At 37.7% G+C, this 144,179-nt stretch overlaps 1 protein-coding gene across 2 annotated transcripts; it reads left to right on the top strand.

Moving 5' to 3' along the window:
- Positions 1-26,172: 26,172 nt before the first annotated feature.
- Positions 26,173-100,201, top strand: STAM (signal transducing adaptor molecule). Of its 2 annotated transcripts, none has more exons than XM_003410562.4 (14): positions 26,173-26,410; positions 38,790-38,874; positions 58,492-58,567; positions 58,663-58,758; positions 62,164-62,310; positions 67,363-67,453; positions 69,496-69,688; positions 70,864-70,958; positions 74,365-74,453; positions 78,543-78,630; positions 79,085-79,139; positions 79,633-79,786; positions 81,742-81,917; positions 96,254-100,201. In XM_003410562.4, exons 1-14 carry the CDS (start codon positions 26,371-26,373, stop codon positions 96,480-96,482), a joined length of 1,614 nt encoding a protein of 537 aa, XP_003410610.1. In that variant the 5' UTR covers positions 26,173-26,370; the 3' UTR covers positions 96,483-100,201. The 2 variants fall into 2 exon arrangements, with proteins under 2 accessions (XP_003410610.1, XP_023404656.1); XM_023548888.2 differs by lacking the exon at positions 26,173-26,410 and adding an exon at positions 51,746-51,818.
- The last annotated feature ends 43,978 nt before the right edge of the window (positions 100,202-144,179 follow it).

Genomic DNA, 144,179 nt, shown 5'->3' on the forward strand with positions numbered 1-144,179 from the left:
CTTTCAGCCTTCTCCAAACAGCCTCCTCTCAGACCCCTCATGACGGGCCTCCTCTTGGCCCCCTGAAGACAGGCATCTCTGCCTTCAGCTTTCCTGCTATCACTCCTCTGTGCTCCACTACTAACTGACCCAGCTCATAGCCAGTGTAGCAGTTTTGTTCAGCTCTCTTAGCTGCATTCCTACCAGCAGGTTTCTGTCATCACCATTGACTCTGCTCCAACGCCCCTTCTGGGCTTGTCGCCACCAGTTCTACCACAGGGCCTTTTCCAGGCCTCCTGCTATCTTCAGTGTTATAGCCCTTGACCTGTGTTACAGCTCTTCTGAAAAGTTCCTTGCCTCGTCTCTCTCTGCTTCTTTTCTGTTCTCTCTTCTTTCTTCCCTCTGTCTACTAATGTTCATGAGGTTGGGTGCATATACAAGTGAACAATATAAGCAAACAATTTCAAGGCATGGCCTTCCCACTAGGGCCATGAACTGACCAATCCCCTCTCAGTAGGCCACAGACACTTAATTTACATAGTAGGGTGTATATATAGTAACTTCATTTGCTTAGTCTATAGTCACTTCATTTGAATAGTATATTGACCAATCCCTGCAAGGTGCATACCAATGACAGGGCAGGCTGTAGCCCAGGGCCACACAAAAAGTATCAAACCATGAGTTGTTTACAGCGTACCCAGAAAATGTCAAAACAACCATGAGAAAACTAACAAACCCTCTGGGGTAGAAAATTAGGGCAAAAGTAACTCTTCAGGGTTTAGGGGAAGAAAATCTGTGAGGCTGTTTTTCCAAAGAGCCAAAGCAAAGGGCCACATAAAGGAACTCGTTTCACTGCAGGTATATACCCAAATGATTTGAAAGCAGGGACCCAAACAGATAATTGTACACCAGTGTTCATTGCAGCACTATTCACTGTAGCCAAACGGTGGAAACAACCTAAATGCCCATCAATGGATGAATGAATAAATGAAATGTGGTACATACTTACAATGGAATACAGCCAGTAGAGAAATGAAGTCTTCATGCATATTACAATATGGATGGAGCTTGAAAATATTATGTGGAGTGAAAGAAGTAAATTACAAAAGAACAAATATTGTATTGCCTCGTTTATATAAAAAGACAAGAAAAGACAAATGTACAGAGGCCAAAGTTTATTAATGGTTACCAAAGGTGAGAGGGAGGAGGAAAGGGAGGTTATTGCTTATGGATTACTGAGATTTGGTTTATGGTGATGGAAAAATCACATTGATTAAGGGTAGGGTTGCACAGATTATTAATGTAATTGCGGTCAATAAGCTACATACCTGCAAAAGTCGAGTTGGCAAAAGTTGTGTGATAGATATATTTCCAATAACAACAACAAAAAACAGTAGTTGCTCATGGGATTTGGTTCCATGGTTTGGGGATTTAGGGTCATGGTTTCATGGGATATCCCAGTTAATTGGTCTATTAATGTGTTTAGTGCTTCTCTTCTACCTCCTAGTTGGTTGTGTAGTGCCTGGGGTCTTAAAACCTTGCGGGAGGCTATCCAAAGCACAGCAATTGATCTCTATTTGCCTGGAGCAACAGAGGAAAGAGGACAGTCAGGAAGAGGAGGAAGAAATGGAATTTGTGGCTAATTTATTGCCTCCATGAACAACTGCCTCCTTTGCCATGAGACCAGAACTGGATGGTGCCTGGCTACCATTATTGAACATTTCGATCAAACATTCTAGAGAAGAATCCTGATCAAAAGGGGTAAAATGCAGAACAGAATTGCAAATTCTCATGGAATCCAGTCTTTTGGGAGCTGTGGAGGCTGGATAAATTCCTGAAACTATTGCCCTGAGATAATCTTTAAACCATAAACCAAAAATATCCCCTAAAGTCTTAAAATCAAGCAATAGTTTAGCTTAACTAGTAAAGAAAGCCTGCCTTCAGCATTGTGCTCTTTCAAGATCTATCTATACGGGATCAAATTGGCAAGAACCAAAACCAAACCAAACACACTGCTGTCGAGTCAATTCTGACTCATAGCGACCCTATAAGACATAGTAGAACTGCCCCACAGGGTTTCCAGGAAGTGCCTGGCGTGTTCGAACTGCTGACCTTTTGGTCAGCATCCATAGCACTTAATCACTACACTACCAGGGTTTCCAAATTGGCAAGAGCAACATGAAAGATTAGATAGGAAACTTAGTGGGCAGAGTTTAGGTTAATGCGGGAGGAACAACTCAGCAAAGGAGGGTGAGGATGGTTGCACAACTTAAGGAATGTAAATAAATGTCACTGAATTGTACATGTAGAAACTGTTGAATCGCTGTTTATGTTCTGCTGTGTATACTCCCAATGACTACAAATAATTTATTTTAAAAAATTGTAAAACTTCTCTTCCAAAGACACCATTAAGAAAGTGAAAATATTCATAATAGATATACCTGTCAAGGAACTTGCATCCAGAATGTTAAAAGAATCTTTGCAACTCAATTAAAAGACAAATAACCTTATTTTTTTAAATGAGCACAAGGTTTGAATAGACAATTTACAAAGGAGATATAGAAATGACCAATAGCACACGGCAAGATGCTCAGTCTTATTAATCACTGGAGAAATGCTGATCGAACCCACAATGAGATATCACTACACAACACTGAACTGGTAATATGTTTACGTGTTGGCAAGGATGTGGAGCAACTGGCATTTTCATACATTGGATATAGAGAATACTACTTTGGTATGCAATTCGGCAATTTCTTAAAAAGTTAAATTGTCTCATATGCATGTGAAAGCTGAACAATAAATAAGGAAGACCAAAGAAAAATTGACGCATTTGAATTATGGTGTGGCCAAGGAGTATTGAATATACCACAGACTGCCAGAAGAATAAACAAATCTGTCTTGGAAGAAGTACAGCCAGAATGCTCATTAGAAGCAAGGTTGGCGAGACTTTGTTTCACGTATTTGGGCATGTTATCAGGAGGGATCAGTCCCTAGAGAAGGACATCATGCTTGGTAAAGTATAGGGTCAGTGAAAAAGAGGAAGACCCTCACCGAGGCGGAGTGACACAGTGGCTGCAACAATAGCCTCAAACATAATTACGATTGTGAGGATGGTGCAGGACCAGGCAGTGTTTCGTTCGTTGTACATAGGGTCGCTATGAGCAGGAATGGACTCGCTGGCACCTAACAACAACAGTGATAACATGTGACCCAGGAATCTCACTTTTAGGTATTTAACCAGGAAATATGAAAACCTATGTCCACACAAAGACTTGTATGCAAATATTTATAGCATCTTTGTTCATAGTGGTCAAAAACTGAACATAACCATGTGTCCATCAATACATGAATGGATAAGTAACTTGTAGCCAGTTGCCGTTGAGTAGATTCCAGGCCTTTCTTCTGGGTGGACTGGAATCTCCAACTTTTCAGTTAGCAGCCAAGCACATTAACAGTTTGTACCACCCAGGGACTCCAACAAATAGTAATGTATCCATATAGTGTATATAATTCAGCAATAAAAACAAACTACTGTACATGCAACACTATTGAATCTTATAAACTTTATGCTGAGCAAAAGAAACCAGATACAAAAGACTACATAGTATATGATTGTATCAATATAAAACTCTAGAAAAGAAAAATCTAACCTACAGTGACCAACAACAACAAGAATGAATGAAAGAACCAACCTGTTGCCATCTAGCCCATTCAGACTCATGACAACTCCCTGTGTTACAGAACAGAACTGTCCCACAGGGTTTTCTTGGCTGTAATCTTCACAGAAGTAGACAGTCAGGGCTTTCTTCCAAGGTGCCACTGGAGGGATTCAAACTGCCAACCTTTGGGTTAGTAGACAAGTGCAAACCATTTGTACCACCCATGGACCTATCCTACAAAAAGCAGAAAAATGGTTGGCCGTGGCTACAGGTGTACACGGGAAGAGTAGACACAGGGATCCTTTTGACGTAATATAAATGTTCTCTATGTTGATTGAAGTGGTTGCACAGGTATGTACAGTGGTCAAAACTCATCAAACTGAACACATACAATGGATGCATTTTTTGCATGTAAATTATAACTGAAAGGAGTTATTTTAAAATGTCATGGATATTTTAAAGTATAAAATTCACAATATTATTGATATGTTTAACATAAATTCAAATACTTTTGCAGAATGGGTTTGTATTTTGCAGTTAATACTTTCTCCTGCAATTATTTCTTTAGAATATTGAATATGCTTTTTACAAAATTGAATATAATAACATTTTGGGGAAAAATTTTTAGTACCCTAGTAAAAGAGAACATGACAACAGATTTGTTAAACTGTGTCCCTTTAAAAAATAAATAATTTACTATATACTATGTACAAAAACTCTGTGGGGCAGTTCTACTTATGTACAAAAGCTATGTACAAAATAATTTACTATATACCATGTACAAAAACTCTGTGGGGCAGTTCTACTCTGGCCTATAGGGTCGCTACGAGTCGGAATCGACTCGATGGCATTGGGTTTTATTGGATTATGTACAAAAGCAAGAAGGAAGGATGACGTGGTGAAAAACAGGTAAAATTGTGCACCACGAATTAGTAAGTAAACAGAAGTAAGCCGGTGCATACCTTGCTTACTGGATAATCCACCCCTGGCACTGGTAATAGTCTTGGAAAAGAAGGTGGTGGTAAGAAGAACTTCAATTTCAGCACGGAGAGGTATGAATAAGGAGCTATCTTGAGACAGGACAGCGTCAAAAGAAGGTTTTCATTTATTGTTGTTTACTTCCTTGCTGAAGTTAAGACATCAGGAGAGAGGAAGAAATATATTGCCTGTGTGAGAGTTGATATTTCATGAAGCAGGATCCCTTTGATCGTGAGAGGGTAAGGGATTAAGACGACAGATGAAGGAATTAGGTTTCAAAAAGAAAAGATACTTCTTTCTCAGACAGGAAATAAAGATATTTTAAGTAAGGGAAAAGGAAGTCGAGGCAGACAGCGTAACAAAGAGTGAGGGGCAAGGGTAGGTGGCTGAGAGCCAAGAAGGTTTGGAATGGCCTCTTAAAAATAACCTTGTCTGACTGCTTGAAAAATAACATTTTCCCAGTCTAAGGATTAGCCCTTGCCTTTACGATAAAAACCGATTACTTAGTTTGCGTTCAAAGCTCTCCGTTATAACCTGAGCTCCAGTTTTATCTTAGCACATGCCATCAAAACCCTCTGATCTGATCTGTTCTTTGTCCGTATGCAGACCTGGATCGGCTTTAATCCAAATCTCTCTTCTTTTTACCTGATCGAAACTCCTGCTTTCCTTTCTTCCTTTTCTGTATAAATCTTATTTACTCTTTAAGTCCACCTTTGAGGCCTCAAGTCTTTTAAATGGCTTTCCCTGACCCCTTCAATTCATAAAACCAAAAAAACTCATTCTTTCTCAGACCCGATAGTTTGTACTGAAAATGGTTTGTCCTTTTTGGTATTTAATTATATATTACTTCTGTTGTTATTTAACTTACACTTGTGTGTGTTTTGTCCATAAAGAAATACATATTAACTATATTTTAAAAGATTCTTCAGGAAGACCAACTGATGTTTTGTAATTTTTAACAATTTAATCTGCTGTAATTGACTTACAGTAAACTGCTCATATTTAAAGTGTACAATTTAATAAGTTTTGACTTATGTATCACCTGTGAAACCTTTGCTGCAATCAAGCTAGTAAACATGTTGTCAGCCTAAAAAGTTGTGTCGGGCTCCTTGGCAATCCCTTTCTCCCAATTATTCCACCCCCACCTCATTCCCAGGCAACCATTGATCTGCTTTCTGTTCCCTACAGATTCATTTGCATTTTCAAGATGCTATATAAATGGAACCATGCATTTTGTACTCTTTTTTGTCTGACTTGTTGCATTCAGGATAGTTATTTTGAGTAGGTCCGGCTTCATGTGCATGCTACCTAAATCATACAGTGTCTTGTGCTTAGAAAGACCCCACCCTCCATTTAATGTTTTCCTGTCATTGTTTTGAAATTCTTAATAATTTATGAACAAGGAGTTCCTCATTTTCATTTTGCTTTGGGCCACATAATTCATTTAACTGATCCTGAATTCAAGTTCCATTCATGCTGTGGTGTGTATCAGCAGTTCATTCTCTTTTATTCCATTGTTTGGGTATACCACAGTTTATCTGTTAACTTGGTAATAGACATATGGATTGTTTTCAGTTACAAAATTGCTCTGGACATTGGCATGAACGTTTTTGTACGAACATATACTTTCATTTTCCTAAGGCAAATATTTAGTAGCAGAATGAGTGTGTCACATGTTAGTGTATGTTACACTGTTTAAAACACTGCCTGTCTTAGTCATCTAGTGCTGCTATAACAGAAATACCACAAATGGATGGCTTTAACAAAGAGAAATTTATTTTCTCACACTGTAGGAGGCTACAAGTTCAAACTCAGGGCTTAGCTCCAGGAGAAGGCTTTCTCTCTCTCTGTCGGCTCTGGAGAAAGGTCCTTCTTTTCAATCTTTCCCTGGACTAGAAACTTCTCTGCGCAGGAACTCCGGGTCCAAGGGACGGGCTCTTCTCCCGGTGCTCCTTGGTGGTAAGAGGTCCCCCTCTCTGCTCGCTTCCCTTTTCCTTTTTATCTCTTGAGAGATAAAAGGTGATGTAGGCCACACCCCAGGGAAACTCCCTTTACATTGGATCAGGGATGTGACCTGGGTAAGGGTGCTGTTACAATCCCTCTCTAATCCTCTTTAACGTAAAATTACGATCACAAAATGGAGGACAACCACATAACACTGGGAATCATGGCCTAACCAAGTTGACACATATTTCTGGGGAACGAAATTCAATCCGTGACACTGCCCAAACTGTTTTCGAAAGTGATCATTCCCTATTACATTCCTACCAGTTGTGTCTGAAGAGCTCCATTTCCTGGCCGGTATTGGTGTGGTCAGTCTTTGTAATTTTAGATGTTCTAATAGGTGTATTGTATTATGTCATTGTGGTTTTAACTTGCATTTCCCTAATGACTGATGGTGCTAAGCTTCCTTTTGTGTGTTTATTTGTCAATTGCATATTTTCTTTGATATAGTATTAGATTTCTTTGAAATCTGTTGTCCATTTTTTAGTGGGTTGATTGCTTTCTTATTTTTTGAGAGTTCTTTGTATATTCTAAATATAAGTCCTTTATTAGATATATGATTTGCAAATATTTTCTCCCAGCCTTTGACATGGCTTTTCATTCTTTTGACGGTGTCTTTCAAAGAACAGAAGTTTTACATTTCGATATTCTGTTCATCAATATTTTTTGATAAATCAGGCTTTTGGTCTCATGTATGAGAAATATTTTCCAAACCCAAGATCGCAAAGGTTTTCTCCTATGTCTTCTAGAAATTTTATAGTTTCAGGGTTATATTTAGGACTGTGATCCTTTTCGAGTTAATTTTTGTAGATGGTATGAGGTATGGATTGAAATTCATATTTTTGATTACAGATATCCAAGTGTTCCAGCAGTATTTGTTGAAAAGCAGGCTTTTTGCCCACACTATTATTGCCTTTGTACCTTGGTCAAAAATCAGTTGTTCATAGGATATTGGTGATGGCTGTACAACAGTGATAAATGTAATTCATGTCACTAAACTGTACACGTGGAGAATGTAAAATTGGCAAATGTTGGTATATGTATATACATTACAACAACTAAAATATTAAATATGAAAACATCTAGTTTTCCCTAGTCAAAAAAAAAAAAGTCAGCTGTCCATATATGTACATATTTATTTCCATACTATATTTTCTGCCCCATAAACCTACTGAGGTCTATCTTTCTGCCAGTACCATACTGTCTTGATTCTCATAGCTTTATTACAAGGCTTGCAATCAGGTAGTGTTAGTGACTTGTGTCATTTCAATGACAGTTATTAGTGAAGTTAGTTCTTTGCAATGTTCACATTTTCAGCACATTGCGATGGGACTTAACTAGGCATGGTATAGTTATTTCAACAGAATAAGAACAATAATATAACTAATAGGAAATAATGTTGTTAATTTAAGAGAAAATGACAATTTAAGAATTTAGCAGGTTTTTTGTATTTGTGGATGTCATAATAGAAACAAATAAGAGGGAAAAGAAAGCTGGTGGTTGTGAAATGCAGTAGAAATGAATAATAGCAGCACAATTAAGGGCAAATAAAATGAAAGAAAATAAATGAAATACGAAAAGTGAGCAAACCTCCAAACACAAAAATATTAATCTAGAAAATGATAAATTAAGCACTGCGTTTTGGAAGATATATTAGAATTCATTTAATCCAACCCTTTTTTTTTCATTGATGTGAAAACTGAGGCACAGTGAAGTCCTTACCTAGAGTTTATCTAGAATCTCTTTTAGAACAGATTCAAGAATACAAATTTGGTTCTAGGTTGACAGCTGAAAGTCAAGACTTTGGAAGTCAAATTCTTCTACAGGCATATTATTATAAACTTCACTCCTGCAGAGCCATTTTAAACTGATCATGAAAATAAAACAAAGCATGTGTGTGTGTGTGTGTGTGTGTGTGTGTGTGTGAGTGCCATTGTAAACATCAATAATGTAAGACTAAACTAAATGTAAAGTAGCATTTCAAATGCACCTTTTTGGAAAATTTTCTGCATAGGCATAGATATAGTCCAGGGAACTTTAGAATGAAAATGGCTTTCTTCTTAGAAATCTCCTACAGTGAACATAGATATTTTTCATTGTGCTAAAAACCTTTGAACAGATTTCAAAACTGGGGTCATTATTTTGAAAATGTTCCACGGTCCATTTTGATATGCATGAAAGCCTCTGAACAGTCTTTAAACTGTAAATAGGGAGGAGGAGCAGATTCCTTGTTGAGGTCTTCATTTTCAAAGAGCCTTCAGGCTATACCAGCTGCAGACTGAGTCAGCAAGATCACCGTAAACCCAGACCAGCTGGTAAGGGTTGTTAATCCGGTCCGTTACCCAGGCTGTGGCAGTTATTAAGTGGTCATAAAGTAAAGATATGAGCTTCATAATAAGAAAGGGGGAAAAACTGGAAGTTATGAGGCACAATAAGTGGGGAGAGGTTTATTGTAAATCTATTATTGTTGTGAAAAGGCTTTTTATAGACTCTGGACTTACAGGCTGGTCTAAACTACTCAAAATAAGATGTTAAACCGTGTTGCCAATATGAATATGAACAACTTTTGTTATTCTGAGGAAGCAGCTGTTCTAGAATACCTATTAGGAGAGGCCAGAGGATGGGGCAATCTGGTTGTTGGGATAGGGGCTGAGGCTCTGGTTTTCAAATGTTTTGCTTTATTGAAATAATTTTGTACCTTCTAACATTTTAAAGTGATCCTCTTAAAACTTTTCATCATAACTGTAGATAGTTGCAAAGGATGTAATTTCTGATGATTTTTAACAGATTTACGGAGATGTAATTGATATAAAAGAAACTACGTATTTAAAATGTGCTGTTCGTTAAGTATTGACAGTCACTATGATCAAAAAATGAATACTTTATCAGCCTTCCTCACCCAAATTTCCTCACACTCTGTTGTAATCCCCAATGAAGCTATCTGGATCTGTAGTTAACTTTGTTGAAAGTTTTTAAGAAATTCAAGTTTTTTAATAGAAATACAACTTATTTGGGTCAACTATTTCTCGGGTGAGCTTTGGCAGTTTATGCTTTTGAAGGCATTTGCCATTTCCTCTAAGCTGTCATATTCATGGATATAAAGATGGTCATAATATTCCCTTATTCTTTTAATACCTGTAACAACTGTACTGATGTCAACTTTCTCATTCTTGAAATTGATAGTTTGTATCTTTTTTTTTCTTGTCAGTCTGGCTATAGTCTCACTAGCTTTTCATTTTACTTATTTTCCTTATTGTTTTTCATTGATTTCCACTCTGATCTTTATTTCCTTTCTTCTGCTTACTTTGGGTTTCATTTGCTATTCTTTTTCAATTTCTTTAGGTAAAAGCTGAGATCATTGATTTGAGACTTTTCTTCTTTTCTAAAATAGGTACAATATTATACTGTAAATATCTTTCTAAATACTGCTTCAACTGCTTTCCAAAATTTTTCTTATGTTGTATTTTCATTTCCTTCAAAATATTCTCTAAATTCCATTTTGATTGCTCCTCTGAGGCATGGGTTACTTGAGTGTGTTATTTAATTTCCAAATATTTGGGGAATTTCCAATATCTTTTTGTTATTTATTTTTAATTTAATTTTCATTGTCATTAGAGAACATGCTTTGTATATCTTGAATCTTTTTAAATTTAAGACTGGTTTTATGGGCCAGAATATGGTATGTCTTGGTAAATATGTCATATGCATTTGAAAAGAATGTATATTCAGGTTTTGTTGGATGTACTATTTTATAAAATTCAAGTAAGTCAAGTTGGATGACAGTATTATTCAAATCTTCTGTATTCCACTGCTTTTCTACTTTTTCTATCAATATTGAGGCAAGGAAAGTTGAAATTTCTAACCATAACCGTGAAGTTGTCTATTTTTCCTTGCAGTTCCATCAGATTTTGTTTCATGTAATTTGAAGTTCCGTTATTATACGCAAAAACATATAGAATTGTTATGTCCTTTGATTATTTAAACACCCTTTCATTATAAAGTGACTCTCTATATCTTCAATAACATTCTTTGCTCTGGGATCTACTTTGCCTGATATTAATACAGTTGAAAGAGGGAAAAGTTACTCTAGTTTTATTTTGATTAGTGTTAGCACTGTATACCTTATAGACTCAACGGCACTGGGTTTGGGTTTTTTTTTTTATTCTTATATTTCTACCAGTCCTCTGTCAGTTAGTCGTACTGTGGTGGCTTGTGTGTTGCTGGAAGATATGCCAACACTATTTAAAACACCAGCAGTGTCTATCATGGTGTATTTAGAGTTTATTAGCAAGGTAGCCCTATTTAATCCGTAAGCAGAGACTGAGGCCTCTCTGTGAACAGAAGCCATAGTTTGCTTCTGCTATAGCCACTTGACTGCCACACCAGGAGGGAAAAGGTGGGGACAGTAGAAAAAGAAGTTTTCCTACCATTTAAAAGTTCCTGTTTTCTTGTTTCATTATGTCGTTAGTTGCTGCAGTCCTCTGCCAACTTTTTCAGAGTTTTTACAGAGTTGAGATTACTTGGTATTTTTTGTGGTGCTCACATGGAAAGGTCAAGATCCTAGACCTGCTCATGCTGCCATTTTCCCAGAAGTGCCCCATTTTTTACTTTTAACCTATTTGTGTTTAAATTTTAAAATGAGTTTTTTTTTTTTTTTTTTAACGTGTTTAATATAGTGGAGCATTGGGCGGAATGGTGGCCCTCCCAAAGATATGTCTATGTCCTAATTCCTGAAATCTGTGAATGTTACTTTATTTGGAAAAAGGGTCTTTGCAAATGTAATTAAGTTAAAGATGTTGAGATGAAGAGATCATCCTGGATCATCCTGGATTATCTAGTGGGTCCTAAATCCAAGGACAAGTGTCTGTATAAGAGACACAGTGGGGTTTTGATAGTCACAAGAAGAAATAAGTCATGTAAAGATGGAAGCAGAGATTAGAGTGATACAGCAACAAGCTAAATAATGCAACAGCCATGAGAACCTGAAAGAGGTAATGAATAGAACGTCCTCTACAGCCTCTGGAGGGAGTATGACCGTGCTAACACTTTGATTTTGGACTTCTGGCCTTTAGAGAGAAATTCCAGTTTTTTTAAGCCACAAAGTTTGTGCTAATCTGTTATGGCAGCCCTATGAAACTAATACTGTTGGGCCTTCCTATTTTAAAAATCTAGTTTGACAGCATCCATGTTTTAGCTAAGGTTTTTAGATCTTTCAAATTTAAGGTAATTATTCTTCTGCTCTGGTTTAAGAGCATATGAATCATCTTACTATTTGTTTTTTTGCTTATCCCACTTGTTCTTTTTTCTTGTCCTCTTTTACTGACATTTTTGGGAATTATTTAATTTTTAAAAATATTTCATTTTATTTCCACTACCGTATTACTCTCTGTAATCCTTAAACTTATTTTTTTGAGGAGGTTATTGCTCTAGGGGTTACTGTATGCATCTTTAGCTTATCACAGTCTACTTTCAAATAATACTGTACCACTTCATGTATAATGTAAGAGCTATCCCAATAATATATTTCTTCCTTCCATTCTTTGTGCTGTATCAAATAGAATTGGTTGATGTTCAACCATTTCAAGAAGCAGCACATGATCAAGAGCTGCTGGTACCGAAGGAAGACATACAAGCTGTGCCGAAAGCATTGGTGAAAAACAAGGCTCCAGGATTTAATGGAATACCAATTGAGATGCTTGAACAAACAAATGCAACACTGGAAGTGCTTTACTCGCCTCTGTCAAGGAGTTTGGAAGGCAACTGCCTGGTCAACTGACTAGAAGAGATCCATATTTGTGCCCATTCCAAAGAAAGGCAATCAAATAGAATGTGAAATTTTTTGAACAATATCATTAATATTACATGCAAGCAAAAGTTTGCTGAAGGTAATTAAAAAATGGTGCAGCTGTACAACAACAGGGACCTGCCAGAAGTTCAAGCCAGATTCAGAAGGGAATGTGGAATGAGGGGACATTGTTACTGATGTCAGATGGATCTTGGCCAAAAGCAGAGAATACCAGAAAGATGTTTATCTGTGTTTTATCAACTATACGAAGGCATTTGACAGTGGATCACAACAATTTATGGATAGCATTATGAAGCATGGGATTTCCAAAACACTTAATTGTGTTCATGTGGAATCTGTACATGGACCAAGAGGCAGCTGTTTTAACAGAACAAGGGGATACTGTGTGGTTTGGAACTGGAAAATGTGTGCGACAGGGTTGTACTCTTTTACCTTACTTATTCAATTTATATGCTGAACAAATAATACAAGAAGCTGGGCTATATGAAGAAGAATGCTACATCAGGATTGGAGGAAGACTCATTAATAACCTGAGACATGCAGATGACACAACATTACTTGCCAAAAGTGAAGACAACTTGAAGCACCTACTGATGAAGGTCAAAGACTACAGCCTTCAGTATGAATTACACCTCAACGTAAAGAAAACAAAAATCCTCAAAACTGGACAAATGAGCAGCATCATGATAAATGGAGAAAAGATTAAAGTTGTCAAGGATTTCATTTTACTTGGATCCACAATTAACACCAATGGAAGCAGCAGTCAAGAAATCAGATGACAGTGTATTGCCTTGGGCAAATCTGCTGCAAAAGACCTCTGTCAACGTTTTTTTTAAAAAGCAAAAATGTCACTTGGTGACTAAGGCGCGCCTGACACAAGCTATAGTATTTTAAATTACCTCATATGCATGCAAAAGCTGGACAATGAAAAAGGAAGACTTAAAGAATTAACACATTCTTACTGTGGTGTTGGCAAAGAATATTGAATATACCTCGGACTGCCAGAAGAACAAACAAATCTGACTTGGAGGAAGTACAGCCAGAGTGCTCCTTAGAAGTGAGGATGGTGACACTTTGTCTTGCTTGCTTTGGGCATGTCATCAGGAGGGACCAAGCACTGGAGAAAGACATCATGGTTGGCAAAATAGAGGGTCAGCACAAAAGAGAGAGACCCTCAGTAAGATGGACTGACATAGTGGCTGCAACAATGGCCTCAAACATAGTAATGATTGTGAGGATGACCAGGAATAGGCCTTTTATGTTCTTTTATACATAAGGTTGTCCTGAGTTGGAACAACTCAACAGTACCTAATACAATTCTTTATGCACTTGTTTTCCTATATTTCACTTCCACCTATATTATCCACACCACAATTGTTATTATTTTTTGTTTTTAAAGAAATTTTATAAAGAGAAGAAATGCCTTTTATATTTACCCTTACATTGACTATTCTGTTGTTCTTCATTCCTTTTGTAGATTCAAATTTCCATGTGGTACCATACTCATTTTGCCTGAAGCATTTTTTTTTTTTAATAACATTTCTCCAATGTCATGCAGGTCTGCTCCTGATGACTTCTCTCAGTGTTTTTGTTTGCATGAAAAATACTTTTTCTTAATTTTTAAAAAATTTTTACTGGTATAGAATTTTGCTGTTGTTGTTGTTAGGTGCCATTGAGTCAGTGAAAGAAGCCAGTGAAAACCTTATGAATAGCAGTGGAACATTGTCTGATATAGTGCTGGAAGATGTGCCCCCCAGATTGGAAGGCACTCAAAAGATGACTGGGGAAGAGCTGCCTCCTCAAAGTAGAGTCAATCTTAATGACGTGGTTGGAGTAAAGCTTTTGGGACCTTCATTTGCTGAAGTGGCACAACTCAAAATGAGAAGAAACAGCTGCAAACATCCATTAATAGTCGGAACCTGGAATGTACAAATTATGAATCTAGGAAAACTGGAAATCATCAAAAATGAAATGGAACACATAAGCATCAATATCCCAGGCATTAGTGAGCTGAAATGGACTGGTATTGGCCATTTTGAATCAGACAATCATATAGTCTACTATGCTGGGAATGACAGCTTGAAGAGGAATGGTGTTTTGTTCATCGTCAGAAAGAACGTTTCAAGATCCATCCTGAAGTACAACCCTGTCAGTGATAGGATAATATCCATACGCCTGCAAGGAAGACCAGTTAATATGACTATTATTCAAATTTATACACCAACCACTAGGGCCAAAGATGAAGAAATAGAAGATTTGTATCAGCTGCTGAAGTCTGAAATTGATTGAACATGCCATCAAGATGCATTGACTCACTGGCGACTGGAATGCAAAAGTTGGAAACAAAGAAGGATCAGTAGTTGGAAAATATGGCCTTGGTGATAGAAACAGTGCCAGAGATCAAATGATAGAATTTTGCAAGATCAATGACTTCTTCATTGCAAATACCTTCTTTCACCAACATAAACGGCAACTATACACATGGACCTATAGAATTTTAGGCTGACAGTTTTTTATTTCAGAACTGTAATGATACTGTTCTATGTTAAAGATAATGTTCTATCTTAAAGACACAGTTTCACTGCAGTTTCTGACGAGAAATCTGCTTTAATTTTTATCTTTGTTCTCCTGTGTGTAATGTGTCTTTTTGTTTTCTGTTTGCTTTTAAGATTTTGTCTTTATTGCTGATCTTTAGCAATGGATCATGTTGTGCCTTGACGTCATTTTCTTTGTGTTGATCATGGTTGGGGTTCACCGACATTTTCAAATTAGTCAATATATAGATTTCATTAAGTTTTGGGAAATTTAGCCATTAAGTCTTCAATTATATTTTTCTACTCTTTTTTCTTATGGATATCTAATTACACATATGTTGCATTGTTATATTTTCCTACAGGCCACTGAGGTTCTCTTTATTACATTTCCATTCTTTTTCTTTGATACGTTTCAATTTGTAGATTTTCCATTGTTATAGCTTCAACTTCACTTTTGTTTTCTTCTGCCATCTAGTCAAATTTTCATTTCAGGTAGTATATTTTTCATCTCTAGAATTTCTACTGCTTTTTTTAAAAAATTATTTCTTCTTTTGGTAAAACCATACATAGCAAAAATACAATTCAATAATTTCTATATATGCGATTCAGTGACGTTGATTACTTTCTTCAGGTTGTGCAACCATACTCACTATCCCTTTCCAAATTTTACCACCACCATTAACAATGACTCACTGACCCTGAAGTTTTTCATTTAACCTGTCAAGTTCCTGTTGTCAGTTTGATCACATACAGACATTCTTTTCTAATGAAGCTAAACTATTGTTTGGTTTAAAGAGGATTTCAGGGGATAGTTGAGGTTTGAGGTTTAAGTTTTAAAGATTATATCAGGGCAATAGTTTCAGAGGGTCATCCAGCCTCAATGTCTCCAGAAAGTCTGGGTTCCATGAGAATTTGAAATTTTATTACATATTTTACTCCTTTTTGGTCAGGATTTTTCTGCAGAATCTTTGCTCAAACTGTTCAGTAATGATAGCTGGGCCATTTGGCTCTTTATATATATATATATCTTTTATTTCTCTCCTCACCTCATTATGTTCATCTTTCTGTAAATCTTTGATCATATTGACCATATTCATAATAACATCTTACACATTCTTTTGTGTTAATCATCTCTTTAATTTCTGTGTCTGTTTCTCTGGACGAATTGTCTTCCTGTTTATTGGTCACATTTCTTGCCCCTTAATGTGTTTAGTAATTTTTTTATTATAGGCTGGCCATTGTAGAATTTTACATGGTTTTGAGTGCTATATTTTTTGGTATGCTTTTTTAGAGTTCCATCATGGATTGAATTGGGCTCCCCAAAAATATGGGTCAACTTGGCTAGGCCATGATTCCCAGTATTGTGTGATTGTCAGCCATTCTGTGATCTGATGTGATTTTCCTATGTGTTGTAAATCCTACCTCTATGATGTTAATGAGGTGGGATTAGTGGCAATTATGTTAATATGGCAGGACTCAATCTATAAGATTAGATTGTGTCTTAAGTCAATTTCTTTTGAGATATACAAGAGAGACGTGAGCAGAGAAATAGGGGGAGCTCATACCACCTAGAAAGTAGTGCCAGAAGAAGAATGTGTCCTTTGGACCCATGCTCCTTGTGGTGAGAAGCTCCTAGTCCAGGGGAAGATTGATGACACAGGCCTTACTCCAGAGCTGACAGAGACAGAAAGCCTTCCCCTGGAGCTGATGCCCTGAATTTGGACTTCTAGCCTGTTACACTGTGAAAGAATAAACTTATGTTTGTTGAAGCCATCCACTTGTGGTATTTCTGTTATAGCAGCACTAGATAACTAAGACAAGTTCCACATTTGTTCTGCCCTTCACTTATATGCTGATCAGTCTGATTCTTTCAAGGGTTACTCTTTAAACTTTTGTCGTGCAGATCTAGAGTGGCCTGCTCTTTTGGGCTAGTTTACTCCCGCTAGTAAGACATGACCCTTTTGCAGTATCTATCAAACTCCTGAAGTATTCAATGATGTCTCTCTCCTCTGGCTTTGGAAACTTAAATTATTTCCAGACTTGTAACCTCTTGGAATATTTCAGATTTTAGTTTCCTGATAATAGTCCTTTCCCTGAAAATCCTTTTCCTAGTCTTGTAGAGCTTTACCATACCTATGACGAGATTTTCAGTTTCCAAGGGATGCCTGCAGAGATTTCTGGTGCTCTTTCACCACATAGCTTCCTCCTATTATTCTGTCCTTTAGATTCTAGTCCCTTGGTCTTCCTAAACACTGATTTTTTAAAAATATCTTCAATACGGTAAGACCTTTGGTTCATCTTCTTTCTGTGTCACAGTCCAGAAACTAACTCCAGGAAGACAGCTGAGGCAATTGTAAGGCTCGTTGAATAACTTTCCTTTTTCCTTAGGATCACAGTCTTATACTGCCTATGGTCTTGGCTCTGAAATCAATTGTTTCATATATTTTGTCTAGTGTTCTTTTTGCTTATGTTAAGTCTAGATCCTATTACTTCCTCCTGGCCAACAATGAAAGCGTAACATTTTAATATTTTTTTTTTTTTTTTACATTTTACAAACATTTATGGAATGCCTCCTGTGAAAAGCCTGAAAATACAGAGGTAAATGACTTACAGATTAATGCTAGAACAAACAAGTAAAAAGTTACAATATTGTGGTAGTTTTAAAATATGGTCATCAAATTCTTTGACATTCCTTCCATCAAGAAGTGAGGTCTATTTCTTCTCCTCTTGAGTGAAGATTCTGTGACTGTTTGTCCAATATGGCTGAAATGATGCTGTGCCCATTTCCCTACCCACACTTTAAGAAACTGGCTGTATACTCTTCCTGCCTCTTGGAATGCTTAGCTTAGTATCTATTCAATAAACTGGGAGAAACCAAGCCAACACTGGGGAAGTCACATGTAGATGTTCTGGCTGACAGCCCCAGTGACTCAGCCAACTGTCAGCATCAATTGCCAGACAGGAGTGAGCAATCTTTCAAATGTTTGCACCCCCCCAGGTGTTGAGTCACACCAAACTTTGAGCCACCCCTGATGACACTGCTTTGAAAAGAGACAAGCTGTCCCTGCTGAGCCCTGACCAAATTCCTACTTTGTAAGCAAAAGAAATGATTACTGTTGACCTAAGACACTAGTTTGGGGTGGTATTTACGTAGTATCAGACACCTAGAAGAGACATAATACCATTAAATGTTGTAATATAGGTGGCCAATCAATAAATTAACTAACAAATATTTATTAAGTGCTTATTTTGGAAACCCTGGTGGCATAGTGGTTAAGTGCTAACCAAAGGGTCGGCAGTTCAAATCCGCCAGGCACTCCTTGGAAACTCTACGGGGCAGTTCTACTTTATCCTTTAGGGTCGCTATGAGTTGGAATTGACTCGACGGCACTGGGTTTGGGTTTTTTTGTTTGTTTGTTTCTATTACTGGCCAGGTACTGAGTCAGGAAAGGCTTCTGGGAAGTGATATCTGAGTGATTTAGAGAAGATGTAGGAACTAAATGGAAGAAGAGCGGGGAAGGCAGAAGGAGTTGCATGTTTTAAGCTATGAGAAAATATGAGAGCACTTGGATGATTAGGCAGTTCAGAAAGACTAGAGGATGAGAAAAGAGTGAGAAGAATGAGGTTTAAGAGGTACTCAAGGGACAGCTCATTACGAATGTAATACTGAAGACTTAGGATTTAATTCTGAAGGCAATAGACTACACCACACATTTGTAATCATGCAATTAACTTTAATTATTTATATAATGACTATCTTCTCCATAGGCTGTACTCCAAAAAAGGTTTTATCACAAAGAACTTTTATCCCTATGATATTTCCAGCATTTAGAATGGTACCTGGCACACATAAGGAGTTGATAAATATTTATGGGATGACGGGTTGACTGAAGAGTCATTTACAAATTTTTTAGCGGGTGTTATGGATTGAATAATGTCCCTCCAAAATATGTGTTGTAAATCCTAACCTCTATGCCTGTGGTTGGAGCCCTGGTGGTGCAGTGGTTAGAGTTTGGCAGCTAACCAAAAAGATTGGCAGTTCAAATTCACCAGCCACTCCTTGGAAACCCTATGAGCCAGTTCCACTCTAATCTATAGTGTCATGAGTTGAACTGTGTCCCCCCAAAATATAAGTCAACTTGGTTAGGCCATGATTCCCAATATTGTGTGGTTGTCTCCATTTTGTTTTATAATTTTCCTATGTGCTGTAATCTTAATCTCTGCCTGTGGTTAATGAGGCAAGATTAGATTATATTAAAGAGGATTAGGGTGGTGTCATGGATTGAATTGTGTCCCCCCAAAATATGTCAATTTGGCTAGGTCATGATTCCCAGTATTGTATGATTGTCTACCATTTTGTCCTCTAATGTGATTTCCCTGTGTGTTGTAAATCCCAACACTATGATGTAATGAGATGGATTAGTGACAGTTATATCGATGAGATCCACAAGATTAGTGTCTTAAGCCAATCTCTTTTGAGATATAAAAGAGAGATGAGCAGAGAGACAGGGGGACCTCATACCACCAAGAAAACAGTGACGGGAGCAGAGCACGTCCTTTGGACCTGACGTTCCTGTGCTGAGATGCTCTGAGACCAAGGGAAGACTGATGACAAGGACCTTCCTCCAGAGCCAAAAGAGAGAGAAAGCATTCCCTTGGAGCCGGCTCCCTAAATTCGGACTTCTAGCCTACTGAAGTGTGAGAGAATAAGCTTCTCTTTGTTCAAGCCACGCACTTGTGGTATTTCTGTTATAGCAGCACTAGATGACCAAGACAGGTGGGACGTAACACCCTTGCTCAGGTCACATTCCTGATCCAACGTAAAGGAAGTTTCCTTGGGGTGTGGCCTGCACCACTTTTTATCTTACAAAAGATAAAAGGAAAGGGAAGCAAGCAGAGGGGGAGACCTCAAGCTACCAACAAAGCAGCACCGGGAGCAGAGTGTATCCTTTGGACCCAGGGTACCTGAGCAGAGAAGCTCCTACACCATGGGAAGATTAATAAGGACCTTCCTCCAGAGCCAACAGAGAAAGCAAGCCTTTCCCTGGAGCTGATGCCCTGAATTCAGACTTGTAGCCTGTTAAACTGTGAGAGAATAAACTTCTCTTTGTTAAAGCCATCCATCCACTTGTGGTATTTCTCTTATAGCAGCCCTAGATGACTAAAACATATAGGGTCGCTATCAGCCAGAATTGACTTGATGGCAATGAGTTTGGTTTTTTGCTTTTTATGCCTGTGGTTATAATCCCATTTGGGAATGGGCTGTCTTTATGTTAATGAGGCAGGATTAGTGTAGGGTGTATCTTCAGTCCTGGTGGTGAAGTGGGCAAGCGTTCAGCTGCTAACCAAAAGGTGGGGAGTTCAAATCCACCAGCCACTTCTTGGAAACCCTATAGGAAAGTTCTTAGTCATCTAGTGCTGCTGTAATAGAAATACCACGTGTACGGCTTTAAAAAAGAGAAATTTATTCCCTCATAGTCTAGTAGGCTAGACGTCCAAATCAGGGTGTCAGCTACAGTAAAAGGCTTTCCCTTTCCATCGGCTCTAGGGGAAGGTCCTTGTCATCAATCTTCCCACGGTCTAGGAGTTTCTCTGTGCAGGAACTTCAGGTCCAAAGGACAGGCTCTGCTCCCAACGTTGTTTTCTTGATGGTATAAAGTCCCCAATTCTCTGCTTGCTTCCCTTTCATCTCTTGTAAGATAAAAGGAGGTGCAGGCCACATCCCAGGGAAACTTCGTTTACATTTGATCAGGGATGTGAGCTTAGTAAGGGTATTACAATCCCCAATCTTCTTTAACATAATCTAATCTTGTCTGATTAACCACAGGCAGAGATTAGGCTTTACAACACAAAGGAAAATTACATCAGTCACAAAATGGAGGACAACCACACAATACTGGGAATCACGGCCTAACCAAGCTGACATATTTTTGGGGGACACGATTCAATCCGTGACAGTCACTATGAGTTGGAAATGACTCGATGGCAACAGGTTTGGGTTTTTTTTGGTATCTTGAGTCAATCTCTTTTGAGATATAAAAGAAACATGCTAGCAAAGCAGAGATGGGGAAGAGACACGCCAAGCCACAGGAAGACTGCCCAGGAGCAGATGCTCAGAAGGCCCAAGGACCTTTCTCCAGAGCTGAAACAGAGAGAGAACCTTCCCCCAGAGCCGGCACCCTCCATTTGGACTTGTAGCCTCCTAAACTATGAGAAAATAAACTTCTGTTTGCTAAAAAGCCACCTACTTGTGGTGTTTCTGTTATAGCAGCACTAAAGATGTGGGAGAATGTCATAATCAGATTTGTGTATTAGAAAAATCTGTCTAGCAGGAGTGTGGAGAATAATTTGGAGACAGGTAGGAAGGGAGAAAAGCAGAATAAGAGGTGAATGTAGTAATTCACCCAAAACATGATGAGGGTCTGAATTAAAGTAGTGATAATGAGGCTCGAAAGGAAGGGCTAAATTGGGGAAATATTACTAATCATTCCTACTTGGGCTGGAAATGTTAAAATGTTAATAATGTCCCTAGGATTTTCCTTCTCCTAAATCTTAAAATTGTAGATTTTTCCTGGAGTAAGTCCATTTGCATATTGGTACTTGTATTATTACTATTTTTTAATGGAGAAGAGTTTTCAAAATTAAACTAAGAATAAAGGGATGTAACATTTTGCAATTAACCATAGAGTTTATTAAACACACATAATATTACCAAAACATTTTAATGTGAAATTGATACATATTCTTTATAGCTGTTTTTCAATACAATTGCAGTACTTAAAAAACTGCCAACAATGGTTTAAAGGAATAATAAGAGAAATTTAATCTCAACATAACAATCCATTTCACTTTGACATTTGGCTTTTATGTTAAACGTAACAATAATATCATAAATTTTCCATTTTAAAAATGTTTATCATTTACATCATATTAATGAGAACGATCCCCAAAAGCTAAAGAGGGATTTTTTTAAATAAGTCATTCTTCTAGGTCAGGATAAATGGATAATGCTACCAAGACTAACATGTGTTATTCCTTGATTATTTCTAAGGCTCACATATGGATGATCAAGTCTTAAACAATCTGATCACTAGCTTGTTGCTGGTGACAGAATAATTCAGTCTGGTTACTGGAACACAAAGCAAGACTACATGCATTTTCATAAATATCTGGCTCTGATACAGGGCAAGTATGATAATGTGCCCTAGACACTGCTCAGGAACTCGAGATAGACAAATTGTCACCCGATTTTGCTCAGCTCAGTAATCAAGAGCAGATTTTTCAGAGAGAAAGCCCTGCTTAAAGTACATATCAGTAGTTAAGAATTTTATACTTGTCATAATGAAATACAATCAAGGTTTTGGTCTGGTACTGTCCCCTCAAGAATGTAAGAAACTGGTGGTACTAAGACTATATTTTGTACATCGTTAGTTTTTAACATTTTTTAATGCTTAAATGTATGTTCATTATTAGTACATTTGAAAAATGCAAAATGTATAAAAAACAATAATCATCCAGAATTTTACCGTTCACCATGTCAATATTTTCCTGTATTCCCTTTCAGTCTTTATTTGGGGTATTTTGTAACTTGACACAGTTTTGTTACCTGTTTTTTAAAAGTAAGGTAATGTAAATACAGATCTATATTATCACTTTCAATGGCTCTGTAGTTTACTATAATTTATGTGGTTGTGTGCCACTGAGTCAATTATGATTCACAGCAACTCTATTTGACAAAGAACTGCCCCACAGGGTTTCCTAGGCTGTAATCTTTATGGGAGCAGATTGCCAGGTCTTTTTTTCCACGGAGCCGCTGGCAGGTTGGACCCATCAACCTTTTGGTTGGTTAGCAGCTGAGCGCTTAACCATTGTGCCACCAGAGCTTCTTCTAATTTATTTATACCAATACTAATTATAATGATTCCTTACCCTTATGCATGAGGCATTAGAGGTTCAGTGGTAGAACTACCCTCTTCCATGTGGAAAACTCAGGTTCAATTCCCAGTCAATGCACTTGATGAGCAGCCATCACCTCTGTCCTGGAGGCTTGTGCGTTGTTATGATGCTAAACAGGCTTCAGGGGAGCTTCCCAACAAAGATGGACTAGGAGGAAAGGCCTTGCGCTCTACTTCTCACAGCCATGTGGATCACAACAGTCTGATGTGCAATCTATCACGGAGATGGTTCAGGACAGAGCAGTGTTTCATTCTGTTGTGCACGGGGTTGACATGAGTCAGGGGCTGACTTGACAGCAGCTAACACTTATTTGGTGCTTAACACATGCCAAAAGGTCGGCAGTTTGAATCCACCAGGTGCTCCTTAGAAACCGTATAGGGCAGGTCTACTCTGTCCTGTAGGGTCGCTAGGAGTCAGAATCAACTCGATGGCAACGTTTTTTTTTTCGGGTTATATGCTTGGTGGTGTAGTGGTTAAAAGCTATGGCTGCTAACCAAAAGGCTGGCAGTTTGAATCCACCAGGCGCTCCTTGGAAACTCTATGGGGCAGTTCTATTCTATCCTATAGGGTTGCTCTGAGTCGGAATCAACTCGATGGCAACGGGTTTGAGGTTTTTTTTTAAAATATGTCCTGGTGGCACCGTGGTTAAGAGCTCAGCCGCTAACCAAAAGGTCGGCAGTTCAAATCTACCAGCTGCTCCTTGGAAATCCTGTGAGGCAGTTCGACTCTGTTGACCCAATGACAAGGGGTTTGTTTTTTTTTTTTGGTAAGGGCTTTGAAGGAGGAGCCCTGGTGGCATGGTGGTTAAAGCTATCGACTGCTAACCAAAAGGTCGGTGGTTTGAAACCACCAGCAGTTTCGTGGGAGAAAGATGTGGCAGTCTGCTTTTGTAGATATTTACAACCTTGGAAACCCTATGGGGTTGCTATGAGTTGGAATCAACTTGATGGCAGTGGGTTAAGGGCTTTGAGGGAGCCCTGGTGGTACAATGGTTAAGACCCTGGGTTAAGTGCTTGGCTGTGAACCGAAGCAGGTGGTTCAAACTCACCCAGCAGCTCTAAAGCAGAAAGACCTGGTGATCTGCTTCCATAAATATTACTCAAGAAAACTCTATGGGGCAGTTCTACTTTGTCATATAGGGTCTCTGTGAGTCAGAATCCACTTGATGGCACTCAACAAGGGTTTTAATTGTTTTAACCCATTTGATGCTCAAAAAAAAAAGTCAAACCTGTTGCTGTGGATTCAGTTCTGACTCAGAGGAGAACTGCCCCACAGAGTTTCCAAGGAGCAGCTAGTGGACTGGAACTGCCAACCTTTTGGTTAGCTGCCAAACATTTAACCACTGCACCACCAAGGCTCCATCTGATCCTTACAATCCTATTATTATCACCATTTTTTACATACAAGGAAACTGAGGCTTCAAGAGGTGAAGCAATTTGTCTGATCTTAAAAAAAACCCGTTGCCTTTAAGTTGATTCCAACTCATAGTGACACTTTAGGACAGAGTAGAACTGCCCCCTAGAGTCTGCAAGGAACGCCTGATGGATTTAAACTGCCGACTTTTATGGTTAGCAGCCTTAGCACTCAACCACCAGGGTTTCCAGTCTAATGTTAGCGTTGGACATTTAAGTGGATTAGAGCACTTTGATATTAAAAATAATGTTGCTATGAATATCTTTGTTGATGGGTTTTAAGACTATCTTTAGGAAAAATTTCAACAAGTGGAATTGCTGGGGCCAAAGTTATTCACATTTTTTAAAAAGCTTGCTACATACCACAAGCTTTTTAAAAAATGTGAATAATTCAAATATTTCCTTTAGGAAGATTATATTAATTTACACTTCAGTCAACAATATGTGCAGATATGATTCCCCACACCATTAAGAATTTAACAGTAATATTCTTTTTAATCTTTGAGTAGTAAAAAAAAAAAACCAGTACTTTAACTGTTATAAAAAGCTAACTGCTGCTTTATTTGCATTTTTTACTTTCAGAAGTGAGAATTCATTTTTAATGGATTTTGTAAGCAGTCCTTATATAACTAATAGCTGTGGAGTCACTTCTGACCCATGGTGACTCCATGTGTGTCAGAGCAGAACTGTGCTCCATAGGGTTTTTGAATACTGATTTTTTGGAAGTAGATCACCAGACCTTTCTTCCAACGCACCTCTGGTGGACCCAAACCTCCAACCTTTTGGTTACCAGCTGAGAGGGTTAACCATTTTACCACCCAGGGGCTCCAGTGTTTTTATACTACCATATCAATCTTGTTGACATGTTGCAAATAATTAACATGCCACACTCGGAAGTATGATTTCGGTATAATTTACATAATTTTAATTTATATGCAAGATACCCTCAGTAAATTTGCTCCAAGTGGGACAGAAAATCTCTAGTACATGCTCCTAAAAATTTCTACATCACATAGACAATTTTTACTTAGTAAACTTATAGATAAAATTGTTAAACATATTAAATTGCTAGGAATCACTAATTAGTTTCTAGTTCTCTTTTTCGGTTGTCTTTTTTGCTCAGTTGAATCGACTGGACGGCAACAGGTTTGGTGTGGTTTTGGTTGGGGGAGGGCGCTGTAGAAATTCTTGAGTGTGACTCCTGTAAAATCCACAACTACTTAATGACTGCACGATTAGGAGTCAGTAGATGCCAACGCCCTACCAGAAGTGCTTTCGACAGAGAGTCCCTCGGGCGTTTAGCGACTCTCGGGAAGGTGCCAGCGTTACCTCTCTTCTCCTAAGGAGTCGGGCGTCCCGACGCTCCTCTCTTTAGGGATTCCAACCAATCCGTTCAGCTCACAGGACTTCATCCAAACAAGTTTTAATGCTCACCTCAGACAGCGAATGGAATGCATAGCCTTTTTACTTATAAAATGACCCAAACTGAAAGCGTTTCCATTCCCTTCCATAGGGGCTGTAAGGTTTTGACAACTGACAGAGCGAGCGAAGAAAACGTGATCGCTCAACCCAAACGCTATTCTCTTTCTCTTCAGTCTCTGACTGACTCCTGGTGGAGCTTGTTGGCTTCGGCGCGCCCGGAGGACCCCGCCCATGCGGAGAATCCCGACTAAGGGAAAAACAGAAAACACAGGCATTACTCCCACTCTTATGTGTGACTCATCAAAAAGGGGAGTCAGGCGGCGGGGGCGCTTGGTCGGGCCTGATTTGGCGGGGCGGGTTCCAGGCAGGCAGCAGGGAGGGCACTCAGATTCCCGGCATGCTCCGCGCGCGGGGCCTTCTCGGCTTCTTCGCTGTTGCCGCCGCCGCCGCTGCCGCTGCCGCGGTTGCTGGGGGTGGGTGAGAGGAGGAGCTGTCGCCGACCCTGTAGAGTCCGCCTCTGCTGCTGTCTTTGCCTGAGGAGTCTTCCTTCCTGCTTCGCGCCCTGACTCCCGTGGTGTCGAGGGGGAGTCCCGTGGACACCTCGGCACGCAGTGGAGATGCCTCTCTTTGCCACCAATCCTTTCGATCAGGATGTTGGTAAGTGCTTTTGCCGCTCCATGTCCATCCCCCACTAGACTGCAGTCCCGCTCTGCCCGCTCTCTGCATTTATTTTGGAGTCCCAGGCCAGAGCCGAGGTCTTCCCCTGTCCAGAGACTGCTTCCTTAACAGTTTGGAGAAGATTGTGGGCTTGGCGCATCCTCTTAGGATGGGACTCAGAGAGACTGCGAAATAGGCCTTGAGGTAGGACTGTGGGTATTGAAAGCATTGCTTAAGGGGTTGGTGTAGAGAGCCTGGGAGGAACAGCTGGTGGAGCATCTGGCGCCGGAACAGTGCTTCCGGAAGAACCGGCAAGAGTGGGATTATAGCCTTGTGGCAAAGTGTTTACCTGGACAAGTGTTAAACGCCTAGGTCTAGCAGAGTATTTTAGGTAAGGTTCCTTGTTGTTAGGTGCAGTCGAGTCAGTTCCGACTCATAGCGACCCTGTGTACGTCAGAACGAAACACTGTCGGGTCCTGCGCCATCCTCACAATCGTTGTTATGCTTGAGCCCATTGTTGCAGCCACTGTCAGTTCATCTCGTTGAGGGTCTTCTTCTTTTTCGCTGACCCTCTACTTTATCAAGCATGATGTCCTCCTCCAGGGACTGATCCCTCCTGATGACTTGTCCAAAGTATGCGAGACAAGTCTCGCCATCCTCGCATCCAGGGAGCTTTCTGGCTGTACTTCTTCTAAGACAGACATGGTATATCCAGTCCATGTCAGTTCCTGTTATATTCAGTATAATAAAAGGTTCCTTAGAGGATTTAAAAATCTCTTTTGTAACTGTATCTGGAGGAGGGAGCTTCTTCTGGTTAAGGGTAGAATCTCGAAAACGTTGCAGGAGATGAAGATGAAATACTTGGCAGTAGCTGAAACAGTGTTGAGGACCTGACCCATTTTGGTGCCTTTTTTAAGCTAGGTCTCTGGACTTTAAGGAGTATGGAAGAGGACCTTGAATCTGGAAAGGAATTTGAAATGCCGATTTTTCGCCATTTTCTGAATCGTTTGTATTAGGTTTCATCATACAGATTCAAATGGGCCAACTTTTTGCTTATAATCATTCTGATCTGAAGGAAATAATTACGGGAGTTTGAGTTTCCTGGAAGAGAATTTTGGAATGATTTGAATGTATGTAGGAATTAACCTTGGCATACAACTGTGGAAGTGTGCCAAATACCATGTCCTTAAGGAGACTAATAATTAGAACATAAAGATGTATAAGTAAAACTTTATGGAGTTTATATATCCTTGCATATTTTAATTATGAAAGGTGGGTGTTGAAGTTTACTTTTTTTTTTTTTAACACTTAGAGCATTTAACTGAAGCTTGGAGGTTTGGGTTAAGACTAGAAAAGGGTTCAATCTTAACACTGCCAAAGTTACTTAAACTCTGAGTCCTGATGTTTTCATCTTTGAAGTGGGGCAAAACGCATCGTTCTGTTCTGTGATTAAATGAAATAATATGTGTAGAGGCCCTACTATAGGGCCTTTATATAGTTGGCAATAAATGATAGCTTTTTTTTTTTGTCCTAGTTTAAAAAGATATCCTGAATTTCAGCAGTGGATGGAACTTTAGTCATCACTAATGATACAGAACAGACTTGACGGCACCTAACAAAAATAATAATAATAAATATTTAATTGGAAAATTGCATTTAATTTTATAAACACTTAGCATACACTATTTATGGGACACAGTGCTCAGTGAGACAAGAGATACGATGATGACCAAGACATGGTTGCTGCTCTAAAGCAATTTTACACCTCATTACATTAATCTTTATGGCATATGCCTAAAACAACTTCTTAATACTTGTGTCATTTGTCTCTAGCACCTTTATCTAGTTTTCATAACCATATATCATCTAGCTACCAACTACCTAATCACCTGTTTGTTCTACTTTTTTTTTTTTTTTTTGATGACAGTATACGTAACATACATCTGTTCACAGTCTTTACATGTGCAGTTCAGTGACATTGGTTACATATTTCACAGTGTCACCATTTTTACTATCTCTACCTATGTTGTTATATCACCATTAATTTAGATTCTCCTTAAAGTTGTCGCCTGTGCTTTAGATTAACTGTTGTCACTTTGAACTCATATAGGTGATTCTTTTTAAGAGTGCAGTGCTCAAGACAAGTCTTCTTTATTTATTGAGCTAAATTGTTGTTTAGTGTAATGATGGCTTCATGTGATAGTTTTGGTTGAAGGTTTAAAAACTTTAGGGGTCTCCTATAGTCTCAATGAATCCAGTAAGTTTGGTTTCCATATAAGCTACTGACTTTTTGAATGTGCATTTCCATTGGATTCAGGTACATTTCTAAACATCAAATCTTTTCCCTACCTGCACCACCCAGTTCAAGCACAGGCTCCTTCTTGTCTTTGTGCTTTTGCTTCTATTATTCTACCTTTCTACATATCCTCATGTTTTAAGACCAACTCAAAATCCAACTTGTTTTACTTGAATCATTTCCTGATTACTCTATCCTAGGGTTTCTCAACAGCACAGCACTATAGACATTTTGGACCAGGTAATTCCTTGTAGTGGGTGCCTGTCCTGTGCAATGTAAGATGTTTAGTAGCATTCCTGGCTTCTACCCACTAGATGCCAGTGCCCCCCAGTTATGAAAAAAAAAAAAAAATTCTCCAGACATTGCTAAATGTCCTCTGGGGAAACAAAATCGTTCCCAGTTGAGACCCTCTGCTGTAGCCCACTGTAATTTCTACTTTTTCCCAAACTCCTGTAACAACTTTTTGTCTTTATCAAATTATTTAGCATTAAAGACGGCAGTAGCTTATCTCATGTCCTTTGGCTGTTTTAGAGATTGCCACATATTAGTGCTTAATAAATGTTCCTTAAATTGAAAATGTCAGTTGCGCCTGCTAGACAATAAGTTTCTTGATGTTGTTTTGTTCCAGAAAAGTTTACTTTTTCAAGTTAGTCATGTTTGCTCTTTGGATCAATTCTCTCGTGATCCATGTATTGACATACCATGTAGGTTAGTCTGAGAAGACCCTAAAGAGACTGTCAGTAAATGATCCTTGGACAGAGTCAAATAGGTGCCTATGTTAAACCTGGTACTAGTATAGCCTGTAGAATGCTGTATGTAGAATTTATTTGACAGAATTCCTTCACACTTGTCCACCAATATTTCAATATTAAAGTAACTCCCACTGACTCATATGTTATAATTACTAATTATTTGTATATAGTTGCACTTCTACCAAATTAATTATCCTGAGCTTTATTCATACACTGAAACTGTGAATCAGAAATCCACTGACTTATGTTATATGACTTTTCATGTAAAGAAAAATGCTGGCAGCTGCTTTTTCCCGAAAGAAATGCCGAAACACAGTACTAAATGTAAGCCCCATGAGGATTGTTCATTGATGGAAACCATGGTGGCGTAGTGGTTAAGCACTACAGCTGCTAACCAAAGGGTCAGCCATTCAAATCCACCAGGCGCTCCTTGGAAACTCTATGGGGCAGTTCTACTCTGTCCTGTAGTCGCTATGAGTCGGAATCGACTCGACGGCACTGGGTTTGGTTTTTTTAGTTTTTGTTCACTGATAGATCGCCAGCATCTAGGCCAGTGCTTGGCACTAATAAACATTCAGTTTATTAATTATAATTAATTTATTACTAACATTTAATATAACAAATTATTAATTTATTATTAATAAATACTTACTGAATAAATGATTCTCTTTTTGAACATCATATTTCTTGCTGTAATTCAACTTTTGAATTGTAAGAATAGCTCATTTCAACAAGCTTTTTTTTCACAGCTCCTGGTGACTTCCATTTTGCCAAATCCAAAGGTTGATTTCTAGTCTGTTTCTTTCTTAATGTCTTAGCACTCCTTTTGATATACAGTATTTACTTGACTTCCAGGACAACAAACTTTTTTTGATTTTCTGCTTAGCTCCTTATTAGTCTCTTTCTTGCTTCTCTTTTTTTGTGACTTCCAAATGTCAGTTGCCCTGAGGCTCAGTTCTAGAGCCACTTCTCTTTTGACTCTTTTTTCCCTTGGAGTCTTAGGAGGCAATTTAGCTTTCTGTCACTACGAGTCAGAATCGACTCGAGGACACTGGGTTTTTTAATTAAGAATTCAAGACTCTGGAGCCACACTGCTGGATTCAAATCCCAGGTTTGCTGCTTACCATCAGTGTGACTTTGGGGCAGTTCTGCTCTGTCCTGTAGGGTCGCTATGAGTTGGAATTGACTCGATGGCAATGGGTTTGGTGTTTCGGTTACTATGAGGGCATGATGAATATGCCCTCAAGGACTCTGGTATTGCAGTAGTCTGTATTTATTTTCCTGAGAGTTCTTGAATCCACTCATCCCTCCCTCCCATGCTTTCTGTTCTTACTGCAACTGTTAGTGAGCCTCTGTTTTCCTTGCTTCAAGTCTGTGCCAGGCATTTTCCAGGCTGCTGACAGTGATATTTCTAAAATATAAATGTAATCCTATGACTCCTCCGATTAAAATATTTCAGCAAATCTCTACAGCTTTCACGTCATTTGAACTTCTCAGCGTAGCATGTAAGCCCTTTTAGCATTTGGCTCCTTTTTACCTCTCCAGTCTCACCTTCCATCACTTTCCTGAAGACATATTTCACACTTAATTGGTTTTGCACCACTGGTGTGGTTTCTCTGGCCTGACATATCCTTTTCTTCATTAGTCCTCATTAGTGTTTTTTTAAGATGAGGCATGTAAATCACTTAGCATAGAACTGGGCATATAGTAAGCAACATAAGCATCTTAGTTCCTTTTATAATAAAGTTAGAAATAGGTGTGGTACCTTTGGGGACCACTCAGATTCTAGGGTGTATAGTGAGTTACTGTCAAAACATACTCTGAGAAATTAAAAAGTTCTGAATATAGGTATGTTAAGGTCTGATATTGGCTGGATTACTGAGAAGTGCTATTCTTTCTTCTCTTCCTATTTCACCTGTCCTGAAAGCTGTTCTTTCTAATGCTTTTTAGGTTATCATCTCTATTTTGTGCTCTTCTTTGAGGTGCTTCCATGGTGTTCCTTTGATACCTGCTTCTCTTTCTGTTTAACAGAGCTTCAGATTGCTTTTCTTTGTTGTAGATACAATTTCCAAAAACCAGGAGAGACAGGGACATTTGATGAGACTTTCTGAAGAATTGTCTCCAGTAATCTCAAGAAGAGGATAATGGCTTTAAGACTTGTTTTTCTTAATGGTCGTTCTTAAGGAACTGTTAATCTCCAAGCTGATTGAATCTCCAGTCCTTTCCCCCTCAGCCTGAGCATGATGGGCAGTCATCTTGTCAGCCTTTCCCACCTCCCGTGGGCAGTCCTAAATCTTGAGAAAACTAAAAGTAGCTGCTTATCGGAAAAAATTCTCCAATCCAAGGAGAAGACTCTTGAAATTCAAATGAGGCTATGTGTGTGATTTGCTGCTGTTGTTAGGTGCAGTGGTGTTTGCTTTAATTCACAGGGAACTATGTTATGTATGACAGAACAAAACATTGCCCGGTCCTGTGCCATCCTGACAATCATTACTGTGTTTGAGACCATTGTTGCAGCCCTGTGTCAATCCATCTCATTGAGGGTCTCCCTCTTTTTTTTTTTTTTGCTGACCCCCTACTTTACCAAGTGTGATGTCTTTCTCCAGCACTTGGGCCCCTCCTGATGACACGTCTAAAGTAAACGAGTTGAAATCTCACCGTCTTCCTTCTAAGGAGCACTCTGCCTGTACTCCCTCCAAGACAGATTTGTTTATTCTTCTGGCAGTCCTTGATATATTCAGTATTCTTTGCCAGTTCCACTATCTGAATGCATCAGTTCTTCTTCAGTCTTTTTTCATTGTCCAGGTTTTGTTTGCATATTAGGTGACTGAAAATACCGTGGCTTGGGTCAGGAGAAACTTAGTCTTCAAAGTGGCATTTTACTTCTTCATACTGTAAAGAGGTCTTTTGCAGCACATTTGCTGATTACTGCTGGGCAAATTTCTAAATCCCTTTTGAGAGTTAGTGTGAGGATAGCCTGAGGATAAAATGAGATTAATATGGGAGGCCAAGCCAATATGGCGCTATAAACAGAAGCACCACGCTGTCCCTTCACAGCAAAGACCCCAAAAATTAAGTAAAACAGAGGCAGATATCAGTCCTGGAACCCTAAGTGTCAAATGAAGAGATAAAGAACTCAACCAAGCAGTTAATTGGGAACCCAGGGTCGAGAAGGGAGAGTGTTGACATGTCATGGGGTTGTTAATCAATGTCATAAAACAGTATGTGTACAAACTGTTTAATGAGAAGCTAGTTCTGTAAACCTTCATCTAAAGTACAGTAAAAAAAAAAAAAAGGTATTGGGGGCAAACAGAAAAAAAATGAGATCATTATGAAGCTTTGTTATGTATTTTGTTTGTTGGCTTTCTCTTTCCCACAAACCCTATTTTTTGCCTAGAAAATAATTGTTTTTGAGTTCATTTGCTCTTCAGAAAACCATGTTAAACTGCTATTAATAGTTTTTCTGATTTTAAAAATATTTGTTTTATAATCAAAAGGAGCTGTGCTATTGCGTTTGTTGATCTTGGGGAACATCAGTAAATTATGTGAACAATTTTAGAGCTCTGAGATGAGTTGCATTTCTGATATATATGAGTTTGAATCAGATGCTGATCTGACTTATGTGTAGGAAAGTAAAGAAGGTAGTTCGTAAGTGCTTATAGAGCATTATAGCTGCTAACATCTGTACAAGACACTCCTGGGTATGCTGTTAATTTAGAAGCTTTAAGAGCATATTAATTATGATAACAGACAGTTTATACTAGTTCAGACACAGGCCAGACATTTTTTATTTAACTATTAAGTTTTCAATAGTTATGTTTTAATAAGTTTTTAAATAGGTGTTAGGTTTTAGGTTTTAAGTATGTTCCTTTAAAAAAATGCATTGTGATTTTTCCAAAAACAGGTTCTTTGGTTACCAGTCAGTAAAACCAAACCAAACCAGTTACTGTCAAGTTGATTCTGACTCATGGCAACCCATGTATTACACAGTAAAACTGCTCTATAAGATTTTCTTGGCTGTAACCTTTATGGAAGCAGATTGCCAGGCCTTTCTTCCACAGCACCGTTGGTTGGGTTCGAACCACCAACCTTTGATTAAAAAAAAAACAAACCTGTTGCTGTCGAGTCGATTCCGACTCAAAGCGACCCTATAGGACAGAGTACAACTATCCCATAGAGTTTCCAAGGAGCTCCTGGTGGATTCAAACTGCTGACCTTTTGGTTAACAGCTGTAGCTCTTAACCAGTACCCCACCCGGGTTTCCTTAGGTTAGTAGTTGAGCATAGTCCATTAAATGCACTACCAGATCAAAGTAAAAACTTGCTTTCCTTTTCTAAAATAAAGTAAATGTTAGACTAGGGGACGTTGATTAAGATGACTCTCAATGTTTTTTTTTTATCTCAGAGGGGTTGAAGGCCTGTGGGACAGGACTCTCAGACTCCTCAATCAGAGCAGCTCTGCTTGGATTTGCTTTACATACTGAGTTTCTCTTAGGATGTTTTTTTTTTTTTTTTTGAAAAGTATGTCTGCATTTCAAAGTAAAATTTGAACACCATTCAACTACATACTTTTTTTTTTTTATTGTGCTTTAGGTGAAAGTTTACAGTTCCAATTAGTTTCTCAAAGAAACATTTATACACACATTGTTATGTGTCCCTAGTTGCTATCCCTATAATATGACAACACACTCCTCCTTTCCACCCCGGATTTCCCATGTCCACTCAGCCAGCTCGTATCCATTTCTGCCTTCTCATCTTGCCTCTGGACAGGAGCTGCCCATTTTGTCTCGTGTATCTACTTGAACTAAGAAGCACACTCTTCATGAGTGTCGTTTTATGTGTTACAGTCCAGCCTAATCATTGTCTGAAGAGTTGGCTTCGGGAATGGTTTTAGTTCTGCGTTAACAAAGAGTCCAGGGGCTATGTCTTCTGGGGTTCCTTTAGTCTCAGACCATGAACTCTGGTCTTTTTACTAGAATTTGAGTTCTGCACCCCACTTTTCTCCTGCTCTGTCAGGAATTCTGTTCTGTTCCCTGTCAGGGCAGTCATTGGTGGTAGCTTGTGTCTTTGGTTGAACTAGGTACGTTTAAAGGTCTTTACTGTGTGTTTCTGGAAACCCTGGTGGTGTAGTGGTTAAATGCTACGGCTGCTAACCAAAGGGTCAGCAGTTTGAATCCACCAGGCACTCCTTGGAAACTCTATGGGGCAGTTCTTCTCTGACCTGTAGGGTTGCTGTGAATAGGAATCGACTCGATGGCACTGGGTTTGGTTTTGGTTTTGATTTTGTTTTACTGTGTGTTTCTAAGGAGCCCTGATAGCACAGGGGTTAAGCGCTCAGCTGCTGACCAAAAAGTTGGCGATTTGAACCCACCAGCCGCCCCACGGGAGAAAACAGTTCTACTCTGTCCTATAGGGTCACTATGAGTCAAAATCTACTCAATGGCAATGGGACTATGTGTTTCTATAACTTTTATGGATTCATATTGCAGATGCATGATTAGATTTAGCATTTATTAAGTGCTTATGCTGAGAGCATGGATATTGAAAATACTGCCAAAGTAGAAATTGTTATTGTTTTTAAGGACATTACAATATAATATGGAGGCTTGAACAGTTCTACAACTGTTTGACTCAGTTATACTTTTGGTGTACACTCCAGCCAGAAAAAAATTGAACAGCATTTCCACGTTTGCTTTCTAAGCAACCCATTTAGTTTCCTGAGTAGTATTAGTTTCTTATTGTTTTTCTCTTTTCCCTCTTTCAAATCATTCTTACACGTTGGCAATAGATTAATTCTTTCTAAAAGTCTGGCTCTGATCAGATTATTCCCTTATTTTAAACCCTTTCTTGGCTCTCTGACGTTTCTTGGATTAATATAAACATTTCACCTGGTATTTTAGATTTTAGTGTGGCTCTCTCCTATTATTCCAACCTTTTAGAAAGTAGTCTAGATTTCAGCCAGGCTACATTCTCTATTATACTTCTCTTTCTGTGTTGTAACTTTACTCTTGACTTGATTCACTTAAATAGAAGCAGAGGAGTTCACTGTTATTCCTGTTCTCTCTGTCTTAGTTTCCAAACATATCAAGAATACTCCCTGAAACTTTTCTCTGCCTTGCTTAGGCTCTTTACCTGTCTTTCAGCTTGCTTAGGGCTCTGTATTTTTTCTGTGACACTTTTTCTGTCTTATATTTAGGCTTTTACCTGCTGGTTTCATTTTTCTCTTTTACATTTTAAGCTACTTTTGATAGGGCCTGGCACCCTGTCTTCTTGTCTCTGTCTTCTCCTGTTTTATAAGGACACCAGTTATATAGGATTAGGACCCATCCTACTCCAGTATGACCTCGTGTTAACCTAACTGATAACATCTTCAAGGACCCTGTTTCCAAACAGGGTCACGTCACAGGTGTAGCGGTTAGGGCTTCAGCATTATCTTTTTGGGAGGACACAATCCATAACGCCAGTCGTTAAAGATAAGAATTTTGGTATAGACCATCACTCCCTCCCCCCCACCCCTCGCCCAGTCCATCTCAGGTTAAAAAAAGGAGAATATTAGGAGGATCTTGGTGATGTTTGAATTTGAGTTACAGTACTCCAGCCAAAACTGATTACCCTGCACTTCTGTACAGCTGTCATTTCAGAAGATATTAATGATAGTTTTTTTGGAAGTTTTTTTTCCTCCTACATAGGCTCTCTTTCTTCTAAATTTTTTTTTTCTTTTTTTTCCTTCCTATGTTTGTTTTAATTGTCCCTTATCTTATGTTAGGTGATTTTCTCGGATAGCTAATAATCCTTGGTTATCTGCCTGTAGTTCATACCGGAGAAATACAAAGCAGATTGGAAGCTCTGATCTTGAAGTTGGGCCTTGTTGACTTTGAGCTTTGGGGTGGGCCTGTGGAACCTCCACTGTCCCTCCCCCCACATACTATCTTTATCATCTTTCGGTCTTTCCTCTTGGACTGACTTAGAGTTTCCAGAGAAGTTTTGCCTGAAGGTGAATGTCTGAATGGGGATGGTGGGTGATCAATATAGGTTGGCTTCTTGAAGGGTAGGTGTTGCAGGGATCCCCAGGATCACCCCCAGTTTCAATGATTCACTAGAAGCACTCACAGGACTCAGCATGTAGTCATACTCATGGCTGTGATTTATTACAGTTAATGGATGCAAAGCATAATTAGCAAAGGAAAAAGGGCACAGTTGGAGGGAACCTATGTACAGGCTCCCCAGGGCCCTCTCACAGTGAAGTCACTTGGGATACACTTAATTCCTCCAGCAGTGAGTTGTGACAACTAGGGAAGCTCATTAGAGACTTAGTGCCCGGGATTTTTATTGCGGGTAGATCATGTAGTCACTGTCTGCTTAGCACGTACTCAAATTCCAGACTCACAGGAGGAAAGCTGGTGTTCAGCACTAGCAGTTTAGGCTCAGTGAGCCACTCTTACCAGTTATGGGAATGGTGGGAACCCTCCTGAAATCCAAGTTCCCAGACACCAGCCAAGGGCCACCTGACCTTTCAAAGGATAATAGGCCTGCTGTGTTAACTCTTTTACACAGCAGGTCTCAACATTCATATAATTGCTTTTTTTTATTGTTGCTGTTGTTTCCTTCCAGTGGATTCCGACTCAAAGTGACCCTATAGGACAGAGTACAACTGCCCCACAGGGTTTCCAAGGAACACCTGGTAGATTCGAACTGCCGACCTTTTGGTTAGCAGCTGTAGCACTTAACCACTACGCCACCTGGGTTTCCATGTAATTGCATAATTCCTTTATTTTTGGTATCCATGTCTCAATTGTGGCTAGGTGTTCCCCAGTTCAGAGAAACTTTGCTTGACTCCTAGAAAACAAACTCTCACTCTTGCTCGGGGCGAGAGGGTTGTGGGGGATAGTTACTAATGACCTTGAGTAGGGAAGATGAAGTAGGGACCTCCCTAAATCCCAAACAGCTTTCATCCAATCCCCTAACTTTAAGCTGTCCTTCCTCTTCATCCTCAATTCCAAAAATTTTTTTCTGTTACCAGTTCTTGAGCCTTTAGAGAATTCAGAGATATAAAACGGGTTTGTTCTTAAGCCTTTTTTCTTACTGCCAGTATATGGTTCACATTTCCTGAGCCTTTTAAGTTGCTTACCATATGCATATCTTGTTACACAGCTTTCCAGATACTGTTGCTGTTATCTCCTCTAATGTTCTTGTCCTTGTGTGTTTGCCTTAAAAAAAAAAAAAGCCCTTTATTGTAATTAACCCAAAAACCCATTGCCATTGAGTTGATTCTGGTTCATAGTGATCCTGTAGGACAGAGTAGGGTTTTCAAGGAACAGCTGGTGGATTCGAACTGCCTACCTTTTGATTAGCAGCCAAGGCTCTTAACTGCTGCGCCACCAGGGCTCCTATTGTAATTAAGGTAGGAGCTAAATTAGATAATTTTGTTCGGTCTGCTATACCTCTATTGATGTTTTTAATTTTCTAAATTTTAAGGGATAATATTCAGTCAAAGTTTGGTTTTCATTCCTTCATCCCCCCACCCCCACAAGAAACCATCTCAAATAAAATAAATAATTATCTAAAACATGATGATAGAGATCTGGATTGACTCGATGGCAATGGGTTTGGTTTTTAGCATGCTTATCCTGTGTTCCTTTACTGGCAAGTATAGCCAACGATTTTTAGATGGAAAAAATAAAACTTATTTTAATCTTTCTATTTGCACATGAGGGTATACCTGTATATAAACATTTTTTTTTTTAATATAGAAAAACCAATGATTTATTTTTTACAATAAGTAAAAGCCAACTGAATTGTGAATGGGGAAAATAATTGTTACAGGTAAGAAGAGCAAGCCTCCCTTTCTAAAGAGTGAGCCTAAACATCTCATAATCAGATAAGCTGGCAACTATTTTCAGTGATAGAACTCTTGCCTTCCATGTGAGAGACGCAGCTTCACTTCCTGGCCAGTTCACCTCATGCATAGCTACCACCGTCTGTCAGTGAATGCTTGCTTGTTGCTGTGATGCTGAACAGGTTTCAGCAGAACTTTCACACTGAGAGGGACCAGGAAGAAAGGCCGAGATATCTACTTCCGAAAATCAGCCAGTGAAAACCCTGTGGATCGTAACAGTGTGACCCACAGCTGATCACGGGGATGGCACAGGCCTGGGCAGCATTTCATTCACTTGTGCATGGAAGCCGACTCTGTCACCTAGCAACAATAACAGCAACATCCTGATTTAGTATTGATACTTGGGTATATTATAGTTTGGTAATTTGAAAGTGATTATAAACCTTTTGAAGATTTGTTTTATAATGTTTTTGTAATTTCTTTTTACAACCTGTAGAGAAAGCAACCAGTGAGATGAATACCGCTGAGGACTGGGGCCTCATTTTGGATATTTGTGATAAAGTTGGTCAGTCTCGCACTGGGTAAGTATTGCAGTTTAAAAAAAGGATTTTTGTTCTTCCTTTTTATAACCAAGAAGAAAACAAGGATTAGGAAGGTAAAGTATATTATAATTGAAATTTAATTTAAAAAGAGAATGTTTTTGCTAGAAAGACTTGAAAAATCATGCCTTTTAGGTTACTTTTTATAACTAGTTAGGGTAACATGACTGGTAAAAATGTTGGTTCTTTAATTAATCACCCTTTTCCATATTTACTTTCCATATTTACTTCCTGAAATCTGGCTTTCTTCACTCATTTTTAGAGTCATTAGTGATTTCTTAATTACCAAGTTTCATGATTATTGAGTGTTTTCCTTCACATCACATCTGCGGCAGTGACGATTGAGAGACAGATTAGGGAAGTAGAGACCAGAACTTTTGGCCTAGATTACAGTGCTTTCTGTACATTGTCATGAGTGGATTAACTGGTATACGAATTAATAATTTCCCTAAGTCCTGGATTTATAACATCTAGCTGTTAGCAGTCCTGTTCACCCCATTGTGCCAAATGAATATTATTGTTTTATTTGAATATGTTATGTTAAAAGAGTTAGGGAGCACTGCTATATTATACTTAATTCTTCTAGTGGTAATCTTAACCCTTTGATGGATACTTCTTTGGCACTTCCTCCTGCCCTCCTAAATATAGATGTTCCTTAAACTTTCCATAGCCCATTTTTGTTGTCTACACTTTTTCTTTTGAAAACGCACAACTTCCAGGTATCGTATGTGGTGACACCTGTATCTTCAGAGCTGATTCTTTTTACCCAAGCACTAGTCCTGTGGACCCAGCGTTGTTTCTCGATATCATACTATATAGACCTTAATCTCACCATCTAGAAACGTGAACTCATGTCTCTTGTTTTAAACCTGTTTTTTCTCCTGCGTTTCCTGTATTTGTTAGTGGCAAGATTATTCTGTCATTTGCACTTAAAACCTCAGAGTTACCTCCCCATTTATTTTGTTACTGAATTGTCTTCATAATATTTCTGAAAAGGTTGATGTAGTAAAGTCTCCTTAAATACTTAATCATGTGCCAAATCAGGCAGGAGTAGTTTGCCTTTCTCCCCCCGTTCATGCTAGCCCTTTTTGGCCTCTAGTGTGTACCCCCTGTCAGGCCCCCAAAGATTCTCCTAAATTGGCCTCATCCTTGTGGTCATTACATTTTAGTATATTAAATCTTGTTCTCTCTGACCCTGTTAGTTCACTAATTTAATTGAAATTTTAGTAAACCACTGTGTGCCACATATCCATTCCTTTTTCTCTGTTTCTGTTGGCCTCGCTTTACTTGAGACATACCTTACCATGCCTAGGCTAGTGAATTACCTCTGACATTTCTTTCCATTTCAGTCTCATTTCTTTCCAATTCTTATATCCAGTTGCCATTTAACAGCTGTAAGTAACCATGTTACTTCCCTACTTTCCATACTGGATTAAGTCTAAACTCTCTACTCCTCTGAATGATTTATTTTTCATGAACTTCTCTCTTACATATCATTCTTTTCAACTCAAGTATTTGATTTTCCAGTGCTTTCCTATCTTAATTTAATGTCTTTGCTCATCGTGTTCCTTCAGTGTGGAATGCTTTCCTTTCCCATTTTCTACCTCTGTGTTTCGTATCCTTCCAGGTCCAATTTAGAGATCACCTTTTCCACAAAAAATTTTCTTATCCCCTTTACTGAAAATAATATCACTGTCCTCTGAATCCCCGAAACAATCTTATCTAAAGCATTCTTATTCATGTTTCTGTCTTGTAATATAGTCATTTATATCTAGTAAACTTAGATTTGTAGAATGAAAGGACCATGAATTTTTGTTGTATACAGGAAGGAACCGCATAGCTGAGTGACTGAGAGCACGGACTCTGGAGTGAGACTGCTGGGGTTCAAATCCTCTACCACCACTTAGCTGTGTCACGTTGGGAAGTTACTTACCTCTCTGGGCCTTAGTTTGCTAGTTTGTTGCGTAAGAAGAAAAATCGTACCTACTTCCTGGTGGGGATTGTTTTGTGAAATTATTAGTGTATATATTTAGAATAGTACCTGGCACATGGTTAAACGTTAAACGGGTGCAACTCTGTCTGCTTTTGATTAAGGTCATATTTTGTGACAGTTTGTCTCTTGAGGACTGGATATCAACCTAGATCCATCCCTGTTTGTTGGAGACAAACAGCTTTTATCTAGCATTCCAGTTGCAAAATCCCTCCTCCCCCTTTTCACTCTGCTGGTCTTCATTTTATCTTTACTTTTGTAGTCTTCATTTTGTAGACACTTTCTATAATCACTTGATCGGCTGCTTGAATTATTAGAATGTTCTATTTTTTTTTAGTTAAAAAACAAATTTGTAACCCATCTGAAATTCTTATGATGCGTAATGAAGGTATAGAGATCAATTTGTTTTTCTTTACATTAACACAATTATACCAGAAGCATTTATTAGTTACTTCTTTCCCTATTTTATTGTTTCCTCACATATTAATAATTTATTAATTTGTCACTTTAAAAATTTTTTCATTTGTCATTTTTTTTGTTTTTATTCAGTATCGATAGGTTTACATATACTAATATATTATTAAAAATATTTTTAATTAAACATGCCCACTATCAGTATATTTCTTAAAATTTGAGTTATCCTTTGGGAATATTATGTGACATTGTATTAAATTTATGAATTTACTTAGGTGCCGTTTTCATTTTTATTAAATTAAGTAGTGAGGAGTGGCTCTATTTGTTCTTTTAATCAGTGCTTTTTCCCTTCCTCCCTCCTTCTCTTCTTCCTTTTTTGCCTTTTCCCTTACACTTATTTTTTTCCTCCCTTAACAGTTACTATTCTATAGTTCTTTTAAATCCTCATTAACTTAATTATCAAGTATTTCTGTGTTTGTGTAAATGGGATTACTCTTTACAACTTCTGTTAATAGAATTATTTAAAAAATTTAATTAACTGAGATACCATTCTATTATTGAAGTTTTAAAAAATATTTAAAGCCTTCAATATTAGCTTAAATGTATGATTGCTTTTTAAAAAGTGCGATACATATTGAGTTGTGTTTTTATATTCTTGTTGTACCTTGATAATATAATAAAGCAAATGGTAATCAAGGTCACATTTTGATTTCTCTGTGCCCTAAGTACTTTTGTCTTCACAGGCCCCTTCCTCCATAAAAAATAAAATATTTTATGACTGTTGTTATATAGACATATATATTAATATTAGATATTAAACCATTTTCTTCAACCTAAGAGTTCATTTTTTTCTTATTTTAAAAGCAATTAAAACATTTTCTTAGAACCCTAACATTATTGTGAGCCATAAGCACTTTGTCTAATTAATAAGGTTTTCGCTGGCAAATTCTTTTCGGAAGTAGACTGCCAGGTCCTTCTGCCTAGTCTGTCTTAGTCTGGAAGCTCAGCTGAAACTTGTCCACCACGGGTGACCCTGCTGGTATCTGAATACTGGTGGCATAGCTTCCAGAATTACAGCAATGCAGTCTCCCACAGTATGACAAACTGAGCAAATAATCTGAAAAGCTGGACTATATGAAGAAGAATGGGGCATCAGATTTAGAGGAAGACTTTTTAACAACCTGCGTTATGCAGATAACACAACCTGACTTGCTGAAAGTGAAGAGGACTTGAAGCACTGATGAAGATCAAAGACCACAGCCTTCAGTATGGATTACATCTCAACATAAGAAAACAAAAATCCTTACAACTGGACCAGTAAGCAACATCATGATAAATGGAGAAAAGATTGAAGTTGTCAAGGATTTCGTTTTACTTGTATCCACAATTAACATCCATGGAAGCAGCAGTCAAGAAATCAAAAGATGCATTGCATCGGGTAAATCTGCTGCAAAGGACCACTTTAAAGTGTTGAAAAGCAAAGATGTCACCTTGAAGACTAAGGTGCACCTGAGCCAAGCCATGGTATTTTCATTCGCATCATATGCATTCGAAAGCTGGGCAACAAGTAAGGAAGACCGAAGAATTGACACCTTTGAATTGTGGTGTTGGCGAAGCATGTTGAATATACCACAGACTCCCAAAAGAATGAACAAATCTGTCTTGAGAGAAGTACAACTAGAATGCTCCTTAGAAGCAAGGATGGCAAGATTGCATCTTACATACTTTGGACCTGTTGTCAGGAGGGATCAGTCCCTGGAGAAGGACATTTCGCTTGGCAGAGTACAGGGTCAGCGGAAAAGAGGAAGACCCTCAATGGCAGTCTACTTCCGATTGACACCGTGGCTGCAGCGTGGGCTCAAGAATAACAACGATTTTAGGCATGGCACAGGACTGGGCATTGTTTTGTTCTGTAGTACATAAGGTTGCTGTGAGTTGGAACCAACTCGACGCCACCTAACAACAACAACAAAAGCACTGCGTCTACTGTGTCTAGTGGATAAACATTACAGAATTGGGTTATAGTCTCAGACCAGCTTAATAATAGAAAATCATTAAGGTTCTTTTCAGGGGAGCAGTAAACTGTGGGATACTGAAGGTAGAGTTTTTAATATGTCATTAAAAAAAAAAATCTTTACAAACAGAACAACCAGAATGGAAATAATGAGAATGTTCACCTATTGAGAAGTATGTAGCCAATGTCAGTGAACAACTTTTGTAGAAAATAATCATATTTCTATGTACTAGGAATCAAAATTAAAAATAAAATGCCATTTATATTAGCTTCAAAAAAATGATAGCTAGAATATGGGATCTGAATGCTGAAAACTACAAAATGCTAATAAAAGTAATCAGAAGACCTCAGTAAAAGGAGAGGCATACCATAATCAGGTTGAAAAGGCTCAACACAATGAAGATGTCAGTTCTCTCCAAATTGATCTGTAAGTTTAATATGATTCCTATTAAAATCGCAGTAGAATTTTTTAGTGTCTGTAGTCAAGCTGATTCAAAAATTTACATGGAAAGGCAATGGAACTAGAATAGCTGAAACAATTTTTTAAAAAGTTGGAGAAATTTTTAAGAAAATTAATCATTTTATAATTAGTTTATATGGAGAACTTATACAGGTCTGGTTTATGTTATCTGGGAACCTAGTTAGATAGTATGGGATTCTGATGACAGGTTAAGAGTATTGGACAATGTTGTAGGTTGTCAGTAAAGTATTCTAGATACCTGATGTGCATTGGAGAACACAGACATGTAATTGGAGTGAGAGGGGAAAGGGGACAAGTTTTCCTAAGACAAGTTTAGATAGGGTAGGTTGAAGTATAAGGAAGGTAGTGGATTGACATACAGTTCATAAGGTAATTTGTGTACTAGCCAACAGTCTAAGTTACTCAAAAGCTAGCATGCTGTTTTGTTGTAAATTTCAAATTTTATAAAGTGTAGAAATCTGTTTAAGAGGACATATTCAAGGGTAGTGTAGAAAACGTTCAGAAAACTATTTTACTTTCAGAAAGGTGTGTGTGTGTGTGTTTTAAATCAGAATGATTTGTAACCACTAATATATTATTGAATTATTTAGTGTAAAAATAAAATTTTGTATTATTTTGAACCATTTTTCCTTAAGAAAATTATTTTTTAAAAATCCTTTTTGCCCCCCCCCCCCTTTTTTTTTAAGAGTTTTCAGTTTTAGACTTGTGGTAGCTTGGAAAACAATCTCAAATTCTAAGCAGGAAAAAAAAAGTTGTTATTGTGAAATTTTGTTCATTCAGAACTGTGGCCCAGAAATAGAGCTCCAAGTAGTGTTTAAAAAACACTCCTCAATTTTTCCTCTTAACAAGCAAGCAAAAAAACCTTGCTTCCCTGTTCTTTAAGCCACGAGTACATATGTACGTGTATTTGTTTATTTAAAGAAGTACATATGTTTACATAAAATATATCTTTCTATTTTTATTTAAAAGATAGGTAATATATTCACAAGGCTCAAAAATTTAAATAAAAAGGTGAACATTGAAAAGTCTGTCTGCTATTCCTGTTTCCCACGTCCATCACCTTTAGGAAACCACTTTTATTAGCTTCTTTTGTGTCTTTCCGTTGTTTCTTTACTGAAATACAAATATATCTTTTCCCCCATTCTTACAAAAGGAGTTACATATTATATGTACTTCTGTATTTGTAATTTTTCCTAAATATATCCCGTGGATCTTAGAAATGTATTTCTTTTAATATCCATTAGTATTACGATGATTGTTAAGTTGACAACTTTAGTAATCATTTCTAGTTTAGCATCAATTTTGACTAGTGGCATGTAGAGTATTTGACATACTTTTATAATTATTTGATAATTTAACAAAATATTTAATAATTTTTAATTGTTGTATCAATCACAGAAAACCTAGTAGATGTAACCCCTATTTGCTTTATATAAATTATAGGTTTTTCTTTTAAGCCTGAAGTGTTTGAATATGCTGGACTTAACTTTAAAAATATGTCTAGAAAATTTTTTCTGACTTCTCAAGATATTCACATGATTTTTAGTGTGCAGTTCCAGTGTATGAGTAAGTACAAAAGAATGCTCAGCCAGTTAGGTCATATGATGGGCTGAACAGCCTCTGTTTGTTTAGAAATCAACAGAACATTCAGAATGATAGTGGTAGTTTTCTTTAACATATCTTCACGTAATAAATAGCTTTTCCCTCTTAGTTTTTATTGATTTATGTTATATGTAAAAATAGATTGTGAAAGGTCAGTATTTACAATAACAAATTAAAATTTTATAATTGTTCTCTAGATTAATTTGGCTATTCTCTGAAGAAGAATTGTTAGTTGCCGTCAAGTTGGCTCCAACTCCTGACAACCTTATGTATAACAGAATGAAATTTTGCTCGATCTTAAGAGTAAGAGTCAGTATTTATTGATTGGTTATTATTTACCAGGTCCAGTTTAAGTGCTTTATAAACATCTTTTACTTAATCATCACAACAGCTGTAGGTACTGTTGATTTTCCCATTTTGCAAATGAGAAATCTGATTCATGTTTAGGATTCTTTAAGGAAAGGAACCGTGGGTGGCGCAAGCAGTTTGCGATTGGCCTGTAACCTAAAGGTTGACAGTTCAAACCCACCTAGTGGCACTTCAGGAGAAAGGCCTGGCGACCTGCTTACTTGAAGATTACAGCCAAAAAAAAACCCTGTGGAGTAGTTCTTCCTGTACACACAGGCTTGTCATGAGTTGGGGACTGACTTAACAGCAGCCAACAATAATGTAAGGAAACGTAATTCCCATCTTACAGATGAGCTCTGTCAGACTTCAAATCCTGCATATACTTTCTCTACTGTATCACGTTACCTTTTTTGTCTAGCAGTAGTTCTCAACTCAGGTGGTATTACTTGGTTAGGTATGATTTTTGTTGTCACACTAACTGAGGGTTACTAGTGACATTGAGTAGACAGGGACCCAGATACAACATGCTGAACAGTCTTACACTACAAAGACTTTATATCTGCCCTGAACACCTAGTAGTGTACCTATATAGAAACTTACTGCTAGTGTCTTTCTACTTTTCCTGTCCCACTTCATGGGTGATTAGAGGTTAATTGTGCAAGCGTATTTATTAGTTGTGCTTTATTTTTTAATTATTATTGTTTTACCATTTTTCTTTTATATTTGGAGTACACTCAGAAAATGTCTTTTTATTCTGTCATGCCTGTGAAGGGGATGAAAAAGAGGTGGTATTCTCATTTTGAAAAACTGATCTAAATGTTATTAATTTAGCATTACTTAAGTATCTGAACACCTTTTTATCACGCTTAAACCTAGTTTATATGATATTAAAGTACTTTCCAAATGAAATATAAAGATGGGACATATTTGAAATAAGAGACTTCAAAAAGTTTTATAAAGCATAAGATGTCATAAATATTGACTCTTTTATCCAACAATATTATTAAATGTTCTTGCTTTCTGTTTTTATTCTCTCATTAATGGAAAGATCTCTCAGGTAATCTCACTATCTGATTGGAACCTAATGCTGAGCTGTCTGTATCATAACTGTACAAAAGCATACCTAGAAGCGGATGGGGTTGCATCGAGTCGGCTCCAACTCATTGCGACCCCCTGTGTGCAGAGTAGAAATTCTCCACAGGGTTCTCTTGGCTGTAATCTTTATGGAAACTGATCAACAGGCCTTTCTCCTGTGGTGCTGGGTGGGTTTGAATAGCCAGCCTTTAGGTTAGCAGCCAAGCACAAACCACTTGCACCATCCATGGGCCTCCTATAAGTAGACAGAAGTCTATATATAATTCAGTGACATTTTTTGAAATTTACTCAGGACCATTCAAAGAAATTTGAAATTTTATTATTCTTTAGAAGGGGAATGCAGGAAGGCAAAATTACTAGTTTTAGTTTACCTTGATCCTCTAACTGTAGAATTGATCTGCATCATAGGCATGTTTAACTTAGTGGATTTAAATGTATATATATATTTTTGTCCCTCAAGATTTTTTCCCTTAAAAAAAACTAAATGGCAGTCCATTTAGTGAGCTCATGTGTGCTGTTTTCACAGTTTACAGTTTCTACTTTTATGTTATGAATACCTAATTACACTGAGTGTAATTTTTCTTAGAGTGTGTATATTTTGTACTACATAGTCCTATGTGCAAGCCAACTTCTTCAACTGATGCTCAAAGTAGCAGTTATGCTTTGATAGTTGAAGAAAAGTCAGCTGTACTGAACGTGTTTGAGAGATAGCTTAATATGTTCTCCAGCAAATAACTTGGGAATCAGGGAAAACTGATTAACCGCAGTTTCTGCCTTACACCCTGACTTTGAAAAACTAACCCTAGGAAATATTGCTATTCGATGATTTTTGCAATAGCATGATTTATGCTGTGGTCATCTATCAAATGATAAGTTAAAAGAAACAGTTGTTTTTGGATTGGAAAACAGGGAAGGTAAGAGATAATTCTTCTTTCCTTGTCCTTGACCCTATTCTTGGCCCCTATCTTTTTCTTTTCCCATCTCAAGATAAGGAAACGAGAGGATATGCCTTACAAAACGTTTAAAAATACTAAAATGGGGCCTTGAAGTTTTTTGAGAGAAAGAATCGAATACCCTTAGTATTAGGGGATCTTCTCTCATTAAGATTGTTGTTGTTGTGGTTAGGTGCCTTCGAGTTGATTTTCGACTCACAGCGACCCTGTGTGGCAGCGTTTTCTTGGCTGTAATCTTTATGGAAGCAGATTGTCAGGTCTTTCTCCTGTGGAGCAACTGGGTGAGTTTGAAATGCCAGCCTTTCCATTAGCAATTGAGCACTTAACTAATGTGCCCCGAGGGCTCCTTTCTGTTAAGATTATAGCCAAGAAAACCCTGTGGAGCAGTTCTACTCTGTAACACATGGGGTTACCATGATTTGGAATTGACTCAGTGACAGCTAAGCAGGACGACAGTATTAGGTGATGAAACCATTGGTAGACTTTATTTTAGTGTATATTTAAAAAAAACACTTGCCGTTTACTGCCATCTGCCTCTTTCCTCCCATCCTTCTCTCCTCCCAGCACTACTTATTGTGTATTTTTCCCCTTGTTACAGTCTTATACTTCTGAGAAGTAAATTTTATGAAAGCATGTATATTTTCCAGTTAGAAAACAAACTCCAGGGAACATATGTAGAAGTTGATAATGAACTTTGTAATCAAAATTATTCAGTTATTCTCAATAGTAATTCATGTCCAACAGTGAGAAGTGTGTTTTTCATATTTAGCTCAGTGACTTATTAAGCATCTGCCATGTTGAAGGCACTATTTTAGGCACTATTCAGAATGAAAATGTTTTAACATTAGTCACCAGAGAGCAACAGTAGTTGCTAAATAATACTTTCTCTCAAATTTCAAAGGTCATGGATAGGAAATGGGGAGCCAAAGATGAGCAATGTAGGCCTGAACCCTGCTTTTAGGAGTCTTCAAGACAGGGAGATACACAGTTCCACACACACACACACAACTGAACAGAGGTGATTAGTGCAGAAGCTTTATCATGTGGTGGTTAAGAGCACAGATTCTTGGGCCAAACTGTCTGCATCAACCACAAAGTAGTGCTCCGTAGGTGTTAAACTGCTATTTTACACTTATTGTCTGACACATTTAGTTAGATATTTAAGTCTGCAGCTGTAATACCAAAGATTCTGAGCTCAGCTTGATGTAGGGGAGCAGTTGAGGGACAGTGTGATTGTGTCAGAAAAAGCTTCTCAGTCGAAGCAGTGTTTAAGCTGTGATTTGTAAGATGAGTAAGCTTTTACTGCGTAAAGCAGGGTGGGAGAGAACTAGAGACAGGAGCATGCTGGAGAGGTTGGAGGCCAGAGAACAAAGTGCTTTTGAGGAAAGTGATCTGTGATGAAATTCATGAAACGACTTTGTACACTTGATTCTTTTTCTAATTTGTGTTCATAAACATGAAGCTGATTTGTTGTACATATTATAATTACATTTTATTTTTAAATAAAGGTGAAAAGAAAACCCAAACAATTCTAAACAATACAATTTAGTACCCTTCAAAGCTAACAATTGTTAGCACACTTTGTTAGAAGCTATTCTAGTTATCTATTGCTACGTAGCAAACCATTCTAAAATTTAGTGCCTTTAATGGCAAGTTATTATCTTATATAGTTTATGAGTTAATAACTGGACAGCTCTTGCATGGAGTCTCTCATGAAGTGGCAGTCAGATAGTGGCTGGGGTTGGAGTCATGGAATGAATGCTCAACATGGCTGGCATTGGATGCTGGCAGTCAGCTGAGCTCTCAGCTGGGGTGTTCGACTGGAACACTTTCACGTGGCCTCTGCCTGTAGCTTTAGTTTCTCACAGAATAATGGCTGGTATGCATCCTAAGAGCAGGTGCCCCAAGAAGCCCATGTGGTCTCTACATGGCTTTATACGAACTATAGTCTTGAAAGCCTGAAATATCACTTCACTTTTTTTACATTCTCTTAGTCACATGAGTCACTGAGATCAGCCCAGATTCAGGGAGATGGTTATTAAATTTGATGGAGAAGTGGCAGGGGCACATGGAAGAGCATGTGGGAAGAGAGCTATTGTTGTGGTTATCTTTGCAATACATAATCTGCCACAGAGGCCTATTAGGTATATGAGTGAATCTATTCATTCTGTTTTGACATCAACTATTATGGGTATCTCTTTGTGGGTGCCGTCTTTGACACATACCAGCTAACTCTTAATCTAAATGGCCTTTCTGAAATCAACTGTGTAAATGCTGTACTTCTTCCTGAGACCCTTACTGCCAGAGCTAGGTCAGATTTCACAAATTAAAAGGCACAGTCTTCCAGACTGCCAAGTCTGCTCAAGACTTCAGATGCTGGCTGCAAACTTAGGAGTCCCCACGATACAGTCACTTCTTACCTGTGGGCTGCAAATTTGGAGTTTCCTTCTACCCAATTAGGATGCCAGCCATAAGCTTTGAGTCCCCAGGCTCTCCATACTTCTGACCTGCTAACTATAAATTCATGGATTCCCATTAACTCCCTGTGGTTCAGTAATTTGCTAGTATGACTCATAGAACTCAGGAGAGTACTGCATTTATGATTTCAGTTTTATTCTAGGAAAACGGATACAAATAAAGAGACACATTGGGTAAGGTCTGGGAGGGATCCCAAAGCGGAACTTTCATGTCTCAAAGGGTGCAACCCCCCCCACCCCTACCCCCTGTGCATTAATATCTAACATTAATCAGGAAGCTCATGGAGCTTCCAGGTCTAGCAGTTTTATACTGGGGTCTTCATATGTAGACATGACAGATTGAATCATTGCCATGTGGTTGAACTAAATCTCCAGCCCCTCAGTTTGGGCTGATATGAACCGATGGGGCTTTCTGGCTAGCCAGCCCCTACTCTAGAGATACCATTAACACAAACCCTCAGATGTGGTCTGGAGCTGTCATGGATAACGAAGACTCCAGTCACTGGGGAAATTACAAGGTTTAAGAGGAGCCAAGGATAAAGACCATATTCTTTGGGTAAAGTTTATGGTAAATCCACAGTCTATAAATATTTAATCAGAACTGAACTTGAAAGCAAAACAGTGAAATTCATCATTAGAACACACTACCAAACCAAACCAAACCCATTGCCATCGAGTTGATCCTGACTCATAGTGACGCTATAGGATAGAGTAGAACTGCCCCATAGGGTTTCCAAGGAGCAGCTGGTGGATTCATACCCAACCCCAAAACCCACTGCCATTGAATTCATACTGCTGGTCTTTTGGTTAGCAGCCAAATGCTTAACCATGGTGCCACCAGGTCCCCAAATAGAATAGATTCCTAATAAATAAAATAGCAAATCCCATTTTTGATACTTGAGACACGTAGTCCTTGAAAACTTGAATGGCAAAATGTGATGTAGGGATTTCTTTATTTCCCTTAACTAATATTTATGGCTCTTTACATAGAAAAATATTGTTCTTTGGTGAGAAAGATCTACAAGTATGTACATATTTGTAAATATAAACAGCTAACACATAAGCTATCTTAATTGGTTTGGAAGTCATGAAGATTTGATTTCATGGTGACCTTTTGTGGTTTTGTTCTATACAGATGACCCGATAATAAAATTTTTACTTTATAAAAGTTCATAAAAACAAAGATAATGGCATTTTCTGAAACTCATGGTTTTAAATATGACATCGTGGTTTATGTAAAAGTTGGACAAACCAAGTATAGTTCACATAACAGCTGTAACTTATACCAGGTACATGTTTAACTTGTATTTAAAAGTACCAGGCTAGACCATAAATTCCAGGAAGCTGGATCACTATCCTCTCAGTCACTGCTTTATTCCTAAAATCTTTTATAGTACTTATTGCCTAGAAGGTAACTAATAAATATTACTTAATGAAAGTTATGACTTTATTTACTGCCTGTTGAATATTTTTTCACAGTGCCGTTGTAATTTGTATGGAGAAGGTGATTCACCCTGCTGTTATTGCTTACCGAATTGGATTTATCATAAGGGTTGGTATCCTTTAGCACTGATATATACATATAACACTGTATGTGGTGGAATCTCACTTTCTCAGTACCTTTGATAAGATGAATGAGCAAGAATGAAAATTTTCTAAAATTTCTAGATCAACAGAGTTACTACGGATAAAATTTATTTAAAAAAACTATCTCTTCCAGATTTACCTTGAGTTTCATGTTCAACGAAATCTGTATTTTGTATGTGAAGTTGGGAAATGCTTAATTGCAAAAGAAAGCACAATGACATGGCCTTGTTTGTGTCTTAAGGTTAAGGAGGGTTCACGTCTTAATTCTCACTTACTTCCAAGTATGAGGTAGCTTGTTTTATATAATAATTATGGCATCATAGAAAGCAAATGGGTGAGAATGATGGGAGAGGAATGGGAATAGAGAGGATTACATAGATAAGAGCACCCTCTGAAGGCTATGTGTCATTTTCTTGGAAGCATACAGTATAGTCTGTTGAGGTAGATTGAATAACAGAATTTTGATGCTTTAGTTTATCAGAGCTGACATATTCAAAGAGAGCTATGTACGTTCCTGAGAAGTCTGTCTTTTGTCTGGTCTACGATCTGAGAAAAAGATGTTAGAAGCCAAAATTGTATAAAAGTGCTGTTCCTTTTTTCCCTCTTTTTTGTGAACTACATGACTCACATTTATGCATAAAAAAGTGATTTTTGGATGACCATACATTCCCATATCATCCATAAGATTTTCATTGGCTGATTATTGGAAGTGGATCTCTAGGCCTGTCTTCCTAGTCTGTGTTATTCTGGAAGATCTGCTGAAACCTGTCTACCATGGATGACCCTGCTAGTATTTGAAATACTGATAGCATAGCTTCCAGCATGATAGCAACATGTAAGCCACCACAGTATGACAAACTGACAGAACAGTGTGTGTGTGGACCATAACAAATTATGAATAACGTTATGGAGAATGGCAATTCCAAAACACTTAGTTGTGCTCATGCAGAGCCTGTACATGGATCAAGAGGCATTCGTTCTAACAACAAGGAGATACTGCATGGTTTAGGATTAGAAGAGGTGTGTGGCAGGGTTGTTCCCGTTCACTTTATTTATTCCGTCTGTATGCTGAACACATAATCTGAGAAGCTACAATATATGAAAAAGAATGCTTCAGGATTGGAGGAACATTAACAACCTGTGATAATGTGGATGACACAACCTTGCTTGCCAAAAATGAAGACTTAAAGCACTTACTGATGAAAATTAAAAACTACAGTCTTCGGTGGGATTGAAGAAAGCGAAAATCCTCACAACTGGACCAATAAACAGCATTATGATGAATGAAAAAGAAATTGAAGTTATCAATGATTTCATTCTACTTGGATCAATAGTCTGCGTCAGTGGAAGCAGCAGTCAAGAAGTTGAACTACATATATCGCATTGGGCAAATCTGCTGCAAGTTTTTAAAGTTTTAAAAAGCAAAGGTGTCATTTTGCTGACTAAGCCTGACCCAAGGCATGGTCTTTTCAATTGCCTCATACGAAAGGTGGATAATGAAAAAGGATGCCAGAAGAATAATTGATACATTCGAACTGGTGTTGTCAAAGAATATTGACTATACCATGGACTGCCAGAAGAATGAACAAATCAAATTTCGAAGAAATACAACCAGAATGCTCCTTAGAAGCAAGGATAACAAGACTTTGGCTTTATTACTTTGCATATGTCATCAGGAAAGAGCAATTGCTGGAAAAGGACATCATGGTTGGTAAAGTAGAGGGTCAGTGAGAAGGAGGGAGACCTTCAGTGGGATGAATTGATACAGTGGTTGCAACAATGGGCTCAGACATAGCAATGATTGCAAAGATGGCATACGACTGGCAATGTTTTATTCTGTTATACATAAAGTAGCTCTCTCTGAGTTGGAACAGACTTCATTGCACCTTTTGTGATTTTGTTTTATACAGATGACCTGATTATAAAGTTTTTACTTTATGAAAATTCGTAAAAACAAAAGTAAAAGTAATGGCATTTTCTGAAATTTAAGGTTTTAAAAATGATACTGTGGTTTACATAAAAGTAGGACAAACTAAGTGAAGTTAATGCAACAACTATAACTTATACCACATATTGAGAGGTGTGTGTTGAAGCTTCAATAGAGCGTGTTTATCCTTTCAGTTTGATGTTTTCCCTTATATATTTTGAAGTTACTTTGTTAGGTGCATACACATTTGGAATTGTTATTGCAGGGTGATGAATTACTTAGTATGGCCTTTCTCGCCAGGGTCTTATAACTCCCACTCAGGTGACTGGGTGGGGCTGTGCAGATAAGATAATTGTGGCCCACCAAGGGGATCTGTCAGTTTTGCCTTAAAAGAGAGCCAATTCTAGAGCAGAGAAGAGGATCCTGTCACCACCAAGGAATAACAGACAGGAGCTGAGAGCATGTCCTTTGGACCCAGGATCCCTGTGCTAAGAAGCTCCTGGAATCAGGAGAAAGAAAGCGAGCTGTATCCTTGAAGATGGTGAGAAGCGGTGACAGGAGAGACCTGACAGCAGAGACCTGTCAGTAGGAGATGGTGTGGCGGACTTTCCGGCCCATGGAAAGAGAAAGCTGAGTGCCTTTGAGCAGAGGCAGAGGGCCAAGGAGATGCTTTCCTGTGAGCACAGCTGGGGAGAGGTCGTCCTGATGACAGAACTGTATCCTGAGTGTTCCTGAGCCTGAATTGTAACTATTACTTCCCTTAAAATAAACCCCATACCCGTGAGTATGGTCTTTGAGTTCTTTGTGGCCATTGCAATGCATTCTTTAACGCAGCAGAGAAGTAGAGAGTGCTGTGTGAGGGATGGTTGCTGTCAGAAGGTAAAGATGGTGGAGAGAAGAGGCATGTCTGACCCCACCTTGTAGGAATCAGCTCTGGGCTGTTAGTCTTTGTTCTCCTTCCCCCTTGTAAAGTTAGGGGAGGTCAGACACTGCCCCTGAGCCATTGTTACAGTTATGTTTTCTTGGAAAAATGACCTGCTCATCATTATGTAATATTCCTCTTAATCTCTGTTAGTATTCCTTGTTCTGAATACTACCAAATGCCATTCTCACTTTCTTTTTGTAAATGTTTATATAGTGCATGTGTTTTTCCTCTTGTTACTTTTAACCCCTCGGCATTTTTATTTATAAATCAAGTTTTTCTTTATAAATATCTTATCCATCATAATTGGGTCCTGCTTTTCTTTTAATCCAATCTGACAGTCCCTGACTTTTAAGTGGAATGTTTAGACCATTTACATTTAATGTAATTATTGTTATAACTGGATTTAAAGCTACCATTTTGCTAGTAGTTTTCAATGTTTAATCTGTTCTTTATCTCTAATTTTGACTTATAACCCATGCTTCAAGGAAGAAATCACAAGAGTGATTGAAAAGTATTTTGAATGGAATGAAAATGAAAATACAGCATATCAAAACTTGTGTGATGCAGTTATATACCAGTGCTTGGAGATAAATTTACAACATTAAATGCTTATAGTAGAAAGAAAAATCTTAAATCAATGATTGAAGTTTCCACCTTAAGAAACAAGAATAATAACTGAAAGCAAGGAAATGATAAAGAGCAGAAATCTATGAAACTGAGAAAAGAAAAACAGTAGCGAAAATCAGTGAAACTAGGATTTGGTTCTTTGACAAAAATCAAGTGAGATTTATCCCAGGAATGCAGGCTGATTCAACATTGAAAAATTAATGAGTGTAATAAAAACTTTCATGAAACTATGACTAAAAGGAAATTTTCTCAACTTAGCCCTATATTTAACCTCATGGTAATTGTTTGGTAGAATTTACCAGTGAAATAGTGAAATCATCTGGACCCGGAGGTTTTTTGTTGGAACCCTTTTTATGACTCTAGCTAAATATATATACCAAAACCGAAGATGTTACAAGAAAACTATGGACCAGTTACGTATGTAGATATAAAAATCTTCAACAAGATTCTAGCAAATTATATCCAATAATACATTTAAAAAAAAATTTATGACTAAATGGGGTTCTTTAGAATTTGGGGCTTTTTCAGCTATCTTTCTGTTACTCATGTATAGTCTAATTCTATCATGGTTCAGCAACTTACCATGTGTAATTTTCATTAAAAAATCATTAAAAAAATTTTTTTAATGGCCCAAATTAAAGTGTATCTTGGTGAATATTCCATGTGCACTGGAAAAAAAAATTTTTTTTATTTGCTGTTGTAAGGTGGAGTATTCTATAAATGTCAGTTAAGTCAAGTTGGTTCATAGTTGTTCAGTTTTTTTTATATTCTTATTGATTTTCTGTCTACTTATTTTATCAATTTCTGAGAAAGGAGTGAATCTCCAGTGATGGTTATGGATTAGTGTTATGTCACTTCAGTTGCATTTGTTTTTGCTTCATGAATTTTGAAGCCCCATTGTTAGATTCATACACATTTAGGGTTGTTATGTTTCCTTGGAGAATTGACTCCATTTGTTAATATGTAATGTTCTTCTTTATCCTTGCTAATATTACTTGTTCTAAAGAATATTTAGTCTGATATTGGTATAGCTACTTCAGCTTTCTTATAGTATTTCCATGATATATCTTTTTTTTCCATTCTTTTACTTTTAACCTAAACATATTTTTGTATTTGGAATGGGTTTCTTGTAGATAGCATGTAGTTGGGTCTTGCTTTTTATCCAGTCTAGCAATCTCAAGTTTTTAATTGGTGTGTTTAGACACTTTACATTTAATATAATTATTGATATGGTTGGATTAAAATCTGCTATCTTGCTAGCTGATTTCTATTTGATTCCTCTGTTTTTTGGTTTATTTATCTTTGTCTTTTTATGGACCTACTTCATATTTGTTATTATTCTGTTACCTCCACTAAAGGCTTATTATTTATATCTCTTAAAAATATTTTTAGTGGTTGCTCTGTGTGGGTTTTTTTTTTTTTTTGTCTTTTTTCACTGGGTGGGTTCTGTGTGGGTCTTTTTTTTTTTTTGTCTTTAACCCTATTGGGGTAGTGGTTAAGAGCTATGGCTGCTAACCAAAAGGTCAGCAGTTTGAATCCACCAGGAAACTGTATAGGGCAGTTCTGCTCTGTCCTGTAGGGTTGTTATGAGTTGGAATCAACTTGATGGCAGTGAGTCTGGAGTTTTGTTTTTCTCTCTGTACTTCAATTTGGGTTGTATCAGCATGCTTACAGATTTACTGGTCTTGTCTTATCTGGTATTAATACCATCCAGCGATTATTCATTTTAGATATATTTTTCATCTCTAGAAATTCCATTTAGTTCTTTTTTATTTAACATTTCTTTTTCCGTTAGGTTGATGTTGAACATACTTTTAATAACTTATATAAAATCCTTAACTGATTTCATCGTCTGTCATTCATTCTCTGTTGACTGAATTTTCACCTGTTACATATTTTCCCACTTCTAATGTCTGGTAATTTTTGACTGAATACTTGATATTATAGATACTGATTTTACATTCTTGAGTACCAGGTTTTGCTGTATTTCTTTTAAAACTGATGAGCTTTATTCTGGCAAATGTTATGTTTGGATAAACCTTGTCCTTTCTTGGCTTGTTTTTAAACTGTTGTAGCGTGGATTTGAGTAGACTGTAGGCCAGGAATAGTTAAACCCCATTACTGAGGCCTAACCCTCTTGATATATCCACTGGATTCTCTGTATATTCAACAAGGACTTTCCATTTTGCCCTGAGCTCTGACAACAGTGTGAGCCCTAGGAACTTTTCTCCTTATAGTTCTCAGTCACTCCAGTCTCATGAAGTTTTTAACCTATATTTGGGTAGCTTTTTCAGCAGCGGAAACTCTGGTGGTGTAGTGGTTAAGTGCTACGGCTGCAAACCAAAGGGTTGGCAGTTCAAATCCGCCAGGTGCTCCTTGGAAACTCTATGGGGCGGTTCTGCTCTGGCCTAGAGGGTCGCTATGAGTCGGAATCAACTCGACGGCACTGGGTTTGGGTTTTTTTTGGTTATTCAGCAGCAGACTGAAGGTGACCCTTGTGCATTTATCTTGAACTCCTTTTTTGTATAGGCCTCTCTACTTTGCCCTGCAAATTCTAGCTCCCTTAAAAAAACTTAGCCCTCTTTAATTTTGATTTCTGTCTCCTCAACTCAGTGCCCTTCTTGGAGCCATATTTCCTGTACTGAGATTCGGAAACTGCCTCTAGGCAGAAAGCCTGTGCTGAGTTCTAGAAAGTGCCTCTAGGCAGGAATTTGGGGCAGAGGTCATCATTTGTTTTCTTTCCTAGGACTAATCATTCTGTACTGCCTGTGGCCCAATGTTCCAAAACAGTTATGTGTTTTAAACATATATTTCCAATTTTCTAATTATTTACAACAGGAGTATAAGTCTAGTTGCTTTTATTCTGTCATGGCTAGGAATGGAAGTCTTGCTGACCATTTTATTTTCAAAACTTTTTTCCATGCAGCGTTAGCATGAAATGCTCATCTATGAATACTAGATAAGCCTGTTAATTCTGGTTGAAAATTTTAAAGGAACTAGTTCATATACAGTTTTTAAAATGTATCATTGATAAAAATTTCACTCTCTGCTATGCCATAATTCTCCCTTTTGTCATGTAGTCTGTTGCCTACTACAGGTAAGGAAACAAAACAGAGCTAGATGTAATACTAATTGATTGTTCTAATTCTCAATTTTTAGACCTAAAGACTGTCTTCGGTCTATTATGAGGAGGGTGAACCATAAAGATCCTCATGTTGCTATGCAAGCTTTGACTGTAAGTGGTTTCCTTTTAAGTTTTACTACAGAATTATCTGCCGAAATTGAGCTTTATTTTTCATTAACTCTCAACTTTTAATTTTATGCTTTTAGCTTCTGGGAGCATGTGTATCAAACTGTGGCAAAATTTTTCATTTAGAAGTGTGTTCAAGAGATTTTGCTAGTGAAGTAAGCAACGTATTAAATAAGGTAAGGAACATTATTTCCAGAATGAATTAAGGCAGTCTTCTACCTTCGTGTATTTTGTCAAAGTCTACATTTTAAATCGCGAAAGACTGCTTGCTGTTGCTTCGTGTCACTGAGTCAGTTCTGACTCATAATGAGCTTGTAAAATGGAGTAGAACTAACTGCTCCATAGGGTTTTTCTAGGCTAAAATCTTTACGGGAGCAGATCGCCAACCTTTATCTCCTGTGATGGGGCTGGTAGGTTTGAACGACTAGCCTTTTGATTAGCAGCTGAATGCTTACCAAGGCTCCTTCATGAAGGATTAGTCTGTACTTTTTTTTTTTTTTTTTTACCTTTTCTAGGCCCTGGCTATTCAATATGTAAGTAAGTGTTCCGTTTTGCTGACCCAAAACCGCTGTTGTCAAGTTGATTCCTACTCATAGCCACCCTATAAGACAGAGAAGACCTGCCCCATAGGGTTTCCAAGGCTGTAATCTTTAGGGAAGCAGACTGCCACGTCTTTCTCTTATGAAGCACCTGGTAGGTTAGAACTGCAAACATTTTGGTTAGCAGTCAAGCATTTGTGCCACCAGGCATACGGTGCTACCAGGGCTCCTCCCCGTTTTGCTGAAGAGACTAGAAATTCACATAACTTTGAGAATTGCTTATTTTCAAGCCACGTTAGGGCATTTTTCACTCTTTTTTCCTCCCTGTTTTGCTGAAGAGACTAGAAATTCACATAACTTTGAGAATTGCTTATTTTCAAGCCACATTAGAGTATATTTCACCTCTTTTTTCACTAAAAAAAGAAAACGTGTATTTCTCTATCTGCTTTAATACCAGTATATCTTAGGTACAGTTTTTATAAGCACATTAGTAGTCATAGAGGTATTTTCCTAATGTAGAATCCTTTAGAAATTATGTATGTCACCGTTAGTTTTTATCTTGAGATGAGCATGGCCGCTGCCTTGACCATCATAGAAATTTAATAGTACACTCTCTAGTAGATATTTGTACCATCTTTGTACCCATTCTGAAGAATCCCAACAGAATGTGGAAATTATCAAACAATATAGTTAATACACACAGAGTAAAATTTTGTTGAAGATCATTCAAAAGCAGTTGTAGCAGTACGTCGACAGGGAACTGCCAGAAATTCACGCTGGGTTCGGAGAAGTACATGAAACAAGGGATAACATTGCTGAGGTCAGATAGATCATGGCTGAAAGCAAAGGCATCTAACTGTGTGGATCATAAGAAATTATGGATAACATTGCAAAAATGGGAATTCTAGAACACTTAATTGTGCTCAGGAGGAACCTGTACATAGACCAAGAGGCAGTCATTCAAACAGAACAAGGGGATACTGTGTTGTTTAAAATCAGGAAAGGTGTGTGTCAGGGTTGTATCCTTTCACCATACTTATTCCATTTGTATGCTGAGCAAGTACTCCAAGAAGCTATATGAAGAAGAACGTGCCATCAGGATTGGAGGAAGACTCGTTAACGACCTGTGATATACAGATGACACAACCTTGCTTACTGAAAGTAGAGAGGACTCGAAACACTTACTGATGAAGATCAAAGATCACAGCCTTCAGTATGGATTGTATGTCAACTTAAAGAAAACAAAAATCTTCACAACTGGACCAGTAAGCAGCATCATGATAAATGAGAGAAAAGATTGAAGCTGTCAAGGATTTCGTTTTACTTGCCATAGTCAATGCCCATAGAAACGGCAGTCAAGAAATCAAATGACGTATTGCATTGGGCACATGTACTGCAAAAGACCTCTTTAAAGTGTTAAAAAGCAAAGATGTCATTTTGAGGACTGAGGTGCGCCTGACCCAAGCCATGGTGTTCTCAATCACCTAACATGCATGAGGAAAAAAAAAAGAAAGCTGGCAATAAATAAGGAAGACCGAAGAATTGATGCCTTTGAATTATGGTGTTGGCAAAGAATATTGAATATACCATGGACTGCCAGAAGAAGGAACAAATCTGTATTGAAGAAGTACAGCCAGAATGCTCCTTAGAAGCCAGGATGGCGAGACTTCATCTCACATACTTTGGATGTGTTATTAGGAGGAACCAGTCCCTGAAGAAGGACATCATGCTTGGTAAAGGAGAGGGTCATTGAAAAAAGAGGAAGGCCCTCAACAGGATGTATTGACACAGTGACTGCAACAATAAGCTCAAGAATTGCAATGATTGTGAGGATGGCACAGGACCGGGCAGTGTTGCGGTCTATGGTACACGGGGTCGCTATGAGTCAGAACTGACTTGATGGCACCTGACAACAACATAAGACCATCTAGTTAACTGCATTTAGAAAAATAATTAAAATTTTAAAATTTAAGGTAGTAAATAGTATGTGAGCTTTCCCAGTAAAAAATTTGTGCATTCTAAAGGTAATTGTTTTAGACTTCCTTTTTTTTTTAAGAAAAAATTTGAAGTGGAAAAAGAGAAAATGCCTCCTCCTGTTTTTCAGGGGAAATAAGTATTTTCAAGGTTCAGTAGAAAAAAGCAGTTGAAAAGTGTGACAAGAACTTAAAATTCGGTACTTCTTTTCAAATGTTATGGTTACATAATAATTTCTTCCTAATTTCCTTGGATAACTGAATATTCGGTTACACGTACACAGTTTCTACTAATTAAAAAGATTGTTTTAACACCCTGAGTGTCCAGCAAAATGTTCAAGTATTGGAGGATAATAACATTTTCTGTATAACTTAAGCAAAGATGTAGTACACAAATGCGATTATACAGTGGTGTACACAACTATGTTTAAAAACAAGAAAATATATATAGGAGGAAGGAATTCTCTATTTTGCATATGTTTTACAATGAAAATGTTGGCTTTACACGTGAAGGAGGAAATGTTATTTTGAAGAAACGCAGTTCCCAGGATGATTAACTTGCAGTGAACCTCAGACACATCAGGCCTCAGATAATGAAGCAGCTTAGGGAAAACAGCCATTAATGCACATTAAGAGTTAGGAATGAGATATAAAGGAACAATACCATTTATTCTCTCTTTCCAGTTAATTTTTTAATTGGTGCGAAAAAGGTTTTTAGAAATAGTATTTTTCTTTGTCTTCATGATCTACAAAGCTTGCTTAGGTACATAATACTCTGAAAAGTCATGTCTTTATGTTCTTAAAAAAAAATTAATCTGTTTTAATTATGAAGTGAGACTTGTATGGTGGTATCTGCTATTATCTTATGACAGTGTCAAAATAATTTTAGTTTATTTATTGTAACCATCTATGTTTGCTTATTTGTATGTGTTCAGTCTATTAGTAGGGGTAATTTGCAATTTAAAAAGAGATATATAACACTATATCATTTTTATATTTAAAGTGCCTGTTATCAAGTCATTAGACAGGAAATTGATACTTGTTCATTAATTTTTTTTCTATTCCTCAGGGTCATCCTAAAGTATGTGAAAAATTAAAAGCTCTTATGGTTGAATGGACAGATGAATTTAAGAATGATCCCCAGCTTAGTTTAATATCAGCAATGATTAAGAACCTCAAGGAACAAGGAGTTACTTTTCCAGCAGTTGGTTCTCAGGTATTTTGTAAAATTATGTGTGTGTGACTGTTTGTTTCTCTAAAACATTCATGTTTATTTGAATTTTTCCTCCAAACCCAGGTAGTTTTTACTCCTTCAGAGGAATTTTTGTTGATAATAATAATCTTGCATTTGAAGGGACCAGGAAAATACAGTAATGGAAAATTAATGTGTTTCAACCTCTGCTTTCCTGCTGGTTCTCCCTCTTTATAAACTAATTGGTTTAATGTTTGTTTTAGGTTAGTGTTATTACAGTTTTAAAATTTTGTGTACAGTTTTAATAATGTAGGCAATAATTGCTTTATTATATCAAGTAACACTAACAATCTTGTGAAATGCTCTTAATGGTCTAATTTTATATACAGAGAATTACAGCTTAAAAATTAGGAGACTTTTAAAGTTAAAGGATAAGTGTAGAGGGTCTCTTGGCTAGGAAATTAATGAATCCCTGTGTTAAGAATGGGAAGGAGATAGAAGGATCAAGGGGAAGAGGAACACATGAAATACCTTTTTCTTTAATAGCACCTGACTGGTTATTTCCCACAATAGCTATGATTGACTGAAAGGGTTACCTCTCCTCCAGTATATTTATATTCCATAAAAAGGTTATTTACCTAGTGGGATCAATCTCCAATTTATATAATATCGAAAAAAAAAAGCAAGGGATGTATTATTTCTTTTCTCTTCTGGGTAACCATCCCTTAGAATGCTCAGTGACTCCAGGGGGACTACAGTGTGTATGGTCGTTTACCTTCTTTCCTCATACTGTGGATAGGGGCAGAATACAGTGAATGGTGTGAAACCATTAACAGAAAACTCTCAACTGTGGAGGGGCTCAGATTTGGAGTTTTGACCGCTTCATATGTAGACTTTCTTCCCAAGACATTTCCAATATATGTGAGTGCTCTAGAGATGGGAAGACCCAAACACATCTGTGGAGGAAGGAAGGAAGCAAAGGTGATTTTACTTCTTGCTTGAGAAAATTTGGTTCATGAATAGTTTTAGAATGATAAATTTTATCTTTGAGAAGTATTCATTCATAATTAATAGTTTACTACTCAGAATAATTTCTAAAATCTGTATAACTAAGTACTGATTTTGTGCAGAAGAATACAAGATACCTTGTTATCAGTTCCTGACAGCAGAAGCAATGTTTATTTATCAAAGAGTAGACTCACTCCAGACATGCAAAGAGTGTACACGTGCAGCTTCTGTACCCTAAGAACCTACTCTAGAATTTCGTTACGCAAAGTGTGGTTGATTGCTCAACATCTTTGGCATCACCTGGACACTTGTTAGGGAGGCAGCGTCTCAGGTGGTACTCCAGACCTATGGATTCATTCTATTTTAACAAGATTCCCAGGTGGTTTTGTATGTTCATTCAAGTTTGCTTGAGTACAACTTTCCATGCAAAAGAACATTGCATTTCAGTCCTCAAAAGGAATTACTCTCATAAGAAAAGGAAGAATAATTCATTATTTGTTATGTAGGTTTGTTTGGTTAACCGAGAATCTTAGATAGCTGTATGAAAAACTTTAGGGATCCTCTAATCTAATCCCCTCATTTTACAGATGAGGAAACTGAGACCCAGAATGGTTAAGTGACTTGCCCAGGGCCACAGCTAGTAGTTGACAGAGCTGGAACTAGGACACAGGCATCCTGACTCTCAGTCCAGTGTTCTTTCCACTACACCATCCTGCCTTCTGTTTGATGTAGAGGTTAGTGGATATGTGTCTGTCCGGACTAGGCTTTAAGGACAAGAAGTGGAGTGAACACTGGCAAGAGCATTTACTTATTGATTGGTATAGAAATTAGATTACTTTCTTGTTCAAAAGATTTAAGACATAGGAGAGGGATAGTAAAAATTAAGTTACTTTTCTTCTTTTGAGCTAGGTGTTATATGTAAAAGCTAATTTTATTATGGTTGCTATTTTTCAGCTACAAGAAGTGTATAAAATGTAGTAGGTAAAGTAAAATTTGATGAGGTAGAATTTTTTTAGTGTTTTGTGACAAACATCCCTGAAAAAATTCGTGTAAAGAGCTCTGTGTTTTGTGAAAAAATAAATCATCTAGGTTCACCTGCGGAACTGCTAGATTTTAAAGCCACGTAGTTACCTCAGTCATTGCTACATTTTAATCAGATGAGATTTTTGTCAGAACATGCTTAACGAAAAAAAACCTTAAAATAGAAATATTTTTCTAAGTATGTATTTTAAATGAAAGTATGGAAGGAAATAATGTGAAAACACTAACTCATGCCTCTGCGATTCTGTTAGCACTAACTGCTGACAGAGGAGGTAGAACTAATGCTAGCACTGCTACGGGATGTGACTACTTAGTAAAATGAGTACTGTCTACACTTAGAACCTGGCGATAGAAAGGAACTTCAAAATGTGTGCAGTTCAGGAATTCTGGGCTTAATGTAGCATGCTTTTGTACATGCTTCTGGGCTGATTGAGATTCTTTTACAGATCACAGAAGGTCATATCTATATTGTGAAATTCATTAAATTGTGAAAAAAATTTTTTTATATATAAAACAAAAAATGGTGTTTTTGACCAAGTGTACCTTCAATTTTCAGAACTATATGATGATTAAAACGTTACCTAACTAAGTAAGATTAGAACTAGTGATGGATCACGGTTGAGAGTGATTAAAGTTGTATTCTGTTGGATCACCTTTCTTTAGAATGAGCACAAATATGGGTCTCTTCCAGTCGGTTGGTCAGGTAGCTGTCTTCCCAGTTTGTTGGCATAGACAAGTGAGCACCTCCAGCGCTGCATCCGTTTGTTGAAACATCTCAACTGATATTCCATCAGTTCCTGGAACCTTGTTTTTCGCCAGTGCCTTCAGTGCAGCTTGAACTTCTTCCTTTGATACCATCAGTTCTTGATCATATGCTGCCTCCTAAAACGGTTGAACATTGACCAGTTCTTTTTGGTACAGTGACTCTGTATATTCCTTCCATCTTCTTTTGATGCTTGATGGGCTCAAGCATGGCAACGACTGTGAGGATGGTGCAGGACTGGGCGGTGTTTCATTCTGTTGTGCATAGGGTTGCTGTGAGTTAGAACCGACTTGTCAGTGCCTAACAACAATAAAGTTGTATTCAGTGGAATTCAAAGAGCTTTTTCTCATCAGCATTATTTTCACATTATGTCGTATACTAAGTAAAGAATATAGAACTTTATTTTACTCTAATGTTGAGTATTTTGTCTTTCATTCACTCAGCAAAAGTTTATTGATTGCTTGTTATGTTTAGGCTTGTGGCCTCTGCCCTCAAGGAACATACAGTCTGGTTGTGGAGACAGACCTGTAGCCAGATTATAATAGAAACTGAAACCTGATGTCTATTACTTTATGCCAGGCACTGTTCTAAGCACTGTGCATTTGGTAATTTGAATATTTTTTAGAATTCCATTTTTTTAATTGGTTACTCTGGGTATTACATATATATTGTTTGCTTTTTGCAGTCTACTTTGAGTTAATATTATATCACTTATGTAGAATGTCAAAACCTTCCACCTGTATAGGTCCATTTACTGCCCACTCCAACATCCTTTTTGTTGTAGTTGTCATATATATTATATATGTACTTATAAACCCCATGAGACAGTGTTGCATTTTGTTTTAAACCCTGAATGTGTCCTATCTCATCTCATTTTGGAAGTGACATATGTTCATTTTAATCCTCTCAGCTGCCTATGAAGTGTACAAAAAAAAAAAAAAAAACCCAAACCCATTGCCTTTGAGTCGATTCTGACTCTGGCGACCTATAGGACAGACTAGAACTGCCTCATAGGGCTTCCAAGGAGCGGCTGGTGAATTTGAACTGCCAACCTTTTGGTTAACAGCCATAGCATTTCACCACTATGCCACCAGGGTTTCTCCTATGAAGGGTAGGTGCTATTATTCTCACTTAATAGATGAGGAACTTGAGGCACAACAAGGTCAGTGTATATAAGGTCATACAACTAGAAAGTGTTGGATCTGGGGTTTGAACCCATGCCTGCCTGACTTCAAGCCTGCATTCTTACATCACTCATATGATAGTAGCTTGTTTAAAAGTGTTGCCAGAAGAACATAGAGGAGTTGGTTGGGTAAGGCAATTAGGAATTTTTCATAGAGAAAATTATAGCTGTTTATTGACTGCTGAGTTGAAGCTCCTCAGGGAAAAAGGTGAATAGAACAGAAGGAAGCAGAGTAGGGAGGCCGTAATAAGTAGAGGCGAATGTGTGTCAGAGGTGTGGAAATACAGGGATATAGACAGGTCAGCAGCTGCTAGCAGTTTCTGGTAACTGGGAGAATGGTTGGAAATGAGGCTGGCAAGCTAAGCTTGAGTCTGATTTGCCTTGATTGTTTCCTTATATACTGCCTTATTTACAAAATATGTTTAAGATAGGCTAGTTAGTTCATATATTGTCAAAGTAAACTACTTGTATCTTGGTTTACAAAATAGGATAATTTTATAAACATTTATACTGTTATGTATAATATAAATCTGGGTTCCTGAAAATAGCCTCCTGATTTTTGATCTGGAAAGAATAAAATATAACTGTTGAATAGATGGAAACCCTGGTGGCATATTGGTTAAGTGCTATGGCTGCTAACCAAAAGGTCAGCAGTTCAAATCTACCCGGCACTTCTTGGAAACTCTATGGGTAGATATTGAAAAAAAAATTTCAGCTATTTGTTTTTACAATAGTCATCTCCTTTCCTCTCCCAACCCCTTTACTGGTTTTAGAATTTTTCACAAATTAAAAAATCTCCTCTATTTAGGCTTTCTTCTCCAGATTACAGGCTGTCTACTTTTAGTTTAACAGCTTTGTACAGAGCTGGGAGAGTGAGCCTAGGCTAAGTAACAGATTGCTCTCAGGTCCCTTCCCAATTCTGCCTCTTCTTCTTTCAAAGTGGAGGCTGCTCTGCTTTGAATTCTTTCATCTTTAGAAGTCTGGTAGCTTGATGAGAAGGGTCTTGAAAGTCCTCATATCAGGCAGGGGTAGGGAAATTGAAGAACAGCTCTCACGTTTTATGTTCCTTTCTTTGTGTTAGGCTGCAGAACAAGCGAAAGCAAGCCCAGCTCTGGTAGCCAAGGATCCTGAAACTGTGGCTAACAAAAAGGAAGAAGAAGATTTAGCCAAAGGTGTGTATATTAAGTCCCTAAGGGTGAGAATAAGCTAGGTCCCTCTGATTTAATAGTTTTTTTCTTTTCCGAGACATTTAGAAATAAAATTAAGTAGGACTTTACAGCCAAAGCTGAGATCTACTTTGTTCCCCTCCTCAGTGTCATTTTCTTCTTCTCCTCCTCAGAGGTAGCCTTTATCATATGTACGTATACTTTCAGTCTAGGTTTTTGCACTATTTTTACTATGCATATATATCCATCCGGAAACCCTGGTGGTGTAGTGGTTAAAGTTCTACCGCTGCTAACCAAAAGGTCGGTAGTTCAAATCCACCAGGTGCTCCTTGGAAACTCTATGGGGCAGTTCTACTCTGTCTTACAGGGTCACTATGAGTTGGAATCAACTCGACGGCAGCAGGTTTTTTTTAATATATCCATAAACAATATAAAGTACCTTTTTGCATCCATTAAATTCTTTTTTTCATAAATAATATTATACTCTAGGTGCCATCCTATAACTTTCTTTTTTTTATTTGTGTTTAAGATCTGTTCATGATGAGACATATAAATCAGGTTTATTTTAACTACTGTATAATATTCTAGTATATTAATAAATATACTTTTATTTATCCTACTGGTGGACATTTGAGTTGTTTCTTGTTTCTAATTTCTTAACAAATAATGCTGCAGTGAATATCTTTGTATATGTTCTCTTGTGTACGTATATGTGACTTTCTCTTTTACGTGTGACTAAAAGTGGATTTGTTAGATCATAGGGTAGGTACATCTTCAACTTTGCTAAAGGATTGTGTGGTTTCTTCTTCCATCAGCAATGAATGAAAGCTTTTTTTTTTTTTAATCTTTTGACAATACTTGGTATTGTCAGAGTTTAACTTTTGGGAATATGACAGGTTTGAAATTGCATCTGATTATTTTAATTCTTATTTCCTTTATTACTGCTGAAGTGGAACACTTTTTTGTTTATTGACTATTCTGGGTTCCTCTTTGGTGAATTGCCTTTTTTGTTCCCTGAGTCTTTTTTTTTTTAAATAATGATATGTAGAAAGTCTTTATTTTGGATATTACTTTTTTTACCTGTTATTCCACTGTAGATACTTTCTCTCGGTTTTTGGCTTATACTTTAACTTTGATAGTAGTGTGTTTTATCAAAGAAAAGTTTTAAATTTTTGGTGTATTTAAAATTTTTGCTTTTCTGTTAGGGGTTTTGCTTTTGTGTCTTGTTTCAGATATTTTTCCCTACTCGAAGTTCTTAAAAAAGACTTTCCTTTATTTTTTTCTAATGGTTTTATTTCCTTCTCATTAAATCTTTTATCAGCCTAGAGCAGGGACAGGCGGAAAGAAGGGGTTGCGGTTGGGTTGAAACCAGGGTAATGAAGTATATTAAGGTTACATTGCAAGAGTCCAGGTGACACATAGTGAGAACCTGCATTGAAAGAGCGGTGGTGAAGACAGAAAGAGCAAACATAGTTGAGATCAGTTCTGAGTGATTTGTTAGGTGAGTTTTTACTGCACTTATTTCCGTATTCCAATTCTTAGACTGCATAAGAATGACCTTCGGGGCAATAAAATACAGATTTTCAGGAACTGCCTTTGATTAGTAAGCCAGCAGTGAGGTTTGGAACAGTGACTTCCCTGGTGATTTTGATTATCATTTTTGGAACTTAAGCTAGAGGAATACATTAAAAAGGTGGAAGAAAATATATCAACAGCTGAATTAAAAAAAAAAAAATTATGTATCTAAGAGTTTACATCTTTTTATTACCCAGAACAGAATAATTGGAATTTTATCCTTTTAGTAAAAAGAGTCATCATACTGTACGATATTTTTGTTTATTTTTCACTTTCAATTATGAATGAATGAGTAAAATTGACAATATGATTTTTAGTTAGTGCATTATGTCAGGATATGTCCTAGTGTCCAGCTAGATGATTGAAAAAATACTTTTGGATTCTTTGAGTTATCTTCAGATTTCTTTTTTTACTTCTTTGGATTCTTGGATATATTAGCATTTTCAGCCTTTTAATACTTATGATTTTTTCAGCTATTGAGCTGTCCCTGAAAGAACAAAGGCAACAGCCAGCCACACTTTCCAGTTTGTATCCAAGTGCATCCAGTCTCTTAACTAACCATCAGCATGAAGGTCGAAAAGTTCGTGCTATATATGACTTTGAAGCTGCTGAAGATAATGAACTTACTTTTAAAGCTGGAGAAATTATTACAGTTCTTGATGACAGGTAAAGGTTAAAATTAATATTCATATGAAAATTAAACATTCATATGGAAATATGTAACATATTACTTCTAATTTTGTATTTCACATTATTCCTGTCAAATGTAGTTACCAGATATAATAAAAAGGAAAACTGACCCAGATATTTTCTTTATGAGAGTTGGTTGCTTTGACTGTGTTATATTGCCTAGATTCTTATTTTGTAGTTTAATTTTCTCATTCCTATTAAATAGATTTTTGTCTCAGAGACCTAGTTTAATCCTTTCATTTTTGGTTCCATCTAAGAATAATACCGGTTGTTAAATTAGTTAAGAAGTTAGTATTATAGAAAATACACAGACTATGTGTATGTATTTATGGAATTTGTAAGAAACACATAAATATGTTATATATTCATATATATAACATATTTATATATATATGTGTAACATATTTATGTGTTTCATATTCATATGTATAATCCTTATAGGAAGACACTGTATCCATGTGGATCAAATTCGTTATACATGGAATTATAAATTTAGATTATTGTAGGAGAGGTCATATAGTTTTTTTTTTTTTACTATAGTTTTATGATATTTAACTTTATTGAAAATTGTTACTAGTAATGAAGTACTAAAGTTTGCATGTGGCTTTTGAAAAGAAATTGGACTAGATTTAAGGTTTCTTGAGTGGAAGAAAATGGGGTAAAGTTTGAGCTTGTTAGCTAGAAATTTCACAAAACACTGAGCATTTATTTATGCAAAAATTTTTACTGAGTGCTTACTAACTTTCCATATACAAGGTACTAGGGATACAGTGGTGAACATGGGTATACTCCTGAAAGTGTGTTCCTTGTAAACGTTTTCTGTTACATACGGTGTTTTCTGTCGTATGTGTTCTGTTGAGGGACTTGCTGAGTGTGGGGACCTTTTTGGGGGAGAGAGTTCATAGCTTTTTATTAGATTCTCTGAGTGTTTACCAGCCTTCAAAAAAATAACCGAAGAACTGTGTGTTTAATAGCTTCTTGTCTTCCCTGAGACCTCAATTCTTATTTGTGATAAAGATACATTCATGACCTCCTTCATCAGATTATTGTGAGATAATCTGGTAATAAGGTAAGTTAAACAGTATAGAGAATAAAGATTATTGAGATAAAAATCTTGATTGTAGTAAGATATTCTTTTTTATTCATCATAGCGACCCCAACTGGTGGAAAGGTGAAACCCACCAAGGCATGGGGTTATTTCCCTCTAATTTTGTGACTGCGGATCTCACTGCCGAACCAGAAATGAGTAAGTATTTTTCAGTATATCAATGGATGATAATCCATAACCCTCCTCTTAATGAAAGTTGGATAAGCTTAACTTTCTGGAGCAGTGTCTCCAAGGTGTCCTAAAAATGCAGCTCCCTAGACAGATTATTTAGCAGAAATTATCTGTCTACCAAGATTATCTTTAAATAGACTATGGACTTTTTTCTTCATCAGATGTATATAGATACCATTGCAAATCCATTGAAAAGTGTTATGAAATTCCTACATTATGTATTTTCCTTATCATCAGTTGATAAAGAGGTGACAAATGAAATGTAACCTCACAGAGGATTCTCTGTCTTCAGTGGTTAGGACCCTTTCTCTAGAGTCTAGCTCCAGGCTTGGAAGCAGTGGCCTCTAAGCGACGTAAGTGCATTCCTAAGCCCGCATGTCAGATATTCACAAGGAGCCATAGTAACTGATATTTAACTAATCATGTAGATCATTTTTTGTTTAGTTTCTAAATCTTTGCCAGCTGGGAGAAATGAACTAGAGAGGCCATGGAGGAAAAATGGCAGGCATGATAGTTGCAGGAGATGTAACTTTCAGCAGCCTATAAGTATTGGACAGATCACTGCATATCCATATAATACTGTATCTAAAGAATCGTCATGACATTGACTTCGAGTCATCAAGAAATGTTTGTCATAATCTCCCTCTGTTTAAGAAAACAGAAATATGTTCAAGTCTAGAGAGATTTTATAAGCAATTGAATTGCTTACAATTCTTAAGAGTTTTTGCATATAAATTAGTAACTACTTACTTACCTGGCAAAATATTTTGTCTTTCTACAGTAGCAGATAGAAGTGATCAACAGAAGTTTAAACCAAAGGATGCTTAGGTCTTTTTTAGTTTACAAAAATTTTAGGAAAGGGTCTTTGTTTTAGTTATCTTTTTTATCTAGCATCTAGTACTGAATCTTACCCAGAATACATCCCACATAAATATTTATAGAATGAATGATATATATAACAGTAAAGAGAAATTTTCTGTGAAAACATAAGAGCATTTCTCTTTCAAGAGAAGGCTTTAACAAACCGGAGATTACATATCTGTAATAAAATGATACCTTCTCTTAGTTATTGCCAATATGTCTTGCATCACTTTTGTAGAGACAGATTCCTGATACCCATTCTTTCAATGAAGTTCTTGTTAGAACTCAAAAACATGTTGTAGAACCCTGCTTGAGTGGAAGTACACAGTGTTTCACATTTTTAACCTGGACTGGTAGTGTTGTTTCTTTATCCTTTTTTTGGTCCTGAATAAGTTGTCGGAAAGGATGCAGTTGTCTTGGACTTTGATTCAAGATGAAGTCCAAGATCTCATGTCTTCTTTTTTTCGTCATACAATAATTTGAGTGTTCTGGTTCTCATATATTTCACTCTGAACCATCTAAAAGAGAAATATGAGCATAGGTTTATGTAATGGGGTTACAATTCTCAAGATTGGAAAAATGCTAGCATGGGCCCCATAACTTTTTTTTTTTAACGGGGAAATAGAGGCCTACTTCATTTAACCTGCCAAATAGAAATACCTGCTCTACTTAGCCTGGTTTTGTTTTGTAGATCTAGTAAAGTATTATCAAAGTCCTTTGCATTATACAATACATACATGCATACACACATATGTATATATTTGGGTTTATTTTCCTCTTTTTTTAGTTTTTTTCGTGTGGAAACTTAGATTGTTGATTTTTAAAATTTTTGTGAAAAACTGTCAAATGCAAGACAAGATTAATACAATATATAAATTATAAATACATTTTATAAGTATAAAATACAATATAAATATATTTTATATCAATATAAAAATATTATATATATATATGAATACATGTTGGTAATATTAGCCCCTATAAGAAAAAGGGCTGTAAACTTGTGCATAGTCAGTCAATTGTTAGAGTATGAAATCTGTCGTATGTTCTCTTATGGGTTGCAGCCAGTGCAGTGCTATCCCATCTTTGTACTTTGTTATGGCTTAAGATATAAAGAGCAAAAATGTCTGCTGTAGATGTCTCTTTTCCCTCCAGAGAAAATGAAATGAGCTGAAGCTTGTTTTGGTATATATATAGCTTTTTGCTTTATGATGACTTGAATGGGACAAATATATTTCTTATTTTGGAAATTAAAATATTTTCATTTTATAAGGAAACACGCAGCATAGAATACTAAAGTGATGTGACGTTTGTTTTCAGAGTAAAATCACAGTCCAGATTCCAGTATTGTGGGCCGCTAGAGCCAGATAGATAGGCATTCAAATCCAGGCTTTGCCGTTCATTAGCTAGCCGCTCCTCGGCAACTCTGTGGGGCAGTTCTTCTCTGTCCTGTAGGGTCGCTGTGAGTTGGACTCGAGTCAACGGCAGCGGGTTTGGTTTTTTTGGTTTTTGTTTAAGAGCTTTTAATTTTCATAAGGCACTGTTAACCTCATCTATGATATGGACGTATCTCATAGGATTGTTCTGGGTGTCTTTGAGAAATATAATACTTCATCAGGCATATTTAATAGTTAAATGAATATTATTTCCCCTCCTTAATTCTTCCTGTCTCCCATCTCCCTTTCCATCTTGGTTTTTAATATTTTTGTGAATACTGACCTCATTAGAGTGAAAAGTAGTCTTTACCCAGAAAGCGAGTTCATTCCTTTAAAGCTATATATGCCTTTCAGTATTGTTTTGGAGAAAGTTAATTGCTGCATTAATAATTTATATTTGTTAATTAATGTTATATTAAATAATATTTAAAGATTGGCATGGTGAGCAATCTAGACGGTCAATCGTTTGTCGATCCTCTAATCACTTTTTCATCACAAAGTATAAGTTAGCTAGAAAATGCAGACTGTTTTAGTGGAAAATTCAGATCCCTGCCAAGGGCACTTGCGAAGTTCTCCACTGGCCTGGATGTCGTTCTCACAGGAAAAAGTCTATGAGTGATATGTCAGGAAATACATAATTAATTTTCTAGCTTATTACATTAAAAGTAGCATGATTTTTTGATCAAATGAGATTTCTCTTTGAGAGGCTGGTAATTTTAAAAGAGTATTTATTTTACATTATAGAGTTTATTTATGCCGTTGCAAAACTTTGCTGTCTGTCTACTAATTAACTCAACTCTGATATATGGTAGGTAATTAATCTTTGTTTCAGAAATTTTATTTTTAATGAATTATCTATTATGAAAAAATGTCTTTAGAGGAGAAAATTAAGAAATTTTGACAGACTTTCATAAAGTAATATTCTATTATTATTGCCTAAATCTATAACCCAAATATTCCCTAAACTGAGTCTCTCAACTTGGTAGGAATATAAGAAAAAGTCAGATTCTTTCTTGAAACTTACAGTGTTTTGAAATTAAATTTTAAATTTATTATAAATGTTACATATTTTATAGTTAAAACAGAGAAGAAGACGGTACAATTTAGTGATGATGTTCAGATAGAGACAATAGAGCCAGAGCCGGAACCAGCCTTTATTGATGAAGTAAGTACTTCCTTGGTGATAGCAGTTGTTATTTTCTATTGAATTGAATTGTTTTTCTTGTCTTCTTAAAAAAAATTGATTATTTGAATAATGCATGTATTTTTTTGTTGTCGTAAGAGTTCATACACTACAGACTAAGCAAAGATTCTTCCTGAAAGTTCCATTCCAGCCCCATTCTTCTTACCATCATGTTTAATTCTTTCTCATTATTGTAGTAATATCCTGCTTACTATTCCACAGAATGGATGTATCATAATTATTTTATCAACGGACACTTAGGCTGTTTCCAGGGTTCCAGGGTTTATTTTTGCTATTACGAACAGTATTGTAGTGGCAGTTTTTTTTTTTTTTTTCTTTTTTGGAGCATCTATCTTTGTGTTTCTTTAGAGTAGATACCCAGGAGTGGAATCACTGACTTAGAGGGACTTTGCACCTTCCGTTTAATAGATACTGCCAGTTTGTTCACCAAAATGGGAATTCACACTCCCATCAATATTATGTGAAAGTACCTGTTTCCTCATATACTCAACAGTGGATATTAAGATTGCGTGCACATTACTCAGGGAGTGATAGATCGCTATCTGTTGAAAGAATAAAATGAATTCCTGTTCCTAAAACTAAAAAAAAAAAAAAAAAAAATTTTTTTTTTTTTTAAAGTGCCACTAAATTAATTGTACATAAACCATTTCATAAAAGCAATGCTAATATGCTGAATTTTATTGGAAGTAACTCATGGTTCCTTCTTGGATTGAACACATTCTAGTATTTGGGAAAAAGCTTATGCTAATTTTTATGATAAATATCTTCATATGTCAATGCTACATTCGTAACAATGATATATATTTTCAGTGATTATGCCTGAAAATACAGTGTCAACTTGGGACAACTCAAATCATACTTTTTAGAGCTAGACAGTAGTACCTAAACTTATATTATTGGGAGTTCAAACTTTTGATTAAGTTAATTTATTCTATTTACTTAAACTTTTCAGAAATTTCTGCTGTTATTTATATAAAAAGTAAAAGATTAAAACTAGTTAACTTTTCTAGCTTTAAGCATGTTTGTGTTTGTCTTTTTAACTCATAATCATTAATGGTTTGCTTTTTCTAAGTAACAATACCTGTATTGAATTAATAGTACACCATTAAATTATAGAACTAGCAAACCATCCAGAATTTTCTGAGTCTTAACATTGTATAAATCAGGGATCATGAGCTATGATGCAGGCCATATTTGGCCCATTGCCTGTTTTGTAAGTAAAATTTTATTGGAACACAGCCATGCTTGTTTACATATTGTCAATGGCTGCTTTTGCGCCACAGTGGCAGCTTTGAGTAGTTGCAACAGAGACAGTATGGACCTCAAAACCTAAAACATTTACTATATGGCCCTTACAGAAGAGGTTTGCTGACCTGGAGTATAGATCATTTTAAGAAAATTTTTTAAGTCTATAAGTACTGTTTTCTAAAATTCACTTCCTGACATCGCTTGTCATTTCCTTTCTTTACAGAAAAAGGGATTACTCCTTAACATCCTGAACTTTACTGTGGTGTATTGATACCGAGTATTTAAATTTCCATGGGCAATTTCAAATATTGGTGTTGGTATTAAGAAAGTAATGGCTCTAATGATTGGGTAGCATAACTCAGGATGGTTTCATATTTTTTGCTATCAACAAAATAGGAGGACCAAAATGAGTTCTCATCTAGTAGATCCTTAAAAGTAATTTTTAGTGACAAGTCAGTGTGATTTCTGGCATAAAACTCAGAAGATACTCAAAGAATTGAGTGATACTGCTGTAACAAAACTCATTTACTTAATTGTATAAAACACTGTTTCTGAACACGTTTATCTGTAAAAACAAACAATAGGAATAGAATTGATACTATACACTGGTTATTTTTCAAAATTTGAAGTTCAGTTTTGTTTTTTTTTTGACTCATTAGGCATCATTAACTCATCCAGGTGCTTTTTTCTAACATTTTGAGCATTATCATCAATTTCTATGCATATTTTTATTACAAAGAAATTTGATAATCAGTAGAAGACCTTCAAGTATATTACATTAGGATAATACTCTGTAAAGGAAATCGAATGGAAATATGATAAGGCCAAGGAGAAACATGAACCATTTGAAATTCCTGACAGATTGCTCGTTGTATTTTTTAAATAGTAATGGTGGGTACAAATTGCTGTGGTGTTTGAATTCCTTTGGATTGTTTAAGAGTGTGTTTAAAAGACGTTTATTTTAAAATGTTAATATTTCAAGTGCTGTAAATTATATTCTTTGTAACATTTTACCCTATTAATGAAAAGTGTGAGGTCATTTTTAAAGTTTGGGTGGTGGTCTTTAGGTTTATAGCATTCGTTTAGAGGAGACAGGAGTAGAAGGTTTGAAGACTACTCTAGAGCAACAGACTCTAGAGACTGCAAAGAGCCAAGGAGTTCAACTGGGTCAGGGAAAGCTGTGTTTGGTCGATTGCATTACATAAGAAAATGCATGTAGAGTCAGACAGGTGGTCTATCCAGAAACCCTATCTCTGCCAGTAAATAATTTGAAATAGGGCGTAGTATTTCATAAACAAACAAAACAAAAATTATCCAAGTGTTAGTTGACTCTCACTCTTATCATATTTTTTGTTGTTGCAAATTCTTGCTGACATGTGTCCTTCCTTTTTTTAGACTACTTAAAATGAAAACTATGAATCTTTTATATTGAAAATAGTATCCATTTCAAAATGCAGAATTCTTTTGACTTGGGAAATGTTTTTTTAATACTTATTAAAAATTTGATGAATTCATCTCTCCAGTTTTGTTTGGTTTTAAATGACTGCTTTGCTTAGAAGTTGGTAGTCTAAATTGCTTACCCTGTGTACTTATGTATTACAATAGCGTAACCATGTGTAATTAATTTAGTATAGCCATCCCTCGGTATCCTTGGGGGATTGATTCCAGGACCCCTGCAGTTACCAAAATCCTCAGATGCTTAAGTCCCTTATATAAAATGGTGTAGTATTTGCATATAATCTATGCACATTCTCTTGTATACTTTAAATCATCTCTAGATTACTTATAATACCTATCACAATGTAAATACTATGTAAGTAGTTGCTATACAGTACTGTATTGTTTAGGGAATAATGACAAGATGCTAGATGAACAATGCTCGAACAAGTGCTGGAAAGAGACTGAGAATCTGAAATGGCAGGAGGCTACAGCGGGGGATGCCTACACATCATTTCATTCACGTGGATTCAGTGTAGTGCTTGGTGCTCGGCAAATTCAAATTTTGATTTTTGGAACTTTCTTTTTTTCCCCCAAATATTTTTGATTCGCGGTTGGTTGAATCCGTGGATTCAGAACCTGCTGATGCGGAGGGGCGACTAGTATGCTTTGGTATACTAGATCTATATTTTGATTCTTAGAAACATACATATAAATACATACGATGTGATGGTTTCATTAGTTCTGTTGGTCCTTAAACAGAAGAGTCTCTGAAGTAGATGTGAATCATTGATTTGAAATACCTTCCAGCTTAAAAAAAAAAAAACTTTATTTTTTTCTCACATACGAAGAAAGAGAAACCACGAGTCTTTTTTTTTCCCTTTGTGACAAACTGAGGCACTGGTGGAAAGAAAATGTAGAATGGCCCCACTTAGAAGGAGAACAGCTGTAATGTAGCAGAGTTATGACTTCTAAAACAGCTGTTGTATTCACCATGATGGAGGAGAAGTAATAGCTGAGTTGTTAGTCATAAGTGCTGCCATCTTGAGAGGGTTGTTACACCTGTCTGTGTGGCAAGGGTACAGTTGCTTCCAGAGTTCACCGAAATCCACTAGCATGACACAGGAGGTTGAAGAACCCATATGTTATAAGTGTAAATGCGGCTCTATTTTTTCTTATTTTAGAGGATCTCTGTTAGCAGTTTCAAAAATAAGTAGGAAGAGCTTTCAAGCCTACTAAAGAGAATACGTGGATATTAAATATATAAAAAGAAAATTGGAGTCTCCGTAACTATGAATTGCAGAAATTCTCTGTTCATTTCATAAGGGTTTGTTGTTTTTTATATTAACTATTTTACTTTCGTAGGATAAAATGGACCAGTTGTTACAGATGTTGCAAAGTACAGATCCCAGTGATGATCAACCAGATTTACCGGAGTTACTTCATCTAGAAGGTAAACCTTGTTTTCCCTTTATCTTGGAATCAGAAAACAGGGGTTACATCTAGTGTTCTGTTACAGAGTGGTTTTATATTTAAATACAATTGAGAAAAATATAAAAAAATAAACTACATTTCTCACTTTTCCTTGACCCAATTTCATTTTTATATGCAGTTTAAACCTTTGGTGGAATTTGAATTCTTACACTTTTTTGTCCAAATTAAATATTTTACTCAACATTTTAGGGCCCTGTAATGGTATTTCTAGATTTTGAGATCAGTATTTTAGATTAAGTTGTCACTGACTTAAACATTAAGAAAATCAATCTTAGGTCCTGTGGACTGAGATTAATTAATATAACTTTTTATTACTCTGAATTAAGACCTTTATTCCTTAGATTGTATGACTGTTGAAGGTTTGCTTTCTCTTGCTGTGTTTTCTTACATTCCTTCAATTGTTGTCATCTTAGCAATGTGTCACCAGATGGGACCTCTCATTGATGAAAAGCTGGAAGATATTGATAGGTAACAGAACGTGTGCTGAGTTATGTTGCATACTTTCTTCCCTGAAGTTCTTTCTGCATAATGGGATGTATCTGCCTTTTTTTTTTTTTTTTTTTTGTAAAGATAAGCCAAGGGAACTAATATTGGTTCGCTTGTTCCTGTCTGTGCTTTGACTCATCAGGGCTTGGCGAATGTAATCACCTTTGCTAATGTGGCAGTACTAAACCCAGTGCTAGTGCCCACAGATGCCCCTGTCTCTTAGTAACTAGGGAAGCCTGAATATTTCAAGGTACAGTGAATTGTAATAAGCTAGAGTTTTCCCAGCGCAGTGCCTAAACCTTAAAGAGGTTTGGTTGTCTCGGGGCTACAATACAGGGTATTCTCTGCCGCAAAGTTAGTATTTTAATAATGTTTGGTGTTGTCACTTTTACAATTTTTGGTATTTTAATTTCTTATTATTTAGAACATTGTATCATATAAATAACTGTTGAAAATTACTGTATAAATGTTTCAGAAAACATTCAGAACTCTCAGAACTTAATGTAAAAGTGATGGAAGCGCTTTCGTTGTATACCAAGTTAATGAACGAAGACCCAATGTATTCCATGTATGCAAAGTTACAGAATCAGCAGTATTATATGCAGTCATCTGGTGTTTCTGGTTCTCAGGTAAGCCTTTAGGAAGTCCGGTGTACCCTTCTACATTTGAGATTACTTGTCATAACTTTGTTTTTATGAAATGTGAAACTTCCTAAAAGTAATATTTAGAATGAAAATAAAGTTTAAAAGAATTTTTTACTCAACAAATAAAATGCACGATAAGCTAAGTAGATCCATGGTTGGGTTTTTTTTGTTTTTGTTTTTGTCCAGGGGTATACATCAAAATCTCACCTATTGAATCAGTCTTCAGGGGTGAAGCCCAAGTATCTGTGTATTTTAAAAGAGTCATAGCTAATTATCTGCTTAAGAGTACAGTTTTTGTCTCTTTGAGTAGAATTTCTAATTATTACTAAATTCTTCTGAGTGTCTGTGGTTTTTTAGTGAGCTGCATTAGCCTGGAATTTTTTTCCCCTCCTGTGTGAGAATGCATGTAATGCAACGTGGAGCCTTTTTTCTCTATTCACCTTAAGCATTTATTGCAAGAGCCCTTTTCCTACAAACTCAGTAACTTCAGTTTATAGGACGTAATTAGCCAGACATTCTGTTTTATCCATGCACAGTGGCCACAGACATTATCAGAATATTTTTTTAATTGACCCATGCTGTATTAGCTTCTTTCTCTAAAATGGAGGCCAGAACCCTGGAGATGAGCAGCCAGGCTTGAGACACCTGGAACTAGGATAACACCTGCTCAACGATCTTGATTACCAGTTTGTGCAAAACAAAACAACTTTGTATTTAATTTGAGAGGTACAGTAAAGTACAGTTAGGAGCTCTGGTTTGGATGTGTTTATAATGAAGACCTTTGAATTCTGGTGTATGGTGTGTCACAGAGTTTAACAGAAGTGCTACAGTAAGTGTTGTACTTGTTTCCTGGTAATAGTGTTACTCTCTTGACCCATGGTAACAGCCTTAGTACATAGACAATGGGGTTCTGTTTTTTAAACGTGTGAAGCGAAAGAATCTAATGAATACTGTAGAAAATTAGGATGTTGTATGTGTTTAAGGTTTTGGGCATTTAAGAATTCAATCTCTTTAAAAAAAAAAATACTTTTTTTTTTTTTTTTTTTTATGGTTACAGGAGCAGGCAAACTGTGGCCTGAGGGACAAATCCAGCCTGTCTCCTGATTTTATAAATAAAGTTATTTTTGGAACATAGCCACAGGAATCCTTTAAACACATTGTCTATGGCTGCTTTCTATAGCAGCAAAGTTGGATAGTTGTGCCAGATATGGCCAACAAAGCCTAAAATAGTTACTGTCTGGCCCTTTACAAAAAAAAGTTTGCTGACCTCAGCTTTAGAAAGTTTATTTGCTTTATGTTCGATAAACTGCAGGTAAGGAAATGTAAATTGTATCCACAGGTAAACGTAGCCTATTGATATAAAACAATGAATTCAAATACACTACTTAACCATTCTTTGGAGCCCTAGTGGCGCAGTGGTTAAGAGCTCAGCTGCTAACCAAAAAGTCAGCACTTTGAATCCACCAGCCGTTCCTTGGAAGCCCTGTGGGGTATTCTGCTCTGTCCCATACAGAGTTACTATGAGTTGGGATCCATTTGATGGCAATGGGTTTTTTTTTTTTTTTTGGAACCATTCTTTACAATTCCTTTTAGAGAGGTACTTGAAATATCAACATCAAAGTAGAGACTATATTAGCACAAAATTTCAAGAGGATTTCCTTTACCACTTCTGTATGGAAGTAAACATGAGTTTGGCTAAATTTACCTGAGAAAAAAAGTTATCAGAAGCCCACTTCACTGGCAAATGTTTAAATGCCTGTCAATAGAAGTGATTTAAAAAAAAAAACAAAAACCTAAAATTCCAGAGATGTAATTGTTCTTTTTGTAATTGAATGCTTCTAGAAAGAAAATTTGGTATGCCAATTAAAATTTTAATAACATTGGCTTGTAAGAAAATAATCTGTTTCTTCTCTGATGCGTTTTATCCTTAACTGTTCTAGGTATATCCAGGGCCTCCGCAAAGTGGTGCCTACCTGGTTACAGGGAATGCACAGATGAGCCATCTCCAGAACTACAGTCTTCCCCCAGAGCAACTGTCTTCTCTCAGCCAAGGAGCCGTTCCATCACCCGCAAACCCAGCCCTTCCTAGTCAGCAGGCTCAGACTTCTTATCCTAAGTAATTTGATTACTGACTATTGTTTAGAGTTACTGCTAATTGAAACTCTAAAGTGCTGCCTGATCATCTGTAACTATAAGAATAGGATAAGAAAAAACAGTGCTTGTAGATGCCACTGTTGCCAGATAGCCCTATGTGTGATGATGAGTGGATTCTATAGGAACGCCTGAGGTATTTCAGCACTAGCCAGTAAGCCACTTCTCTGTTTCACTGACTCACTAACCAGCTCTCTTGTTTTTATATTCCTACCATAAGGTTTCATGGTTTTGCTTTTATTTGAATCTGTAATGATATTTGATAAAGACTGTAATGAAACTTAAATTTGATAACTGTAATTTATAATTTTCCCACAAATTTGATATAAAATCTAAATTTTTAAAAGTGTGCTTTAAGTGAAAGTTTACAGCTCAAGTAAATTTTTCATACAAAAATTTATACGCACATTATTATATTATCCTAGTTGCTGTCCCTATAATGTCAGCACACTCCTCCTTTCCACCCTGGATTTCCCGTGTCCGTTTAACCAACTCTTGTCCCTTTGTGCCCTCTCATCTCCCCTCCAAACAGAAGCTGCTTATTTAGTCTCATGTATCTCCTTGAACTAAGAAGCATAGTCTTCATGTGTATCATTTTATGTCTTATCCCAATTATAGTACAGTCTAATCTTTGTCTGAAGAGTAGGCTTCAGGATTGGTTTTAGTTCTGGGTTAACAAAGAGTCCAGGAGCCATGTCTGGTGTTTTTATGTGAATTAAGTTCTGCACCCCACTTTTCTCCTGCTCCATCAGGGACTCTCTGTTATGTTCCTTGTCAGGGTGGTCATTGGTGGTAGCCGGGCACCCCCTGGTTCTTCTGGTCTCAGGCTGATGGAGGCTCTGGTTTATATGGCCCTTTTTATCTCTTTGGCTCATATTTTCCTTGTGTTTTTGGTGTTCTTCATTTTTCTCTGCTCCGGGTGGGTTGGTATCAATTGATGCATCTTAGATGGCCACTTGCTAGCTTTTAAGACCCCAGAAGCCACTCACCAAAGTTGGTGGCAGGACATTTTCTTAAAAAACTTTGTTATGCCAGTTGACCTAGATGTTCCCTGAAACCATTGTCCCTGGACCCCCACCCCTACTGCTCTGTCCCTGGAAGTGTTTGGTTGTATTCAGGAAACTTCTTAGCTTTGGTTTAGCCCAGTTGTATTGACTTCCCCTGTATTGTGTGTTGTCCTTCCCTTCAGCTAAAATAATTCTTGTCTGCTATCTAGTTAGTGAATACTCCTCTCCCTCCCTTTCCACCCTCTTAACCATCAAAGAATGTTTTCTTCTGTATTTAAACCTTTTCTTGAGTTCTTATAATAGTAGTCTCACACAGTGTTTGTCCTTTTACGACTGACTAATTTCACTGAGCGTAATGCCTTACAGATTCATCCATGTTATCAGATGTTTCATGGATTCATCATTGTTCTTTATCGTTGCGTGGTATTCCATTGTGTGAATATACCATAATTTGTTTATCCATTCATCCATTGATGGGCACCTAGGCTTTTCCATCTTTTTGCTATTGTGAACAGTGCTGCAGTAAACATGGGTGTGTATGTATTGATTTGTGTGAGGGCTTTTGTTTCTCTCAGATATATTCCAAGGAGTGGGATTGCTGGATCGTATGGTACTTCTATTTGTAACTTTTGAGGGAAGCACCAAATCATTTTCCAAAGTGGTTGTACCATTTTACGTTCCCACCAGCAATGTATAAGTGTTCCAGTCTCTCCACAACCTCTCCAACATTTATTATTTTGTATTTTTTGGATTAATGCTAGCTTTGTTGGGGTGAGATGATATCTCATTATACTTTCGATGTGCATTTCTCTAATGACTAATGATTGTGAGCATTTCTTTATGTATCTGTTAGCCACCTGAATGTCTTCTTTGGTGAAGTAGCTGTTCACATCCTTTGTCCATTTTTTAATTGGGTTATTTGTCTTTTTGTTGTTGAGGTGTTGCAGTATCTTGTAGATTTTAGAGATCAGACTCTGATCGGATATGTCATTGCCAAAAATTTTTTTGCAGTCTGTAGGTTGTCTTTTTACTCTTTTGGTGAAATCTCATGATGAATATAAGTTTCATTTTTTAGGAGCTCCCAGTTATCTAATTTCTCTTCTGGTGTTTGTGCGTTATTAGTAATGTTTTGTATTTTGTTTATGCCGTGTATTAGGCCTCCTAGCGTTGTCCCTATTTTTTCTCCCGTGATCTTTATTGTTTTGGATTTTATGTTTAGGTCTTTGATCCATCTTGAGTTAGTTTTTTTGCATGGTGTGAGGCATGGTTCTTGTTTCATTTTTTTGCAGATGGATATCCAGTTATGCCAGCACCATTTGTTAAAGAGACTGTCTTTTCCCCATTTAATGGATATTGGGCCATTGTCAAATATCAGCTCACGGGTGGATGAATTTATGTCTGGATTCTCAATTCTGTTTCATTGGTCTATATATCTGCTGTTGTACCAGTACTAGGCTGTTTTGACTATTGTGGCAGTATAATAGTTTCTAAAACCAGGTGATGTGAGGCCTCCCACTTTATACTTCTTTGGTAATGCTTTACTTATCCAGGGCCTTTCCATATGAAGTTGGTGATTTGTTTCTCCCTGTCATTCAAAAATGTTGGAATTTGGATTGGGTTTGCATTGTATCTGTAAATTACTTTGGGTAGAACTGACGTTTTCACAATGTTGAGTCTTCCTATCCACGAGCAAGGTATGTTTTTCCACTTATGTTGGTCTCTTTTGGTTTCTTGCAGTAGCATCTTGTTGTTTTCTTTGTATAGGTCTTTTATGTCTCTGGTTAGGTTTATTCCTAAGTATTTTATCTTCTTGGGATCTATTGTAAGTGGCATTGAACTTCTTCAAAGTTCTCTTTGTTGGTATAGAGGAATCCAACGGATAAAATGTAAATTTTTTGTTATTTTTTGCACTGTATACTTCTGGGCTGTCTTTTAAAGACAAATAGTTCCTTTTTGCCTTATGTTGGAATTGAGTTTATATTGCAAGAAGGTCCACCAGTAGAAAACAGAAAGTGCAAGCAGCTATATGTCCCTGTGATTCATGAGGCAAGTAGCTGAATATGAGATGATAGAGGCTCAGTTTTTTTTTTTTTTGTCATTTACTTAGATTATTCTCTATCATGTAGTTAAGCCCCAGTGGCACAGTGGTTTAGTGCTCAGCTGCTAACCGAAAGATTGGCGGTTCAAGCCCACCAGCCACTCCATGGGAGAAAGATGTGGCAGTCTGCTTCCATAAAGATTACAGCCTTGGAAACCCTGTGGCCAGTTCTATTCTGTCCTATAGGGTCACTGTGAGTCGGAATCGACTTGACAACAACAGGTTTTGTTTTGGTTTTATCATGTTGTTAAATGCTTATTAATTATGTAAATGCCTTTTCTGATTTCAAAGAGACAGTAAACTAAAGCCTTCCCCTTGAAGCAAAAAAGGGTAGTTTTTAAGGGTTCACTAGCACGTATTCTGAATAATAGTGGTATTAACTGATCTTCCTTGTAGGTGTATGGATATTATCATATCACTGACAATGTTGTACTTCAGGATAGATCTTGAAGCGTTCTTTTTGACGATGAATGCAACACCATTCCTCTTCAAGTTGTCATTCCCAGCTTAGTAGACTATATGATTGTCCAATTGAAAAGGGCAGATACCAGTCCATTTCAGCTTACTAATGCCTAGGATATCAATGTTTATGCGTTCCATTTCATTTTTGACGATTTCCAATTTTCCTAGATTCATACTCCGTACGTTCCAGGCTCTGATTATTAATGGATGTTTGCAGCTGTTTCTTCTCATTTTGAGTCGTGCCACATCAGCGAATGAAGGTCCTGAAAGCTCTACTCAATCCACGTCATTAAGGTCACCTCTACTTTGAGGAGGCAGCTCTTCCCCAGTCATCTTTTCACTGCCTTCCAACCTGGGGGGCTTATCTTCCAGCACTATATCAATGTTCTGCTGTTATTCATAAGGTTTTTATCAGCTGCTGCAGTCTGAAATTGATTGAACATGCAATCAAGATGCATTGATAATTACTGGCGATTGGAATGCGAAAGTTGGAAACAAAGAAGAAGGATCAGTAGTTGGAAAATATGGCCTTGGTGATAGAAACAATGCTGGAGATCAAATGATAGAATTTTGCAAGACCAACAACTTCTTCATTGCAAATACCTTCTTTTACCAACATAAACTGCGACTATACACATGGACCCCGCTAGATGGAACACAGAGAAATCAGATTGACTACATCTGTGGAAAGAGACAATGGAAAAGCTCAATATTATCAGCCAGAACACAGCCAGGGGCCGATTGTGGAACAGACCATCAGTTGCTCATGTGCAAGTTCAAGCCGAAACTGAAGAAAACCAGAGCAAGTCCATGAGAGCCAAAATATGACCTTGAGTATATTCCATTTGAATTTAGAGACCATCTGAAGAATAGATTTGATGCATTGAACACTAGTGACCGAAGACTGGACGAGTTGTGGAATGACATCAAGGACATCATCCATGAAGAAAGCAAGAGGTCATTGAAAAGACAGGAGAGAAAGAAAAGACCAAGATGGATGTCAGAGGAGACTCTGAAACTTGCTCTTGAGCATCGAGCAGCTAAAGCAAAAGGAAGAACTGATGAAGTAAAAGAACTGAACAGAAGATTTCAAAGGGCCTCTCGAGAAGATGAAGTAAAGTATTATAATGACAAGTGCAAAGAGCTGGAGATGGAAAACCAAAAGGGAAGAACACACTTGGTGTTTCTCAAGCTGAAAGAACTGAAGAAAAAAATTCAAGCCTTGAGTTGCAATAGTGAAGGATTCCATGGGGAAAATATTAAATGATGCAGGAAGCATCAAAAGAAGATGGAAAGAATACACAGAGTCATTATGCCAAAAAGAATTAGTCAATGTTCAACCATTTGAAGAGATTGCATATGATCAGGAGCTGATGGTACTGAAGAAAGAAGTCCAAGCTGCTCTGAAGGCACTGGCAAAAGACAAGGCTTCAGGAATTGATGGAATATCAATTGAGATGTTTCAACAAACAGATGCAATGCTGGAGGTACTCACTTGTCTGTGCCAAGAAATATGGAAGACAGCTTCCTGGCCAACTGACTGGAAGACATCCATATTTATGCCTATTCCCAAGAAAGGTGATCCAACTGAATGTGGAAATTATAGAGCAATATCATAAATATCGCACACAAGTGAAATTTTGCTGAAGATCGTTCAAAACCGGCTGCAGCATTATATCGACAGGGAACTGCCAGAAATTCAGGCTGGTTTCGGAAGAGGACCTGGAACCAGGGATATCATTGCTGATGTCAGATGGATCCTGGCTGAAAGCAGAGAATACCAGAAGGATGTTTACCTGTGTTTTATTGACTATGCAAAGGCATTCGACTGTATGGGTCATAACAAATTATGGGTAACATTGCGGAGAATGGCAATTCCAGAACACTTAACTGTGCTCATGAGGAACCTTTACATAGATCAAGAGGCAGTTGTTCAGACAGAACAAGAAGATACTGATTGGTTTAAAGTCAGGAAAGGTGTGAGTCAGGGTTGTATCCTTTCACCATACCTATTCAATCTGTATGCTGAGCAAATAATCTGAGAAGCTGGACTATATGAAGAAGAACAGGGCATCAGAATTGGAGGAAGACTTATTAACAACCTGCATTATGCAGGTGACACAACCTTGCTTGCTGAAAGTGAAGAGGACTTGAAGCACTTACTAATGAAGATCAAAGACCACAGCCTTCAGTATGGATTGCAGCTCGACATCAAGAAAACAAAAATCCTCACAACTGGACCAATGAGCAACATCATGATAAACGGAGAAAAGACTGAAGTTGTCAAGGATTTCATTTTGACTTGGATCCACAATCAACAGCCATGGAAGCAACAGTCAAGAAATCAAAAGACGCATTGCATTGGCCAAATCTGCTGCAAAGAACCTCTTTAAAGTGTTGAAGAGCAAAGATGTCACCTTGAAGACTAAGGTGCACCTGACCCAAGCCATGGTATTTTCAACTGCATCATATGCATGTGAAAGCTAGACGATGAATAAGGAAGACCGAAGAAGAATTGATGCCATTGAATTGTGGTGTTGGCAAAGAATATTGAATATACCATGGACAGCCAAAAGAACGAACAAATCTGTCTTGGAAGAAGTGTGGCCAGAATGCTCCTTAGAGGCAAGGATGGCGAGACTGCGTCGTACACACTTTGGACATATTGTCAGGAGGGATGAGTCCCTGGAGAGGGACATCATGCTTGGCAGAGTACAGGGTCAGTGGAAAAGAGGAAGACCCTCAGCGAGGTAGATTGACACAGTGGCTGCAACAATGAGCTCAAACATAACAATGATTGTGAGGATGGCGCAGGACCGGGCAGTGTTTTGTTCTGTTGTGCATAGCGTTTCTATGAGTCAGAACGGACTTGATGGCACCTAACAACAACAACACAACAGAACGTATTCTAGAAGTTATGATACTCTGACTTGCAACGGAAGTTTCTAGGTGGCACAATTTCCAGAACTTTTCCATTGGTGTTGGAGTTGCCAGGAGTGCTCCTATAGTGCTCTCACTACTATATTATTAATCGTCAAAGAGTCACACTTTGGAGATGCTTGGGAATTTTTACGCATTATTCTGTTACCACATCTAGTATCCTGTAGTGATCTTAAGATGGAGGGTAATGGAGAGGCCCACTGTAGCATCAAGAAGATGGACTCTCCCTACTGTGTTATGTAGCTGAGGAAGAAATGTTAGATGTAGCTTTCTCTGTCCCGGAGCTTTTTTTCCCTAAAGTCGAAATCTGGTGAAAATGAATACTGTTATATGGAAAATAAGCAGGTAGGGAGCAGCTATACTAAGAGGGGTTGTTTTAGAACTAGAATCAAAGTAGATAGAGGTAGGTATTACTGAGAAGTCAGCCACTGCTCACCAGGAACCCCTTAGATATTTTATCATTAGCCAGAAATGCCATCTCCTTCCCTGCTAGTCCTCTATTTTACTGTGTCACATACTGCTCTAAATATCTTGTTAGAGGGAGGAGATTGGAACCCTACTTGAAACCCGTTCTTAAAGCTCAGGACCTTTGGGAATTGTCCTTGTAAAGGAGATAATACGTTGATATTGTAAAATGAGATAACTGTGGCGTGCTATAGAGCTGTACCACCTTGTTGCTGTACTCTGGGGGTTTCTCTGTCTGTGCTTCTTGCAGTCACTACATGCAGTCAGTGGTGCAGGGCCTGCGTTGTGTTTTGGTGCCTGAGAACTGCAGATACTGTAGCTATTAACGTCACTTCTTAGGAAACACATGTTTACTTCAACAGGTGCTTTTTGGAGAGCATTTCCTTGAAATATTTAGCCTTTTGGCTAATTCCTATTTATTCTTTAGTTCTTAGCTTAGCTGCCATTTTTGCTAGAAGCCTTTCTTGCCTTCCCATCTCTCTGACATTTCTGCTGCATGCTGTCCTAGAACCCTGTGTCTCCTTCTGCATACTGTGCACTGTTTTTTAATTGCCCTTTTACTTGTCTGTACCTCCATTAACCTGTAATATTCTGAGGGGTGGAACAGTCTCTTTCACTTTTATACAGGCATACCTTGGATATATTCCAAGTTTGGTTCCACACCACCGCAATAAAATGAATATCACGATAAAGTGAGTTATATGAAGTTTTTGGTTTCCCAGTGCATATAAGTTATGTTTACACTGTACTGTAGTCTATTAAGTGTGCAGTAGCATTATGTTTGAAAAACCAATGTACATACCTTAATTAACAAAATACTTTATTGCTAAAATATGTTGACCATCATCTGAGCCTTCAGCGATTTGTAATCTTTTTGCTGGTGAAGGGTATTGCTTTAATGTTGATGGCTGCTGACTGATCGGGGTGGAGGTTGCTGAAGGGTGGGGTGGCTGTGGCAGTTCCTTAAAATAAGACAACAATGAAGTTTGTAGCATGGACTGACTCTTCCTTTCATGAAAGATTTCTCTGTAACATGCAATGCTGTCCGATAGCATTTTACCCACAGTAGAATGTCTATCAGAATTGGAGTCAGTCCTGTCAAACCCTGCCACTGCTTTGGCGGCTAAGTTTATATAATATTCTCAATCTTTTTTTGTCATCTTAATGTTCATAGCATCCTCACCAGGAGTAGATTCCATCTCAAGGAATCACTGTCTTTGCTCATCCATAGGAAGCAACTCCTCGTCCTGAGATTGCAGAAATTCAGTCACATCTTCAGGCTCCGCCTCTAATTCTGTTTCTCTTGCTGTTTTGACCACATCTACAGTTACTTTTTTCACTAAAGTCTTGAACCCTTCAAAGTCATCTCTGAGAGTTGAAATCAACGTCTTCCAAACTCCTGTTGATTTTGACCTCCTTCTATGAATCACAAATGTTCTTACTGGCACCTAGAATGGTGGTGCATCCTTTCCTGAAGGTTTTCAGTTTACTTTGCCCTGATTTGTCAGAAGAGTCACTCTCTATGGCAGTTATAGCCTTATGAGATGTATCTTAAGACTTAAAAGTCAAAATTACTCCTTGATCCATGGGCTGCAGAGTGAGTGTCGTGTTACTAGGCTTGAAAACAACATTCGTCTCCTTGTACATCTCCATCAGAGCTCTTGGGTGACCGGGTGCACTGTCAATGAGCGGTAATATTTTGAAAGGATCTTTTTTTCTGAGCAGTAGTTCTCAACAGTGCGCTTAAAATATTCAGTAATAAACGATGTTGTAAACAGATGTGCTGTCATCCAGGCTTTGTTGTTCCATTTACAGAGCACAGGCAGAGTAGATTTAGCGTAATTCTTAAGGGCCCTAGGATTTTTGGAATGGTGAATGAGTGTTGGCTTCAACTTAAAGTCATCAGGTGCGTTAGACCTTAACGAAGGAGTCAGCCTATCCTTTGAAGCTTTGTGGCCAGGCATTGACTTCTTTATAGCTATGAAAGTCCTGGATAGCATCTTCTTCCAATAGAAGGCTGTTTCGTCTTTATTCAAAATCTGTTGTTTAGTATAGCCACGTTCGTCAGTTATCTTAGCTAGATCTTCTGGATAACTTGCTGCCACTTCTACATCATTACTTGCTGCTTCGTCTTGCACTTTTATGTTATGGAGACGGCTTCTTTCCTTAAACCTCATGAACCAACCTCTGCTAGCTTCAGACTTTTCTTCTGCAGCTTCCTCAGCCTTCACAGAATTGGAGAGAGTTAGGGTATTGCTCTGGATTAGGCTTTGGTTTAAGGGAATGTTCTGGCTGGTTTGATCTTCTATCCAGAGCACTAAAACTTTCTCTATATCAGCAATAAAGCTGTTTCGCTTTCTTATCATTCATGTGTTCACTGAAGTAGCACTTTTAATTTCCTTCAAGAGATTTTCCTTTGCATTCATAACTTGGCTAACTGTTTGGCACAAGAGGCCTAGCTTTCAGCCTGTCTCGGCTTTTGACATGCCATCTTCACTAAGCTTAATCATTTCTAGCTTTTGATTTAAAGTGAGAGACGTGAGACTCTTTCTTTCACTTGAACACTTAGAGGCCTTTGTAGGGTTACTCACTGGCCTAATTCCAATATTTTTGTGTCTCAGGGAATAAGGAGGCCCAAGGAAAGGGAGAAGGAGAGAGATGGGAACAGCTGATCGGTGGTGCAGTCAGAACACATATAACATCAGTTAAGTCTGCTGTTTTATATGGGTGTGGTTCATGGCACCCCAAAACAATTACAATAGTAACAGCAGAGATAACTGATCATAGATCACCATAACAGATACAACAGTAATAAAAAAGTTTGAAATATTGTGAGAATTACCAAAATGTGACACAGAGACATGAAGCTAGCATATGCTGTTAGAAAAATGGTACTGATAGACTTGATCGACGCAGGGTTGCCACAAACCTTCAGTTTGTAAAAAAACGAAATACCTGTGAAGCACAGTAAAGCAAAATGCAATAAAACAAGGTATGCCTATATCTGCACCACGTAGCACAGTGTCTTATACCTGGTAGGAACTCAGTAATGTTTGTCAGATGAATGTTTATGTTCTAAGGATGGATATTACAAGTGCTATATTAGGCCACTGAGATGTGTTCTTTATTCCTTGTGTGAGCTGCACAAAGGCTTTGAGGGAATTAAGAAGAGATCCATAAATATATAATTTATAAATACATACAAGGAAGTGCGTGCATATGTTTTAAGAAATAAGGAGATTGCTGGCAAAGCCAATGTAGGGTGAAAAATCAAATGAGCAGGGTTGGGGCTAGAAGTATATTTGCTGGAGATACGTACTGCATATTTGATTTGAGCTTTCTGGTTACAAATCAGGGTCAGTGAGGATTTTTCTAGGTTGTGGTAGGCAGGTTTTTCTTAATACTCTTCAGTTTATATCTACAAAGCAATTTCTTATCCTTTTATATATAATTTTGGTTCTAGGGTTAACGCTTTTCCAGACTTCTGTTACCCCAGGACAATCTTATTGATAATTGAGGAAGGTGGCAGTAATGGGGTTTCCTATACCTGCTTATGGTGGCAGTGATAGTGCTTTAAGGCAGTCCAGGCTTGTGGACTTGTCTGTGATTTCAGTTTACCTCTGTAGTTGTTGTTGGGTGACCTTGAGTCAGTTTTTGACTCATAGTAATCCCATGTGTTAAACAAATGTTATTGAACATTTAATCTGTACCAGATGCTATGCTAGACATTTGACGTACCAATATGATAGAGTTTCTTAGCTTCAAGAAGCTTACTGGGAAGTAGGGGAAAACAAAGAAAAAGATACGTACTTTATTACAACGTATTAATTACAAATACAAGGTGGTTTGGGAGCCTCAGGGTTTAGGGAAGGTTTCCAATAAAATATGCTAGAATTGCAGTATTTGTTTAGCTGGAGAGGAAAAGTCAGAAAGATTTTCCATTATGAGTAAAAACATGGCAGTATGAAATGGTATGGTACCTGTGGAATGAGCAAAGACAGGAGGGTATGAAATGGCATTGTATGTGCTAGGCAATACACTGTTACTCAAATATTAAAGTATGCAGTGGGAAGGGTGAGAAATACACTTTGAGATATTGACAAGGGTCAAGTAATCAATGGCCCTAGATATCATGTTAAGGAGCTTGGATCTGATCCTAAGAATAATGAGAAAGCCCATCCAAAACCAAACCCAGTGCCGTCGAGTCGATTCCGACTCATAGCAACCCCATACGACAGAGTAGAACTGCCCCATAGAGTTTCTAAGGAGCGCCTGGTGGATTTGAACTGCTGACCCTTTGGTTAGCAGCCGTAGCACTTAACCACTACACCACCAGGGTTTCCAAGAAAGCCCATAAAAAAATAAAGGGCTTTAAATGGCAGTAGGATAGTTGGGACATAGGTGCTAACTTAAAAGCAGGGAAATTAGAACATCAGGCCAGAAATCATGAGTGTCTTAACTGCTATATATAATGATACCAGTATACCAGTTGCCACTGAGTAGAATCTAACTCATGGCGACCCCATATGTTGCAGAGTAAAACTGGTCTCCATAGGGTCTTTGTGGCTGTGACCTTTTGGAAACAAATTGCCAAGCCTTTTTCTGAGGTGCCTCTGGGTGGGTTCGAGCCACCAAACTTCTGGTTGCCAGTCAAGAACTTAAATGTTTACACCACCAAGGGATTCTGTATACGATGATAGTGATGGTAAAAGAGTTATTTAGGAGATGAGCAAATGATTGTATATGGGGGGACATGCTGGGTAGACGTGCAGAGCAGAGATATGAGAGACATTGGATGAATTGCAGGGTTTTGCCTTACGCAGCTGGGTGGATGGTGCAACTGTAAATTGAGATAAGGAATATAGAACAAAGTGGGATGATTACAGTAATAAACCCATTGCCGTTGAGTCAATTCTGACTCATAGCAACACTCTATAGTAATAGCTAAAGTTTATGAGGTGTTTAGTATGTGCCAGGCACTGTGTTACGTGCTTTCCATGTATTTACTCATTTATTCCTGATAATAACGTATGAAGTACCAGCATCAGTTGCCATCAAGTCAGTTATATCTTATGGTAAGTCCACGTGTGTCAGAGTAGAACTGTGCTCCATAGGGTTTTCAATGGCTGATTTTTCAGAAGTAAGTCACCAGGCCTTTCTTCTGAGATCCCTTTGTGTGGACTGGAACCTCCTCCAGCTTTCGTATGGTAGCTGAGCATGTTAACCATTTGTACAACCTAGGGAGTCCTATCTATGACGTAGGTACTAATATCCCCATTTTATAGGTGAAGAAACTGAGGCACAGAGATTGAAGTCCTACTTAGTTAAGATTCGGTACTGTGTGTTCTGGATCTAGAGCTGAGCACTTAGTCTCTAACACTATATTATAGCAATATTATGGTGCGTACTGATGTACAAGAAATTTGGTTTCTTGTAGTACAACTTTATATTTCACAGTGTGGCATATATGGAATGATAATGGGTGATGCCTTTAAACGTTAAAGTGTCATATTAGTTGGTAGAAGGTGGTGGTAAATTTCATCTATTATGATAATTAATTGGTTTAATTTTTGCAAAAGTACAAGAGCATCGAGTTTATCAGCAGTTGGCCTATAAACAGTCTAGCATTTGGGGAAAAAGAGTCTAGAAATAAATACATAGGCATTACTTTGAAAATTCTGGGCAATTGTCTTATGTAGCTTGCTTATTACATTTTTACTGGAAATGTGGAAAAAATAATCTCGGTGTTAAAGCATCCTAGTATTGCTCTTCATATAGCTAACCTAGTGTCTGACACATATTAAAAACTCAAATATTAGGTTAGGAATGAGAAGAGAGAAAGGAGAGATGGTATATAAAGACAAGTCTTTGAAAGTTTTTCTGTAAATGGGAGCAGTGCACAGGTGGAGGGGGCCTTAGATGGGAGCACCGATGGTTGATTAGTTGTAGCAGGAAGAATGAATGGGTATAGGTATAGATAATTGATAAATGTAGTGGGAGTATATATGGAAGACCTCTTTCAGTTTCTATTTTCAGGCAAATAAGAGAGATTATCAGGCTTTCATCTCAACTAGTCCGTGATAATAGCTCTCGTCAGGGATACCAGTGAATTCCGTATTGCCAGATCCATTGGTCATTTCTTAATCCTCCCCTTATACCGTTCAATAGTTGATTGTTCCTCCTTTCTGAAATGCTTTCTTCACTTGGCCGTCACCATTCTCTCATAGTTTTCCTTCTATTTCACTGGCACTGCTTCTCACTGTCCTTTGTCTAGCACCTTTTAATCTTCCTGATTTTGAGTATATGGCCTGCTTTTTTTTCTGTTTGCACTCATTCCCAAGGGATCTCATCCAGCCCACTGACTCTGAATACCCCTTTATATGCTGTTGACACCCTAATTTGTATTTCTAGTGCCAACCTCTCCACTGGACTCCATATTTTATTCGGCCATCTTACCAATTATTCAGTCCCAAAACTTCCAACTTTGGCTACTCTTTCCATTAGCAAATTTTGGTGGCTCTGCCTTCAAAATATATCTAGAATCCGACCCTTTCCTCCATTTCCACCATTACTAAAATGGTTCAAGCCACCTGTCACCTCTCATCTGAACTCTTGTAATAACCTACAGTCAGGTATCCTTGCTTCTATCTTTGTCCTGAGGGTGAGCTTTTTAAAACCTAAATCAGGTAACATTACTCTTCTGCCTAAAACCAACCAATGTCTTTCCATCTCACTCAAAATATAAGCCAGAATCTTTATTATGACCTATAAGGCACTGTATGTTCTAAGGTCCCCTGTCCCCCCCCGCCCCCGTTAATCCTGCCACTTGTACCCTGCTCCCCTTCGCTTTGCTCACATTGCTCCAGCCATCATGGTCTCCTTGCTGTTCCTTGAAGATGCCTAGCATTTTCTCTTCTCAAAGACTACTACTGTACTGTCTTTGCCTTAAATGTGCTTTTCCTAGATAATTGATATGGCTCACTCCCTCACTTTTTTCAGGTCTCTGCTTAAAATGTTGCGTTATCTGAGAGGCCTTTTCCTACCACCCTATATAAATTAGAATCCCTTGCCCCAGGTACTCTTGGCCTTCTCTACCATGCTTTATTTTTCTTCATAGGAGTTATTACTACTTGACATAAATTGTTTGTCTTTTGGACTTTTTTCTCATTCCTAATGGTATCTCAGTATCTAAAATAACACTTTGGGGGATATTATAGACATTTAGTAAGTATTTATTGAATGAATGAGTAATCAGTAGCTTTCTTGTTTGTCTCTAAATGTCTGTATCATTCACCACTTATCTAATTCAATGTTTTTCTCCCTCCACAGTACAATGGTCAGTTCTGTCCAAGGAAATACATATCCCACCCAGGCTTCAGTGTATAGTCCTCCTCCTGCTGCTGCTGTTGCTGCTGACGTCACTCTGTACCAGAATGCAGGAACTAATATGTCCCAGGTGCCAAACTATAGCTTAACGTCATCAACTCTGCCTCAACCAGTAGGCAGTCAACAGCCACCTCCACCGCAGCAGCCATATTCTCAGAAGGCTCTGCTATAGGACTTGGGATTCCTCTTTGTGGCAAATATCTGCTAAGTGCAGCCGACAACATTAGGAGATTCTTTAATATCTTAAGATTTGTCTCTCCTTAGCTTATAGGAATCTATCCTGGTCAACAAATTTAAATATTCATGAAGGTAGAACTCTGTTCAATTTGCACTGACTTTTTAGAGTTCTCCTACCCCCACCTTCCACCCAGAGGAATGAAACTACTTATAACGTTTAATTCCTTTTGAAAGAATTGATCCGATATTGTCTCGTAAAATTACCTGGCTGAAAAAAGTCAAACTTACAAAAAGCTGTTGTGACAAATGTTGTGTACATATATTGATGTATAACTTCATCAGTGGCCATTTTGAATCACACTGTTGATCATGTGAATATATTTAACACTGTTAAATTAATTTGCATTACTGTTTTATTTTAACCATGAATGACTACCGTGTTTCGTAATTTGTGTGAATTTAAGGTAATTACACTCTCCTTTTAAACAGCAAAAGAAGACAGTTGTCACGTATTTACACGAAGGCATTATGTTGTCCGTGTTTTAGTTTCACATTAAACTGAACCTTTTACTAATTGTGAGCTAACATATGTATGGTATGTCTTTCTGCAGTCTCTGCGTACTACTAGCTGTCATCACACCATCGTACAGTAGCTGCGTTTTTGGTGCGGTTATATAGCAAATGGTAACTTTCCTTATTAAACTTTCACATTTTGGCGTTTTATTTCAGGATATTGTGGGACCATGTGATAAACTAAGTAGGATCACGTCTTATTTTTAAGGAAATGTCAATTTACTCTTTCCTAGTTGAACATAGTAATTAGATTTCTAAGCTGTATACTGTGTTTATTGGTGGCAATGACACCAAAGATCGAGGCAACGGAAAGAAATTTTTAAACTGGGAAAGCAAACAAACAAAACATGAATTACACTACATTTTCAAAATCTGTTGTAATCATTTAGGATATAAACAAAATTTTGTTCATCCGTCTTACCTGACTGCTAGTCTTTTAAGTGTGTTTTTAGCACATTGTATCCTTTAATTCTTCATTAAAGTGGGTGTAAGTTGATGTTTCGAAGTAATCTGTATTCCTGACTTTGCTTAGCAGTTTATGTATTTATTGTGATCCTTCAAACTGGATGTTTGGACTTCTCTCTCTCTTTTAAAGTTGATCTAATGAAATCATTTTTGGCTTCCTCTTCAGAAATATTTTTAATTTTAATTTGTTTCCTTTAATCCATATGAAAAATGCTTTCCACTGAGATTTTAACCTTTCTTCTTAAAATATTTATAATTTCCTTGGTTATGTTATACTGTTATTTAACACTTATTTAAATGACTGAAAAATTGAGCAGAGTACTATATTAAATTAATTAACAAATTTTCTACCATAAACAAAAATTTAATTTGTGTTTCTTAAGACAGGGGATTTTTTTTTTTTAAGACTGTTGTAAACAGGTATCTTGTTTGCTTTTTGACAAATGATTTCATCTTCGGCAAGAAATCTCCTTAATGGTGACTAATTTTGTAGGTTCAAATGTAGAGCACCATCTTCAATTTAAGTGTTTTACTCTAGTGTTATATATTCCTGAGTTTGGGGTGTATTGCCCTCAAATAGAAATTTTAAAATTTGAATCCAAACTTCATATTGTTTAAATTATTAGTAATTTATTTTCTGATAAAGATTGGAAAGCGTTGCAGTCTTTTTCCTTACAATTTGAATATTTTAGCTCAACCGATAGACTTCTTCCCAATTTGTATTGTATTTCCCTTTGTCTTTTGATAAATTCTGGTTTACCAGTGTCAGATGAGTCATTTTCCTTTTTAATTTTGATATCTTTCATGCTATAAAATCAATTACAAATTTTTGAGTACATCTTTTGCCCCATAAAAGTCAAAGTATGATAAAATGAAAAAAAAAAAAATTTACCCTTACTACAAAGTATATACATTTTTCTTTACCTATTACATTTTTTTTTTATTATTACATTACTCAGTTGAAAGTTTAGATGATGAATACTTAAAACTGATACTATATTATTTTGTGCCTTTCATTTAATAAGAATGAAAATACCAGGTGGAAAGATTCCAATAAAATTTTTCCAATGACATGGCAAATATGGAAACAGGAAAGGACCATTTAGGAGTTCAAATTATTTTTTCCTGAAACCTGTATGTGTTGCACTTTTAAGAAATCTTTTCTTTAAAATATAGCTGTCCCTAATTTGAAGGAATAAAATTATTTATAAATTGAGCTAACTATAATGTGAATTTTTGTGAAGCAAATTTTATTTCCCAGTTTATTTCCTTTATAAAGTTGCAAGTTTGTTTCTATAAAACAATGACATCCAAATGAAAAAACATTGATCCAGTTACTGCCTAGTGTAAATAGCGGATAGATTCCACAGCCAGTTGTATGTTGTATCAGTTTCTTAAACCTACTAGGAGTCTTTGTAGTATGTACTTAATACGAATTTATAGTCTTTTCTAACTCTGTGGTCGTTCTTCACTGTTATCTGTCTCCCCTGCTCAGTGAGGGACCTTCTTATGTACATAGAGGTTTTCTTATTATTAAAAACTTTTGCAACTTTGATTTTATACTTCTTAATTTTTGTATTTAAATGCTTAATAGACCATTATAATTGTTTTGTGATAGATACAGCTTTCATATATGACATATGTTTCATTCAACTTGAAAATATCTTTAGTTCAAAGCTTCAAGTTATATAAGACAAATTAATGCCCTATAAATGCAACTACAAAAATTATATAAATTCTCTAAAATGAGGTCCATTGGCATAATTGGTCAGTTTTTCATGTTCTTAATATGTTAAAATCACTATTTTCTTTTCCTCATCTGTTTTCTTTGTTTACTTACTAGTTATACAAATAATTATAACTTCTGTCTATATCACTTTTTAAATATATAATAACCAAAATATAGTTTAAAATTTTCACTCTAGTCTCATTTTTCTTTTTCTTTTATTTGATTTGCCTTTTTAGTAGATTAACTGTTTGAACCCCTTAGAATAAAATATATAGAATCTTACCTGGGAATGTTTTCTCAAAGGCCTTATATTCAGTTCTCTTTTATTTTAGTATTATGATACAATTACCTATATATTATTTTCTATACTATTTATAATTTTTTCCTGATGACATTCCAGAGCATTTTTAAATCTTGTTATTTAAAATCTTCTATTTCGCTGCTGAACAAAGTTTAACATTTTATTGGTGATAACTTGTAGTCTTAGTGTAATTCACTGATTTTCTGACTCCCTAGCTTCAGATAACACTTTCCACTGCTGTCATTGTGTGTTTGCTGCTTCTTTTAGACTCATAGAAGTTCTAATGAGTATTATATATGAAATTCTTAAGAGTCAATAAGCCACTAGATAAAAGCTAAAGGGGCTGATTTTAATGCTCTTTGGTGCCTGGAGACTTTTAAAAAAATACGTTTGTTTTATAAAAGAGTAGCATCAACTTTTTCATCAGATGTCTTGATCAGTAACAGATTTTTTGGTATATAGCCTCAGCATATGTATGTGTATTTATGAATTGTACAAGTTCTACTGTACGAATACATGTTATATATTATAAAACACACCAAAAATAGAACCCTTAAAGGGGTGAGAGAAAAAAACGTTAATGGAAACTCTGATTTTTTTTTTCTGTATCTCAGTGGATCATTTTGTTTATGCCCTGCGATGCGTGCACCCAATTTGGAGACCACCCGTTTAGAGGTTAAGAATAAACAGGGAAGGGCAGTAAGCTATTATTTACTTTTTGTTACTTATTCATCTTTAAAAATTTGTGCTAAAATATTTTTTGATTTAAGTACATTGTTTTGTTTTGCTATTATTTAGTAAATAAGCAATTTTCTTTCATATATTCTTCAAACCTTTAGTGGTCTTCTGTGAGATCGTTATTTCTTAAAAGGTAATATTGGCATATCATCATCTTTGGCTATTTGTTATTACAGATAGTAACCACACTAACTGTAATGTCTTTTTTTTTTGTTTTGTTTTATTGAATTTGATTTTGAAACCAAATATACTGTGTGTTTTACCAAGCTGATTGTAATTTACGGATCATCTGATTTACTTCTGAATGTTTATGTCTTAGTTTTTTGTGTGTGTATTTTTAAAGCAGATAGTGTGGAGATGATGTCTTGAAATTGTTAACTTTATTCGTATTGGTGATTCACCTTTACACTGGTTAGCTCTGTCTTTAACATATCTCAAAACTTATTAAATTGGCACCTTGAAGTAAATATCTGACACCATTAAGTGACACTTTCCCCACAAACTTATGTTGAGAATTTTTTAATTTACAGAAAGATTGAACACTCAAATACTGTTCGCCTGGATTTACTAATTGTTAATGTTTTGCCACATTAGTTTTATCTCTTTATGTATGTTTGTATGTGTGTATATAGTTGTGTATATATGTGTATACACGCAGGTACTTTTTTGTGTGAATATTTGTAAGTCACAGTCATTGTAAACTATACTCCGAAGTACTTCATCATGCATCTTGTGAGGATAAGAACATCCTCCTACGTAACCTAAACCATTATCACGTTTAAGAAAATTAAGTATAATTCTATAATATCATTGTTGTCAGTTGTTCCCCAAGCTATCTTTCATAGACTTTTGTTTTTAAATGCAGGAACCATTCAAGAAACACACCACATATTTTATATTGTTTTATTAATCTGGAAGAGTTTCCTTGGTCTTTTTTCCCCCCATGACATTGACTTTTAAAAGATCTATGCCAGCTGTCCCATAGACTCCACATCCTAGATATACCTGATTGTGTCTTTATAGTCTCATTTAACTTGATGCTCATTCCAGTTACTCTTATTATTTATTCTTTAAATAATTAGAATCAGAACCATATGATCTATGGTTAAAAGAACTAAGTCAAACTAAAAATTTCAGAAGCTGCACATATAAATGAGCATGGTTAACCTGATAGCGTAGTTACTCTTCAGAGCAGACTTTATACACTAAGGCTATCAACACTAGCATAGCTCTGTAATTTTTGTTCTTCATTTCAGATTGCACTCAGTCACTGAAGAAAATTTGTGCCTTTAAAAAAAATAAGTAGCCCTCCTTCCCTTTTCCCCTTTCAAGCCCAAATCAGCTTTATTCAGCTTGTTCACCCAGCTAACTCATTCACTCTGGATGACTTTTAGATATTTTTAGAAATTTTATCAATAATTATAGATCTGTGTTTTAGAATGCATAAATTTTGTCATGTTTGTTTTAAAAGACTTCTCATTACCTATTAAGATGTTCAAATCACTGAAGAGGAGGGAAAGTTCTTTCTTTTTAAAAGTTCCAATTGTTATTTTGTGTGTGTGTTTTATTGTGGTAAATATGTATATCACAAATCATTTGCCAGTTCAACATTTTTTATAAATTCAGTGACATTGATTATGCTCATCATGTTGCCAACTGTCATCACTATTTGTTTTCAGAATAATCCACCACCATTAACAGAAATTCAGTGCCCTCCTCCCTACACCCCTGGTAACCACTAATAAACTTGGTCTGTATACATTTGCCTGTTTCCTATAAATTGGATCATACAACATTTGTCCTTTTGTGTCTGACTTGTTTCACTGAGCATAATGTTTTCAGGATTCATCTATGTTGTGGCATGTATCAGGACTTCTTTTTATGGCTGATTAATATTGTATGTTATGTACCACATTTTGTTTATTATGATGGACATTTAGGGTGTTTTCCCTTTTGGCCATTGTGAAAAGTGCCACAATGAACATTGGTGTACAAATTTCTGTTTGTGTTCCTGCTTTCAATTCTTAAGGGCATATACATAGGATTGGGATTACAGGGTCATATGGTACTTCTATGTTTAACATTTTGAAGAACCTTCAAACTGTTTTCCACAGGGGCTGTACCATTTTGCATTTCCACCAGCAATGGATTAGGGTTTCTAATTGTTACTCATTTTCATCAAGTTGGTTACTGAATTGCAAGCTGGTCACTAAATTGCAGGTTACAATAATATACATTCTCAGATTATTAAATAGCTAGTTTAGAACCTTAAATTATTTCAGTTGGTAAATGACTTTTTAAAAAGAAGAGTAAACATTTGTAATCATTGTTTCTGTGGCAGGATATATGAGATTTCTGAACTGTAGGATCATTACATATCTTGTTACTTTTGAGGAAAGGTGTATGAATGGTTGAGAATGTTTTCAATTAAATTGATTATATATGATACTGGTCTGTTAAGATGCTAAATAGGAAAATGTATGTAAAAAGTCCATATGATGTGGTTATTCAGAGTCAAAAACAGAAAAAAAAATATACCTATATACTATTTTGGATTCGATGTAAGCATCTTTGTTAGTCTGTGATTTGAAAATGTAATGATACCACACTATAAAGGAGTTGCTCAAAATGACTAAAGAAGTTGTAACCAAGAATATAGATAAATTCACTTGATACCAAAGAGGCTTCATTATAACAAGTTCATTTTTAAAAATGGTAGGTGGCACATGATAAATATTTTCAGTAATTTTCATTGTAAAGCTATCATAGTTTATGACCATATGGATTTCTTGTAAAGGAAGTAACTGAATTCTGATGGTGTTTTAGGTGAGGAGAAGAGTAGGAACTAAATGTTATAGCTGAGTTTATTGGAGTTGTGTTCTGCTCTTGGAGCCCTAGTGGTACAGTGGTTAAGAGCTTGACTGCTAACCAAAAGGTTAGTTTGATTCCAGCAACCACTCCTTGGAGGCTGTATGGGGTAGTTCTACTTTGTCTTATAGGGTTGCTGTGAGTTGGACTCAACTCGATGGCAGCAGGTATGTTTTTTTTTTATTCTGCTATTAAGTGGAAATTTCAATTTAATGCCTTAGGAGTTTAGAGAACTGAGCTTTAACCCAGATATATCTTTTCTCAAAAGACTGTCTTGCTAGTTACATGATCTTGGTGTCAGTTACATGAATCCCTGGATCTTCTTTTACTTATTTTTAAATTGTAGAATTGGTGTAATTGTATGATCCTTTTCAGTTTTCAGAAATTCTTTGCTTCACATCTTCTACCTCTTGACTACCTTAAATACCCCTGCCGTTCAACCTGAATTATACCTGTGACACTGAAACCCACGTCTGGTAGGTTAGAAGAGGAAAGGGGGTGGCAGTGGGCTTGAGTACTATAGGTACTGAAACTTGGGAACATGATTTCTAGCATAATTTGTAACAATTCACTTTCTGTGTGGAATCTGGGAATACTTTGTTACCACTAGTAAATTCTGGAGCCATTGTTTCTGTTTCAGTTATATGGTGAACATCTGTACTATAGCTGAGAAGTGGTTTTATTTATTAATAGTACTTTCACTTTTGTTGGTGCTGATTTGGAAAAGAAAAAAAATTTTTAATTATAGCTTCTGGGGCATATATTTGCACAGTTAAAGGAGATAGGGAGCATCAAGCTATATGACATTTTATTCTTGTTGTAGACGAGGTTGTATCCTTGGTCATGCTGACCTGAAAATGATGATGGAGAGAGTGTGCTACACTGGCCATCCTTTAGCCGTTTTGTTTGTAAGCAGGCAGTTTGCCTGAGATGCTAGAATACTGTGGAAACTATTTGTTTCCATCTTTGGTGCTAGCTAAGAAAGTTCTTTTCTAATATTCCAAATATGGTACAAACACAGCAATAGCATTTTTTTTTTTTGCATCAGAAATAATTGGCCAAGAAAAATGGCATTATTTATTGTTTAGTAACAAGTTGGTTTTTTTCTGTGTGTGTCAGCATGTTTTTACGCAAATACCATGCACATTACACTTTTTTTGCCAACCGTACAAAGCCCTCACACATTATTTTCCTAGACGTGCTGTGCATATTATAGGCGTTGGGTGCATTATTCATGTGAGCACATTATTTGGGGAAATGTGGTACATGTATCCATTGTTTTACATAGTTATGTAAAAAATTCCAATACTAAAATGATTTTTAGTTTTGTTGCTTGCACTTTAGAAGATTAGATACCCTCTTGTTGTTAGGTGCCGTCAAGTTGGTTCCCGCTCATAGCAACCCTGTGTACAACAGAAGGAAACGCTGCCCAGTCCTGCGCCATCCTCACGATCATTGTTGTGCTTGAGCCCATTGTTGTGGCCACATGTCAGTCCATGTCGTCAAGGGTCTTCCTCTTTTTCACTGACCCTCTACCAAGTATGATGTCCTTCTCCAGGGACTGATGCCTCCTGAAAACATGGCCAAAGTATGAGAGACATAGTCTCGCCATCCTTTCTTCTAAGGAGCATTCTGGCTGCGTTTTTTCCAACACAGATTTAGAAACCTGGCTGACATTAAAAATTTTTCCCTAGATTATTTTATTTAGTGGAATCAGATAAAGAAACTATGACTTATTTCAAGTACTGAATAGTCTAGATAAGCTTTCATTATAATTTCTATTTTTTTAGAAGGGTAAGACAAACCTTTCCAATTGTTTATCACTAATTATTTTATTTATATTCTTCCTTTGTAAGCAAGAATAATCAATGCCTTTTAGGATCTTTTTTTTTTTTTTTTTTTTTTTGTGGTCTCATGCGGATTTTTTCTAAAATGGTTCCAGGAATAAATATTGGTTGGGTGTTACCAAAAAGAAAAGGTAAAAAAAATATAATGAAAACCAAGTTTGTGTTTATATAGTTAATGCTTGTTTCTTTTTAAAACAAGGTAGATTCTCATATCTCACTGAAATATTTTAATGTTAAAACAGGACAATCTCATTTCATTCATGTAGGTGCCAAATATTAGTTTACATGGAAAGGCAGATGGTCCGATGGATTCTCTTCAAGTTAAATATGTATTTGAAGTGGGAATTCTTCTAGTACCTTGGGTAGAATTACACTAGGCTGCAAGTTGAATTATTATACCTTTTCTTACTCCATTAAACCTAGGAATATTTTTACTTCCCTGCATGCCTTTCATGTATTTGAATGAATATCATTTCCTTAAGGTTGTTAGCATGATAGGAGCATAATTCCATTTTTATTTTAACTTTGTCCAGCATTTGTATATATTTAACTATGCTGCTTTGTATATATGAAAGACGAAAACAGTTTTATTTGCTGAAAAATACTGAAACATGGTTCTGTTTATATTTTCAATCAGAGAAAGTAAAACTGAATAAATGTCCAGTTTATGCTAAGTGTTTGTTTTATGTATACTATAATTCAAACTAGGAAAAATGTTTTCAAAACTTAAAGAAGATAGTAAGATTTAACAGCTAAGGGAGTTGTGTCTAGGCAATGTTTTAATAGTTTTGCCAAAAGTAAACATTTTAAAATTATTGGAAGTGAAAGTTCTTGTTTCTGAAGAGGTAAGCATCGCCAAATTAAAACTGATTAGCTTGATCTAAATTACTATGTTTAATGTCTTTTGTAATTTATATTTCTAAATATTCTTTTTATCTATTAATTCATGGCTTAGTAATCAAATGCAGTTTTTAACTTATTTGTTTCTAGATATTCCAAGAGCTCTCATTTGAGAACTACAAAATTCTATACAAAACGTTTAAAATCAACACCAGAACATTGGCATCGGTTGCCAGCGGCTAATACTTGTGTATTGTACTTCGTTATCACTTTGATGAAATGGAACTCGTAATAGAATACAGTGGGTTCTGTTATAACAAACATGTTCCAAAAACCACTAGCTATGCAAAATCATGCAATGAAAAAAACCTAAAGACTAAAGGTTTATGGGTAAAATGAGACTGGGGCACAACACTAAAAACTTTATCAATGACACACTTAAATATTGGAACCTAATAAAAACAGCACAGTTTGGCACATGTTAAATGGTTAAGAAATACATAAGTACTACAATAAATATGGCACTTTACCTTGAAAAAGACCTTAAGTTTGCATATGGAAATAAATGACAGAAGCCTTACAGCTTGTGTGTTATTGCGAAGTGATAGAAGGAGGGCTATCTGAAATTAGGAAAGTTGTAATACCAGATGTGGAAGGGTTTGACTCTCACACACACACCTGAGGTAGCTGCTATTTTTTTGAGGTGTATATGCGTTTTGTGTATTCTTACACAGCTCAGTTCAGCTGGGTTTGATACTTCACCTAGTGTTCCTTGTGGATGCAATTGAACATAAGCAAGCTAGAAATCTGCATTTTGCTCATATTGTTCTCAAGTATATCAATCACGTGGAACAAATTTATGTTTTCCAAAAACAACTGAACCAATAATCATATCAAGATAAACGGAGAAAATACTGAAGTTGTCAAGGACTTCATTTTACTTGGATCCACAATCAACACCCATGGAAGCAGCAGTCAAGAAATCAAACACCTCATTGCATTGGGCAAATCTGCTGCAAGAGACCTCTTTAAAGTGTTAAAAAGCAAAGATGTTACCTTGAAGACTAAGGTGTGCCTCACCCAAGCCATGGTGTTTTCAGTTGCCTCGTATGCATGCGAAAGCTGAACAATGAATAAGGAAGACTGAAGAAAATAGATGCCTTTGAATTATGGTGTTGGTGAAGAATATTGAATATACCATGGATTGCCAGAGGAATGAACAAATCTGTCTTGGAAGAAGTACAGCCAGAATGCTCCTTAGAAGCAAGGATAGACTTCGTCTCACATACTTTGGTCATGTTATCAGGAGGGATCAGTCCCTAGAGAAGGACGTCATGCTTGGTAAAGTAGAGGGTCACAGAAAAAGTGGAAGACCCTTGATGAGATGGATTGACACAGTGGCCTCAACAATGGGCTCAGGCATAACAACAGTTGTGAGAATGGCAGAGGATTGGGCAGTGTTTCGTTCTGCTGTTCATGGGGTTGCTATGAGCTGAAACCAACTCGACAGCACCTAACAACAAAAAAGTGTTATAGCATAGCTTACTCAAGTTTAAGTCATTTAGAGGGAGAGGATATATGTGTAAACCTATTGCGTGTTCCAACTCATGGCAATTCCATGTGTTACAGAGTAGAACTGCTCCATAGGGTTTTTCGGCTGTAATTTTTAGGGAAGGAGCCCTGGTTGGCTTGCCCTCAGCTGCTAACTGAAAGGTTGGCAGTTTGATCCCCCCCCCCAGCCACTTCTGCGCTCCTCTTCCATAAAAATTACTGTCAAGAAAACCCCGTGGAGCAGTTCTATTCTGTCACATGGGGTCTCTAAGCCAAAATTGACTCCATAGCACCTAACGACAACAACAGTCTTTACAGAAGCAGACTACCAGACCTTTCTCCTGAAGTGCTGCTGGGTGGATTTGAACTAGCAACCTTTTGGTTAGTAAGTCCAGTGCAAACCATTTGTGCCACCTAGGGACCTTTGAATGAGTGTCTAGTCACCATTTATTTCTAACTTTAGAAAAATACCCTTTATACTTTTAAATCATGATTAAAAAAAACGAATTATAATTATGGACAACATCTAGCACATAAAACTCATTTTTCCCCTTTCCAGATCAGAAATTATTCCAGTTGAACATGTGAACATATTCACATTCAAAGAATTACTCTGTGTTTTGCTTAAATACAGTTTGAGTAATCATGTGCTCTACAATCTTGCCCTCTCCCTCCTGAAAAAGGGAAAGCATCATTTTCCGAGTTAGGTAGACACATAGCCATTATGTTATTACTATTTTCATCAATTTTTGCTTATTAACTGTTAATGATTTGTCCTTCATTGCGTGGACCTGAGTCGGTCCACCCAATGAAGTGTAAGGAAGATTTTCAAGGTTTACAGATTTCTGAATTTTTTATGTTTTATAACACCGGGTATGGCAAGCATTTATTTAAGTATTTACCATTACAAATCAGAAAATATGAACCTAGGTTATTTACAAGTTCATTTTGATATCAACAAAGTTACTAAAAGTGGACAATAAAGGAAGAGGGTAATGAGTCAGCTCTAGTGTCAAAATTGAATTATTATACCACAAGTTATAGGACCTTCTATACAAGTAAGTCATCCCTAATTCACGTGTTCCCCAGCTCATTTCTAACGTACTACTGGAAAACATTTTTAGGGACAATGCTGAATCTGGTGATTAGGCTGCTAAACTATGATCTAATCTTTGTTTAATCCATAGCATAACCAAAGTGTCACATTGTGTTAACTGTATGTTGAACCTATATACATGTATGTGATAGAAGGACACATTTCAAAGTCCAAACTTGAATTGCCAGGAGCATATCTTCTAGTGCTGCCCAAGTGGGTTCTGAGATGCTCCATCTCCCCCATAAACAGTGGGGCTTATCTAATTTCAACCCTTAGAATACACAGTCTAGGCCGGTTTGCTGGCATCCTATCCTTTTTCTTTTGAGAGTCCCAGAGATAGATCTACCTCTCTTCTCTTTTGCGTAACTTGCAGTTTCAGATCACATTTTCTCTTTACTTGACCTATTGGAGGAGTAAAGATAGCCTCACAGCTCCTCTCTTTTTCTCTCCAAAGCAGTATTTTGTGGTTTTCCAGCTACACTGGGAAGCATCAAGGCTGAAGTGAAACATGTTGAAGCCCTGGGCAGGCTAATTTGATGCCCATTCAACATGATAATCCATAAATTTGTCTGCCATTATTTCACAGAGAGGCTACGCTTGGATATCCACCCCGCAAATCCAGAGCACTGCAGCAATTGAATCCATCCTCAGAAGGCAATTTGTTGTCATCCTCGAGTCGGCTCCGACTCATGGCGACTCCATGTACAAGAGAATGAAATGTTGCCCAGTCCTGCACCATCTTCACGATCTTTGGTATGCTCCAGTCCATTGCTGTAGCCACTGTGTATTTTGAGTGGCTTCCAATCATGAGGGCTCATCTGCCAGCACTATATCAGAAAATGTTCTATCATGATCCATGTGGTTTTCATTGGCTAATTTTCAGAAGTAGACCTCCAGGCTTTTCTTCCCAGTCTTCATTAGTCTAGAAGCTCCACAGAAACCATACCATGCATGGGTGATCCTCTTGGTATTTGAAATGCAGATGGCATAGCTTCCAGCATCACAGCAACGTGTAAGTCTCCACAATACAAAAAATTGACAGGTGGTAGAGAAAGCAGTTTAGCAGCCATCTACTATGGAAGCATATTCCTTGTCGGTAGTGGGATGGGCAGGAAGAGAGGGTGGTCCTTTTGGTCACCCCCAAGCACCTTATCAAAAGTTCTTTTTATTATAATACTTTTTCTGAAGGTTTCAAAGTAAATACAATATTTTTATTTCTTACGATTCCAACGATTTTAGGACATGTTGTATCTTAATTCAGCTATAGCTAACACCAAGATTAACTCGTTCCCACCTTTGCCCTTTCTTGCTGATTTCATTCATAGTTGGGGAAAATGGTGAATGTACAAAAGAATAAAGTTAATCAGAAATCCATGCCCTTTCTCTTCTTGACACTTAAGAGAGGGGGAAAAGAGTCCGATGACAAAAAGAGATTTTCCCCTTCCCCACTTCTCTCTTACTGTCCTTTAGTAAGTTAAGAAGCAGGGACAGTGGACTTTCAAGGGAAAGTCTGGGGAAGAGAAATTCTTAATAGCTTAAGAGAAGCCTTTTTTACCTAGGTGATCATCCCTGTATGTCAGTTCTTAGGACTAAAACCAAAAAATCAAACCTGTTGACGTCGAGTCTATTCTGAGTAGAACTAAAGCTGCCCCATCCATAGGGTTTCCAAGGAGCGGCTGGTGGATTTGAATTGCCAACCTTTTGGTTAGCAGCCAAGCTCTTAACCACTATGTCACCAGGGCTCCTGTTAGGGACTACAGTGGTGTACTTCCCCAAAGCTTTGAAAATAAACAAGAGATTGATACTGAAAAATTAATACAGAATGAGCCACAGTGGAAAAATAGGCACCTTAAAGCAGAGGTTAAAAATTAGTGACTGAGTTAGATGCAGTCTAAATGTTTTATTTGGCTGTCATGGAGTTGAAATTTTTTTAAGGTAGATTTTTTTTTTTTTTTTTTAATGCCTAAGCGATTCACGAAAAAAATGAAGATTTTTGGCTTCACTTGGAAAAAAAAAAAAAAAACATGATCCGACAACATGAGTCCTGCAAACCCAAAACTGGCTATGGTGTCTCTAGTTTGCCACTTCTTGTAACTTTCATCCTCCCTATATTGCTGGTTTTTGCCTGACCCCTATAGATATTCGAGGCTTTGATTCCTGCTTTAAAGAGAGGTGGAGCTAAGGCAGTGCTGTCCATGTGAGCTACAGAGTGCGCTTGAAACTGGCTAGTGTGATTGTGGAACTCAATTTTAAATTTTATTCGATTTTAAAGACTGAAGCAGTGTAACATTTTTCCCATTAAACATAACTATTGTTTTGGTAGGGCTCCGTATTTCACTGTAACTATTGTATCACCTGAAGTAGTATTGTTGTAGTGCGTTTGTGTGCTTTTTATTTTTTTAATGTGGCTACCAGAAAATTTGGACAGACAAAAGTGGCTGCAACAATGGGCTCAAACAGCAATAGTTGTGAGTATGGCGCAACACAGGCAATATTTCATTCTGTTATACATAAGGTCACTATGAATCTGAGCTGACTCAGTGGCACCTAACAACAATAGCAACAACTAGAAAATTTACCGTTACATATGCGACTCAAATTACATTTCTATTGGACAGTGCTCATCTAAGCCTTCTAGGACCTCACTGTAATCCTGAAGAATGTGTCTGGTGTGGTGTGGCAGACAAGACTCTGGAGTGGGCAGGGCCCAACCTACGGAAAAGAGTGCCACATCATGGCAATTAGTTTTAAATTGTTCAATGATCTGTCACAGCTGGTGATGGAAACTGCGATGCTAATGAAACTGCTCATTAGCCTCTTCCTCAAATGGCGCCCAGAGTATGAGCCTACCTGCCATGCCTGGGAGTGGGTTCTCATGATCTCTTCTGCATGACGTTTATGACTTTGTTTAATCCTCTCCCTTTGAGTGTGACTTGCTAATAACCAATACCAAAATCTGCTGCTGTCGAATCAATTCTGACTCATAACGACCCTACAGGACCGAGTAGAGCTGCCCCATAGGGTTTCCAAGGAGTGGCTGTTGGATTCGAACTGCCGACCTTTTGCTGCACCACCAGGGCTCAAAATAACCAATAGAAGATGGCAAAAGTGATGGGATGTCACTCCTGTGATTGTGTTATTTTATATAAGACTGTCTTGCTTGCATACTAGCTAGCGACTCGGTACCTTTGAAGAAGTAAGTAGCCATACTGGGAGGCCCACACGGCAAAAGCTGAGGATGGAGATTCCTCTAGGAGTTCAGCGCAGCCTCCAGTCAGCAAGAAGTCACAACTCTCAGTCATATAGCTTCAAATAAATGAATTCTGCCAACAACCTGAGTAAGTTTAGAAGCAAACCCTTCCCTAGTTGAGCTGCTAGATGAGAACTCAGCCAACACCTTGAGTACAGCCTTGAAGAGGGCCCAGCTTAGGTGTTCCCAGACTCCTGACCCCCAGAAACTGTGAGATAATAAGTATTGTTTTAAGTAAGTTTGTGGTAATTTGTTGTGCAACAATAGAAAATATACAGGCTCAGCAAAGGAGGCAGAGGCAATGTAGAACTATGGGGTCTAGCAAAAGGGGAATCTACTGGTAATGAATCTCAGCCAGTGGTTTTTAAGTGTAGCCTCCTGAATTAGCTGTTTCCCAGGTGGCGATGCATATGGCTTTGGTGCTGATTAGCCTAACTACCCTTGTTTTGGCTTCATGCTCACGGAACAACTTGATTATTACTTGCTTCCTGTGTGCGTCTACTTAAGGGAGAGGAAATTCGGGTCCATCTGAATTTTGAAGGTAAGCCCTGATGGTTTGTAGGATTTGTTCCACTGTCTGGGTCCAGAGCCCTGGGACATGGTTGAAGTCAGTACTGCAAGTTGGCCTCATCCTACTGCTTGGACTCCTGTGGCTTGCAGCTTTAGTTAAAGTCTGTATGAGAAACTAGATGGAATTGGTCCTAGTCTCTGTCAGACAGATGAATCCGAGTAGCCAGTAGAATGGCATACTCATGGGAAAATTTGTCATAAACCAAAATGGTGTAGAAACAAGAAGTGGAAGTTGTTGGAAGACAATTCTTCATGGGTTTTTCATGTTTCTGTACATTTTGTAAGAAGAGGCACTGACCAAGCTTTTTCTGGAGTATTTTATCAAGGATGTTTATATAATAAACAGCTTTGGAAGATATAATGTCTCCCTCCAGAGGAAAGGACAGCTTTGCTTACAGCCTTGAAAGATACAGTGTCTTCCTGTGGAGCAAAGAGCAAGTTTGCTTATAGTCTTGGAAGAGAGTTAGTGTCTCTCTTCAGAGCAAAGGGCAGGTAGGCTTACTTACCGTTATAAAAGATGTGGGCTCCCTAAGCTCAGGGTTCCTCTTTTGTTCTTCAGTTGCTTGTGCAGATATCACCTGGCCCTCTCCTCATCTCCCCCATGCTTAGGGCTCTGGCACAAGAGAATGCTGATATTCTGGCTACTGCCACTGCTGTAAGACTGTCCTTTGTCTCTGACCCATACGTCTGTGTCTTCTACCAGCATCCATGAAACTATGGCGGGCTAGCTTGTTAGCTTGCAAGTAAAGTAAAATCCAGACCCTTCACAGCTTTTGAGAGTTGTGTTGGATGATAATAATGAAATCAAGATATTGTTTCTTGTGGAACAGAAATTAATCCATTTGTGACTAAAACTTCCAGAATGGACTTGTGTACCCATGTGTTTTTCAAGGTTTTTGTTTATTTTGTTGGATAAAATGACTCCATTTATTTCTAAGAGGTGTTGTATCAATGAGCACCTCTTCCTAGGAGTGAGGCTATCTGAGATAGTCACAGCTCCTAACCGTCTCTGAGCTTCAGCTTTATCATCTATAAAATGTGATAAATGTATCTCTTAAGGTCCCTTCCAACTGCAGTAGCTACAGGCTATGTAAAAAAGAAATCGCTTTAATTTTATTTATTCAACAAGCACTTATATAGTCCTTACTATGGGTCAAGTACCATTTGAATTGCTTTTCGAATAACTCATTTAAAGTGGGATGATACTAATATCCTCACATTATAGGTGAAGAGGCTGCCAGGGTGGTGCAAACTATTAAGTGCTCGGCAACTATCCTAAAGGTTGGCAGTTCGAGTCCACCCAGAGGTGTCTTGGAAGAAAGGCCTGGCAATCTGCTGTCAAAAGGTCACATCCGTTAAAAACCCTATGGAGTGCAGTTCTACTCTGACACTCATGGGGTCACCATGAGTTGAAATCGACTCGACAGCAACTTGTTTTTGGTTAGGTGAGAAGACTGAGGCATAGAGAGTTGAGTGACTTGCCAATGTCACTCAGTTTTTAGGTGGCATAGCTAGGGTTCAAAGCTAGTTTAAAGTTTATACTCTTAACCACGATGCTATGTTGCCTCCCATCTTGTCAGTGAATAATTGATTCACTCTCTACTGTGGGTAAGGCACATCCTGAGAATCCTGGAGGTCACAGGGAAGAATGAGGCAGATCCCTCTCTCCAGGACCTTCACACTAATGGAGAGTTTTATACCTCTCTCTCTTCTTTTTCTGTCTCTATCCCACAGAAGGACTCCGAGCTTAGCATTTGTATGTGAGAATACCTCATCAGAATGCAAAGAAATGCATTTTCAAGTGAAATAATTGTTTTCAGGTTTTTTTAACTGTCTTTTTAAAGATAGTTTATTTAAACCTCAATCTTCTAATCTGGAGGTGGTAAACTAGGTCAGATTTTTGTAGAGGACTAGCCCTGGTGGCGTAGTGGTTAAGAGCTTGGCTGCTAACCAAGAGATCAGCAGTTTGAATGTACCCGCCGCTCCTTGGAAACCCTATGGGGCAGTTCTACTCTGTCCTGTAGGGTTGCCATGAGTTGGAATTGACTCGACAGCAATGGGTTTGGTTTGATTTTGGTATGGAGACATAGCTAGTTATGGTATTGAGACACAGTTCGTTTTGGTATTTAGACGCGGTTGGCTAAAAGGCCCATCTACTAGATACTTAGGATTAATAAATAATGTATAGAAATTAGAAAAATTATGCTGAATCATTTTTCTTTAAAAATAAATTTTTAATTAACCCAAACCCCATTGGTGTATGTTAATAGGAACTTCTTGAGGAGAGAAATGGAATCTTTTTCATCAGAAGTCTGCCATTGTACCTGGAACAGTAGTTTTACAAAGAGTTCACTTAATAAATGTTGAGTGATCAGTTATATTTTATAATATACATGCTGGGTCTCAAGAACTCTATGTGTCAATGAGGGTCCTGACACAAAGTAAAATTACACACAGGGCTCAACTGAACAGACTTTCTTGAAAGAACTATTTACTGAAGACTAATTTTTTTATATTCTATAAGGGAAAAAACAAGGAATGTTGAGGCACCTAGAGATTAGCAATTTTTGGAAACTGTCACCACCCCTAGGCCAAAAGGAACAAGTGTTATGGAGCAGATGTTACGGTGTCCAGTGAGAGCTTGACTTGGGGATGAAGGACAGAGGATTGAACTGTAACCAGCTTAGCAGGCAGGAAAGGGGGACACGGAGAATGAATACCCCAGCCTCTCCTGCTGCCCACTGATCTGCCAGTTCTCTCATTGGCTGAACGCAACCAGAATATAGAATGTTGGGGAATGTATCGAGGGTAGGAGCCAAATGGAGAACAGCCAGCACAGTAGAAACACACTTGGATTTGAAGCATGCTTTGCCGTTTAACACAATTTAATTCACCACTTGCAAAAATACTCTCTAGCAATTATATAATTATACATATTTTATGAAAAGCAAAACCCATTTTAGGTGTTTTCCAGTTCATTGTTTGATGTTTACGTAGCTAAGAATTTACATCAAGTACTGAACTAAAATTATCAGTAGGTGGTGCTGCTGAGGCTTCAAAGAGGTTATTTGGGGAAAAAAACCACTTAACGTTACATTGTTTTTTTCATGATATCTGTAAAGCCTTGATTTTTAAAAATTTGATTTGCTGAATATGTGGAATATTCTGGGTTTACCCAATAATCAAAAGAGCAGCAATTGACGTATCTCTGTAGAATCTGAAATATGGGCATGTTATAGAACATAAAAAAAATATTGTTGATGATATTCTGATATGCTGTACTGGGGGCTATTACCTTCATGTTCTAATTTCCTATTAGAAATACAAGCAATGACTCTCATGTGTAACAAGACCAAAATTTATTAAGAAAAAAAAAAGTTCAATTTGAATTCCTGGAGAAGAGAATTACATACAAGTAAATTTACAGCTTTATCTCCCAGCATCTCCACCTCGTGAGGCAAATATAAGCAATGACTGGTGGCCCCTGAGGTGTCATTTTTCCTGTCACCCCTCAGAAAACAGAATACTACAGGCCTTTACCTATTTTTAGGAATAAACCCAAAAACCAAACCCGTTGCCATAGAGTCCATTCTGACTCATAGTGACCCTATAGTACAGAGCAGAACTGCCCCATAGTTTCCAAGAAGCACTTGGTGGATTCTAACTGCTGACTTTTGGTTAGCAACCATAGCATAAAAATCACAGGGTTGTAAAATGCTTAACCTGGCATGGATTTTAAGAATGCTGAATTCTATTCCCAAAACTACAATACCAGGATACTTGGTAAATACAGATTCCCAAGACATTTGCCTAGAGATTCTGATTTAACAGACCCGAGGTGAAACTGGAAATCTGTAATTTATAAAGTGTCTCAAGTGATCCTTGTGGTCACACTAGTTAGGGAAACACTGACACTGCGCAATTGGCTACTTTTAATCTAAGTTTCCTTACACATTTGGCCTGAGACTTTGCAAGTGTTCTGGGGTCACGCTTACCTTTGAAAATTTGGAGAAGGCTAAGGATCCTCTCCCCATTAAAAAAATCCGTATTCAGAGTTTTGTATATAATTTCAGGCACTTCAGAAGCCCCTTAGAGCCCATCTATGTAGCCTATATTCTGAGCTCTGTCCTATAGAATCGATTTAAGACTCCCCAGCCTGGATTTTCAAGACTGTCCACAATCTTGCCTCCTCCCTCCCCCCATTGAGCTTTTTTGTCTCATTATTCTCATTATAGTGAGGACCGGTGAACATGAACAGATTTTATAGATTATATTTCTGAACACATGAAAAAGATCAAATCAAAGAAACCTATAGGGTTTTTTCAAAATCTATATGAGTTCTTCAAAATATAGAATATAGTCTATCAAGGAAATAGTCTAGGGAAGATTTCATATATTGTGGTCATCAGCATCTTCCAGTAAAAACGAAGGTAAAGAATATGGCTCCCGGACACCTTTTTAACTCAGTACTGAAGTCACTCCTAGGGTTCACCCTTCAGCCAAAGATTAGACAAGCCCATAAAACAAAACGAGACTAACTAGGCACACCAGCCCAGGGGCAAGGATAAGAAGGCAAGATAATGGGGAACCTAAGGTCAAGAAAGGGAGAGTGTTGACACGTTGTGGGGTTGGCAACCCATGTCAGAAAACAATATGTGTATTAATTGTTTAACGAGAAACTAATTTGCTCTGTAAACCTCCATCTCAAGTACAATTAAGAATAAAAAAGAAAAAGATGGTAAAGGATGCTGTGGTGACCTGTCAAAGTATGTGTGTCACGTCCTTCTCTTCTTGAAGACACAGTCTCTTGTTTGTAGAGCATGATTTTAGGCCATCTTGTTTTTTTGTCTCACAGGAAATGTCACCCTGGCAGCACAGTGGCGAAGCCCAGCAGCTTATGTTAGACTTTTGCTAAGACATTCTTCAGCATCAGCAGGTCTGGATCCTACCATCAATTAAAGTTGTCCAGTCACTCAAAATTCTTTAACTATTGAGACTGATACATTTGTTACTAGTCTGAATCAATTTATGAACAGTCTGATACTGACCCTGTGATATAAATTTAAAATATAATTGTCATTTACAGACAAAGGATCATATAGATTAATTTAAATACCTTAAACAAATAAAGAAACAAAAAACCAAACTCACTGCCATAGAGTAGTTTGCAACTCATAGAGGCCTTAGGTCAGATTTGAAATTTAAATACATAAATAAACACATAAATAGCAGTTAAAAATGCAGATCCTATCTGGGCCACTATTTCCTTGGTGTCAATCCAACCATCAAACTTAGTTTCCTTGAATATTTATTATGATGATTAGCTAGCTCTTTACATGAAATTGGTTAGCAAAGCTTAAATAATATAGGAAATAAAAATAAAAGTCTATATTAAGTGGCAAGATACATAGTTTTTAAAAATATGCATTCGCCAGTTTTTATATGTAACTGTAATTCTTCGCAGGTAGGACATTTTAATTTCTCTTAATCCCTGTTGTCTCATTTTAGCAATAGCATAAAGTTGAAAATGGAATTCAGCAGATGTTTGAGCCCTTGCTGTGGGATATGATGCTGAGCAAGCAGACACAACAGAGTTAACGCAGCAGACCTGACCACTATCCTTTGACAGGTCTACTTACAAGGTTTGCCCTTAGCTGGTGTCTGAGAACTTGGGAGGGTTCCCACTGTTCCTGGAATGGATAAAACTATCTCATTGGCCTAAACTATTTGTAAAAATGACATCGTTTATGCTGAACATCTGCTTTCCTTCTGGGAGTCTGGAATTTTGGTATGTGCCAGGCTGAGTATGCCTATGTGATCAGTCCACAATAAAACCCTGGATACTGGGTGGTTAATGAGCTTCCCTGGTTGACAACATTTAATTCATTACTAGAAGAATTAAGCACGTTCTGTGCGACTCCACTGGAAGAGGACTCTGGAAGCTTGTACCTGGTCTTCCCTGGATTTCACCCCATGTGCCTTTTCTCTTCGCTGGTTTTGCTTTGCATACTTTCACTGTAATAAATCATTCAGCAGATGTTTGAGCCCTTGCTGTGGGATATGATGCTGAGCAAGCAGACACAACAGAGTTAACGCAGCAGACCTGACCACTATCCTTTGACAGGTCTACTTACAAGGTTTGCCCTTAGCTGGTGTCTGAGAACTTGGGAGGGTTCCCACTGTTCCTGGAATGGATAAAACTATCTCATTGGCCTAAACTATTTGTAAAAATGACATCGTTTATGCTGAACATCTGCTTTCCTTCTGGGAGTCTGGAATTTTGTAGCCTTGACTATATGCTGAGTCCTGTGAGTTCTTCTAGTGGATCATCCAAACTAGGGGTGGTCTTGAGGATCCCCCAACATGGCTATATCTATCCTGTCACTACCTTTAAAGAGTGCATAAACAAGGAAAATCAAAACTGTTCATTCAAAAACTATAGCACATGATAGAATTATATAATGTATTAAGTGCTATAAGAAGAGAGATCTTCCAATTGGGAAGTTAGACATAGGCTTCAGCCATTGCAGTGTTTTGGAGCAAACTGAATATTATTTTGTATTGGGATCTTTGAAAGAGGAAGCTATTTCTCCAATTAGACTAGTTTCTTGACTGCAGAGATGGGAAGCCGCTAGGGGCAGGAGTGGTAAAGGAGGTGGTAAGAAACACTCACCTCAGTAAATGTCAAACTAAATAGACCAAATTTACAGAATACAAAGGAGGATTTAGGTCATAAGACACTAAACCAACAATATTTTTTAGACTATCAATTAGAAAATTGTGATTTAAGGACATTTAAAAATGATTAAAGTGGCATTTTTTCCCCTATATTTTTACCACGATAGCTTTTTAAAAATTATAATTTAAAACAAAACAAAACCTCCACCACCTAGTGGAGTTAAGGAGCACTACATATGGGCAACCCACTTGGGAATTTTATCTATTTAGACCAGATCGCCGGGATAATCGCCATTTTAGTTTTATTTTGTGATGGTATGGACAGGACTAATAACATCGTTTTCAAATTATTTTAACTTGAGTAAGGAAAGATTAGAGAGCTGTAAACTTAATCATCAAGTTCTCAACAGTGAAGATTTGGGAAATTTAGGCTACATGATCTTTGTGAACTTTGGGATGAATTTATACAATTTACACTAATTGACTAGGGGTGTGTCTGCATTTAACTATTTCTTCGCTTTTTTTTTTTTTTTTTTTTGCTCAAATTTGTTACTTTGGAATCCCAAAGGCTAACTCAGGTTGTTGTCCTTTGAAAAACAAAATTTGAAAATTGTTGTAAAGAATGACGTAACTTCCTCTTCTCTCTTTTTTTTTTTTTTTTCTAATTCCTAGCTCCTAGTTACACAAAACTACATGTGTTTGTGTGATGTCTGTATAGTGGAATAAGAAGTCTTAATTCTCTTTCTTTATTTTAGATCTGGACAATTATAACAGAAAAACATATTTCAAGAGAACGTAATTATTTTTAAAATGTAGGGAAATTCTATACATTTTGTTCAAGAGTCGCTAGGTAAATACCACATAATAAAATAGTTATAAAACCGAATTACTATATAGTTTTTGCTCTTACAAAGCTGCTTCTTTTATAGCCAGGGAGATGAAATGTATACTTTTTCCTATGAAAATATAAATTTAGCACAATCTGGACTATCACCGCATAACACTGGCAAAAGAGGGTGTATATCTGAGGGTAATGTAATCTTCCTGAATTCACTTGAAGTGATTTATTTGGTGAGACCTGCTTACAGGCTCTGGAAACTCTGTGGAAATTGTCAATAATGAATAAATTAGGTCCCAACCTCTTCCCTGGGCGCTTTGTCCACCCAGCTTGATCCTGAGGGCAGTTGCACTGCCACCAGGCCTGCCTTTTTGTACATCAGCAGGATAAGGTCCCAGGAAACAAACCCTGGGTATGCCAGAACGTTCCTGGCAGTCTGTGCATTTTGTTTCACGGACCCCACACTAAAAACAATAATAAACCTTGAGATACAAATGATTTTCCTAATAATGCAAGAGACTTTAATTTTTTGACTTTCTGCCTGCAGGAAGGAAATGACAGTTGGAAGTGTGGAGAACAGGTGTTCCCTGGACAGAATGGTATCTTCTGCTTACTAAAATAAAAAAACACTGCATCGACAGTCCTACATGGAAGTGAGTTCTAACCACAAGAGTCAGCCTTTCCACCACAGATCCAGCTTCAGAAAACCCAATCTGTTTCCTACCAGGAAGTTGTTAAACAAGCATTAAAGAGCAGATTAAGAAGCAGGGGTTTTAGAATCAGTGCTGGGCTGATCCAAGGAAAGACTTTGAGTGGTTTGACATATGTCTCTCTCCCTATCCTTCCAGCTACCAAGAGTGCAGCTGCACCGAGGACTCTTCAGCAGGTTTACAAGGGATGGGATTGGAATAAACTGGTCTTAGCTTGAAGGGTAGTTGCTTCTACAGGGCAGCTATGAGTTGGAATCAAGTGGATTTGTTTTGGCAACAGGTTTAGTTTTTGGTTTCATCTCCCTTTGTCATTTCTCCAAGTCAGGGTTCTACATTATTTTCTCCTGGTAGTGTAATGTTAATGCATAATAATGGCTTTCCTCTTCTTTACCCAGCTTGTAAGTTGCCTTACAACTCAAGAAGGAACCTTCCCTACCTCCCAATCTGTTATGTTAAATTCAGGTAAATGACATTTTCCAGGGGCTGAGGACTCTGAAATAATTGAAAGTTATGCAGTTTGGAAACCCGGGTAGTGTAGTGGTTAAGTGCTATGGCTGCTTTTTAAGAGGTTGGTAGTTTGAATCCGCCTGGTACTCCTTGGAAACTATCGGGCAGTTCTACTCTGTCCTATAGGGTCGCTATGAGTCTGAATCGACTCAGTGGCAGTGGGTTTGGTATTTTTGGTTTATGCCTCAGGCCAGACCAATACCAGACAAGTCTCTCTTGCCTCCTTTGTTAATGGTTCTAATTTATTATGGAATGTAGGTTGTTGGGGGTATACAGATTGGGAAAGGTATAAATCTTTGTGAATGTTTAGATAGGGTCATAGTCTCTTCCTAATATGTATGCATCATGACATTAATAAATTCGGCAATCCATGGGGACTTGGCTCTTCTCTCTTATCTTGGGACCCTAAGGATGATTATGGAGAAAGGGGACCTGGAAGCTATAACTGGGACCAAGCCCTCAGGTGTAAGGTGTCCAAGCAGGGAAATCAAAGTGTTGTATATTGTGTGAATGGATCGTACTGGAACAGATAATACGTGAGTTCTCCTCCTGAAATGTCAATATGCGAGGTAACATTCCCTTGGAATAAAAGATGAGTTAACCATTGTCAAAACCTAGCACATTCCCTAGCATCATTTCTACTTACCTTTCATTTATTCATTCATCCCACCATATTTATTAAGGGCCTGGTTGTGTAAACGGTTAAGGCACTTGAGAGTCAACCAAAAGGTTGGAGGTTTGAGTCCACTTAGAGGCACCACAGAAGAAAGTCCTGGCAATCTACTTCTGAAAAATCAACCACTGAAAACTCAATGGAGCAGGATTCTACACTGACACACGTGGGGTCGCCATGAATTGGAGACAAGTTCAGGCAACTGGTTACTAGTTATGTGCTAGGCCCTGTGCTGAGAAATAATGATACAAAGATGGTTCTTGTCTTCAAAGGAGCTTATGGTTTTGTAGGGAACCAGTGTGTAAACAAATATTATAGGGAAATAAGTGCTACACTAGAGGAGTTCTAAAGGCCTTTTTTAAAAAAAAATGTTTATTTTTATTGTACTTTAGATGAAGTTTTACAGAACAAACTAATTTCTCATTAAACAGTGCACTTACTGTTTTCTGACAGTGGTTAACAACCCCATGACATGTCAACACTCTCCCTTCTCAACCCTGGGTTCCCTATTACCAGCTTTTCTGTCCCTTCCTGCCATCTTGTCCTTGCCCCTGGGCTGCTGTGCCCCTTTAGTCTTGTTTTGTTTTATGGGACTGTCTCATCTTTGGCTGAAGGGTGAACCCTGGGAGTAATTTCATTACTGAGCTAAAAGGGTACTCAGGGGACATACTCCTGGGGTTTCTCCAGTCTCCGTCAGACCAGTAAGTCTGGCTTTTTTTTATGAGTTAGAATTTTGTTCTACCTTTTTTTCCAGCTCTGTCCAGGACCCTCTACTGTGATCCTTGTCAGAGCAGTCGGTGGTGGTAGTCAGAGACCATCTAGTTGTACCAGACTCGGTCTGGTGGAGGCCGTGGTAGATGTGGTCCATTAGTCCTCTGGACTAATCTTTCTCTTGTATCTTTAGTTTTCTTCATTATTCCTTGCTCTCTAAGGGGTGAGACCAGTGGAATATCTTAGATGGCTGCTCACAGGATTTTAATCCCTGATGCTACTCACCAAAGTAGAATGTAGAACATTTTCTTTATAAAATATGTTATGCCAATTGAGGTAGATGTTCCCTGAGACCATGGTTCCCACAGCCCTCAGCCCAGCAATTTAGTCCCTCAGGGAGTTTGGATGTGTCTATGGAGCTTCTGTGACATTGCCATGTACAGGCTCTGCTGGCTTCCCTTGTATTGTATACTGTGTTACCTCAAAAGGTGTTTTTTTTGTTGTTGTTTTTGTTTTCCTTTTCTCTCTTAACTTTGGCTCAAGGGTGAACCTCAGGAGTGACTTCATTACTGAGCTATAAGGGTTTCTGGGGGCCATACTCTAGTCTGTCAGACCAGTAAGCCTGGTCTTTTGTGTGTGTGATTTAGTATTCTGTTCTACATTTTTCTCCAGCTCTGTCTGGGACCCTCTATTTTGATCCCTGTCAGAGCAGTTGGTGATGGTAGCTGGTACCATCTAGTTGTACTGGACTCAGTTAGGTGGGGGCCGTGCTAGTTGCCGTTCATTAGTCCTTTGGACTAATAATCTTTCCCCTGTGTCTTTGGTTTTCTTCATTCTCCCTTGCTCCTGCAGGGGTAAGACTAGTGGAGTATCTTAGATGGCCTCTCACAAGCTTTTAAGACCCCAGATGCTACTTGCCAAAGCAAACGTAGAACATTTTCTTTATAAACTGTTATGCCAATTGAGCTAGATGTTCCCAGAGACCAAGGTCCCCAGAGCCCTCAGCCTAGCAATTAGGTCCCTCAGGGAGTTTGGATATGTCTATGGAGCTTCTATGACCTTGCCTTGGACAAGCTGTGCTGGCTACTGCAGTATTATGTACTGTCTTACCCTCCACCGAAGTTACCATCTATCTATTGTCTATTTAGTGTTTCTCCCTCCCACTACTCCCTGCCGCATAACCATCAAAGATTGTTCCTTTTTTGTGTGTCTAAACTTTTTGACAAGCTTTTATAGTAATGGTCTCATACAATATTTTTCCTTTTGTGATTGACCTATTTCACTCAGCATAATGCCTTCCAGATTCATCCATGTTGTGAGACGCTGATTCATCACTGTGCTTTATCGTTGCATAGTATTCCATTCTGTGTATGTATCACAGTTTATTCATCTGTTGATGGGCACCTAGGTTTTTTCCATTTTTTGCAACTGTGAGCAATGCTGCAATGAACACGAGGGTGCATATGTCTACTCGTGTGATGGCTCTTATTTCTCTAGGATATATTCCTAGGAGTGGAATTGCTGGATCATATGGCATTTCTATTTCCAGCTTTCTAAGGAAGTGCCGTATCATTTTCCAAAATGGCTGTGCCATTTTGCATTCCCACCAGCAGTGCATAAGAGTTCCAATCTCCCTGAAGCCTCTCTAACATTTGTTTTATGTTTTTTTGATTTGAGCCAGTAATGTCAGGGTGAGATGGTATCTATTGTGGTTTTAATTTGCCTTTCTCTAATGGCTAGTGATCGCGAGCATTTCCTCATGCATCTGTTAGCCATTTGAATGCCTTCTTTGGTAAAGTGTCTGTTCATATCCTTTGCCCATTTTTTAATTGGATTATTTGTCTTTTTGCTGTAGACCTGTTGGATTTTCCTGTAGATTTTAAAAATTAGGCCTTTGTCCGATTTGCCACAGCCAAGATTTTTTTCCCAGTCTGTACATTCTCTTTTTACTCTTATGGTGAAGCCTTTTGATGAGCTTAAGTGTTTAATTTTTAGAAGATTCCAGTTATCTAGCTTATCTTCTGGTGTTTGTGTATTGTTAATTATGGTGTGTATCTTGTTAATGCCGTGTATTAGGAGCTCTAGCATTGATCCTATTTTTTCTTCTATGATCTTTATACTTTTTGGTTTTATATTTACTTTTTTTTAGTTTTTATTGTGCTTTAAGCGAAAGTTTAAAAATCAAGTCAGCCACTCACACAAAAACTTATATACACCTTGCTACATACTCCAAATTGCTCTCCCCCTAAGGAGACAGCCTGCTTCTTCCCTCCACTCTCTATCTTCATGTCCATTTCAACAGCTTCTGACCACCTCTACCTTCTCATCCCCCTCCAGGCAGGAGTTGCCAACATAGTCTCAAGTGTCCACCTGATCCAAGAAGCTGACTCCTCACCAGCATCCCTCTGCAACCCATTGTCCAGTCCAACCCATGTCTGAAGAGTTGGCTTCGGGAATGGTTCCTGTCCTGGGCCAACAGAAGGTCTGGGGGCCATGACCACCAGAGTCCCTCTAATCTCAGTCAGACCGTTAAGTCTGGTCTTTTTACGAGAATTTGGGGTCTGCATCCCACTGGTCTCCTGCTCCCTCAGGGGTCTCTGTTGTGTTCCCTGTCAGGGCAGTCATCGGTTGTAGCTGGGCACCATCTAGCTCTTCTGGTCTCAGGCTGATGTAGTTTCTGGCTGATGTGGCCCTTTCTGTCTCTTGGGCTCATAATCACCTTATATCCTTGCTGTTTTTCATTCTCCTTTGCTCCAGGTGAGTTGAGACCAATTGATGCATCTTAGATGGCCGCTTGCTAGCGTTTAAGACCCCAGACGCCACTCTCCAAAGTGGGATGCAGAATGTTTTCTTAATAGATTTTATTATGCCAATTGACTTTGATGTCCCCTGAAACCTTGGTCCCCAAACCCCTGCCCCTGCTGCTCTGGCCTCCGAAGCATTCAGTTTATTCAGGAAACTGCTTTGCTTTTCATTTAGTCCAGTTGTGCTGACCTTGCCTGTATTGTGTGTTGTCTTTCCCAACACCTAAAGTAGTTCTTATCTACTATCTAATTAGTGAATACCCCTCTTCCACCCTCCCCTCCCTCACCATTCTCATAACCATCAAAGAGTATTTTCTTCGCAGTTTTAACTATTTCTCAAGTGGTCTTATAAAATATTTGTCCTTTTGCAATTGACTAATTTCACTCAGCATAATGCCTTCCAGGTTCCTCCATGTTATGAAATGTTTCACTCATTCATCACTACTCTTTATCGATGCGTAGTATTCCATTGTGTGAATATACCATAATTTATTTATCCATTCCTCTGTTGATGGGCACCTTGGTTGCTTCCATCTTTTTGCTATTGTAAACAGTGCTGCAATGAACATGGGTGTGCATATATCTGTTCATGTAAAGGTTCTTATTTCTCTAGGATGTATTCCAAGGAGTAGGATTGCTGGATCATATGGTAGTTCTGTTTCTAGCTTTTTAAGGAAGCGCCAAATGGATTTTGAAAGTGGTTGTATCGGTAGACATTCCCACCAGCAGTGTAGAAGTATTCCAATCTCTCCAGAGCCTCTCCCACATTTATTATTTTGTGTTTTTTGGATTAATGCCAGCCTTGTTGGAGTGAGATGGAATCTCATTGTAGTTTTGATTTGCATTTCTCTAATGGCTAATGATCATGAGCATTTCCTCATGTATCCGTTAGCTACCTGAATGTCTTCTTTAGTGAAGTGTCCGTTCATATTCTTTGCCGATTATTTAATTGGGTTATTTGCCTTTTTGTAGTTGAGTTTTTGCAGTATCATGTAGATTTTAGAGATCAGGCACTGATGGGAAATGTCATAGTTAAAAAGTTTTCCCCAGTCTGTAGGTAATCTTTTTCTCTTTTGGTGAAGTCTTTGGATAAGCATAGGTGTCTGATTTTTAGGAGCTCCCAGCTAACTAGTTTTTCTTCTGCACTGTTAGTAATGTTTTGTATACTGTTTATGCCAGGTATTAGGGCTCCTAACGTTGTCCCTATTTTTTCTTCCATGATCTTTATTATTTTAGATTTTATATTTAGGTCTTTGATCCATTTCGAGCTCGTTTTTGTGGATGGAGTGAGGTATGGGTCTTGCTTCATTGCTTTGCTGATGGATATCCAGTTATGCCAGCACCATTTGTTAAAAAGACTGTCTTTTCCCCACTTAACTGCTTTGGGGCCTTTGTCAAATATCAACGGCTCATATGTGGATGGATTTATGTCTGGATTCCCAACTCTGTTCCATTGGTCTATGTATCTGTTGTTGTACCAGTAACAGGCTGTTTTGACTACTGTGGCAGTATAATAGGTTCTAAAGTCAGGTAGAGTAAGGCCTCTCACTTTGTTCTTCTTTTTCAGTAATGCTTTACTTATCCGGGGCTTCTTTTCCTTCCATATGAAGTTGGTGATTTGTTTCTCCATCTCATTAAAAAATGATGTTGGAACATTAGAAAAACAATTAATGTAATCCATCACATAAATAAAACAAAAGACAAGAATCACGTGATTTTTATTAATTGATGCAGAAAAGGCATTTGACAAAGTTCAACACTCATTCATGATAAAAACTCTCAGCAAAATAGGAATAGAAGGAAAATTTCTCAACATAATAAAGGGCATTTATACAAAGCCAACAGCCAACATCACCCTAAATGGAGACAGCCTGAAAACATTCCCACTGAGATCAGGAACCAGACAAGGATGCCCTTTATCACCACTCTTATTCAACATTGTGCTGGAAGTCCTAGTCAGAGCAATTAGGCTAGATAAAGAAATAAAAGGCATCCAGATTGGCAAGGAAGAAGTAAAAGTATCTCTATTTGCAGATGACATGATCTCATACACAGAAAACCCTAAGGAACAGATACATAGACCAGAAAACTACTGAAACTAATAGAAGAGTTCAGCAGAGTATCGGGATACAAGATAAACATACAAAAATCAGTTGGGTTCCTCTACACCAACAAAAAGAACATCGAGGAGGAAATCACCAAATCAACTGCATTTACTGTAGCCCCCAAGACGATAAAATACTTACGAATAAATCTTACCAGAGATGTAAAAGACTTATACAAAGAAAATTACAGTACACTTCTTCAAGAAACCAAAAGAGACTTACAAAAGTGGAAGAACATACCTTGCTCATGGATAGGAAGACTTATTATAAAAATGTCTATCCTACCAAAAGCAATCTGTACATTTAATGCAATTCCGATTCAAATCCCAAGGACATTCTTTAATGAGATGGAGAAACAAATCACCAATTTCATATGGACGGGAAAGAGGCCCCGGATAAATAAGGCATTACTGAAGAAGAACAACAACAAAGTGGCAGGCCTTACTCTACCTGATTTTAGAACCTATTATACCACCACAGTAGTCAAAACAGCCTGGTACTGGTACAACAACAGATGCATAAGACCAATGGAACAGAATCGAGAATCCAGACATAAATCCATCCACATATGAGCAGCTGATATTTGACAAAGGCCCCAAAACAGTTAAATGAGGAAAAGACAGTCTTTTTAACAAATGGTGCTGGCATAACTGGATATTCATCTGCAAAAAAAATGAAACAAGACCCATACCTCACTCCATGCACAAAAACTAACTGAAAATGAATCAAAGACCTAAATATAAAATCTAAAACGATAAAGATCATGGAAGAAAAAATAGGGACAACGTTAGGAGCCCTAATACATGGCATAAACAGTATACAAAACATTATAAACAACATAGAAGAAAAACTAGATAACTCGGAGCTCCTAAAAATCAAACACCTATGCTCATCCAAAGACTTCACCGAAAGAGTAAAAAGACTGCGTACAGACTGGGAAAAAGTTTTTAGCTATGACATTTCTGATCAGCGCCTGATCTCTAAAATCTACATGATACTGCAAAAACTCAACTGCAAAAAGACAAATAACCCAATTAAAAAATGGGCAAAAGTTATGAATAGACACTTCACTAAAGAAGACATTGAGGTAGCTAACAGAAATATGAGGAAATGTTCACGATCATTGGCCATTAGAGAAATGCAAATCAAAACTACAATGAGATTTCATCTCACTCCAATGAGGCTGGCATTAATCCAAAAAACACAAAATAATAAATGTTGGAGAGGCTGTGGAGAGACCGGAACACTTCTACACTGCTGCGGGAATGTCAAATGGTACAACCACTTTGGAGATCTATCTAGCGCTTCCTTAAAAAGTTAGAAATAGAACTACCATATGATCCAGCAATCCCACTCCTTGGAATATATTCCAGAGAAATAAGAGCCTTTACACAAACAGATATATGCACACCCATGTTCATCCCAGCACTGTTTACAATAGCAAAAAGATGGAAGCAACCAAGGTGCCCATCAACAGAGGAATGGATAAATAAATTATGGTATATTCACACAATGGAATACTACGCATCAGTAAAGAACAGTGAGGAATCTGTGAAACATTTCATAACATGGAGGAACCTGGAAGGCATTATGCTGAGTGGAATTAGAGTTGCAAAAGGACAAATATTGTATAAGACCACTCTTATAAGAACTTGAGAAATAGTTTAAACTGAGAAGAAAAGATTTTTTGTGGTTATGAGAGGGGGGAGGGAGGGAGGGTGGGAGGGGGTACTCACTAATTAGATAGTAGATAAGAACTACTTTAGGTGAAGGGAAAGACAGCACAAAATACAGGGAAGGTTAGCACAATTGGACTTAACCAAAAGCAAAGCAGTTTCCTGAATAAACTGAATGCTTCGAAGGCCAGCATAGTAGGGGGAGGGGTCTGGGGACCATGGTTTCAGGGGACATCTAAGTCAATTGGCATAGTAAAATCTATTAACAAAATATTCTGCATCTCACTTTGAAGAGTGGCATCTGGGTGTTAAACACTAGCTAGCAGCCATCTAAGATGCATCAATTGGTCTCAACTCACCTGGAGCAAAGGAGAATGAAAAACAGCAAGGACATAAGGTGATTATGAGCCCAAGAGACAGAAAGGGCAACATCAGCCAGAAACTACATCAGCCTGAGACCAGAAGAGCTAGATGGTGCCCAGCTACAACCCTGACAGGGAACACAACAGAGACCCCTGAGGGAGCAGGAGACCAGTGGGATGCAGACCCCAAATTCTCAGAAGACCAGACTTAGGATGCCCTTTATCACCGCTCTTATTCAACATTGTGCTGGAGGTCCTAGCCAGAGCAATTAGTCTAGATAAGGAAATAAAGGGCATCCAGTTTGGCAAAGAAGAAATAAAAGTATTTTTTCTATTTGCAGATGACATGATCTTACACACAGAAAACCTTAAGGAACCCTCAAGAAAACTACTGAAACTAATAGAAGAGTTCAGCAGAGTATCGGGATACAAGATAAACATACAAAAATCAGTTGAATTCCTCTACACCAAAAAAAGAACATCAAAGAGGAAATCACCAAATCAATACCATTTACAGTAGACCCCAAGACAATAAAATATTTAGGAATAAATCCTACCAGAGATGTAAAAGACTTATACAAAAAAAACTACAAAACACTTCTGCAAGAAACCAAAAGAGACCTACATAAGAGGAAAAACACACCTTGCTCACGCATAGGAAGATTTATTATTGTCCTTTTCATTCTTTCTTATCCTTTCTGATGGATTTAACTTTAAAGTCTGTTTTGTCAGAAATTAATATTACCACTCCTGCTCTTTTTTGATTGTTATTTGCTTGATATATTTTTTTCTCCATCATTTGAGTTTTTGTTTGTGTCTCTAAGTCTAAGGTGTGTCTCTTCTAGGCAGCATATAGGTGGATCGTGTTTTTTAATCCATTCTGCCACTCTCTGTCTCTTTATTGGTGCATTTAGCCCATTAACATTCAGCGTAATTACAGATAAGTATGAAATTAGTGCTATCATTTTGATGTCTTTTTTTGTGTGTTGTTAACAGTTTCTTTTTACCACTTAATTTTATGTGCTGAGTAGATTACCTTTATATAATGTCCTTTCCTCATATTCATTGTTGTTGACGTTGCTTCTCCTGAGTCTATTTTTTTCTTGTATTTTATTCTGATGTGTAGGATAGTTTGTCTCCTTTGTGGTTACCTTATTATTTAACCCCAATTTTCTAAATTTAAACCTAACTTTTATTTCTTTGTATCTTCTTATCTTCCTCTCCATATGGAAGATCTGTGACTACATTCCTTAGTCCCTCTTAATTGTTTTAATGTTGTCTTCTTTTACGTAGTAACATCGCTTTTTCCCTGTTTTGGGCATTTTTTTTTTTAATCTTGATTTATTTTTGCGATTTCCCTGTCTGGGTTAACTTGTGCTTGCTTTGCCCAGCATTCTAGTCTTGGGTTGATAACTGATATTATTGATTTTCTAACCAAAGAACTCCCTTTAGTATTTCTTGTAGTTTGGGTTTGGTTTTTACAAATTCCCTAAACTTCTGTTTATCTGGAAATGTCCTAATTTCACCTTCATATTTGAGAGACAGTTTTCCTGGATGTATGTTTCTTGGCTGGCAATTTTTTTCCTTCAGTTTTTTATATAAGTCATCTCATTGCCTTCTTGCCTGCATGGTTGCTGCTGAGTAGTCCGAGCTTATTCTTATTGACTCTCCCTTGTAGGTGACTTTTCATTTATCCCTCTCTGCTCTTAAAATTCTCTCTTTATCTTTGGTTTTGGCAAGTTGGATTATAATATGTCTTGGTGACTTTCTTTTAAGATCTACCTTATGTGAAGTTCGTTGAGCATCTTGGATAGATATCTTCTCATATTTCACAATATCAGGGAAGTTTTCTGCCAACAAGTCTTCAGCAATTCTCTCTGTATTTTCTGTTATCCCTCCCTGTTCTGGTACTCCAATCACTCACAGGTTATTTCTCTTGAAGAGTGCCACATGATTCTTCAGGTTTCTTCATTTTTTTTTTTAATTTTTTAATCTGATTTTTCATCAAATATGTTAGTGCCACGTGCTTTATCTTCAAGTTCAGAAATTCTGCCTTCCACTTGCTCAATTCTGCTTCTCTGACTTTCTATTTGGTTGTCTACTTCTGTAATTTTAATGTTCATCTTCTGAATTTCTGATTGCTGTCTATGGATTTTTCCAGCTTATTAAATTTTTCAATATGTTCCTGAATAATCTTTTTTTCAATTGCTTTATTTGTGTGTTCCTTGGCTTGTTCTGTATATTGCCACATTTTCTTCCTGATGTCTTGAAGGGTTCTGTATGTTCATCTTTTGCATCCTGCCTCTGGTAATTCTAGGAATGCACTTTCATCTAGAAGATCCCTTGATTCTTTGTTTTGAGAGCTTATTGAGGTGATCATGGTCTGTTTCTTTATGTGACTTGATACCAACTGTTGTCTCCGAGCCATCTATAGGTTTTTGTATTAGTTTATTTTACGTTTGCTTACCATGTCATAGATTCTTGCTTTGTTTTGTTTTGATATGCCCAGATGGGTTGCCTGAGTGAGCTAGCTTGATTATTTTTGCCTTTGGAGCTCTGATGTCCTGTCACCAGGTGGCTAGAGCTGTTATCAGGTATATCTGTCTAGGAGCCCATTCACTGTTCTTGTATGAATTCAGCTCAGGTGTCCAGGTAGCTGATCATCAAGTGTGTGGTACATGCTCTGTCCTACAGTCTTAGAGGGGCAGGGGTGATTAGTGTAGGTACCGGTATCTGGTTGTAGCAGGGGGTCACACTCTGAACAAGGCAGGGAGCTGAGAATCATCCCCCACATGTCTCTGAGGAAAATGTGTCCCTGTTCCTGCAGGTGGGTGGGTTCTCCAGATGGACCATGGGCAGCCAATGTTTTTGGTTGTAAGGACTGGGAGGTACCAGTTATCTTTGGACCCCTGTCACAGGTAGCTGGGTGACCTGAGTGGAGCTACCAGTCCTTAGGCCCCTGATGTGGGCAGGAGATGATCCTGTTTGATAGGCAAAGCAGTGTCAAACATCAAACACCCACCTCTCCACTTCACAGCTGAAATCGTTGGAGTCTGCCAACAAGGGGCTATTCTCCTGAAACAGGCCCACACAGGTCCATGCAGAGGGAAAAGGTACTCAAAGTCCACAGACTGTTTATGCCTGGATAGGTGCTGCTTCTACCCTGAGCTCTCCCAGTTTTTGGAGCTGGCAAAGTATCTTTCCCCCGCAGTTGCATATTTATTCCTTTTCCAAGGCCAGGAGGGTGGCTCTAGGTGCTCAACAGGGCCTATCAGGCCCAGGGAAGTCAGCCGCTGAAGCTGGCTTGGGGGGGATGCTATAAAATATACGCAAGTACTTAGCTTTTGCCGAGAGCGTCGTCCTTCTCTGGTTCTGGAGGTGTGAGTAGGCTGTGTGGCTGGCAGCTTCTTCTTGAGGAAACTGGCCAAATGCTAGTACCAGCCTGCTGCTGCCGCTTCTGGGAATGACGCCTGAGAGCTCCCCGTGATTCAGGTCTGGTAACTCCTCTCTCCTTCTAAACCGTCTCTTCCTTCGCCTGCCCCTCAGTTTGTTTTCTAAGCTTGCCTTTTATGTTCAGGGCCCCTAGCTTGTCACAAATATACTCGTTTCACTTGTTTTTTTTTGATCTTTGTTGTAATGAGGGCTTGCCGGCTGCATCTGTCTATTCTACCATCTTGGGTCTGCCTCTTTGTTTTTGTATTTAGGTCTTTGATCCATTTTGTATTAGTTTTTGTGTATGGTGTGAAGTATGGGTCCTCTTTCATTGTTTTGCAGATGGATATACAGTTTCACCAGCACCGTTTTTTAAAAAGATTGTCTTTTCCCTACTTGATGGACTTTGGGTCTTTGTCAAAGATCAGATGACTATAGGTAGATGGATTTACATCCAGGTTCTCAATTCTATTCCATTGGTCACCCTGTCTGTTATTGTACCAATTCCAGGCTGTTTTGACTACCGTAGCTGTATAGTACGTTCTGGGGTCAGGTCGTGCAAGTTCTCCTACTTTATTCTTCTTCAATAGTATTTTACTTATCTGGTGCCTCTTTCCATTCCATATAAACTTAATGATTAGTTTTTCCATCTCTTTAAAGAATGTTGTTTCTATTTGAATCAGGATTGCATTGTATTTGTAGATTGCATTTTCAGAATGAGTCTGCCTATTCATGAGCATAGGTGTGTTTTTTCATTTGTGTAGGTCTCTTCGTTTCTTACAGTAGTGTTTTGTAGTTTTCTTTGTATAGGTCTTTTACATCTCTGGTTAGATTTATTCCTAAGTGCTTAATTTTTTTAGGGGCTTTTTATAAATGGTATTGTTTTCTTGATTTCTTTTTTGTCATTCTCTTTATTAGAGTATAGGAATCCAACTGATTTTTGTATGTTTTTCTTGTGTCTTGCCACTCTGCTGAATTTTTCTGTTAGTTCCAGTAGTTTTCTCATAGATTCTTTTGGATTTTCTATGTATAGTATCATACCATCCGCAAATAGGGACAGTTTTCCTTCTTCATTACCTATTTGTTGTCCTTTTTTTTTTTTTTTTGCTTTATTGCTCTAGCTAGGACTTCCAGCACAATGTTAAATATGTGTGGTGATAAAGGGCATCCTTGTTCCTGTTCTCAAGGGGAATGATTTCAGCCTCTCTCCATTAAGAATGATGTTGGCTGTTGGTTTGGTATAGATGCCCTTTATTATGTTGAGGAATTTCCCTTGTATACCTATTTTATTGAGAGTTTTTATGAGGAATAGGTGTTGGACTTTGTTGAACAACTTTTCTATATCAATTGAGATGATCATGTGATTCTTTTATTTATGTGGTGGATTATGTTGATTGATTTTCTCATGTTTAACCATCCTTGCATACCTGGTATGAATCCCACTTTGTCATAGTGTATTATTTTTCTGATATGATGCTGAATTGTATTGGCTAGAATTTTGTTGAGAATTTTTCTGTCTGTATTCATGACAGATATTGGTCAGTAATTTTGTGGTATCTTTGCCTGGTTTCGGTATCAGGGTTATGCTGGCTTCATAGAATGAATTCAGAAGTAACCCTTCCATTTTTATTTTCTGAAATAGTTTGAGTAGTACTGGTGTAAGCTCTTCTCTGAATGTTTTGTAGAATTCTCCAGTGAAGCCATCTGGGCTATGGTTTTCTTTCTTGTTGGAAGTTTTAGTTATTACCTTTTCAGTCTCTTATCTTGTCATGGGTCTGTTCAGATTTTCAACTTCATTTCGTGTTAGTTTGGGTGGGTAATGTGTTTCTATAAATTTGTCCATTTCCTCTAGGTTTTCATATTTTTTGGAGTATAGGTTTTCATAGTACTCTGTAATGATCCTTTTTATTTCGGTTGGGTCTGTTGTAAAGTTCCCCATTTCATTTCTTATTTGAGTTATTTGTGTCCTTTACTGTTTTTCTTTTGTCAATTTGGCCAACAGTTTGTCAATTTTGTTAATCCTTTCAAAGGACCAACTTTTGGTTTTGTTGATTCTTTCTATTGTTTTTCTATTCTCCATTTCATTTATTTCTGCTCTGATATTTATTATTTCCTTTCTTCTGGTGGCTGTGAGCTTCTTTTGCTGTTCTTTTTCTATTTGTTCAAATTGTGTAGCTACTGTTTTGATTTTGTTCCTTTCTTCTTTTTTGATATGCACACTGATTGCTATAAATTGACCTCTGAGGACTGCCTTTCCTGTGTCCCAAAGGTTTTGATATGATGTGTTTTCATTCTCATTTGATTCTAGGAATTTTTTGATTCCTTCTTTGATTTCTTCTACATAGTGGCTTTTAAGTAGTTATTCAGTTTCCACGTATTGGATTTTTTTTCCTCGTTCTTCCTGTTGTTAATTTCTGCTTTAATGGCATTGGGATCGGAGGATACTTTGTATTATCTCAATGGTTTGGATTTGGTTGAGAGCTGCTTTGTGGCCTAAGATGTGGTCTATTCTGGAGAATACTCCATGTGCATTGGACAAGAATGTGGTATGCTTTGCAGGTGTTGGATGGAGTGTTCTATATATGTCTATGAGGTCAGTTTGGTTGATTGTGGCATTTAGATCTTCTGTATCTTTGTTGAATTTCTTTCTAGGTGTTCTGTCCTTTTCTGAGGGTGGTGTGTTGAAGTCTCCTACTATTATTGTAGAACAATCAATTTCTCTTTTCAGTGCCGTTAGTTTGCTCTATGTATTTTGGACCCCTGTCATTAGATGCATAGATATTTATTATGGTTATTTCTTCATTGGATTTTCCCTTTAATCATTACATAATACCCTTCTTTTTCTCTAATTTTTTTTAAGTCTATTTTATCTGAGAGTAGTGTTGCCACACCTACTTTTTTTTAGTAGCAGCTCGTTTGATATATATTTATTTCCCATTCTTTGATTTTTAATAAAGTAATGTCTTTGTTTCTAAGTATGTCTCTCGTAGACAGCATAATGATAGGTTCTGGTTTTTTATCCATTCTGCCACTTACTTTCTCTTTATGGGGCCATTTATGTTCAGTGTGACTATTGATTGATAGGCATGTTTATTGCTGTGATTTTATAGTGTTTTATTTTAGTGGTGCTGATGTTTTCTTTGTTTCTCTTCCTCTGGTGCTGAATTCCTTCTGTTTTTGTATCTTTCATTTTTGTCGATTTTGTGTTTATTGAGACTTTATGTTTTTGTTCTTTATTTTGATAAGTACGTTTGTTAACTTTCTTTGTGGGAACCTTGTAATTTACTCCTGTCTTCCTAAGTTTAAACCAGTCTTTTATTACTTGATAATGCTTTGACTTCCTTTCCATTTGAAAGTTCTATATCTACACCCATTATTCCCTCTTATATTTTTGTGATGTTGTTCTTTGCAGATTGTTGTCTCTGTTTCCCTATTGTAAATTTTTTTAGTTTTGTTTTATCCTTGAGAGTTCATTTTCTAGGTTGGTATCTGGCTGATGCTGTCTTATGTGTAGATTCAGTTTATTGTCTGATGTTGTTATTTCCTTAACCAAAGGACTCCCTTTAATAATCTCGTAAGTTTGGTTTAGTTTTTACACATTCCCTTAATTTCTGTTTGCCTGGAAATGTCCTAATTTTGTCACCATATTTGAGTGAGACAGGATATATTATTCTTGGTTGGCATTTTTTTTTTCTTTCAAAATTTTATATATATCATACCATTGTCTTCTTGCTTGCATGGTTTCTGCTGAGTAATCACAGCTTAGTCTTATTTTCTCCCCTTTGTATGTGACTTTTGACCCTGCTGGTATCTGAATACCGGTGGCATAGCTTCCAGCATCACAGCAATACACAAGCTCCCACAGTACGACAAACTGACAGACACATGGGGGTAACAACAACTAACATGGGACTTTTCATTTTTCCTCCAGCTGCTCTCAGGATTCTTTGTTTGTCTTTGTTTTTAGTGAGTGTGATTATGATATGCCTTGGTGATTTTATTTTGGGTCTATCCTGTATGGAGTTCATTGAGCCTCTTGGAGTCAGCTTTTCATGTTTCATGATATTAGGGTACTTTTCTATCAGCAAATCTTCAATGATACTCTCTGTGTTTTGTTTTCTCCCTCTTTTCTAGGACTTTGATCACCCACAAATTTTTGCTTTTGAATTTATTCCACATCATTCTCAGGGTTTCTTCATTTTTTCTTTGTTCTTTTCTCTGATTTTTCCTCAAAGTGGTATCCAAGGATTCGTCTTCAATTTTGCTGATCCTGTCTTCCATTGTTTTAGATTTGTTCCTAAAACCTTTTATTGCATTATTTCTGAAATCTTGTTGTTTATCTTTTGGATTTCTAATTGCTGTTTTTCTATGATTTCTAGGTGTTTATCTATTTCGGCATTTTTTTTCCCGTATTATTTTTCTCATTTCTTCTATTGTTTTGTCTGTCTTTTCCATGATTTTGTCTGTCTTTTCTATGATTTTTTCTATTTTTTCCTTATCTTCGTTTGCATTTTTCCTTCATCTGTTGGGGAATCCTGAATATTAGAGTTCTGAATTCCCTATCAGGTAGTTCCTGTGTCTCTTCTAGCAGAAGGTCATCTGGTTTTTTATTTTGGTTGGTTTCTGGAGTCATCCTTCTTTTTTAAAAAAATATATTTTGAGCATTCAGTAATTATTTTCTTTGTGTATTGATTTAGATTTCATTGTTTTGTCCTGCTTTTTGGTTTCATTTGGTTATGTCTGGGCAGGTGGGCTTGGTGTGTTTTGTTGCTTGCTTGCTTGTGCGCATGATTCTTCTCACCACCTTGTTCAGTGGTAGGGCTGGTCAGTCAGCTATGGTACAGCATGGGTGAAGGGATGGGGATGGGTAGTTTGCAGTACACACTGGGCATGACAGGGCAGGGCAAGAGGAAGCGTAGGGCAGGGCCCAGGGGACAGCATTGTTACCATTTGGGGGCATGGCACTTGGCACACAGTGCGGATAAGCAGAAGGGAAAGAAGAGGATGTAATGTGCTGAGTTAAGTGGATAGGTAAAAGAAGAGAAAGAAAAGAGAGAAACAAATGGAAAAAAATGAAGAATAATAAAAGTAAATAAAGTGTCGGTGCCGTAGGATTCAGTGGGTGGGGGTGGGGTAGAATCGGTGAGGCCTTTGATGGTGGGTTTTTAGCCGAGTGTGTGGCTCGGCCTGTTGAGAAGCAGCATGGGTATAATACGGGGCTAGGTGGGGGGCGGGGGGGGGGTAGGGGAAGAGCAGGAAAGGAAAGAGGGAAAAGAGAAGAAACTAAAAATCAAACAAACAAAAAACAATGACAGCAACAAAAATATGGTGGTGGGTATGCCAGCTGTTGGCAGTAGGGTGGAACAAGGGTGGCAACAAGCTGATGTCTCTCTAGCCTAGTGGCACAGCATGGGCCGACGTGAAGGGGCAGAGGCAATGAAGGGCTGGGTGCCCTGTCTCCTGCTGGGAGCTTTGTGAAGTTGCTTTTCCTTACTTCCTGTCCAAAGTTCTTTGGTGCCTGTAGCCCAAGATGGCAAATCTGCGTGGCAGTGAGCTGGTATCTCTCTGGCTGAGTGACTGTAGCCTGCTGGCAAGTGGCAGAGGTCTTGTATAGGGAAGACAGATGTGGGGTGGGAAAGTGTGTATCCCTGGTTACTGGGTGCTCTGTCTCCTGTTGGGAGCTCTGTGAAGTTGCCTTCTGGTACTCCATGTCTGAATTCTTCGGTGGCTACAGCCCAAGATGATGAATCTGGCCATGCTAGCTGGTATGGAATCTCTGCTCTGTAGCTCTCCTTGTTCTCTGTCAGTTTCTTATTCCATTTGGTGCTTGATTGAGTTCTTTATTCCATTTGGTACTTAGGGTTCCAGGATTGACATTTGTATCTGTTTTGTTTAGTTTTTCGGGTCTTTGCTGCAGAGGAATGGCATGGTGCTTCTGTCTATTAAAAAAAAAAAAACAAAAATCAAGCCCGTTGCTCTTGAGTAGATTCCAACTCACAGAGGCCCTATAGGACAGAATAGAACTGCTACATAGAGTTTACAAGGAGTGCCTGGTGGATTTGAACTGCTAACCTTTTGGTTAGTGGCTGTAGCACTTAACCACTATGCCACCAGGGTTTCCCTTATGCCTACAGTGCCATTCAAAAGGTGTTTTGAAACAAAGGAGGAAATGCTCCATTCTGCTCGGAGAGGGAGAATAAGGAAAAGATTCACAGAAGGAGAAAACAATTAAACTGGATGCTGAAGGATGAAGGTGATGCTTTTCTGCACTCTCTATGAGAACAGGAGAAGGCAATCAAATTCAACACAAAATGTCAGCCAGGGAACAGTTAGTTATTCAGTGCTTTCCCCTGTCTTTTGCTTGCCTCTTGGTTATTTCACTGCTTTTCAGCACTAGCATTAAAAGGATAAGTTGAAATGAAATTTGTTTATTTTGCTTCTTAGAAGTGAGGAAAAACAAATTGATTAAGGAAAGATTTAAAATATAGGAGGTAGAGCCAATATGGCACCCTAGACAAACACATCATATTGTCCCCCTGTAGCAAAAATCTTTAAAACTAAGTTAAACAGATACAAGTGTCAATCCTGAAACCATAAGCATCAAATGAAGGGCTAAAGAACTAAATTAAACACCAAACGGAGTAAGAAACTGAAGGAAAACAGAGAATGAGGAGATGTATGGTGTGGAGGTTCCCTGCCTAATAACACAGCACAGCATTACCATCTTGGAGCACAGCCAGCAACAACCCTGGACAGGGAGTATAGGAAGGCAACTTCACAGAGCTCTCAACAGGAGACAGAGCACACGATAACCAGAGAAACATGCTTTCCCACCCCTCAACCTTCTATCCCATATGCCACCTCCACTGCTTCCCACCAGGCCAGGCCACACTACCTTGGCTGGAGAGCCACCAGCCCACTGCCTGGCCAGGTCCACTCTGCCCCCAACTGCCGGTTCCCACTAGGCCATTTTTTTCCTCTTCCACCCACCTAGCCCCATACCCCACCTCTACCTATTCCTTCCAGGCCACCCTGTGTCACATTTGCTAGAGAGCCACTGGCCTGCTGCCACCCCAGGTCCATCCTGCCCCTACTTGCTGGCTCCCACCATGCCATTATTATTATTTTTTCTTTTCCCTTTCTTCCTTTTCTTTCTCCTTCCCACCTATCCAATATGCCACCTCTACCTCCTCCCACTGGGCCATGTCATGCCACTGCAGGTAGAAAGCCACTGGCCCCCTGGTCCACCCCACCCCCACCTGCTGACTCCTACTGCACCACCATTTTTATTTATTTATTTATTTTGCATTCTCTTCTTACTTTTCTTTCTCTCTCCCACTTAGCCCATATGTCACCACCCCTCCCTTCCCACAGGCCCTTGGGTCCTGCCTGCTTCCACTTAGTGGCCCCCACCATGCAGCCAGTTTTTAAAATTTATGTTTATTTTTCTTTCTTCTTTTACTGTCTCCCTCCCACCTGTCCCTGTAGGCCACTTCTCCCACCTTCTTGCCAGACTCTGCTGTGCCACCACAGGTAGACAGCCACCAGCACACAGATCTGCCACTGCCCCAGATATACCCCATGCCCACCTGCGGCCCCCACCATGCCCCCATTTCTTTTTTGTTTTCTTTCTCCCTCCTACCTTGCCCCATATGCCACCTCCCTCAACTTCTTCCCAGTCCCCATCATGCCACCACAGACAAAGTACCACTGGCACACTGGCCAGCCCTGCCCTGGGTTTGCCTCATCCTTACCTGCTTGCTCCCACCATGCTGCATTTTTTTTTCTTTCTACCTCCCACCTATCCCCGTATGCCACCTCACCCCCTTTCTGCTGGCCCCCAGGTCCACCCCTCCCCCACATTCTGGCTACTTTTTTTTCCTTTTCTTTCTGCTCAACACCTAGCCCCATAGGCCACCCCCCCTTCCTTCCAGGCCTTGACATGCTGCTGCTGGTAGAGCATCCATGGTGCTCAGGCCTGCCACTGCACGGGACTTGCCCTGCCCCCCCCCACCACTTGACCAGGTGCTCAACAGTGGGAAGCGAGCCTATACCACCCCCTGTCCAACACATCCATCTATCTTGTGAGGGGCTGTGAATGCTCCCATACTGCTGGCCCAACATCAAGAGGACACAGACAGTGCCTACCCAGTCCGCCCTCAGCCACCTCACCAAACCAGTGTATATCGAAGCAGCCTTGCCCTGCCTTCTGCTGCCCTGCCCACCCAGACAAAGTGTTGACAGATAATGTATCCACAGACAATCAAGCAGCACAGCACATGTGGCACACTTGCCGTGACATATCAGAACAAAATAAGGAAGCAGGATGAAATGAACATAAAATCAATAAATAATGATAGCTTAATGTCTCGGAGACAGCAGACAATATCAAAAGGTATAAAAAAGGAGGACAAGATAGCTCCAGCAAGTGACCAAAATAAAGAATCAGATGATCTAATAGATGAAAAGGCAGTGGAACTACCTGATAGGAAATTTGAAAGACTAATATTTAGGGTTCTCCAAGATATTAGGAAAGAGATCAAGGAAAACAGGCAAAACCAAGGAAAAAATAGACAAAATCATAGAAAGCACAGACAAAATCAATGAAAGCACAGCTAAAATCAAGGAAAAAAACAGAAAAAGCAATAGCAGAATCCAAGAAAATGTACAAGAACAAAAATTCAAAATAATTAGAAATCATACAAAAACAGCAACTAGAAATTCAAAAAATAAACAATAAAATTTCAGAAATGGATAACTAATAGAAGGATTTAGGAGGAAATTTGAAACAATGGAAGACAGAATCAGTGAGTTTGAAAACAAAATATATATCTAAGGTCGTCATGCTTGGTAAAGTAGGGGGTCAGCAAAAAAGAAGCCCCTCAACAAGATGAATTGACACAGTGGCTGCAACAATGGGCTCAAGCATAATAATGATTGTGAGGATGGCACAGGACTGGGAAGTGTTTTGTTCTGTTGTACATAGGGTTGCCATGAATCACAGCTGACTCGATGGCACCTAACAGCAACAACAACTATATGAAGTTAAGAGCTTGACTGCTAACTAAAATGTCTGCAGGTTGAATCCACCAGCTGCTCCTTAGAAGCCCTATGGGGGCAGTCCTACTCTGTCCTATAGGGTCACTATGAGTCAGAATCGACTCGGCAGCAAAGGGATAAAACCCGTGTGTATGTGTGTATATATATATATATATATATATATATATATATATATATATATATATAAAATCACACTTGCCAAAACCAAAGACAAAGAAGGATTACTGAGAACAGCTTGAAAAAAATGAAAAGTCACTTGAAAAAAGGAACCAATAAGACTAAGCTATTATTACTCAGTAGAAACTATACAGGCAAGAAGACAAGGAGATGACATATGTAAAGCCTTGAAAGAAAAAACAACAAAACCTGCCCACCAAGAATAATAGATCCTGCAAAACTCTCTCTCAAATAACCAAAACTCATTGCTGTTGAGTTGATTCTGACTCATAGTGACCCTATATGTCAGAGTAGAACTGCCCCATAGAGTTTCCAAGGAGTACCTGGTGGATTTGAACTGCCGACCTTTTGGTTAGCTGCCGTAGCACTTAACCACTACACCACTAGGGTTTCCAGGGTTTCTCTCTCAAATATGATGGTGAAATAAGGACATTTCCAGACATATAGAAATTAAAGGAATTTGTAAAAATTAACGAAACTTACAGGAAATATTAAAGGGAGTCCTTCAGTTAGAGAACAAAAAACATCACACAACAACTGGAGTCTAGGACACAGGACAGCATCAGCCAGATACCAAACTAGGTAAGGAATCCTTGATAATAAAACAAAGCTCTCAGGATCAGCTTCCTCACTCTCTACTAACTTTTGTGTTCCCTCACTGTCTGGCTTCCATTCGTTCATTGGTTCATTCAGTAGATATTTACCAAGTGTAGACAACCTGCCAGGTGTAGTTCTATCACATACAGTTTGGGCTTGCTGTAACCCTGACTCAAAATCATGGCACCCATTAGCTCCACTTATCAAATTCCCTTGATGTTTCTTAGTTCAAAGTCCCAAGGGAGAGAATCTGATTGGCCCAGTTTATGCCAGGCCATAGTTAGATTGCTGGTTGGTTGATGGCCCAGTTCCTGTTTGTCAGGAAGATGTGGCTGCAGAAGGAGGGATGGAGGCATGTAGGCAGGGCAGCCCTTCACCACCCTAGCCTGCCCAGCACACGCTATAAATGTTCTTAGGTCTTTCAGGTACATTTGTATCATATCTCTAACTATTACCTGCATACAGTAAGTGTTCATTGAACAATTATTCTTTCCATGGAGTTGGGCTCGCTGTGGGCAAAGGTCAGGAATTACAATTCTTTCTCAAAGAAAGCTAATCCAGTGGCCACTGAGTCAGTTCAGACTCATAGCGGCCCCATGCATGTCAGAGTAGAACTGTGCTCCACAGAGTTTTCAGTGACAGATTTTTTAGAAGTAGATCATCAGGTCTTTCTTCTGAGGTGCCTTTGAGTGGACTAGAACCACCAACCTTTAGGTGAGCAGCAAGCACATTAACCACTTACACCACCCAGGGATTCTTCTCAAAGAAAGCACAGCTAGTTATCAGAGTATTTTATGTGGTAGGGAACTGCAAGTCACGTCGCACCAATGGTAACACTCTTGGTGTTTGAAAATAAAGGTGAAAAGAGATTAAGAACCAGAGGAAAATTATAGGTGACAGCAGGCACAGGGCAAGTCAACTAAGGGAGAAAACAGATAGACGGGCAGTGGTGTCAGTAGGGGTGGTGTCACCCAGTGTGGTAACTCATGGTGTCACCCCCCTTCCATGGACCTCCTCCCATGCCAGACCATATAGTATCCTTAGTAATGTTTTTTGTAACGAATGTTTCTAAAATTTTTCTTCTTTTCTTTTAATTATCATTTCATTCTCAAAAAAGTTACTGATAAAAGTTCGTAAATACTAATTACCACAATATTGTAGTTAAGATGCTGGAAAATTTGACAAAATCTGTGACTATAAAAAAAAAAAAAAGGCAGCAACGAAAACAACGGTATGGGCTTGTAGTGCTTGCAAACAAAACCATGTGATTTGAAGCATCGTTGTAATTGGGCAATAACGGTCCCTCTGGCTGGAGCACATTAGAGGGTTCAAAAAGTCAATTAGTGTAGAGTTTTAGCCTTGTGGGTATATTGATACATGTAAGCTGGGCTTACGATAAATGTTTTCGTTTAAACTCTATGGGGCAGTTCTACTCTGTCCTATAGGGTTGCTATGAGTCGGAATCAACTCAACAGCACTGGGTTTGGTTTTTTTTTTTTTTTTTTTGGTTACAGGGATATTTTAATAAAAAATA

This window comes from Loxodonta africana, chromosome 4, assembly GCF_030014295.1.
Source record: "Loxodonta africana isolate mLoxAfr1 chromosome 4, mLoxAfr1.hap2, whole genome shotgun sequence".
In the NCBI taxonomy this organism is placed as follows: domain Eukaryota; kingdom Metazoa; phylum Chordata; class Mammalia; order Proboscidea; family Elephantidae; genus Loxodonta; species Loxodonta africana.

Excerpts from the sequence above, each read along its gene's own strand:
- STAM (XM_003410562.4), top strand. The coding sequence starts at position 26,371 with ATGCCTCTCTTTGCCACCAATCCTTTCGATCAGGATGTTG. Across the intron at positions 26,411-38,789 it reads TCCTTTCGATCAGGATGTTG|AGAAAGCAACCAGTGAGATG; the intron begins GTAAGTGCTTTT and ends TACAACCTGTAG. Across the intron at positions 58,568-58,662 it reads TTGCTATGCAAGCTTTGACT|CTTCTGGGAGCATGTGTATC; the intron begins GTAAGTGGTTTC and ends TTATGCTTTTAG.